The following is a 144,179-nucleotide window of genomic DNA, read 5'->3' on the forward strand; positions in this document are numbered from 1 at the left end:
CTATCAGCGATTAACCCATTTAGGACTGACACCAGATTCTACAAATGTCTTCTAAATTATGACAGTTTTATGAAAAACCTCTGTTTCTATGTCGGTGGTTCTCAAACCATTTCATCCCCAGAAACAAAGATTTTAGTTAAAAACATTCGCTCTGAAAGACTATGGGCTATATATTGCGCCACCCCTTAACCCTTATCCCTAAACTAATTATTTTTACTATTTTAAAAAAAACCCTTTAAAATAGTTCAGCCGATCTACAAGCTCACAATGTCTCGATGTAGATCAGCTAGTTGAACTATTTTACAGGGTTTTTCAAAATAGTAAAAAATGGCAAAAAAGTTAGGGATAAGGGTGGCGCAAGATGGATATACAAAGAGTTGTGCCACATTTTCAAAAATAGGTTTTTTAGGTGCAATTCATGAGCTCAGAAAACTATAAAACATTGAGAGAAAAAAAGTTTAATGTCACGATCCCTTTAACTTTTATTTAACAGAAGTGGTCCCTAGACGCTAGCGAAAGCTTTTATTTAACAGAAGTTGTCCCTAGACGCTAGCGAAAGCTTTTATTTAAAAGAAGTTGTCCCTAGACGCTAGCGAAAGCTTTCATTTAACAGAAGTTGTCCCTAGACGCTAGCGAAAGCTTTTATTTAACAGAAGTTGTCCCTAGACGCTAGCGAAAGCTTTTATTTAACAGAAGTTGTCCCTAGACGCTAGCGAAAGCTTTTATTTAACAGAAGTTGTCCCTAGACGCTAGCGAAAGCTTTTATTTAACAGAAGTTGTCCCTAGACGCTAGCGAAAGCTTTTATTTAACAGAAGATGTCCCTAGACGCTAGGCTAGTGAAAGCTTCTGTATTGTGTTCTGTTTGTGTTCCTAATAATGTTGGTTTTTCCTGTGCTTCCTCAGGATCAGAAGAGGAGTCTGGTGTTTGAGATGTTTTTTTGTTTTTTTTCTATCCCCCAATGTCACGCTGCTACACAGGAGCCAGAATGGACAAGCCTATCACTGGCCATCTCTGTCATGTCTTCCAAATAATTCCACATTAATAACCTTATTTCAGGTTTTCCCCCAAATCCCTCCCAGGAATCAAAGCTCAGATGTTGATTTTTTTTAATTATATATATATATTAGCTAGATATATTAATCAGAGATAACATTCATACCAAAAATAATAAGTCTGATACAGTTTATTATTGAAACTCTGGGATAATACTACTACAGTATGTGCTGTATATAATTTATAATGTTATTGTTTTAGGGCTATATTGAATTTAGATATTTGGATACTGGGAGGTGCTCGGAAAACAGTTCATACATCACAAAGGGGAAAATGTGTTTTGTGAGTGTGTGTGTGCGTGTGTGTGTCTGTGCACGCATGCACGCACACACACACGCAATCTCGCATGCTTGTGTGCGCATGTGTTTCACCTTGTTTTAAGTCAATTATAGGAAGGCTATTCAATACCATGATATTGTATGTACCCATGCTCCTTGGCGACAACTAAAGAATGGTCCTTGCTGAAGCCTGATTTATACTTTGTTGTATGATGGCTCTGCTTGCTAAAAATAGACGATCTACAAGCTCACAACTTGTCACAGATGCAGCGCATTAGATCTGCTATTTTCGGTACGTGACTTCCATCGTATGACGGAGCATAAATGAGGCATTAGGGTCTTGAGTCCTGCGCGAGCGAGTTTCCATTTCTACGTCGCTCGCTCATTGACGAAGCAACTTTATTTATCTCGCAGGTACTAATTTTGCTTCCTTCCTAGTTATTTTTTTGTCTTCCTCTGCTGAGTTTTGATCTCAGCTGAGAGAAGGTTTTCTCTCACTCCTACCTCAACTCAAATTCCTAAACCATACCCTACAACACGTGGGGTCTTTAAAGGTACTGCTGTAGTCAATTGAACCTATAACCACGTAGCTCCCCTAGCCTCGGTAAAGAAGCATTCTTCTTGACTATGACTTGTCCAAATTGAAAGAATGGTTGTATATACCCTCAGCCCCTCAAGCAATGAGCATTCTCAGAGGTTGCTGAGCCTAGCATGGGCCTTGTATTCATTATTACATTAATGGCAGCTTATTTCATCTGAATTGTGTTTGAGTTTTTAGTCCGTAAATGTATCTTTTATGAACCAGTTTGACTGAATTATGTCATCATCATCATTATCATCACGTTGCCTTGCTCCTGTCACTTCTCTTGCCAATTGGGTACTTCTTATTATGTTTGACCTATACAGTAAGTGCTTTTCTTGAAGGGGCTCATTGGAGGAGGAGGAGGAGGAGGAGGAAGCCTTCCTTGTTATCCTCGTTCTTGCCTCCTTGCCCTCCAGTGCCCTTTCAACCTTACACTCACATGTCTTGTCCTTCAGAAAGGATATACTTTCCCCTACTTTCTTCCAGCCGCTAAAGCTCTGCAAGGTTGTTCTTGAACATTGCAGCCATAGACAAATACATAACGGTAGCAACGATACATGTGTAACATAACTGGAGTAAAGCCATGCTTGATAGACGTCACAGTACCTAAGCATCAACTAAACGCCTGTCTAATGAATGGTTGGTGTGGTCAGTTAAGCACTTTTCTGTGATTTCTGACTTCAGTGGGCAGACCCTGAGAAAGATCTCAGGAACAATCAAACACTGGAAAAGATTTTAAGAAATCATATACGTAATGACCCCTATTGGAGGAACTTTACCATGAATAAATGTAAAGGTATCTTTCCCCAATATTGCGGTTAATGCATTAAATTTAAGGAAAAGCCCACCTTACAGAATATGCCTTTTAATGATAATTAACAATTTCATAAATGGTTAGAAATGTGGGCAACTGCTCTTGTAAACAAAGAAACTTGAGAATCAAGGTTTAATTTGAATTGCCCAGTGGGAATGTTTCTAGGGTTCCCAATTAGCTACTCGGGAATATGGTCCTTAAATGTAGTCATAGCCAAGGAAATGGTTCCACTTAGCTCATGCGGTGACCAGAAAGGTGCCCTGCTGTTTTATAAATGAAGCTATTCCAAAATATTGACTTTACAAGATTCTTATTCGATTACAAAATTAAGTTGCAGCAGTTCTCGGCCATACGGAGAAATAAGCATATATGATTTCTGTGTCATGGTGGAATTTCCCTTAAAGGTTCAGCTAAAATGTGAAAGGAGACTTTTTTTTTATTACTTTCTCTGCAGTCAGACTGCAGGACATACAGCAGACATGGAGCTCTTGTGTATTGTATCAGAGCTGGTAGCACTTAACTTTCAAAAAGCTTACAGGATTCTTTTTTTTAGCTATTCAAGTAATCCTCTGTGTTACTTATATTCATAAGTTTGATTTTTATTTTGCCATCGTGCCATCGATAACACATGCGCCTTATTCATGCCGAACTCGCATCCTGATGAACTGAAGTACTTTTTCATGATCCAAAAATCAATGACTTAGCAATAATACTAAGCTCTTACTTATCTAACCAAAGAAACGCTTGAATACAGTGAAACTTACAGAAGTACTTGTCTCGTGCCTTAACGGTCCTCCTTCAACCCTTTCCCTGAATCTTAACCCATTTAGACCTGAGGCTGATTCTACAAAAATGTCTTCTAAAATCATGACTACATTTCTATATCAGTGGTGCTCAAACATTTTCGTGTCAAGGACCTCAAAAATGATATGTAATTGACAGCCGACCCATGCCGCAAAATATGCCCCCCCCCCCCCCCCCCCAGCAGCAAAACGTGCTGTGAAAGAATATATTATATTCAAAGATTTGCACAAATATAGCAGATCTACGAGCTTGTAGATCTGCTATTTTTGGTTAAAAGCTATAAGGTGACACAGACGCGTCCTCGGGTCTAAATGGGATCAATAAATGTTCAAGTGTAACTAATGACAGTGAGAATTGAGGACAATCATTACAGTAATTTGCCACTACAGCCCCTCGTGCTAATACCTCATGTTGAATGTGTACTCCAAATGCTCTCCGGCTAAAATCATCAGGTTTTTACTTTGTATATGTTATTATTCACTAAGCCAAGAATGTTCTGCTGGACAAAGCTGATAAATGACTGAATTACCAGCAGCACTTTGGCTTCAAAATATTAATATTAAATATTAATTTAAAAAAAACTAAACGAAAAAATAATTGATTTCAAGCCCACAACCATAATGCACATGAAAATAGCATTTGAATCATGTCCCGTGTAAGGTCTCTCTCTTTGTATTTTTTAAGTTTTGAAAGAATAATGAGCTGAAACTGCCTTTTTTTTGTTTGTTTGTTTTTCTAATAGAGTACAATCCCCTCCAGAAATGTCAGGGATCTGTCAGTATATTTTGGATACTTTGTGTACAAAAAAGAGAAAGACAAAAGCAGAAATGAAATAGTGTTGTATTTTATATATAATAGAACATTTCAATATGGTGACATGTCACTAATATATTTATTTACTAATATATTTATCCATTTTTTTTGGTCCAGGTCTGAAACGGTGGTTTCTGTATAGAATGTAACTATATGAAACGATAGTGCCATCACAGATGTTATCAACCTGGCTTCATTCCAATTATATGCAAATAAATTATTTTGAAATAAATCCTGGGTGCTGATCTTTTTTTATTTCACTGTAATATAATCTAGTTTCTCCTGCCCACTGATGTAGGTTTGAGACTGGAGTCTCACTTCTTCTGCCTCGCTTGGAAGTTGTTATATGGTAAGCCCCATTTTATTCTTCAGCTATAAAAAAATTAAATCGCACCATAATGTGAAGTGAGCGGCGCCTTTGGAGTCGAGCACAGTTGATTTATTAAGCATGAGGGTTGTAATGGCCCCTCCTTCCTGGCCTGTGTTTGTGTGTGTGTGTGTGTGACCTGACTCCCAATCAGCATCAGTTGCAGGTAGTGATGCATCGATGTATCGGGCCACATATCGGTATCGGACGATATTGCTGTCAATATCGTTATCGGCAAATTACACTGACATTAACCAATGGCAGTAGCCGATATTTATCTGTTGGTAATAAGCATACATTTTGGCATGCGTTTGCTATGTTGGTGTGTTGGTTATCTGCAGTCTACCAAGCTGTAGATTCTGAACACGTATTTCTTGTATTGAAAATGTATTAGTTTCCCTGGCACAAAAGGGGGAAATAAAAACGAAATAAACAAAGGTATCAGCTATCGGCTAAATTGTTATTTTAATCATCAGTATCAGCCAAAAGTTTCCATATGGGTGCATCCCTAGTTGCAGGGGTCAATAGGTCATACTCGGACATACAGACCGACACACTCCGTCACTTAAAGGAGCGCTTTGCACCGCTCAAAAGTAGCCAACCTACAAGCTCACACAATGCATCTCGTTGTGAGCTTGTAGATCTATTTGCAAAAAATGAAGTTACACTACTCATTCTGGATGAACAGCTAATGAAATACTGTACAGTATAGTCAGTGTCCTACCTTGTATTTCCAGTGGTGGAAAGTAACTAAGTACATTTAGTTAAATACAATTTTGTGGTATTTGTACTTTATTGAGTATTAAATACTTTTAGTTCTACTCCACTACATCTCAGAGGCAAGGGGGGGGAGCTGGGGCATTTGCCAAGGTGTTACTTGTTATTCAGATACTCTGCTGTCTGGAAGAACCCACCTAACTCCAAAATGTTATCCATTTTTCAAGTAATGAAGAAAACCTTATGTTTTGAAAACAAAGCAATACTGCCGCATCAAAGTTGTTGTAACTTTATATGTTGTCAATTACTTGCAGGGGGGGGGGGTGGAGGTGGTGGAGTTAGTTGCTTTAGCAGACAGTTTGAGGGTCCAATGGAGTTAAGAGGTTTTGTCCCAAGCGCTTTTTACTACTTTTCATTGGTTCAATATTTTCGAAACAACACACAGACGTAAAGGGTGTTCAATAGCACTGATTTATGGAAAAAAGAAAAAATCTAAAACCTCTAAAATGGAGTTAGGAGGTTTCCTCCCGACAGCAATGACATTTTAATTCTATTCAGATTCCCTGAATAGAATAGAGTTCCTCTGCTGGACACTTCTTTTCAGTAGCAAAGCAGTAGAATTAGCATTAGGCTAATCAGTGAATAAAACCTGCAGGGAAAAACATGCATTTTCCAGAAAACCTTCAGGAAAAGGATCGGTAAAATATCAGGAAAGCGTAAAAACATCTGTATATTGTATCTATCAAAGAATGCCATAGTGTGTGCTTTACATAATTGTGTAAGTGTGATTTTGTAAGGTTGGAGGATCAGTAGAAGGCTTTGGGCTGTCCCTCTGGAGTCAGCACAGTGAGGTTGCCCCTGGCATCCTGGTCCTTTTCGATGGCCTCAAACAGGGACTTGAAGTTTCCTGCCCCGAAGCCCTGGAGAGACAGAACAGACAGACACAGACGGATGGCTAATTACTGAGAAGATCTACCGTCTTCTGTGTCGTTTGTTACAGTTCTGGCATCTTCTCACATGCACTCACCATTCAGAATGGTGGACTTCTTTGATGTCGGTTTGCAAGCAGTTTAATACATTATTCTCAAAGGGTTTTGGGTTCATCCAGTCCCACTTTGACAGAGAATTGCCCTCAACGTGAAGCTCCCAAATTAATCATGTAAATATTTTCATAGTTAATCAGCCGATCGAGTGTTGGCGGTTGCTCCCAGATGTCCTTTGGTGTGGTTCACAGTCAGCGTCTCACTTACAGACACTGTATCCACATCACTAGACTCGGTAAAATGCCAGAGAATGACATGGGGAGCCTGTTCTGACAGGTAGAGTAGGGGGGCTAAGGTGTTATAAATTAAGTGCCAAAGGGTGCAACTCAATCCAAAAGATCCCCTTTGCTGTGTAAAGCAGTGGGGCCTTTTAATCTGCATCTGTGATAGATTTACTGGGCTTTTCCAAACGGGCTACTGTTGTGTTCACACTGGGTGGGAGCAGTAAGCAGGTGTTAAGGCTGTTCCATGTTAAGGTATTTAATGGAGGTGGGGGGAAATAAATGGCGTCTACTGCCCTGTAAATCTTGTCGCCTCTTATTGAGGTGTTGAACTGAAGACAAGAGACATGAAGGCCTGAAGTGTATGTTTCCGATGCCTTACCTCCCGGTATCTTCGGCCAGGTATTCATAATGTTTTTTCCTTGTATACTTACAAAGTGGTTGTTCCGCTGAATGACTTCCAAGAAGAGAGTGGGTCTGTCTTGCATAGGCTTGGTGAAGATTTGGAGAAGGTAGCCATTGTCATCGAAGTCCACTAAAATTTTCAATTCCTTTTAGACGGAAGAAAACAAGATGGCAGCATTATTGATGATATTTGTGGAACCCCAAAAGCAAAAAGGGAAAAAAACAATTTGAGTTTGAATCGACAGTGAGGAAATAAGTGTTCCTATACCTGTAAACGGTCAAGGTCTTCTTTCACCTTGATCTTGGCGGTCTTGAGTTTCTCCCGCAGGCTGTCGTAGTACGTGTCAGGGGCTGCGAGAAAATCCATCCCCCGGGCACGCAGGTTCACTATCTGTTTTAAAGCGAAACAGAAGAAAGCAAAGATCTAAAACCTGCCTTTACTTGCCGAGGTTCGGGAGGACATCTGAAGACGAGGCCGACAGGAATTCCAATGCTTTTTAAAGTGCAGTCTGTCGATTACATCGTATTCCCTAGGCAATTTTTAAATGCTAATCAAAACGAATGTTAAAATCATAAAATGCTAATGTGAAATTAATGTTAACTTACAGCCTGGATGATGTTGGAAGTGTTGAGGGCGATGTGCTGAACGCCCGGCCCTCCATTGTAGTCCACATATTCCTGTGTAAAGTCAGGCGAAGAACAACTGAATTGTTGACATAATTGCAAGCAAAATAAACGGGGATCATCAATATATGCAAAGACTTGCGCTTATCTGTGGCAAATTCTTTATTTTCTGTTTTACACACACACACACACACACACACACACACACCATTATAATCTTATTTTGATCATCATACCCATTACTGAATGTCAAGTGTTTTCTTTAGAATATGTATAACTCTTATATTTACTACGACACTATGGCATATTAGGAGTCCAACTAGTACTATAGTGGTTCTGAAATGTTGTATTTATTAACTCTGAGAGTGTTCAAATGAATGATTTTGAACACCCCAAAGTTACATGGTCATTCAGGGCTAGCTCTTGACAAAATCCCAAGCAAGCATAGTGATGACCCCTGAAAATAAAAGATGAGTGAGTGTGGCACAGTGTGGTTGTTGGAGGTCAGACCTGGATTTGTGATTTCTTATTCCCAGGCGCAGGCTCGTTGATGGGCATTTTGATGGTCTCCTCGTAGTTGGTCACCACAATGGACCTCAGAGCGCTGTACTGTGTGTGCATCTGCTTGTCATCTATCGACCAGAACCGGTGGAACATTAAGCACTTCTGATACCTGGATTGGTGGACAGAAACGGACACGTTCAAGTATTGATCATATAGACTAAACAAATAAAAGTTGGAAGTATATCGTTCGGGAGGAAACCACCTAACCTAATTTTTGAGGTTTTTGATTATTATTATTATTTATTTATTTTGCATAAATCAGTGCTATTGAACACCCTTTACCTCTGTGTGTTTAGAAAATATTGAACCAATGGAAAGTATTACACAAGCGCTTCAGACAAAACCTCTTAAAAAATCAGTTTATTCCCACACAGTTAATACTACAAGTAATGAAATATGCGCTATGTGTGGGCCTAGTATAAAGATCCACCTTATTTGGCTTCATCTTGCAGTGGTGTTTATTTGTCCTTTTGCCCCAATGTGTCTGTTATACGTGTGTATAGCCTACAGAGCCCCCTGACAGCCTCTTACCAGTCCGATGTTGGCTCCATTTCATCATCTGGCTGATTTCCCACAATGTGATCAATAAAGCTCAGATGTACTTTCGGACTACACAGAAAAGGAGAAAAAACATTTGATCAAGTTTTCCATGAACTACTGTAGTTAAGCGTACATTCGTGCTAGGGGAAGCTATAGCAGTTTGGCCTTTATTCTGTATCCAGTATATCAGGGGTGGGAAACTTTGACGATGGAGAGCGCCGCTATATTTCCGCACTCACTCCAGAGGGCCACATTGCATATTACTGTCGTAGCAAAAATTGAATTGGAATCCTGAAAAGTTAAAATTGTATTTCATTTCAAATGCCTTTAATTATTGTTATGTTAACTTTATGAACTAAATGCAAATACATTGGACATAAAAAAGACATTAACATTTTAAAGCCCAAACCACACAAAATGGTCGGGTCGGGACAAAACGGTTTTAAAGGTCAACCACACGAATGCGACTCATGAAGCTGTCAGCCTGCCCCCCCATGGGCCCATAGCCTATGTGTCCATAGGCCGCATGTAGCCCCCGGGCCGCCAGTTGCCCATGTACAGTATGCAGTAGTATATGATAGGTAGAAAATAGGGGTGCACGATTATGAAATTATGACCGATATCCGATCTCTGATTATTTGCAGGGTCATATCTGCCGATACTGATTATGACCGATTCCGATATTATACAGAGGACCACAATGGAAACAAGCCTAGGCCCTATAGGGGCTTGGCCCAAAGCCTGTTAAAAAAGTATTCAATGTATAAATAAATAGCATATACTGTACTCTTTTCCATGTGTCTGTTTTCACTACTGAATGAGATGAATACACAAATTAAATGTAGATTTTTTTTCTTTCTTTTTTTCTTGGTGATTATATAATCTGTATTATTTTTAAACTGTTCCGATACCGATATGGCCGATTCCGATTATGCTGACGATTAATCGTGCATCCCTAGTAAAAGAAAATACACAAATGCACTCACAGTGTGGGTAGCAGGGCATCCTTGCACATGGGCTTGTTGTAGCCTGGTAAAAAAAGGCCTTTGTAGGGTCCAAGGTACTCGATTAATGTATGTGTGGTGTCTCCATACTGTGAGGACAAATGATTGGAGCAATTGTCATTCATTTTAATTTATGCATTTGTACACTCGGAACACTCTGCATTTCACAGTATGGTCAGTATGTGTGCCTTTCACTCTTCACTCACTGTTTGAAGCACAGCGTACTTGATTTTCCCATGGCTGTCTTGATCCACCCATGGCTCTTTGATGACTACAGCCCCTCGCTCCTTAGCAGTCTGTTGACATTAATGTAGTTAGAAGACAACACAATATAACAAGTCAAGATAATGCCTCTGGCTCTTGACAGCCATCCAGTGGCTGAAAATAAAATGTGACATTTCCAATTCTCACAGGCAGATTTCTTCTGGATGTGTGATGCCTATAGCTACAGGTCTCTGTCAAAGATCAAAGATTATATCTATGTTGTGAACCTACGGGTATAGGGCTGCATGTCTAGCATAGAAAGAGGGCAACGTTCATATGAACCATTTAACGTCCTTAAACGTGTAAGTGATTTAATGAAGTGGTAAATAGCACTATATTCTGATAGTAATCAATGCTATTGTCAATGCTAGTGTTTCTTCAGTTACAGGGGTCTCCCCGTCTCTCCAGCTAATAAACAACTGTACAGTTTCAGGTTGGGATACCAATTCAGGATAAACAAACGAGATTGGAAGAAAAAGAGCAGAAACAAACTATAGTATCGAAGCTGATAAATGGGTACTCTCTCCTGACTGGATGAAATTGGCAACTCACCAGGAAATTTATTTTATGTTTCTGTTTAACAATAAACTTTTTGTTTTAACAAAAAGTTATCATAGTTAACACTACCTTGATGCATGATCTCTCATGAGACCTGCATGCATGTTTATCCATATTCCATATTCCATATTGTCTTGGACTGTCAGGCATGTGTGCTCATGTATACAAATGCACACCAAGTACACACACTTAAATGCACTTAAACACACCCATGGAGACACACGCAAGCCAAGCCAATTTAGTTACAAAAACCACTGGAGTAAGTAGTTGTTGGATCAACAGCTTGAGAATATGTACAGTTTTCGTCATAGGCCTACTCGTACGTTAAGGCAGAAGAAGTTTCTTCCGGTGTTACGGCCTTACCTTGACCAAGAAGTCACAGTCTTCCACTTGGAAGGCGATGTCTTTGACCCCATCCCCATGCTTGATCAAATGTTCTCCAAATTCTGAGGGAAAACAAAGCTACGTTGAAACATGTTGCTTATAAGAACAGGGGTGTTATCTTGTCTTTAGTAGAATGTTGCATAGTCAAAATAACTTCAAAAGAAAGACTACTTGCCTTCATTTCCTGGATTCAGGGGAGATTCAAATTCAAATAGGATCTGTGAAGTGACATTTATGGGAATGTTAAATTAGGGATATAGGTCTTATCTGATTATTTGATTTAACGTCACCCTGTGATGTAAAAATGTATACCTTATCTTGTCTGATGACATGGCACACCGATTCTCGGCTGCCCGTCTCTAAACCCTTGTAGGCGAAGTGCTCAAATCCCATTTTGTCACAGTAGAATCCAGCTGCCTATGACATAATTTTAATGTTTTAATTCTGAAGTGAATTTCCAGTATGTTTGGACCAGAGGGAATAGTAGTTAGATGACACATCTCAAGCTAACTGTGAAGCCTACTTACACACTTACAATCTATTGTATATACCATTGGTTCTCAAAGTGGGGTCCAGGAGTCCTTGAGGGAGTTCCAGTGGGTCCCCAGCTAAATTATATAGTTAGGAACCAAATGGACCCTTATGGGTCTGTAAGAGAGTACAAATGTAACCAAATGGACCCGTTGGTTTTACAATATAAATAAAAAATGCCATTAAATGGGGGTCCGTAGCCTAATGCATATCACACTGGCGGTCCTTTAAATTAAAATGGTTGAGAATACCTGCTAGAGCCATACATCTTCTCTTATGGGGGTCCCTGGCATATCTCTTCAAATGGGGTTGTCAATTTGGGGGTCCTTGACATGAAAAGGTTTGAGAACCACTAGTATATTTTCACCAAATGTTTATCCATTTTGACAATATTCTTTATTATAACATGCTCTGAATAGAGCCTAGGGAACCCTAGTCTAGGGTTCATGTGGTCAGAAAAGGTGAGAGGCTGGAGATTGCAGAGTGTGTTGACCTGCCTGTGTGCCTCGTCAACATCTGAATGAACTAGGTGAACCTTTAAAATAGGAATCTTATTTACTCTGTAAAGAACTGCCCATTGAGTGTTAAAAAATGTCAAAGAAAATCAGATGAATTGTCAGCATTTGCATTCGCAAAGTTCTCACATTCTGTATGGTTTGCTAAAATACCTTGATGGCTATAATAGAGTCTTCCTCCCAAGGTTATTATTTAGTTAGTTAGTTATAGTTAACTAAAACTAACGGAAATAGTCAAACTAAAATTAGAAAAACATAACTAAATGAAACCGTATTGTGTTTACAAAACTAAAACCCGCTCTAAGAATTACTATACAACTAATTGAATTAGAATAACTATAATGAAAAATCACATCAAATAAATCAATTAAAAAAAAACTATTTATAACCTCCTAATATTATTTGATATAATGAAGAATCATATGTTTGTTGAATTTGATGTAATTGCAATATGACCAGTGTTAAACAGCTTGTAAGAATCTTCGTTTTAGCTTCTGTGTTTGGATACTGACCTGTTTGGCATTGCCAACCCAGAAGGTCACATGATGAAACCTGAGAAACTTTCCCCTTGGGGGCTAGAGAGAAATTTAAAATAGAAATGTAGAAATGTTAATTTTATATGAACTTAGTAGTACTTTAATTTCCTCATTTAGAATTGTGTCTATATCTATCATGACGTAACATTCTTCACCACATAATGATACTGTGAGACATTATACCACACGCTGCTGCCAAAAACATTATCTTACCTTCTCTCCTTTATCTGTGTAGGTAGTCTGAGAAAAATAAGAAAAAATAATTATACATTTTCACGCTACCTCAAACTACAGTTCTAAAAAATCTTAAATAATTGAGTGTCGCCTTCTGTGCCTGCAATAAATAATAATGATTTCCTCACTCACACCATCATGACAACATGTTATTTATGTCCTACAACTGAGCTCCTTATAGCATTATTGGCTGGAATATAATGGCTTCTTACCATGCTATATTTTGTGGATCGCCAGCCGTTCACTAGAAGACCAAAATCACTGTCTATACCCAAATGATCTACAGATAAGTACTGTCATGAGAACCAATTATGATTGGTTTTCAGGGTCAACACCCCCCGTCCGCCTACTACCTTTCCTGCATCACGATTCAAAGCGCACTGACAATTGCAAGTGTTTGCCAGGATTTGTCATCTCTGTCAAGTATTGATCCATCCTCCTGTGTTTCAGTTGACAGTCCTTTGAAGCTCGTAGCAGTCATCTACAACCAAAATGAATGGCATACAGTAAACATTAACCTTTTAGCTGTCCAAAATGGGGAAATGGTTCAGCTTACTGATTAAGCAGGTTAGTGGTGCTATACTGTATGCGTCTCCTGCACACAGTAGGGCACACAATATGGGCTACACACTAAATAGGTTAAGGCCTATATTCATGGTCCAGTTTTCGGTGAAGAGGTGGTTAGAGAGATGTGTTGTGTGAGCGGTGACCACAACACACGTACGGCGTGACGTCATGTTGTAGTTTTCGGTGGTCACCTCTTCACCGAAAACTGGACTATGAATAGGCCTTTAGTACAGTGGTTCCCAAAGTGGGGTCAGGGGATCCCCATGGGGGTCCTTGAGGGAGTTCCAGGGGGTCCCCAACTAAATGATAGTTAGGAACCAAATGGACCCTTATGGGTCTGTCATTTTTTGTTAGACTCGGCGAGATGTCCGATGACTTCGAGTTTGGCGATGGTAAGGCCCTCGACGTTGAGTTGGAGGCTTAGAGCACCTCTTTCGACAGAGGGGGTATCTGCCAGTCCTGAAGAGGATGTTCTCTGCCTTGGTCGTGACCTTGTCTTGAACCTTGGTCTGTCGGCTCAATGATTCTTTGGCGACATTAGTTTCGTGAGTTGGTCTTGTACCATTTCTCACTACTCACAGGAGAGGCCACGTGAAGGCTGTCGTCTTCTCCCCCACGGCTATGCGGATGACTTCATTGGCATACGTACTTTGCTCAGCCAATCAAATCATGGCTATGGGGTGCTCGGCCAATCAAATCATCAAAAAGAACATATAGGAAAGTGCAACTCAAGTCTGTTTCACTCAGTATAGAGGGTCTAAGACAAATGGTTAAACTGAAGTGATATTGATACATTCCAAGTATTCTGCGGCACCCCTGGACTTGCGTCACAGCACCCATAGCAGGGTGCCAGCTAGGGCACCCACTTTGAGAAAGCCTGAATGCCCAAAGTATCATCTCTTTGAATGAACACCACGGATCCTTGGTCCTCATGCGCGACTTGCCAGCTTATCTGCCTATAGTTTTGCTTATGGAAAACATTATGCCCAAGCAAATGTTACTTTGAAGGCCTACTTTGCGTTCTCCCCTGTAAGTCAGTGGTTTCCCTAAGGATCCGGGGACCCTTAGGGGTCCTTGAGGGAGTTCCAGGGGATCCCCAGCTAAATTATATAGTTAGGAACCAAATGGACCCTTATGGGTCTGTAACTCAGACCGTTAACGGGGTATTCCAATTCTCTTAAGTTATAATTAACTTTGATTTTACAATATAAATTGGGGTCTCAGAGATAGAAATGCCATTAAATGGGGGTCCGTAGCCTAATGCATGTCAAACTGGGGGTCCTTGAAATTAAACGGGTTGAGAATCACTGCTAGAGCCGTAAAAACTTCTCTTATGAGGGTCCCTGCCATATCTTTTCAAATGGGGGTCCGCGGGCTAATTGGTGTCAATTTGGGTGTCCTTGACATGAAAACTACTGCTGTAAGTGATTTATGTAGATGAGCCATTGTATTTAATCCTGCATTATTCTACCATATAAATGTATTATTTTTTGTCCTCACTTTTAAGATTCCGTTCAGAGCTCAACTTGCCACCTCTAGGTGGAGGCAGAGTATTGCCTATTTGCTTGTTTATATTTTTCCCCATTTTTTATGATGACTTCCTGTTTTTGGCTATATACTAGTCTAGTATTACTCTAGTAGTAGTATATTTGCACGTCTCTAAATGTTCTGATGAATTGAAAATGGTGGACCCTATTGTAAACAAGTGTAATGCTTTATGGTGTCGTCCACATTTAATTGAGTTGTTATTGAGTTGTGCTTGTAATTGTTATATATATTTATTTATATTTATACATCACTTTATACATACTTCAATTAATGCTTTCATTTGAAACTTTTTTTTTAGTATAGTCGCAAATCAAGTGTGTAGGGCAGGCAGATATCAAGAATGTGAACCATTGCTCATAGGCAGCAGACAGGTGAACAAACATGTGCGTGCATACCGATAGTAGTTATTATTATTATTATTATTATTATTATTATTATTATTATATTCATGTTACCCGGTGTGGCGGGCTTGTGGACTGAAGTGCGCGCGCGCGGTCGGTGTGGTGGTGCCGCGCTGTGATTTTCTATTGGTGTCCGATCAAGACCTTGTGGCTGTTTCGTGGCCTCTGATTGGCCACGGTGTGGGTGTGTGCGCAAGTAAGCCTGGGACCGAGGCTATGTGCGCATGCACTGGTTAACCTGTCGTGAATTACCATTGGCTGCCAGAAATACCGCGGCGCCATTGGCCCCGGGGTGCCGAATTGGCTTCCTGGCGATTGGCCGACGCATATGTCATCGCACGGGAATGCGGAAGTAGTCCGTGCAGTGTACTGAGTCACCGTTGTATATGTCAGCTGATTGTTTCTGAGTGAGTAACTCCATTTAAATTCTTCCAAATGAACTTGTGAACGTTGCGTTTATGTGTGACACGTCCGCGTGCCTCCTGTCATTTGCTGAGCGCGTCAACTAAATATTACTTAGTTTTTCTCTTTGCGTGCAAGACAGTAAAGCACATTTTAGAAGCCAACTTCCAGTGGTGTATTGTAGCTGTGGCTAGCATGCTAACTCACACACCTCTCTCTCTCACACACACACACACACACACTCACTCACTCACTCACTCACTCACTCACTCACATAGCATGGGACAAACGACTATAAACTTGACTTTCACCTGGTGTGCCAATAAAGTTAATTGCACAGTTACTTACTGTGTAGTAAATCAATGAGAACCACTCCCTGTTACCTTTGGAACCCGATGGACAGACAGCTGAGAGCTTTCTGAGGTCGTTATCCTGGAAGTGGTTAGGTATAAGCTGGTGATGAACAGGGGAGGGGAGTCATGAATAATGGTAGCTAATAGGTTTCAAAGAAGAAGCCTGTAGTGTATTTTTGAGGTGTCCAGCTTTGAGGGTTTGTGCACACCATAGTGCACACAAACATTGTGGTAACACAAACATTGGATGCCATTGACAATGAATGGCCAGCTTTTGAGTGTTTGTGTAAACACAAACATTGAAGACGAAGGTGAGGACGCAAATTGTGATTGGCCGTAATGAGATGATAAGAGCACCCCTCACTTCACATGGGTGTGATTGTTTTTAGTGGTGCTAGCCACTCCTATAGACGTCAACGACTATTAAATGAGGACAGGAAGGCAAGCGAAGACTGTACAGTGGACAAAAAAAAACATGCGCAATGGGCTATATGCAGCCAACATACTTCCGCGTTCAGCTTCCTTGGTCTCAATTGCACATGTTTCTTCCCTTCCAGGGAGCAACATGGAGTCCACTGTACGGTCTTCGCCTCCTAACCTTATTTAATGTGTGGCATAGCTTAGGCAGGCAATCATACTACACTCCCATTGGCTTAGACCGCGTGTGTGGCAGCCAATCAGGACTAGGCATGTATGACTAGGTGGTGACTATGGGCGTGTTCGGAAATAGCGCACTGTACAATGCAAATAGGCGAGTGCACTCCGTGCACTGAACGCGCCCTATGACTAGGTTGTCTACATTTAAAAAAATCAGACCTGTCTGAAATGGGTGTCGTACTATTGGTTGTCGGACTATTGCAGGGTTTCCTGCACAATGTTGTTGGCATGGCGCTGCGCCATGCTTGAAATAAATCGCGCCATGCCAAGCTGCCAAAAAAAAAAAGCTTTTTCCTGCAGGAAACACTGTATTGGAATAGTGGGACTGTTTGTTGTCTGACTATTGGCTGTTGGACTATTGGGGGACTGTTGGTTGTCGGACTATTGGCTGTCGGATTATTGGCTGTCAGACTATTGGAATGGGTACAGGCTTTAGTTCCGACACTATTATTAGTCCGACAACCTACCTCAAACCCTAACCATAACCGCAAGCATGGGAGCAGCACATGTTCGAGCGATAGTCCAACCGTTATTCCCGCATGTCAAACTAATGCTCCGTCGGAATTACCATTGGTATAGTGGGACTGTTGGCTGTCGGACTATTGGCTGTCGGTGCTACACCGTAGTCTGTACTGCACTGTGCTCTGTGCTGGTGTTACACTAAAAGCTCAGCTTCCCATCATGCACCTGTGCACAGTGTGAAGCTCAACAGCGCCACTTTGTTTTGGTACTCTAAACAGACAAAGGACACTTGCTGTTCCTTGGAGTGGCTGCACCACCCGTGTGAGTGGTGCAACTCCTTGTGGAGGGGTGGGCGGAAGCTCCAGACCCACAGGAACGCACCCAGGGTTCCGGCGACCCGCCCCGTGTCCGAAACGGTTGAGAAATGACAGTTACCGTGTGGGGGTCCCTCTACTGTACTGTACTTTCAATGTACTGACCCACAGGAACGCAGCCAGGCTGCCGGCCCGATTCCGGCGAGCCGTCCCGCGTCCGAAATGGTTGAGAAATGACAGAGTTACCGTGTTGGGGTCCCTCTACTGTACTGTCACTGTACTGGCACACCCGAAATCACCATATATACAGTTAATATGTGCGTGTGTGTTTCTGTCTGTGTTAGGTTGCAAACAGGTGGTGAAAAATAACCATGCTGTTTTCGTGCTCAGACGCACCCAGCCACTTTTTTTATAGAAGTTTTCCCCTTACTTACTCAGAGATAGTTTTAAAAATGTCATTAGTTGTAGACAGTTTTTCCAGTTTGGCGTTTGATTTAATTTTAGTTTTAGTTTGATTTACTAGTGCATTTTCTTTAGTTTTCAGAAATAAAACATTTCCCGTTGCGTTCATTTCACAGACCGGATCCCAAAAGCATCTGTAAACTTTTCCAAATTCATTCTTGATATGACTAACATTCAGGGTGGTCACTGGTTTTACATCTTTGTACAGCTACTAGTACTAAGTAGTCTCGAGAGAAATGTAGCATTCTTAAATACATTTGCTGCCCAGTGCCCACAGTTTTAAGTTTTAACAACCAAGCAGGATTTATTCATTTTAATTTGAGTTAACACACATTTACATTGTCAGTGTGCATTTCTTGCTATAGCTCACCTCTTAAAACACTAAACTGTTGAATTTAGGCGTAACTTGTCTACGATAACAAGTACAAGTTAGTGATACACGATTCTTGTTCCTATTCATTCATAGTCCAGTCCGGTGAAGAGTGACCACCAAGAGGTGTTTAGTAAAAAAAGAGAGATGCGTTTTGTGAGCGGTGACCACCGCGGTGTGACGTCATGTTGTAGTTTTCAGTGGTCACCTCTTTACTCAAATCTTGCTAAGCTTTGAGTGATAATTTGCTCAATGCTTTTGTGCTTGATTAACATATATTCTACAGTAGTTGTACAGTATGTATATGTAACTGGTACTATTCAATTAAATCCACCGTTGCTGCTGATAAATTGAGATGTTTGGTTTTGATCTCCCAAATGGAAGGTGGTAGATTGGTATAGTAGTAGGTTGAATCTAGGTGTGCCCTGCCTGTAGTAGCAGGGTTCTTTTCATGTTGAGAAGCCTGGCTGGCACACAGACAGACAAGTGGGAGGGAGAACCCAGTGAGCAATGAAATAGAGGGAGAGAGAGGCACGTCATGCCCTGGATTACCACCAGTGAGTGCTTGGTGAGACGCTGAGCACTGCCACTTTGCAAAGTAACTTTTAAAAAGTGAGGGAAGAGTATAATCAGAACTCCTTGCAAAGAAAGGGAGTCTTTGCAGCTCAACTGTTTTTTATTCAGGTAAGACATGTAACGCTCGGAAGATATTTTTAGAGTATTTATTTTTTCCTCTCTTGTGGAGCTGTGTGCAAAAGGGGGTGTGTCGGGAGGACATACTGTAAGTATGGGGAAGTGAGAAGCCTGCTTGGAGAGAAATATGTTTGGCTGCTTCCTAGTTGTAGCTTTTCAGTCTACTAGGGAAAATACACTGTCTGTATTGTGTCTAGCTGTCTGTGTGTGTGTGCTTGACTCATATTTTGAGCTTACACTTGCAGCATTTGGTATTTGAATCTTCTGGTTTGGCTTGTGTCCACATGAGGAGAGAATGTACTGCCATAACTGAAGTGTTGCAAGAATTATTGAGAAGTCGTGAATGACATTTTATTTAAGGTTTCTTAACTGTCTGTGTAATCACTTATTACGAGCTATTCCTAATTTAAATAAATATATAAAGTAATTAATTTAACAGTTAATGTTATTCTACAATATATTATGTAACTTCAAGCTACAATAATCATCCTATTATTCCTGTAGTATCCAACCATTATAAACATTTCATAAACTGTAAACTCTGTTTCACAAACACACACACACACACACACACACACACACACACACACACACACACACTCTATAAAACATTTATGACTTCCTAGGCCTTACACCCCCCACACAACTTGCACACGCAGTACGGTACAGTACAGTATACACACACACCCAGTGTGGTAGTGTTGGCTACTATCAGACGATTCACCCCACGCTCTTGGGTCAACTGGAACACCTGTTCTATAGGCTGCTGCTGGTGGGTGTGTGTAAGCAGAGAGAGTCTCTCCTTTTTAACTCCCTGCTGCTTATCACTCTCACAAGGCCACCGCTAGAGTTGTTCCGATACAGATACTGATGTCGGGTACTCGGGCAGTATCGTGCAGCACTTGAGTTAATGTACTTAGTTACTTTTCAGTGCACAATGCACAATGTTATTGGCATGGCGCTGCACCATACTTGAAATAAATCGCGCCATGCCAATCTGCTAAACTATGGGGCTAGTGAATCATGGTGTGTGTGAGATATGAAATGCCCAGTGCCTCCCCCAGTGCCACCCTAGTGTCTCCCCAGTGTCTGCCCAGTGGCTCCCCAGTGTCCACTGAGTGCCTCCCCAGTGTTCCCCTGAGTGCCTCCCCAGTGTCTCCCCAATGTCTCTCCAGTGGCTGCAGTTTCTCCCCAGTATCTGCCCAGTGTCTCCCCATTGTCTCCCCAGTGCCTCCCCAGTGTCCCCCTGAGTGCCTCCCCAGTGTCTCCCAGGTGCCTCCCCAGTGTCTCCCAGGTGTCTCCCCAGTGCCTCCCCAGTGTCCCTCTGAGTGTCTCCCCAGTGTCTCCCCAGTGTCTCCCCAGTGTCCCCCCAGTTCCTCCCCAGTTCCTCCCCAGTGCCACCCCAGTGCCTCCCCAGTGTCTGCCCAGTGGCTCCCCAGTGTCCACTGAGTGCCTCCCCAGTGTCCCCCTGAGTGCCTCCCCAGTGTCCCCCTGAGTTCCTCCCCAGTGTCTCCCCAATGTCTCTCCAGTGGCTGCAGTTTCTCCCCAGTGCCTCCCCAGTGTCTGCCCAGTGTCTCCCCAGTGTCTCCCCAGTGTCTCTCCATTGTCTCCCCAGTGCCTCCCTAGTGTCCCCCTGAGTGCCTCCCCGGTGTCTCCCCAGTGTCTCCCCAGATGTCGGGTACTCGGGCAGTATCAAGTGCAGCACTTGAGTTAATGTACTTAGTTAGTTTTCAGTGCACAATTATTGGCATGGCGCTGCACCATACTTGAAATAAATCGCGCCATGCCAATCTGCTAAACTATAAACAAGATTTCGGAGGGGTTGATTCGGCACCGAGTGCATTCCCTCTTCAGTAAATGTTATTGCTATTGCTATTCATGAATAACAATGCAACCTTTTTTACAACCATCGGTTGCACTCATTCTGGCTTTTCAAAGTGACCGACGCCACACGGCAGTTAACGATTGGATTTAGAGGGAGGGCGAGCTCCAAAAGTATACCACTTTTATACTATTTTTAAAAGTGGTATATACCACTTTTTGTAGAGTGGTATACCAAAGACCACCTTTGTTGCTCGCCCCTTATGGAGGATTTAATATTTGTTCTACTAGCGCAAACTTTTACCTATAATTTAATAATGCACAATTTTATTTTCGGGGCAAGTGAGCATGACCTTTGGGCAAGTAGAAAGTGCCTGACGCCATGAGCAAGTGCCTCTGAGACCTTGTGGCACACACAGTCACAAGTTCACAACCTCACGTGGGGCGTGTTTCTGTTTACAGTGACTTGACCTGGTGATTGGTGGGCCTCAGTAGTCGGATTACCCTGTCACTCTGCAGCATCAAGCCATATGCAAGTTCACATTAGTTGCTGGGGCTTTAATCTCTGTTTTGAGACTTAATTTCTGCAATACTGATGTAGCAGAATTACTAACCATTATTTACTTTTCACATTATTTACAGTATAAGCCTCGGTTTGCATGTAGACTCCAAGAGCATACAAATGGAACCAAAAAATCACTATCGGTTGCATATCGGTGATTGTTACCCTCTATCGTATCGGTCACAAAATTCCGTGTTCTCAAAGTGGGATTTCAGGGGGTCCCCAGCAAAATGACAGTTAGGAACCCTAACGAGTCCATTTGGTTCCATTTGTTTCCATAGTTAAATTAACAGTGATTTTACAATATAAATCTGGGTCCCAGATATATAGAAAATATTAAAAGGGGGTCCGTAGCCTAATGCATGTTAAACTGGAGGTTAAAATGATTGATAATCACTGCTAGAGCTGTATAAAACTATAAATCTTCTCTTATGGGGGTCCCTGGCATATATCTTCAAATTGGGGTTATTTTCAGCTATCTCAGTCTGGATCTATTGCTTCCGGAAACAACTTTTTCTGTATAGTAGATTTGTCTCTTATTTTGTATATTATTGTTATTATGCTTTGACTGTGTTGTCTTCTATGTGGGGATTTGTATGTGGGGAGGGCTGTGGACGGGTGGTCTGTATTTTGTGAAAAATTTAAAATAAAAACAAAATATAAAAAAAAATGAATTGGGGTCAGCGGGCTAATACATGTAAATTTGGAGCTCCTTGACGTGAAAAAGTTTGAGAGCCACTGTTCTAGTGTTTAAAAAAAAAATCTATTTGCAGGAGCGGTCGCTGACACAGCGGAGCCCGGTGGGACGGGAGGAGAGAGGGATTCGGAGAGGAGGAGAGCCCAGGTCGACCGTCTTCCTAGCGCAGGCTGACACCATGGTGAGCCTCTTGTCTTGGTCTTCTTAATAACCCTATTAAAAACATTTCCCGCCGGGATTAATCAATGAATTCACCTCGTATTGCCAGGATTTTACCTCGTTCAACTCTTATTTTGAAGATCCAAAACGCCGCGAATGGATGTTATGTGTTGACATGATGGTGTGTGTGTTGTCTCGACCGGATGTTGATCTCTCGCTGGGTGCAGAGAAAAAAACCTGACCGCGACCATGAGACTTATTGTGTTGACCAGAAACGCCATCTGGGATGCCGAATTGGAGATGAAAGCGATTGAAAGAAGCAGATCGAACGGGCGTAGGTGCCCCATACCCCCCCCCCCCCACCCCCGGTTCGCTGAAATAATACATATTCAAAGATTTTCACATTTTCAAGATTTCTCAAAAATAGATCTACAAGCTCATAGCGCTGCACTCTGTGCCACGCTATGAGCTTGTAGATCTGCTATTTGTCAACAGCCAAAGTTTAAAATAATGGTTAAACTAAGTGGTTAAAAGCTATATAAGGTGACACAGATGCGTCCTCGGGTTTAAATGGGATAATACTGTATGTTTGACTGCATGATTCCTTTAAGAGTTGTTGTGCCCAAAACTGTCCAAGCGCCTCTCCCGGTGCCTTCATACACTTTTCTTCAGCAAGAAACCTGCAAGTCGTATCGTTTTCCACCCCCTCACAAAGGAAGTGGAACCCATACTCATGCATGTCTAAACAAAGTGCCTGGGTGTTGCCCAATGTTTCATATTACTCCTCTTTCCTTTTTTCTTTTTGAGGGGCCCTAGCCCCTCCTATGCCCAGCTTTGTCTGTTTGTGTGAATCTTGGCGATGATCTGATTTGATTGGCTGATCACACCCATAGCAATGATTTGATTAGCTGAGCAAAGTACATATTTTGAGGATAAAAAGTGAGGGCAGAAAAGTGAAGACGCCAAAAGTGATTGGCCGGAATGACATTTGTGATGATTTGATTTGCTGAGCACGGAATGTGATATGATGATAAGAGCGCCCCTCACTTCACACAAGTGATTTTTTTTTAATTAATAAAATGTTGCCGTAATGTATAGGTTTTAAATCTTGCACATAGTGTGGTTCACCACCACAGATCTTTGTTTTTGCTGAGGGAATGCGTTTTCCTTTGAAATATATTTGTGTGAACAGTGAAGGTGAAAGCGCGTCAACTTCTTTACACACCATCCCAGTTGTTCATCCCCTGAAGCAGCTTCAGGGGACAGAGCTGTGGTTTTATTTTCCTGTTTGTTTCAATGAGGGGACATGCCGTATGGGTGAAAGCGCTGTGGGGCAGGCTGACTGACGCATGTTTCAGGTCTTTGATGTATGTACTAGGCACCAGGTTGATCTATAAATGCCACGTGTCTCTTGTACAACACTTCCAGTATAGTGAGCCCTCTGTGCAGCCAGAGACCAGCACAGAAACGACTATGGAATCTTGCACTTCCCGTCAGTGTGTTGGTTGGTTGGTCACCCCAGGCAAGCCCCCATACAGTATATGGTGCCCAGGTCTCGTGACATCATCAGGGATGCAGATGTGGAGACCCTGATGTCATAGTAAATGCGACCTGCTGTCGCAGTTAAGCCCATATATGGAGATCCCTGATGTCATCAATATTGGTCAGCAACTCTACAAGAGAATGTCCCCACTACCACCCTTAGATCTCCATTTACTGTATGGAGCTGACCTGTTCCTAACATTCCATATATTGATCTGACCTCATCAAACCCTGTACACTCAATACATGCTCCTTATATGGCCAGTACAGAATTCATGGTGGCGTTGCATAAGCGACACCGAACCAGACAGTGGCCTTGTGGTTAGTGTCCGCCCTGAAACTGGGATGTCGGGGTTCGATTCCTGGCCGGGTCATACCAAAGAAGACTGTAAAAATGGGACCCAATGGCCCCCTGCTTGGCACTCAGCATCAATGGGTTGGATTGGGGGGTCAAATCAACTACCGGTAATCAAATGATTCCCTAGCGCTGCATGGCTGCAGCTCACTGCTCCAAGAGATGGGTCAAATGCGGAGAACATAACTGCGGTGACAACATAACTATGTAACAAATCTTATGACTTTGACTTTGAACTCATGATCAAGGCATCAGTCCGTTTCGGGAGGGGTTGACGTGAGGCTGGTTGAGAAATGGAATGGCACTTATCTCCAGAGGTGGAAAGTACAATTTTGAGGTATTTGTACTTCACTAGTAGGAGTATTTTCAATTTCCAAAACCTTTTGCTTCTACTGCACTACATCCTGCATCCAAATATACATTTATTTTAGCTTTTAGTTACTAGTTACTTTGTAGATTTTGAATATTATTACAAAACATACAGTAACCACTTAAGCCCTATATACATTTTCGGCCATTTGAAAATAGCTGATCTACAAGTTCACAATGCGTTGCGATGCGACGCATTGTGAGCTTCTAGATCAGCTATTTTCAAAAGATGTTTATACATTTGAAAACATGAAATGGGACGTTCTGCATAACGAGTACGTTCTACTTTTGGTACTTTTAAGTACATTTTTATATCAATACTTTTGTACTTCTACTCAAGTAAATTTTGAATTCAGGACTTTTACTCAAAACAAAGTATTTCTATATTGCGATATCGATACTTTTACTTAAGTAAAACAACACTGCTTATCTCTTCGGAATGTCCTTACATCAGGGGACTGCACTCATTGTACATTCTGTAGAAATACCACCCTCTAGTGGACAAATGTGTATATGGAATTTAATTCAGAGCCTCTGCTCAGAAAAAGTCACAATTAAAGCCATTTAGACCTGAGATCTGGGTCGCCTAATATTTTGTGATGGTCGGCGGCCAAATACATCATTCTGGGGGTCCTTGACATGAAAAAGATTGAGAACCACTAATATAGAAACATAGGTTTTTCTGAAAACTGTCATGATTTAGAAGACATTTTGTAGAATCTGGTCTCAGGTCTCAATAGGTTAAAGCAATGAGAAATTAACCCGCAACAGGAAATATTAATGCCACCTTCTGGAAAAGGGAACTACAGTTATATGCAGTGCACACACACTATTACTAAAATCAGGAATATGCCTGATGAAAGTCTGAATGACCCAAACGTTGCTCAATAAAATGCTGTTAAGTTAGACAGTGTGTGGGATGTTTGAGTGGTGCAAACACTCCTATAGACAGCTATGTGTGTCCCTGCCCTGGGTCTGTCTGTCCGAGCACTAAAATAGCGTTGGTTGGTTTTCACAACCAAGCGAACTGAATACCTACCCAATATGCATTTTTGCCACACTTCGGCTGAATAAATTCGGTGGTCGAATGTTCGGTGCATCCCTAGTGTGTACAGTACGTATAAGCTTTTGGTAGGGTGCCAGATGCCATAGGTGATTCTGAAAGTGAGAGGAATATATTGTGTACCATAACTGTATACTAGTATCATGTTTCATGATAACTACTTTTATGTGATGTATGCCTTGCTTTTTGTTATTGCTTAAATGTAAATCGCTCTGGATTAAGATGCCTAAATTGTAAATTGTATGAAGAGGGCACAACAAGATGCACTGATAAAATGGTGTTCAGAGGCCCTGGTTGCAGCAATTATGGGACAGGAATGGGAAGTGTAACGGGGGGATTTGTGTCCCAGAGTTTTGGTTGACTGGCTTCACAGAAGCACTGTGTACAGCACCATGGTGCTGTACCCAGGCTTCAGTCTTTTGTGCGTCAGGAGGCAGGCCGGCTCGTCCAAGCTTTAATTGATGGCGGCCTGATAACCAAACAATGTGCCTACCTCACTCTGAACAAGATCTGACCTACTATCTCCACTTGCATCCGATGAGGGGGTCCCTATTTAAGTTGTATCTGTTGTAATAGCAAAGACGATAAGCCCCCGGATCTGCATTTTAGTCAACAAACTGCGTTCAATACGGATTTGTGAGGGGGGGGGGGGTTCAGTGAGCTGATATACTGTAGAAATATAGGTTTTTCAGAAAACTGTCAAGATTTAGAAGACATTTGTAGAATCTGGTCTCAGTCCTCAATGGGTTAAACTTGAGCGCCACAATACCTTAAACGAGCAGTTTGTGAGTTTTACTGTGATTCTTCTTGTTGAATGAGTCATTTGTAAGATTTGATTCGTATCGTATCCATTAGGTCTCCGTACTGTCACTGCCCAACGGCAAATAAGCAGATTGCGGTCTAATTAGATCACACAGTTAACGTTTGGCCTTCACCAAAATCTCACTGTCAGTTGCTAATGTTGGCTCTCAGTACAGTATGTCCAGGTGTTTTGTTGTTTTCCTCAGATGGGATTATAGCCATGGTTGTTCCAGGTAATATGATCCCATTAAGCCAGCCTTGTGAAGCAGCATTTAATTGCTTCCCAGCCTCCATGTGCCATGTTTGCCTTTTGTGGCCCTAACAAAGTGGGAGAGTATTCGGTTCACACTGCTGCATTGTCGACAGGTTAACGCGAGCATGGAAAAAGAGGACAATGGGGTTGTTTTCTTGCCTTCCTTGGGCACGCTGCTCGGCTACCTTTTCGGGCACTCCTGAGGTCCAACGTAACGATGGGAGCCTTGGGAGGCTGCTTTCAGTGTTACTGCCCCTACATGATGATGTCACCTTTGTGTGTGCATGAGGTGCGCGTGTGTTTTCTCTAGGCTCGAGACAAAGAATACCTTCAGCTGGTAGATAACCAGACACTCTGCTCCGTGGCTCCAGTTACACCTTGAATGGTTAATTCCAGGTTTCAGTTAATGATTTCACTTCAGTTCTTCATGAAAGGACATTTAGCTTCCAGTGCTGTTTGACCTGGCTTCGATTTACTGAAGACGGTCTGGACGGACCCCCGGTCAAATGCTCTTGTTTTCATTAACCTGCAGAATTGCTAGTAGCGGTTAGCAGAGGACAGGACAGAGAGTTGAGGTAGACATGTTGCATCATGGTAGTGTGCTGTAGTCGGTCCAATTCCACTTGACTGAGTTTACATTTCCTTACTGTCAATGGCATCGTTTATTTGAATAGAGCAGTGTAAGGCACGCCCTCCTTGTGAACCACCAGAGCTTTACGGGGGTGGCTGTGGGGGGACATCAGGAGAATGGGACAGTCAATCGGGCCGAACGGCATGAAGTTACTAGTTATGCCCGCAGATTGACACAACTGTTGCAATCTTTTTCTTTTTTTAATAATGTGTATTTTATATCCAGCATACAAGTAATGAAACGAGAACACTTTTGGTTTCTATTTTATACAGTTGTTCAACTGCTTGCTCTAAAATAAGTTATTTATCATAGTAACTGAGATTCAGTTTTATAATTTCACATCACAGGTGTACAGGATAGATATACTGTAGGACAATATTATAAAACAGACTTTCTACTCTTGATATGAGTGAGTGAATTATATTTATAATACACATTTATTTTCCACTCGTCACGCCATCATTTCCCAAATTCATGCCGTCTCTGAAAGATGATGTTAGGCTTCAGAGGCATGGAGGAGGATGAAGCTGCTACTCCTGATATAAGTCTGTCCGACAGTGAGGCCAAGTATGGAACTATGCAACCATTACAAAACTGTCTGAACGCTGCTTCTGGCCTGAATGCCATCAGTAATAAGACCACATTTCTTGGACCAACATGTGTTGTGTCTGTGCAAATTAGAAACAATTGATGACTTATTCCATCCAATGTGGCTTGCCAACTAGGATGACATGCTGTGCCCACGCTGCTCTGTGTGGGCACTCGCCTGGCATTGACGTTGCCTCTGCTCTAAGCCAGGGGTGGGCAACTTTGACAATAGAGAGGGCCACTATATTTCCACACTCACTCCAGAGGGCCACATATTTCTGTCGTAGCAAGATCTACAAGCTCTAAACTTTGAAGATCTGCTATTTTTAATTGGAATCCTGAAAAGTATAATGTTTTATTTAATTTCACATGCATTTAGTTATGCTTATGTTAACTTTATGAACTTAAAAACAAATGGACATTGGACCACTGTTCTAAGCGATTGTCTGATTGCCAATTGTGTTGGTTGAATCGCTTGGCCACCTCGTAAGCACTGTGGGGTATTGGAACTACAGTAGGGGTGCACGGTTATGAAATTATGACAGATACCCGATCTCTGATTATTTGCAGGGTGATACAGGCCGATAACCGATTCTGACTGATTCTGATATTATACAGAACACCATCATGGAAACAAGCCTATGCCCTAGGCAGGGGCTTGACCCAAAGCCTGTTAATAAAGTATTCAATCAAACAAATAAATACACTATTTTTTTTTGTCTCTGTTTTCACTACTGAATGTGAGATGAGTACACAGATTAAATTTAGAATTTACCATTGTACCATTGATGGTACAATGGGCCAGGTAGGGCGTAAAATGTGTGCTAATTAGTAAGGCCAAGCGGGGCCTTGGGCCAGCCCAGTTAGGGCCCAGGTAGGGCCGGGCCTTAATTTCCGGGCCTGTTGAGAACTCTAGTTTTCGCCGGCTCTGCCGGGCACGTCTGCGCTAATGACTTTGGGGCAGGGCCATCTTAGAGTTAAAATGGACGGGTATCGGTCAAAAGGGAGACATCGAAGAGGAATGACGAGTGGGGAAGGATCAACATATGGAATGTCCGCTCCATATATGGAGATCTAAGGGTTTGATGAGGTCAGATCAACATGGTGTCCGTGAGGTCAGATGTAGAGTTGCTGGCCGGCTCCATATATGCAGATCTAGGTGATGATCCAGTCTTCTCCATGTATGGTTCTCTAGGGTTTGATGAAGTCAGTGTTGTGATCTTCATCTATGGAGACGGTCATATATAGTGTGTCACAACACATGACGGACGGACTGACTGACACGAGGCGTGACTGACTGACATGGAATGCAGGTTTTCATAGTAAACTGTGACCTATACAGCAGATTGGTGCCTTGGTTTCCTCTGCCATCAGTGTGTGAATGGGCGGCGGTGGCTCAGGGGTAGAGTGCCTGGATGGTAACCGTAAGGTTGCCACTGCCAGTTCGAACCCGGGCTCCCCCAGAGTTACTGTCGAAGTGTCCTTGAGCAAGACACTGAACCCCTAATTGCTCCCGATGTGCTAGTTGGTGCCTTGCATGGTTTCCGCTGCCATCGGTGTATGAATGGGTGAATCTGTAAAGCGCCTTGGATAAAGGCGCTATATAAATGCACCATTTACCATTTAATGGGTGAATGTGATGCACATTGCAACTGGCGCTTTGGGATAAAGGCAGTACGTAAATGCACCAATTACCATTTCTGACTTTGAATTTGAATCTGTATTTGATTATGAGTTTTAGCAGGCTGCCATAGCCAATATACACTAGTGAATTTTGAATCACAAGTAATGCAGATGCTGTGTTATGACATTTTGTACATAGTACATGCATACTAAAACATTTAGGATTTTGAGTTTTGAGCTGCATACACATTTTAATGCAAAAATATGTTCAAAACTTGTATTTCTCCCCATTAATTACATTGTGTGTGCATTTGGATTCAGTTTTATTTAAGCCTGTAGTCTCTCAGTAAGATACATACTGTAACTGTGTGTCAACATGCCAGCCAGGCTTTCTGCCTGGGTGAGTTGCTGCCCTCCTTTCCTAAAATAACATGAGACACGGGACCATATCTGGACTGGAGCTGACTGACTGTTGTTGCAGCGCTGGGCTGTGAGCAGTGTTGATTTCGTCGACTAAAACCAAGGCGAAAAATGGCAAATGGCCACTAGACGGCAGTCAAAGAGTTTTAAAAATCCATAGACTTGGCTGCCATATGACTTAATTCCAAAAGCCACACATGGAGGGGCTAGCGCCCCTCAAAAGGAATTGTTGTAAGCTGCTCCATGAGAGTACGTTTCTGTCGGTCCTATCCTATAGTATATATATATATATATATATATATATATATTATATACACTATTATATACACTATCTCCGCTGTCGGGAAGAAACCTCCCAACTCCAAAATGTTCATTGTTCAGGAAATGAAAGGAAATTAAGAGAACCTTATTTTTTGGCAATACTGCCTCATTAAAGTTGATGTTGTGACTTTATATATTGTGTTAAGAGGTTTTGTCCAAAGCGTTTTTTATACTTTACATTGGTTCAATACTTTTTAAACAGAATAGCACTGATGTAATAGGTGGTTTCCTCCCGACAGCAACGATATATGTATATTTAGTGTAGGCTACTGTATATACAATGTACAAAAGGCCAAATGTCATTAAGGAGCCAGAATGTCTGCACAAGAAGCTTAGTGGGGTTGCTGTTGTTTAACAAGGGAGTGCCCCCAGCCACGCTCGCTGTGAGAGCACACTTATGGAAGTTCAACAAGTACAGTCATTATTTGGAATTCAACCAAAACCCCCAAATCATTGAAATTCTGCAGTGATCATTCTGCAGTGATTAAAGGGCAACTTCACCACTTTTCAACTTAACTTCATATAATTGGTCATCACTAATGTTCATGATAAAATACGACATTTTCTTTCCTACTCAGTCTCATAGGAGAGCTGTCGGCAGTTCAGAAGCCCGTCCACCAGTGACATCATCATTAGGCAGATTTTTTTTTTCATGAGAACAATGGCTTCCATTTTCGCATTGCAATTTTTCAGGAATAGAATCTATTAGCTTGAATTCGCCATCGATGATGTCACTGTTGGACGGTTTTCTGAACTGCCCACAGCCCTCCCATGAGACACAGACACGAGTAGAAAATGAACATTAGTGAGGACCAGTTATATGAAGGTAGGTTGAAAAGTGCTGAAGTCGTCCTTTAATAATGGCTCAATATCTCAAGAAACAAGTTCAATGTTCCAGTTTGCCCCTATTGCACCACTCCCACACATTCATGCACTAAACAGCCCAAGCACATAAAAAAAAGGGTTATGCTCAAAAGCTAGCACGACAGCGTTTAAATCATCACTGTCCGCAGTGTATACTTTCAGATGGCTTGCGGGACGTAAACATGTCAGAGGCACATGCAACGGAAAGCTGTGGAAGTGCCTAATTAGCAGAATTGCATTTTGCTGCAGTGGACGGCTCTGAACCATTTACAGGATGAGGTGGAGTGCAGTGGGTGGCTGGGTGCACACATGAATGAGTGCCACACGTCAGGGATTCTCAACCTGTGGGCCGTGGTGGAAAGCAGAGCCGGACGTTTACGGAATGCATTGGAGTCTATGGGCTCACATGGACCACGTGACCAGGCTGTTTTCTGCCCCCTCAATGTCGTAACTCTGTGTTATTCTATGGCTCTGGCGGAAGTTGTGAAGTACATTTGCTTAACCCATTAAGACCTGAGACCAGATTCTACAAATGTCTTCTAAATCATGACAGTTTTCTGAAAAAGCTGTTTCTATGTCAGTGGTTCTCAAACTATTTCATGTCAAGGACCCCAATCTGGAAATATCTTGTTCCAGGGACCACCAGAAGCAAAGATTTGACTTAAAAATGTCTCTGAAAGAATATATATTCAAAGATTTGCGCCACATTTCCATGAATTTTCAAAAATAGATCTACTAGCAGATCTACAAAATCCAAAAAGTAGTGCAAATCCAAAAGTAGTGTGAATATTTCCACAAATCCACAGCCTAATTACTAAAGGATAAACTATCAGTCTTCTCCGAAATCTGTCAATCTTTGTCAACTCGGCACGTGTTGACAACGCATTGTAAAAGTAGTGTGAATATTTCCACAGCTTAATTACTAAAGGATTGTGACTGTGGGGTGACAGACATACAGTCTGACATACAATAGGCTACACGTGTGCACAGTTAATAAACAATGACCTAATATGTCCAGAGTTCTTAAATTAACATAGTTGGATTTTAACAGAAAGACAATGCCATAAATCAGTCAAAGTGAGTGACAGACTCAACAGTAGCACACAGCATGCAAGGCAGCAATGCATGCATGCAAACATGTTTCTCCAGCTGAGATTTAGTGTCTCCATCTCTCTGGAAGAGGTTGCACATGACCTATACGGCCACACTGAGGCACTCCAACACAAACACATGAAGCTTCAGCTGACACAAAACAATGCTGTTTGTCCAAAACACACAATAACTCCTCTCCCACCCACGTCATGTGTTCATTTATCTTTAGCCATATAGACTCCATTTGACCCAAATCAACACCAATGCTAGCCTGTTTGTCCAAAACACACTATCTGCTCTCCACGTTTCTACTTCGCCACAACCTAATGTTAGTAACAAATCTATTGTTTTAGATTGTGAGAAAGGGATGTCAGAAAGCCAAGCGTTGTCAGTTTACTCACAGCACAGCACAGCACCGTCACTCCTGTCAGCTAGGGTTGAGGTGCAGGGTCGAGCTGCTTAACGACAACACTGTCTGTCAGGCGTACTGTAGTAAATATGACTAATATGTGCATGGAATGGATAGTGTGTGAGTCTGGGTTCAGCGCACACTCGCAATTGCGGCTGGAGGGCGACGCAACACACACACACACACACACACACACACACACACACACACACACAGCGATGTGTGGATAAATCACTGAGAGTTGTGAAATGCGCACGCAAGAAGCACGCACAGGCAAATGTGTTCAGAAGTACAACGATTAAGCACGCACAGGCAAATGTTGTCAGAAGCATCTGTTTCGGTTTCGTTTGCGCGACGGTTTCGTTCGGATGGCTGGGCTTGTGCTGCTAGTGCTGCTATGGAGCAGTGTAGAGTAGGCGTGGCGCAGGCTGCCTTAGAAGGGCGCGTTCACGACATTGAGGGGTAAGAAACCATCCCGGTCACGTGGTTCATGTAACGCGTGTCACTGTGAAGGACTGGCCAGTCTGGCCCCAACATGACGATTTTGACGTAGGCTGTTGAGCTTGCGCAACAACAGCGTGTTTCACAAAAGTAATATTTGTAAAGTAAATAAGACATTTAGGTATTGGGCCCACAGAATCCAACTTGTGTGACTATTTTATGCCGCAAAGCATTAACGCTTATGCATTTTCCATTACCACCCAGTCAACGAACCCTTGGCATGCAAAGAAATGATTCAACTCATGCCCTCCTGTCTTAGCCATGGAGTGGCATCCTATTATCCCTAGCACATGGTGCAGAAGTAGCTCCCCAGTCACGACTCTACCCGTAGGGCGGAGGGGGGACGACGACCGTGCGAGGAGGAGGGGCTTGTCTGCCCCTTCAAGCATACTTCGTGCTGTATTACACGCACACATACACACCCTACCTTCTCCCTTGGGGGAACCGAGGAGCTTGCGGCTGCAGTTATATACCGCAGCTACACAGACAGACACTGGCAAGGAGAGACAGAGGCAGACACTGTAGAACTAGAATGCTGTGTCACTGAGGTTCTCTGCATAAACTCACTTCCCATGCAAGCCATCTCTCTCTCTCTCTCCCTACTGCACTCGTACACAGTCAACACATGATGGAATCGCAATCGTCCACCATGACCCAAAATGAGTTGCTCTTTTATTGCCCGGCGGCTGTCTCACTAGTCTGTCTGTACAGCACACCCCTCCTCCTTTCCGGTACATGTACTGTCAGCTGTAAGCTGTGTATGCCAGCTCCTTTATGTTCGCGTTTTGATTCGTTTTTCACAGAAGCCATTATGTTTAATACGAGCAGCACAAAACCTTATGATCGGAGTGTGTTGGATGTAAAACGTGGCGCATGGCAGACGGCGCATCCTCAGGGTGCTGGAGGAGGGGAGAGAGAGAGAGAGAGAGAGAGAAAGAGAGAGATGGAGCGACGTGAGCATGTGCAACAGTGAGATGCAGGGCATGCAGAGAGGTGGAGCTTAGCATCAGTCGCTTCCCTGCCTCCTGTCCTCCTCCCCTCTGTTTTCTCTCCCTCTCCTCTCTTAACACGCGGTCTCCTCATCCCCTACGCTTTAGTCTAGAAGGCGCACCTGCTTTCGCTGCTGCTCTGGCTCTCTGTATTTTCTTGTTCCGTTATTTTCCTCAACAGTGGGTGTAATTTTTTTCATGGGCCATTATCACCCTGGTGGCCACACAATAGGGGCTTCCTTCGGCCGTGCTTTCTGATCTTGTTGGGAGGTGGGGGGCAACTGGGACCACCTCCCGGGGAGAACACGCTGAAGGGGAAGGGGGGGTGAGGTGGGAGAGAGGGGGGTCTAGCAGGCAGGGCCGTCGTGGAGTGGGGGAGAGGCTCTCGCCGCCGGGGGGAGAAGAATGGTTATGCCTGCCGTTGGTGGTGCTCCGGTCGCGCTGCTGCTGCTGCTACGTAGGCTGCGTGTGGGTCAGGCACGGCCCTGCGCCACCTCCACCTATCCCTCATCATCATCATCATGAGCCTCGCAGGAAGGGTCGCCTGCTCTATGCTAAACTGCTTCGTAAGTCCCTTTCTCTCCTGCTACCTTTTCTTGGGTGTTTGTTTGTGAGCAACGTGTTGGTTGTGGCGGTGTGTGTGTCTTGTCTGTTCATTGTGCCGGTGTGTGTGTGCCTGTGTGGGGCTTGGGAATGATGGGCGTGTTTGGAAGAAACCACTCATGCTTGCGCCACTGTACAGCTTCTTGCGTGCGTGTTTGCGTGTCAGTGGGGGGATGGGGTATAGGGGAGTGGTACTCGCCGGGCACACACGTGAGCGAGCGCTGCAGCTATTAAGTAACTGATGTAGGCTCGCATATAGACACTGTACGGCGCATGTCAGTCGTTTGTGTTAATTCTGCTATTTCTGATCCATGTGGTGATGTAAAAACTATGGTTAACACCACCACCCCCAACCAACCACCTCGCCGCTATTTCACACCTCTGTTCTGATCGAGGACCGCGAGCCACGTGAGAGGCCATGATGAGAATCAGGGGCGTGTAGTTGGGAGTGCAGTGGAAGACCTCGTGTTCCAAAGACTAGAGTCACACTAACCAGATGTACAGGGCAGTGTTGATTTTGACAGCAACTTTTTTTAAATTTTAGTTTCATCCACAGGGGCCATGACTTAACAGCTAGTTTAGGGCATCTGAAGTGCCCTCAAAGTGGCACAGTCTTGATTTTGACAACACATTTCGATTTTAGTTTTAGTCATAGTCTTCTTGAATAGTTTTCATTTAGTTTTAGTCATATTCTAGTCACCTGGAATGTTTTGGTGTATGTTAGTCTAGTTTGAGTCGCCTACATATCATAAGATTTTAGTCAACTAAATCTACAGTTGATTTAGCCGACTGAAATATATTTAAAGCCATGGATGATGGCAGGCTAGAGAGAATATGTGTGGCACACAGAGGGCAGAAGGTAGAGGAGATCGCTTAAACACAGCATGTGTCGTCTACCTTTCAACCCAGTTGTGGAAAAAGTACTAAATGTCTTAAGGAAAAGTATCAATACTGCAATATAGAAATACTCTAGTAGAAGTAAAAGTTTGGAATTCTTCATTTACGTGAGTAAATTACTTGTACATAAGTATTGGCTTCAAAATGTACTTTAAAAAGTGCCAAAAGTACAGTATTGTGCAGAATGTTCCATTTATTTAAAGTTTTCACATGTGTAATAATCTTTTGAAAAATAGCCAATCTACAAGCCCGTAGATCGTCTATTTTCAAATGGCCGAAATGTGTATAGGGCTAAAGTGGTTACTGTATGTTTTGTAATAATTAATCAAAATCTACAGTAAGTAACTAAAGTTTTAAAATACCAGTAAAATGTAGTGGAGTAAAAGTACAATATTTGGATCTGAGCTGTAGTGGAGGAGAAGTAAAAGTAATGGAAATTGGAAATGTACTTGCTTAATTTCCACCACTGCTTTCAACCTCTGAACTTCCAATAAGACTAATCTCATCTATTCATGCCTGCATGCCACCACTACAAAAAGTAGGCTGCAAACGCATGAAGCTACATGCACAGCATCAATATTCAAGCTCAAATCATGATGCCGACTGCTATCTTTACAGCCAGTTAACATTTGCACCTGGTATAATGATTTGGTACACACAGGTTTTGCTTTTACCTGACAGACTTGCCACTTGCTTTGTCAAACCCAATACTTTTAATCATACGTTAATAAATGCAGCACTTCCTAAATGGTTCTACATTGTCGTAGTTAAGTTCAGTTTTATTTTCAGAATGTTGGACATACAGTACATGCATACAGTATAAATCATTTTTGAGTGTCTGTACGTTGTCGTAGTAAAGAGAAACAAACTGCAATAAGAATAAAACTGTCTTGCCTGTCATCATTTTGAGGTGATGGCAGGCAAGACTAAGTATAGTACAGACGTGGGTTCAATGTTCTCAACTCTTTCCCTGAATAAACTGCTTAGAAAATATAGGTTATAAGCACTACACAATTTACAATCTCACTTCAATGTGTTTTACTGCCTGTGTTTCTGCTGAATCAGCAAATCCTATCTGGTGTGGTGTCTGTACACTGTAGGCAGGGCTTGACGCTTAGCATTTGTCCAAGTAGCATGTGTGCTCCTAAGTTGAAAGTTGTTGAAATCTAGTAGCACACACATCATTTTAGGGGCACGATGAAGTTATGAAATGTGTTTTTGTTTTTCTTTAGCAGCTGTGATTTTTCTTCAATTTCCTAACCATCTGTACCAAGACATCAGAGACACATACAGACTTATAGTTGTCATCACAAATGTGATGAGTTCATCACATGGGCAAGTGGCTATGGCCGTTTTGAGCCCAAGGAGTGTTTTTTTGTGCAAAGCTAATGCTGATTCAGAATCATGAAAACCCCTAGTTTTTTCACGTCACATGCTACGTCTCACGAATTTTGGGGGGCATTTTGGGGGGCTCAATTAGTTGTTTTTTAACCTTCATAGATAAATCCACTGAGAAACAGACCTTTGTTTGCTCTCCGTGGTCATGGAAGTATATTACCCAACTATAGAGCCAAGAACCATCAGCAAATGTTTTTTTTTTTTTTCATTTTTTCCCCATCGTCAGTTTTGATCGATTGATTGAATACTTTATTAGACAGAAATGTAAACAGCACGGGGTACAGTCTGAAATTGAGCTAAAAGGATGACACAAAAAAGTCCTGGGAACTTTTTTCCATTGTAGTCATTGTATTCAATTCAACATAAAAACAACAAATTCAATATCAACAAATATAAAACACTACTATATGTACAAAGTAGGGAAAAAAGTCAGCATGCGAATGCCACGTCATCTTTGTTGTTCCAGCTGTAATCGCCACAAAGAGAACCTTAACAAGTCTTCTTAATTGAATTGAGGACCGTTTCCATGACTCGGACGCCATTATACCCCATGGGCTAAACGAATCAGGAATGCAACTTGAGCCAAGAGCTTTCTGAGAGGACGAAAGTCTCAGTCTGTCTGTGTCCCTTTTTGAGACCACATTGGTACCCTGCACTTGTTCCAGGCTAAATCCAAGGCTGGCATACTAGGAGCAGTGGCCCTCGCATGTAGCCCATGGCAACGACTTGTGTTACCGAGACCAGGCCACCGCCACAGACTACTCTTAGCCCATGGAGACCTGAGACCAGATTCTACAAAATGTCTTCTAAATCAGTGGTTTTCAAACTTTTTCATGTCAAGGCCCATTATCTGCCCAGTAGATCTGCTATTTTTCAATAGCTAAAGTTTGAAATAATGGTTAAAGTGGTTAAAAGCTATAAGGTGACACAGATCAGGTCTTCAGGGCATCAGGAGGAGGACAATAATAATGTATCGCTGGATTGTCTCCATTTCACCTTATTTCACCCAAATAGCCCATTTGCAAGCTCAAGATGCATCGCGTTGCGACACGTTGTGCCCGTAGCACTTGTCCTATAGCCTCAACGACCTTACAGCCGTATGCAAAGGCTCTGGTTACAAAATTGTGGGCTAAAAATTATAGGGTCTCCTATGGGTGTAATTATGAACACGTGTGGACACATAAGTGTTAAGTAAATGTTGGTATCCTGGTAGATAAGAACAGCACAGTGTTCCCAGAGGCATTAATGATAATGATAATGAATTTATTTATATAGCACATTTATAGACGAAGTCACAAAGTGCTTTACATCAATTACACGTGTCATATCCTAAAGGGCTTTCTGATGTTGCCTCCAGAATTGGCCAAAAGACGGTGGCTTAGCAGGCAACGTTTTGCTCTTAACTTAAGAATAGGACGGTCCTTGATGGCTTCCTGCTGTTTAATGCTGCCTATTTTAACAGGCAGCATTTGTTCCCATTAAGATAGACGGAGCCTCCAACTCTGAAAAGGATGCTGTTGTATCCATGGCAACCTAACTCTTATTGAGGACTGTGTCATTGTCTCTTCCCTTCTTATCTGAACCGCTCCATCTCTCACTGTACCCGCACCATCTCTCAAACACTCCAATCTTGTCCCTTTAGTCCTGTATAGTGGTCAATATGATGGAGGGGGGGGGGAGTGGTCGTGGTGGTCTCATATTCATGTTTTCACAAAACTGATTTGTTTTCGGCAGATTATAAAACGACTAAATAGCATCGTCACTGCCAACAGTACAGCAGTGGTTCTCAAAGTGGGGTTCCGGGGACCCCCAGGAGTCCTTGAGGGAGTTCCAGGGGGTCCCCAGCTAAATGATAGATTGGAACCAAATGGACCCTTATTTGTCTAACTCTTGAGTGTGTTGGGTCCATTTGGTTCCATTTGTACATATTGTGAAAATTGTTAAATTAACATTGATTTTACAATATAAATTGGGGTCCCAGAAATGCCATTAAATGTAGCCTAATGCATGTCAAACTGCGGGTCGTTTAAATGAAAATGGTTGTAAAAAATCTTCTCTTATGGGGTCCCTGGCATATTGTGCTTTCAAATGGGGGTCCATGGGCTAATTAGTGTCAATTTGGGGGTCCTTGACATGAAAAAGTTTGAGAACCACTGCTGTACTGTACACTCAAATATTTAACAAGTTAACAAGCACTTGCAGGAAGGAGTCTGTCTGGTACATCATTTTTGGTTGCTTGCTGGCCAAAGGTGGGGGGAGAGTGTGGAGGCTTTGAGCAGTGACGAGGCAAAAACACTCAGGACAGAGGACATGCTGTTCTCCATCTTTCTAGCTCAGAAAAAACACAGCATTTTCTTTCTTCTTTTCCTTTTTTTTTTTAGTCTGTCAAAGCTGTGGTAATTTGATTGGATCTGATTGGAGACAGCATGTCATGGACTACCCCTCTCACAACACACACACACACACACACACACACGAAAATATTGTTAGTACTGTTTGTGTTTGTGTAACCTGGCAGTAGAGATTTTGTGTCATCCCCTAACCCCTCCTCCTTTATCATACAACAACAGCTGTGGGTGCGGCTTCAGTTCAGGTGGATCACCACCCATCACCAGCCACACTTAACGGACTGTTGGGAATGTCCACATAAAAACAACATTTTGACAAATACTGTACGCTTTTTTTGAAAGAATTCTTCCTTATATTATAATAATAACCTGATGATGATGATCAGGTTTTAAGGTGGAAAATAATTACGGCACTGATCTTTCTAATTTGATCCAACAACATGCACCAAAGTTTCCTAGTGCCTAACCCTGCCATCTCTTCAGTGTGGTGATGGGTTTATAGTAGGGATGGCCAATTACATGGTCATCATATCGGTATCGGACAACGGATATCAAAATAACATCGGTTTGAGCCGATATTTTATTTTATAGAAAAATAAAAAAGCCTGAAAAAGTATTTTGTGATTATGAAAGCTGCAGAATCTATCGGTGTTTTCTGGGGAAACAACATTGACTACATTGACAACTACATTCATTCAAGCTGTTTATGCTGGGATGTGGGCCAACATTTCAATAACGGTGCATCCCTATTTTTGGAATATAGAGGCATTGCAAAAAAACAAATATAGAGGCATTGCAGGCATTGCAAAAAACATTTTTGAGTGGTGCAACCACTCCTACATCCAGCTTGCAATGTCCGTGTACCTGTGTACCTGTAACCATGAGCATGAGTGGTGTGTGCATGTGTGAAATTGGAACGAGAGAAGTATGTGACATGGCTGCCACCTGCTGGACGCAAACGATACAGAGAAGAAATTGGAACGATACAGAGAAGAAATTGGAACGATACAGAGAAGAAATTGGAACGATACAGCAAAGAAATTGGAACGATACAAATTGGAATGATACAGAGAACCAATAGACGGGAGTTGCACCACTCGGTTCACACTGGTGTGATTTTCTTTTTATACTGAATGAGATTATATCGACATCTGTTTATATCGGTTTAAGGCCATAAGAGCAATCGGATATTGTTATCGGCCAGAAATGTCATATCGCCCATCCCTAGTTTATACTAGAACAGTATATTGAGCCTGGTTCTGGCCCGTATTCCCTTCACGGTACACTGTGCTAGAGTGAATGCCAGTTCTGTTCCCTTTCCGGTAACTGGCATCACATCTCTGGGAGGGGCTGCTTACTACCATTAACTGGGTACATAATTCATGGCTTCTGTCCGGCACATCCCAACAAATCTTATTCCCCAAGCATAGTAAATGAACCTATTCTTCAATGAAATGCCGTCCTTCCAGACAGTTGCCCAGCAACACGGTGAACTATATCCACCTGCTGTATAATAACCTGACTCGTCCAGGTGGTCTCTTGACTGATGCCCGTGGTCCTATATTAACTATTATAATTAGGCTCACGAGAAAGTGGAAAGATTGCTGACGCAAGGCTGTCTAATCATTCAATCCCACATCGGCTGACTTAGGTCAGAGCTCATATTGACACTTTAAGAAGTTTGTATGAGATTGCACGGCAATAGAGGGACTTGAGACAGATTAACAACCGGAGATGGAGGTTTACAAGCGATGCCGGAGTACTGACTTGGAAGCAAAAAGTGTTGTTCGTTTACAAGGAGACATGTAATGTATCACAACAAGGACGCCTTGTGGAGTGTTTGGCAGCTGCATTGGCCCTGCTATGGATCAGTTGGAATATTGTCTGTTAACTTGTCACATTCACCTCGTCATTCCCCGTCATCTCTTGAGGGTTCCTGCAGTGCTTCAATCAAAACACAATGTCAGCTTGAACATTAGCAGGAGGACATGGAGCCTTTCATCAATCGTGATGAACAGCAGTGTTTCCCCTTAGCCAGAAGCTGATAGTGTGGCACTGCAGCGCAACGTGCATGCGTTGGTCGGACCCATATCGGACCCGCGCACATGTTTTTGTCTTTTTGAGTGGTGCTAGCCACTCCTATACGAAGCAAGATGTGCCCCTCTGTATGTCTGTGTCTAAGCACGGAAATACAGTTTTTTCACCACCAAGTTTCACCGTGGGCGGGGCCCTCCACACTAATGCATATAGGGGAACACTGTGATGATGGCTCTCCGAGACTCCTATAAACTAAATGAAGTGTTACATCTTCACTCATCATGCTCCCTTCCCCTTTAGTGGGATTCAGATTTAGCCCATTCAAACGCAGCTTTGTTTGATACGGCTTGTTCTAAACATCCAGAGAGGACAAAAACATCAGAAGATGCTCTACTCAACCATGTACCAAGTAAAGACAGTGTCTTCCTTTCCATTCCACACCACAAAGTTTTTTTTTGTTAATTGTGTTGACTATTTGTATTGCTTCTCCCTGGGTTCAACTGATGCTTTGCCACTATGTTGTAATTAATAGTATAGTGCAATTATTCTAGTTAATGGCTTTGACTCAATCTTGATCATAGTTGACTATACTTTAAAAGGGTTTGAAATTAGAATAGGGAATGGTAATGGTTTTAAACTATTTACTTATCCTCAAATTCATGGCTCTTGGTTCTTTTCTCTATTTTTATTTTGTGTCGTCCTCCTCCTCCTCTCACCATGACAAAGAGATGATAGTCAGTCACAGATACAGCCTGTAAGTTCTCCTGTCATCTGACTCATCTCCCAGTTGATAGTTGAGTTGGGTGGGAACATGGTGAGGAGGGGCTGTTATTCTTGGCTCACTGTCTCCGTTTCCTCCCATTCTGCCCAGTGGGCCGTGTGCTTGATATGGTTAAATCACTGGCTTAGACCATGAGGACAACAGATGTAATGTCTGCTCACATGGCAGGGGGTCTGTATGATTAGCCATCAGGGGGCCAGGCCGCCATTGCTTTCATTGTGTGCAGAGCACTTTGCGTTTGACCTCCTAGCCTATAAGGAACTGTTATTTGATTGTGTTTTTTCTATTATATAGTATTAGTCAGTACTAGCATCCAGAACCAAGACAAAGTCCATTGTTAAAGTTTTTCTTTTTTAAATTACTACAGCACCTTTTCAGTGCTAACAATCCCAGATTGTCTTTGCCAGGGTGCCCGTCTAGTCTGTCTGTGGAGCATAAAGCTCCCTAAGACTCAAGTGTTTGATTGGAGGCCCTGCAAGATGGAGATGACCATCTGCTGCCCAGACACCCACAGTGGAGAGAGTGAGAAGAGGAATAACGGGCTATATGCAATTATGCACACAGAATAACAATTCCTTCCCTACTTCCTTACCGATGATACTAATTAAGGCTCTGTTCCATTTTGTGTACAGTGGTTTTCAAACTTTCTTTATTTCAAGGACCCCCATTACTCTGATAGTGTACAAATGGAACCAAGCACTCTCAGAGTTACACACCCGTATGGGGCCATTTGGAACACACTCAAGAACAATTTGGTGTAGCAGAGTGTTTCCAGTGAGCCAACAATAGACTGACTGTTTGACCAGAATGGAACAGAGCCTTCATTAGTATCATGGGTAATGTAATGAGAAACCTATCTCTTGTTCCTCCTCCTTGATTTAGGTGCCTAGCTTACAATCTATACCTCATAAAGATGACTAGTCAACGATTCAAATGATACCATGATAAAATACAATACCAATTGGTATAATGGACCAAAGTTACGTTTCCGAACCTTTGTTGCTGAGTTTATATAAACAGAAGTACAGGCCTTCCTGTATTTCTAAAGCCACAATTTCTGACTTGGCCACCATGTTGTCTGAGACTGCAGCTGTTGGCATCAGGTGCAGAGTCAATGTTTGACCTACGTCATAACTGATGGCCTGGACCCAAGCAACCGAGTCTACAAAATGCAATTGCTGCATCTCTCTCCAGCATTAGTTTTACAAGTAAACATTTGTTACATTGAGCTTTCAATAAAAATGCCTTTTCTGCTTCCATTATTGGCAAATAAGCCAACAGTCTCTCACTTTGTCTGTGAACAGAGTTGAATTTGAGATATTTCATTGTCAACAATTAAGCTGCTAAATGATGCAAGGGAACATGCCCTAGTATGTGATCGTTTCTTGGATCAGAAGCCAAGTAGTGTAATGAAGAATGCTAAATTCAGCAATATTTTAGAGCGTAGAGAGTAATTTGTCAGATGTTTTAGCAATGACCACAAAGGTACTCATGTCCTGTGGTTTCAAATTGCATTGAATAAACTGGCTGTACTTGGAGATATTTGTCCTCCATGTGCCCATATACTGATGTATTTCCTCTTGTTCCTTGTCATCGTGGCTTTGGCATTTTCTAAGAGGAGAGGAAGTTCGCACACCGGTCTTGAGCTCCAAACTATTATTTCATGAAGAGAGAATACAACCTTTCGAGTTTCGACCCCTTGTGTCTGTCCGTCAGGAGTCAATCATCAGATTTTAATCTACAGTTGATTTAGTCGACTAAAATGTATTTTGACTGGCCTTGATGTCGTCGTAATGACTGATTTTAAACTTGCTGAAAATAGCCGATCACAACGTGTCGCGCTGCGACGAGCTTGTAGATCTGCTATTTTCAGCATGCAACCAAGTGTAAAATGACTTATACTGGATCTCTTGTCCAGAAGTCACTTGCTAACATATTAGTCTAGTTTTTATTTGTTGATGAAATTGTCAATATATTTAATATTTATTAGTCTTAGTTTTAGTGATCGTAGTTTTCATTTAGTTTCCATTTAGTTTTCGTCAGTGAAAAAAGGTAGTCGACCGACGAACATTTTTTGTCTTAGTTTTAGTCCACAAAATCAACACTAAGTCCCTCTGTTGTTGTGTGTTGCAGGGTGAAGAGGGGCCTCCCAGTCTGGAGTACATCAAGGCCAAAGACCTGTTCCCCCAGAAGGAGCTGGTGAAGGAAGACGACAGCCTTCAGGTAATATTAGACTTCTGATCAACTCTTTAACTCATTTACTGAATTGTTTCAGACTGGTTTTTGTTTTTATGGTAACTGTTTATAGGCCAACTGTTGTAGCCGAGGAGAGACTAATATTATGACAGTTTTTAGACAGCGCTTGTTTTACACCACCAGCTATTACTACCATATATATACAAAATATAGATGCCTCATTGGTCGCTGCAGTTCGTTGGAGCGACCTGTCTCCAGCGGGAGGAGGAAGTCAAGCGGAAGTGCTGAAGGCATGCTGCGTCGCTGCCACTCAAGTGACTACTGGCCAATCACAGCACGTCGTTTCCGGGACTTCCGTTTACATTGCCAAAGCAAGTGCCGCTGGGAAAGAGGGAGTCACGCCTCTGATTGGCCTACCGAACGTCCCCTTCCGTTACGTACCTGGAAGATTGGCAAGCTTCCGCTATGCTTCGCAAGGAATCTCGGGGAAAGCTTGTTGCCTTCCATCGAGATACAGATCCCCCAGAACCGGAAGATGTCTACCTATATGTGTCTAACTAGTAGAAAGTAGAGGGGCTCCCGCACGGTAGAGGGACAGGCAAGCGGGCTGCCCTGCTCTGATTGGTTGTAGGTCTAATCTAACCAATAGAGCAGGGGTGCCCGCACTTTTTTGACTTGAGAGTGGTGCTGACGTTATACATACCGGTACTAAGAAAAACACACTCGGAATGGGATATAGAGGGGGAAAATGGAATTGGTGCTGTTTTGTATAACTTATGTAATGTAACGTTTGTGCGCAACACTCTTGAAAACAAAGTATTGTGCATTGTGGATTTGAGCCGACAAGTCCTATTTGATGTCAATCAATGAAGTCACCTTAATTCAAGTGGCAGATGGTAGATATATATATATATATAGATAGTTTTTACTACCTGCACAGCCTTTTGGTCACCCCTTATCTACAGTATCTGTCCCATAGAGTATTACAAGGATAGAGACTGAACTGTAGCGATAGCCCGGCCCTCCCCGCTATTCATGTCAGTGGAAGTTACTCAGTGGTGTTTTTGAAGCACCCGGAAGAACCGTCCACTTCGATTTGGCCACCAAAATGCGGAAAGTGCAAACGAGCGTTGTTAAACTCCAGCGGCACAGAGTTTCCTAGTCATAACTCCACGGGTCCGCCTGCAGTCCCTCCTCTGACCTGTAGTGGCGAGTGCTTCAACGTTGGAGAGCCTCACTGGGGGCTTGATCTGTGCCCTCCTTCAACCCCCCCCTCTCTCTCTCTCTCTCTCGGTTATTATATCTCCCTTCTCTTGTTCTCATTCATTCACACATCGATTCACATTCTCCTGCTGCCTTTTGTCATGATGTTTTTTATGTAATGCGTTCAATGAGTTCATGTCTCATAGCCGGAAAACGAGTAACGCTGCATAATGGTTCTTACATGCACACGCACACACACACACACACACACACACACACACACACACACACACACACACACACACACACACACGGTGGCTGTACGTACGTGCTGATCTACATCCCCCCCCCCATATATGTACAGCACACATGGTTCTGTGTGCGTAGGCTGCTTGGCTCGGAAGCAAAGGCTCAACTTATCTTACATAGCATTTTATGTAGACATAGAACTATAAACCCTATAAACCCTTGTGCTGAATATAAGACGATAATCGTGGACTAGACTAGTTTACATTCAATGTTCTTTTTCCACAAATGAGGTTCGTCTTATAATCAGAGTCATGTTATATTCGGCACATTACGGTAGTATATATGCATAGTTTCAATATATAGATATTCCACTGTTACTTAGGTTCTTAGCTTATGTATGATTCATGATGACTATATGTATATTATGTATTACCATGTTTTTGTTCGTGCTTACTGTAAATCTCTCTGGATTAAGAGCGTCTGCTAAATGCCTAAATTGTAAATTGAAGTCACAGCTCACTCACAAACCAAGTCGGAACGTATTACCTGACACTTTTCTCTTTGACCCCCCCTTCCCCTCACTCTCTCACCCACCCACGCACACACGCACGCACGCACACGCACACACACACACACACTTTTAAACAATGTATTATATTTGTGTTTCCGAAGGCTGTGTATAGGGGAAGCGTGATACTATACGTCTTCCATATATCATCCGTTGAGCTATAGCTGCTGCCCAGTGACTCATCATCCACTTACGTTGGGAACACACAGCTTGGTTATTGCCGCTCCAAGGCTGCGTGCCGTCGCTAACCGTGACCCTGCTAAACAACACGTTATTATTCCACACAGTGCAGGGCAGGCAGGAGGCAGCACACACACACTCTCTCTCTCTCTCTCTCTCTCTCGTGCACAGTGAACTGAACACACAGCTGGTACACGCTGTTCTTTCCCTCGGTCACATTCTGACGTTTTATGTTGGCAATCGAGGTGAAATTGAAAGGGAAATTGCCTCCCCACCCCCATTATTTACTCTCTGACAGATTGAAGATAATGATGGACAATTGACCCCACACACACACACACACACACACACATACATGACTGAGACAATTATGTCAACCCAACAGCTGCATCTTTCAGCCGGATGCACACACAGATTAGACATGTGGAAACAACGGTCGGACATGCGCTGTTCCCCTGCTTGCGGTTAGGGTTGGGTTAGGATTTGAGGTAGGTTGTCGGGCTAATTTCAGTCGGACCAATAGTATGTCTAACCGGTAACCACTTCATCAGCAGCTACACCTCTTCATCAGTCATGAGATTAGGTTGGTGTAGTTTAATTTGGCCCATGACAGTTATTACATAATTGCGACTACTATGAAAACCTCCAGTCTGTCAGTCACGCCTCGTGACACGCTCCATATCTGAAGATCACGACGCTGACCTCATCAAATCCTCTGTAACCATACATGGAGAAGACTGGATCATCACCGAGATCTGCATATATGGAGCCTGCCCGCAACTCTACATTTAACCTCACGGACACCAGATTAATAGTTTAACTCCTGCTTCTTAACTGCGCCGTATTAGGATGTTCTCGCTTCTCGCCCTCAGGGCGTCTTACTGGTAACATAAGTCTCCATGTGACGTGTTTTGACCTTGTGAATTGGCTATTTCCATATATTAATTTAAATTAAGTATAGCCTAAAAGCCTAAAAAATGTGAATCGTGATCTCAACTCTCGTGGAGGAAAATTGAGATTCTCAATGGAGTGAGACTCGTGCAGCACTACCTCTGTGTTCCCGCTCGCCTGCTGGCGTCGTCGTGCACCGGCAGGACCTCCTTCCTCTCTCCATGACTCAGCAGCTTGCATGCTAATGCACAACGGGCTAGTAGTACTAGAGCAATATGTGGTCTCCAGGCAACAATGTAGTGCACGGAGCTTATCAGGAATCTAATGACTAGGCCCTGTGTCACATTGTTGTCCCCAATGTGGGTCATCGGGGACCGTGTCTGGACAGGCGGCCATTTAGAAGTTATGGTTGAAAGCAAGTGCAACTGAGGGTGTAAAGAGAGTAGCCCTACTCAAAGAATAAATTCATAGTCCGGTTTCCGGTGAAGAAAAGACCACTGAAAACTACAACATGATGTCACGCCACGGTGGTCGCCGCTCACACAACACATCTCTCCGTTTTTACTAACTGGCGGTCACCTTCACCGAAAACTAGGCTATGAATAGGCCTTTAAGTTTACAGCTGAGTATTATCACTCATCAACCGACAGAAAGCACAGGCTATTCTAGGCAAACGGAAAGTGATTTCTATCTCTTCCACATAATTTCATCCGATTGAATTCCATTGTTCAACATCCGTCTCATTGAGAAGTTTTACTCTACGGTTTAATGAAAAGAGCAGCACCCCCCCTCCCAGTGCTCCCACCCACCCCCAGCTTGCCAGTCGTAATGTAATTCCTCTCAGTGCAGACGTTTGGGAAGCGCTGAATTGCGTTGGCCGAACTGCAGAGGATGCAAACTTCATTGTTATGCGCGAGGTCGTGCTGGCCGGTTTGACCGATAAAAGATGCTTCCATTATTAGATCAATGGAAGCGTCATTAACAAGAAGTTGGCAGGCGCGGGCAGCTGACTGTGTGTGTCCCTTTCCACGTGGGTTGGCTTTTGAAGCACTTAATGCCCCTGCTTCGAACGAGATGAAAAATGTGTTCTATTATCCTCTGATGGGGGACCAATTATCTTAATGCAGGGGTCGCGTTCCAGCGGGAAGCCTGGCTGCGACTGTAATAAAGCAGGGAGTGCAACTAGGAATGTTAATGGACAGTTTGATAGCGCTCACCGTGACGTCAGCATGCGGGTGAAATCAGCCCTCAGCTGCTTTTGACAGAAATACAGGGGTTGGCCCATGCATCCAGCAAGCTCAACCCAGTAGTCACTTTGAGTGGCACCACACAAAGCCACGGTTGAATGTGTACTGTGTCGGATATGTATGGGGAAAAACCCCGCCCAGTAGGGGAGGGGTAAGAAAACACTGCCCAGTAAGGGAGGAGATGGGGAGGGGAAGCCTCGCCACGCAGGGGCGAGTCTTCCCTCCCCATATTTCTGACAGAAGGTGCTGAGGGCTGATTTAACCCAACACTGTGACGCCAGCAGTCATGTATTGTAGACACTCCCTCCTTCTGGCACCACCTTTGATTTCTGCTTGCTCAGTCAGGTTGAGATGACGAGCCCCTCTGCTCACACAATGATCCTCCTATAATGCCACTGTGTGCGCTAATTGGACCCCTATACATGCACACTATAAGGGTGGAACATTCAGCCAGTCAGTCGATGTTCTGTCTACTTAAACCATGACCTTCTCTACCATCAGACACCACACACCACACACACCACACACACCACACACACACACACACACACACACACACACACACACACACACACACACACACACACACACACACACACACACCACATGTCAGGCTTCATCCCTTCCCCAGCTACAGCGCACGTAGCTTGTTAATAATTGTAACCTCAAAGCTAATAGCCTTTCACTGAGGTGAGCAGGGTTGTTAGCTTGGTGATATTCATGAAACATTCATAGGATTCTTAAGAGGCTGATAAAGTTGGCACTGTTGTTTTGCTCAACAAATCTGATTGTCATGGAATGTCATAGACAGTTACTGGATGAAATCTCTTACACAAAACTTCCCAGTAATCCTGTTGAAAACTTTAAGGGTACAGTAAATGACACTCTACAAGGTTTTTTACGTTCTGGTGAGATTTGAATTTCTTAATAAACAGCATCCTATGACACCAGTGTTCTATATTTTACCTAAACTTCATAAAAACTTTGAGAAACCCCCAGGTCGCCCCATTATATCGGGCATCGACTCCGTTACAGCACCTCTCTCTTCTTTTGTAGACTTTTTTATTAAACCCTTTAATGAACTCCTCCCGTCCTATGTGAAAGACACAGGTCACATGATATCCATTGTTGAAAACCTTGAACCCTTAAGATCAGATACCTTTCTTGTCACGCTGGATGTAGAGTCGCTGTACACAAATGTACCTCATGAAGGCGGCATCCAGGCCCTGGAACATTTCCTATTAGAGAGCCCTACCTCAGCCATACCCTCTAACTCGTACATTGTCACTCTGGCTGAGATAGTACTTGCACACAATTACTTCATGTTTCAGGATGACTATTTTCTACAAAAGAGGGGTGTAGCGATGGGGTCACCTATGGCCCCTAATTACGCAGGCCTGTATGTTGGGTACCTAGAGAAATAAAAAATTCTCAATCCTGCTCAAAACCCATTTTTTACAAATATAACTCTTTGGAAAAGATATATAGATGACGTCTTCCTTTTTGTTTAATGGTACAAGAGAACAACTTAACCCATTCTGACCTGAGATCAGATTCATACGAGGTTTCCGCCGGACACACACTGGTCTGATTAACCCATTCTGACCTGAGATCAGATTCTAAAAATGTCAGTCGCTCTTCGATTTTTCAAAAATAGCAGACCTACAAGCTCGTATCGCGCCACTCGGTGGCGCGCTATGAGCTTGTAGATCTGCTATTTTTCAATAGCTAAAGCATAACATGATGCTGACACCAAAATGGGTGCCCGGTCAGAATGGGTTAATAACTTTTTTTTGTTTGTTAACTCATGTTCAGATCATCTGAAATTTACCATGTCTTTTGATTTTCATTCTTTGAACTTTCTGGATCTACTGATCTGCAGGGGAGAAGATGGTGTTTTATATACTGACCTCTACACCAAGCCAACTGACCGAAACAGCCTACTGAGAACTGAGAGAGTCAAACGTATTTGCAAGAAACCTACGGATTTGAACCGGCATTTGATCAATATGCAGGCTAAATTTAAAGAACGGGGCTATTCTAATACCCAGATTGACAACGCCCTGGACAAAATTAATCAAAAACCCAGGACTGATTTATTTCACAGACAGTCAGAAAACAAGACTCAGTCAACCATCTTCTCTACTACTTACTCTAAAATGTCTGAAAATTTCAGTCATATTATAAAAAAACACTGGCATATTTTACAATCGGATTCATTATTTAATAACACCTTTTCCAAACCTCCTCTGATTGTTTTCTCTCGGGGTCAGAGTCTTAGAAATCACTTGGTCAAGTCCGATTTAACCCCTGTCCCAACCCCCACTCAACGTGTATTGGCTCCTATTCCTAACGGCAACTATAAATGCGGCTCTTGCGCCCAATGCAACAGCACTCGCAAATGTCATAAATTTAAGCATCCTCATTCTGGTAAAAATATCCCCATCAGAGGTATTATTACCTGCACAACTAGGGCTGTCATTTACCTTCTGACATGCCCTTGTGTTTGTATGACTTCGCGTGAATTAAAAGCACGCATAGCTGAGCACCGTAGCACTATTCGTTGCAAGAATATTATATATCCTGTTGCCGCCCATTTTGTGGAAGCCAACCACCCTGTATCCTCTACATTATATAGGCATAGAAAAAGTGTCTGTATCTAGAAGAGGAGGACAGATTGAACGCGAAGCTTTCTGGATCCAGTCCTTAAAAACACTTTCTCCCCTTGGCCTTAATGTAGATTTTGACCTCAAATCCTTTTTGTAAAAATAAATTACAATCAAAATATTTTTCCCCTTTTCACCTGCAGGTGACCTATACCTACAGTATATAGGCCGACTCCATAGAGGGGCATTTAGGTCTATTGCCAGTATATGTATTTAATCTACTACAATTTTTTTCTATATTGATTGCATTGAATGTTTTTAATTATGTATTTTTACTTTTGTATAGATATCGCTGTTATATGGGTCTTTATTTCACATTTGCTTTTCTGCTGTAATTCTTATATACATTGTAGTGTCTCCATGACAAGGAATGTTTATTCCAGAGCCTCTTAGGAGGCCTTATAGTCATTTTTGAGATAAACTCTTGTATGTGAACTTGAGACACCACATGACCATGATCCCTACCTCTCATATCACAGGGACAGGTCTTATTTAACCCGTGTTCCCCTACCCCCTTCTGATTGGTTGCATGACTCTCTGGCACCATATTTAAGTGTGAACCATTATGTGCCCGGTATTCCCTGATGAAGGCTTAACCGCCGAAACGTTGGATATTCCTGTCTTACCTGCTGTCCTAATAAATATTGGTACTCTAGATATTGGTGTGTGCGGCCACCTTCTTGTTTATTCAAAATCTCCTCTACAGTTTTCTCCCGTGTGCCGGCACCGCCAAAAGGACTTTGGTGTGCGTAGAGCCTCTTTGTACACAGTATTCATCTTAATCCTGCCACACTAATAGCCAGCGCAACACCCCATCCTTTGTCTGCCTTCTCCTACCAAACCACACCGTTTGCACACATCTCACCAGTCACCAGAAGCAACAGAGAAGATATTGTTGGTGATATTCTGTGGTGGGTCAGCCAGGGTACCTCCACATAATGCAATGTCTCGGGTTCGATTCCCACACCCGATTCTTCCAAAATAGTAGGTCGTAGCGCGGAAACGACACTCGGTGCCGCGCTATGAGCTTGTAGATCTGCTATTTTTCAACAGTTTCAATAGTTTGTTGCAGGGACCGCCCAGGTTCACTATTGTTTGTTGGATGTTCACGATTTTTTATAGCCAAAGTATAAAAGAATAGGTACACAGATGTTTTCTCGTAAGTGCCATAAATTGATCGATTCGATAAAAAAAAAAAAGAATTATAATGTGGTTGTCTCGTGTCCTTACAGGTGCCATTCACAGCTCTTCAGGGGGAGGGAGTGGAATATCTTGGCCGTGCCGATGAAGCCGTCATCGCCATCTCCAACTACAGGGTCCACATCAAGTTCAAGGACTCTGTCATCAATGTAAGAGCAACGTGCAAACCCTTTGCTTTTAGCTCAAATGGTACCTGAGAGTGTTACGGTTAATGGCAGCAAAGCTAACCAAAGTGTGAGAAAGGTGGCTATACAGGTACAGTATACACTGCAGCATATACACTTTAATCGGAACACATGGCCTAATTTCCATTTCCTCCTATATCCAAATATTCCAACGGGTTATGCTGCTAACCAAGCTAAATAGTACTTACTTTGCACAAGGCGAACTCCTTTAAGACATTATCACAGCTTGGTGGGCCAGGGTATCCTATGCCCCTGCTAAGTTGGCATGAAGTTGTTAGACACCACACAGTGGCAAAGCTCATTAGGCAGGAGATTTTTTTATTTTACATGGCACCTAGCTCCCACAGGTCCGACCCGCACTGGCAACATAATCCAGCGGTCTGCTTTTTACTGACGTCAAGCCTCTCTCCTCAAACACAAACAGGCCGTTTGTTTGCATTTACTTGGCAGCATAGTTCCCCCCCAGGCCCTTCTCCCCCAAATCCCTGTCATCTTTTCCAACGCAGCTCAACCAAAAATAAATAAGTTAGCCATAAATCCACCATCCATAAATCCGCTGAACACTGTGTGCCACACTTAGTTACACCATGCTGCTCAATGTTGCAACATTTCACCTTGGCTGGTTTTTTATTAAAAAAAATTTTTACAGCAGTTTTAGTTCGGGTCATTGAGTTCAGGAGACAGTAGCGCTTGCATCCCAGAGTAGACTGGTATTCTGTCCCGCCTTGACCCCAGCTGTATTATGTATGAATGTAATTAGGACCCCCCGTCTATCCCCCCCATAGTTGGGCTTCTCTAAACTATTTTCTTATTCTTTGCCCCTTCCTTCATCCCACGTGTCTATGATTTCAGTTTTCCTTGATTACAAGTAGCTCACACTGTTGTTGCTGATCTGCTCTGCGTCAATGATCTTTCATCTGTCAACCTTCTTTAATTGTCTCCCCCATAACTTGCAACATTTTCCTTTTTTGTTTAATAGTTTTTTTGTTTTGTTTTTTCATTTCCTCCTGTCTTCCCTGTGTCTTCTCCTTTCTGCTTCCCCTCTCTCTCTCTCTCCTCTCTCCTCTCTCCTCTCTCCTCTCTTTCTCTGTGCGTGTGCTCCCTGGTGTCACTATGTTCTAGACCTACCCAGGTGTGGACAATGAGATCTCTGTGAGTACCATCATGTGTCAAATGCCACCCTCTGCCACAGTCTAGACGCATTCAGTCGCTCAGGCACTCTTCAGGCTGTTCCAGCTTTATCCACTTAAGCCGGAATTTATACTTACTATACTATACTTACCCGTTCTACCTAATATGAGCACCAAATTGTGAAGGTAGCGTGGCGATGTTGCACAGAGAACTGTGACCCATTGAAATGAGTTGCTGCTTCCCAGCATGCATTGCACTGTTGCACTGTGTGAGGCATGTGTGCGACGACGTCGACGTTGCACAGAGAACTGTGACCCATTAAAGAGCAACATGTAAGTGGTGTCGTGTTAGGCAGCTGACGTGAGGTAGCTGAATTGGTGAGGCATAATAGGCAACCAACTTTAGTGTGACGCGACACGCACCCGGATGTTCTCGACAGCAGACAAACAGCGGCGATCATTGCTTAGCTCTTTAATAGTAAGATGGTGATGTTGAACGGCAAAAATAGCCGATCTACAAGCTCACAATGGGTAGCATTGTGATGCATTGTGAGCTACAAGCTCACAATGCGTCACAATGCTACAGCTATTCTTCCAAAAATGAAAATGTTAGGGACGCCTGCCAGGTTGAAAGTGGTTAAGCCACATTACATTGTACCTCAAAATCAATGTTTCTGGTTTTGACAAATATTGGATGCAGAAGATTGAGAATGGAAATGTAATAATTATTATGCCCTCCTTTTATGAGTCCCTCAAAATGTTTACTGTTTTGAACTACATGGCATGAAAAGGTTGTTGTGGAAGTCAATGCACGAGTTGGACGAGTTGGCCAAAGATCAAAGCGCAGTCAGGAATTAGATTGAATTGTTTGGAGTGGACCTCTTTAACAATCCGGTCCACAATAGCACTCACAAGCCCTGCGCATAAATCCATGCAATGGATAATCATTTATAATTTGCTGTGATTTGATGTGTGGCTTCATGATCGCGCCTAACAAGAGTTCCAGGGGTTTGAGCTATGGGCTCCTACCCTCCCCAACGAGGGGAGGAGCCTGTGCTGTCTGTGTGCTCAGCGGCTTGCCTCTTCATCCTGCCTGTCTGTACCAGTGGTGGAAAAAGTACGCAAATGTTTTACTTGAGTAAAAGCATAAATACTGCAATGTAGATGTACTCCGTTACAACAAAATGTACTCAAGTAAAAGTACAAAAGTATATCGGCATTAAAATGTGCTTAAAGTACTGAAAGTAAAAGTAGTCATATTGCTGCAGACTGTGCGTTCAAAATGTGTGCAAAATCTTTTGAAAATAGCCGATCTACGAGCTATGTATATAGGGTTGAAGTGGTTTTCTATCAAAATTAAAATTTCCAAAGTAACTACAATAGTAACTAAAGTTTTCAAATAATTGTAGTGGAGTTAAAGTAAAAGTATTGAAAAGTACAAATACCTCAAAATTGTACTTGAGTACAGTACTTGAGTAAATGTACTTTAGTGACTTTACGCCACTGGTCTGTACTATTATCAGGGGTTGGTCACTATACTAAAAGATGTCTGCCTCCTTGACAAAAGACTGTCCCAGGCTGACCGGTGAGGTGGTCTGCTCGCTGTCTCCCTCTACAGGTGCCTCTGAGGCTCATCGAGTGCGTGGAGACCAGGGACATGTTCCAGCTTCACATCATCTGCAAGGACTCCAAAGTCGTCAGGTAAGGAGTCAAGGACAAAGGAGTGCAGCCCGCCTGCCGCACCACTTCATGCAAGGGTTTCCAAAACGTTTTAGCTAGGGTTGTCCCGATGACCCGATCACGTCATTTTCAAATGATCGGAATCTGATCTGGAGCAAAAAAGGTGATCAGGACATTCCTAGTTATTATATTATATCCTCCTGATATTGGACTGGATATTATTTTTGTACTGTTGTGATATGGCATAAACGTGTTCTATAAACATATAAACATCGGATCGGGAAAAATCGTTATCGGTAGATAATCAAATTATCGGAATCGGATCGGGAGCAAAGATTTCTAAATTTCATTATGCTTTAAGTAGCATGTGATGTGTCAAATTAGGGTTTTTTCATGATTCTGATTCTGAATCCACATTATTATGTGATGAGGTCATCACATTTGGGCAAGTGGCTATGGTCGAATCCCTGGGACCCAAACTAGTGAAAATAGCAGATCCACAAGCACGTACAAGCTTGTAGATCAATCGATTTTCACTAGTTCTTAAACATTTGTTTTCTAATTTATGGAATTTCTTAAATTTTTCTTTTATTTCCTCATAACAAAATGTATGGATACTGAAAAATAATCCATACATTTTGTTTTTAAATCATAAATAAATAAATGCTTTTTTGGAAGTGGAAAACAAAACAATTAGGGTCCTATAAAAATGTGTCCGACCCTCAAATTCGTCCCGAACCACTGTTTGGGGAACCAGTGATTTAAGGCATCATCCTAAATGTGACTGCAGTGCAAACTAGATGAAAGTACAGGACACACACACACACACACACACACACACGTCCAAGCTTCCAGCACAGTTCCCTGTTAATGCATGAATCAATAGTTCCAGGAATAGAGCTTGGTGGTCACAGAGTGTTACATAAACAGCAACAGTAATAATATTAGCAATGGCAAAGTTGCCCATCTGTCCTTGCTACTGTTGCAGTGTTGCTTTGCTTACCCCATACCACATTGGCAATGATGAGATCATTGTCAATATCCACAAACAATAACATGTGATGTAAAACTGTGGTTTTCAACCTATTTCATAGCCCATTGTTTATTCTGTATTTGAGCCACGGACCACCATTGATGATGACTAGAGAATATTTTGTTGTCGTAGGATAAGATTTTGTCCACAATTCCATGCTGTATTGATGTTGTAACTTGTACCATAGGAGAGATAAGGCAGATGTTGATAAGAATGATTTTGCATGCTCTTGTAATTGGGTAGACTTCTTGGAAATAAAGTAGCCTGATGCAGGTGTTTAACAATTTTACTCTTGAGACTGACAGTGCAACATTTCATTTCACACTCAAGAGTTAAAGATCTATATGGGTCCATTTGGTTACCAACTCTCATTTAGCTGGGGATCACCTGGACCCTGATCAAGGACCACTGGTTAAAAACCACTGATGTAAATCTATGACGCAAGGCAATGTTCATCTTTATGCATGTTACGTAACACAAGTTAGTAAAAAGCAACAGTGTGTCTTTGGTAGGTCAGACCAACCCATATCTATGTGCCAACGTTTCCCCAGCCTGAGCAAGACTCTTAATCACTGACAGCTCCCACCCCAGAGTGTTCATCTGAGCAGCCATCAGCTTGAGTGAAGGTCAACTGAATTTCCCATCTGTGGATGTAACCCATGTCTCCCCTCCCTCATCAAAAGGACACCGCAGTCCTCATTACTTTTCCTAACAGCAGCTGTATCAGGGTGGCCTTGGTTCCTCATCAATAAGCTCTCACATTATTATACTTTATTGAAGGCTGGGCGGCCCCTTGCTAATTAATAACAAGAAAATAGTACCATTACCATTGGACTCACATTGTCAATGGACCCCAGAATTCTCCCTCCTAACATAGACATATTTATGGTAGACGGTAGACGCCTCCTTCGGCTCTGGGGCGTCTGTATCTAGAGGGAAGTCAACATGGAGGCAAGCTTTCCCGAGATTCCTTGCGAAGCGTAACGGAAGGGGACGTTCGGTAGGCCAATCAGAGGCGCGACTCCCTCTTTCCCAGCGGCACTTGCTTTTTTCGATGTCCCGGAAAAGACACGCTGTGATTGGCCAGTAGTCACTTGAGTGGCAGCGACGCAGCGTGCCTTCAGCACTACCGCTTGACTTCCTCCTCCCGCTGGAGACGGGTCGCTCCAACCAGAGCCATAGAGTAAGACAGAGTTGTGACATTAAGGGGGTTAGAAAACAGCCCGGTCACGTGGTTCATGTAACTCGTTTGTCACTGTAAAGCCTATAGACTCCAATAGAAGTCTATGTAGAAAAGCCGCCATTGGACTGGCCCGTGAAGTGAACGTTTGAATGTGTGAATGTTTTGGGCCGATAAAATAATTTGTAAGAAGAAAATCTAAACAAAAAGTGTTTGTACCCTGCCTTTTTTCCCCTTCTTTCTAATGATTTGATCAGCCCAAAACATTGGGCTGATCATGTTTATTGTCATGATTTGTCATGAGGCGAGTTGGCTTTGTCCGTGGCGTAAATGTCTTTATATAAATACTTTTTTATTTTTCTCATGTTCCCTTTGTGGCTCCAGCACCTCACTTAACATAAGTCTTTTCAGCGGATGAGCGGTTCTTTTTACATTTATATATACATACTTTTTTAAGTCTATGGGGAAAGTGAACGGGGCATTATTTTCCGGGCCTCTTGTCGGGGACGGGACTGCGACGCTCTATCTTTTAAAAATATCTCATGTCCTAACGTGTGCGTGTCCGTTTCCCCCCCAAAGATGTCACTTTGCCACGTTCAAGCAGTGCCAGGAGTGGGCGAAGCGCCTGAACCGAGCCATAGCCTCCCCGTCGCGGCTGGAGGACCTGTTCGCCCTGGCCTACCATGCCTGGTGTCTGGGTGGGAACTCAGATGACGAAGACCAGCATGTCCACCTCTGTCGCCCAGGTGACCCCACACACACACACACACACACACACACACACACACACATTTTAGGTTTAGTCCATAGTCTCTTGAATGGTTTTCATTTTAGTTTTAGTCACATTTTTGTAGCTTTAAACTAATTGTATTGTTGAATCTAGTGTCTCACACCTTAAAAATACAACATAGGTTCTCTGTGGGGTTCAGGTCAGGCCAGTTGGCTGGTCAGTTAAGCACAGTAATACCATGGTCAGTATAACAATTACTAGTAGTTTTGGCACTGTGGGCAGGTGCCAAATCAGGCTGGAAAAGGGTTAAAGCCTGTCACCATACTGAAGCACAACGTGCTCTAAATACAGTGGACCAACACCATGCAGATAAGAGATAACATGGACCCAAATCATCACTGTGTTTATCAATCGTAGATGCAACACAACCATCATTGTGGATAGGATATTTTACAGCACTGTGTGCTTGCGTATGTTGACAAGCTTTATGGGTATACTGATTTCCTTTTCCAGGAGCACTTGGCACCTGCCCACAAAGCCAAAACTACTAGTAATTGGTGTACTGACTATGGTATTACCTTGCTTAACTGACCAGCCAAATGGCCTGACCTGACCAGAATCTGTTATATTGTCAAGAGGAAGGTGTGACACACTAGATTCAACAATACAAATTAGTTTAAAGCTGCTATCAAAGCAAATCTGGGATTCCATAACACCACAACAGTGCCACAGTCTTATCACCTCCTTGCCACATCCCAATCATCACTTCAGATGGTCGACATTTCTGTATTATAAATGTTTTTTAGTGGTCTATTATTTTGAGATAGGATTTTTTTAGTTTCATGGGCTGTATGCCATGATTACGGAAGGGAATTTACTTTTCCAAGATATATATCTTTTTAATCATAACTTAGTTTTCACTAGCACTCAGTTATCATTTAGTTTTCGTCAGTGAAAATAGGTAGTCGACGAACATTTAGTATTGGGAAGGACGAAATCTACACTGACACACACACACACACACACACACACACACACACACTCATAGAAGCAGAGTAGGGCATTGAAGAATGCAGACAGTCAGCATTCTCCGATGCTCCAAACTACGCTTCTGTGAGTATTACTGTGTTGACATCCAAGCTATGCCTCGTGTTTGGTTCCCTCCATCTCATGTGTGTGGGGGTGTGTACGTGTGCGCAGGTGATCACGTGCGTCAGAGAATGGAAATGGAGGTCAGGAGGATGGGCTTTGACACGCAGAACGCCTGGAGAGTGTCGGAGATGAACTGCAACTACAAGTACGTCACAGACTAGTCATGAGCCAACGTGGCCAGAGCGCGCACTCTCTCTCTCTCTCTCGTGTTAGGACCCACTGCCTGGAGAGTGACTCAGTATTTTCCAGTCGAGGCCGGCAACAATATCACAAAGACATACGACAGTCAAGGACGTGTGTGTGTGTGTGTGTGTGTGTGTGTGTGTGTGTGTGTGTGTGTGTGTGTGTGTGTGTGTGTGTGTGTGTGTGTGTGTGTGTGTGTGTGTGTGTGTGTGTGTGTGTGTGTGTGTGTGTGTGTGTGTGTGTGTGTGTGTGTGTGTGTGTGTGTGTGTGTGTGTGTGTGTGTGTGTGTGTGTGTGTGTGTGTGTGTGTGTGTGTGTGTGTGTGTGTGTGTGTGTGTGTGTGTCACAAAATAACGCAACATGTCGTGTTACAAGGGAGATATGAGACGAGTGCATGTGCAAACGTGATTCTGAATAAAGCTCCATTCTTTCAGGACTGGGTTATCTTTCCATGGTGAATGGTGAACTATAGATATCTGGTACATTCTCTTTGTTTACTTAACGTCCTATGCTGTTTGTGTGAATAAGCAAGACCGAGATTAGAGCAGCCAGAGAGAGTATTGTGTCAGAGGTGACAGACACACAGGACAACTGGCTAATTAAATGCGCCATGACCTGCTGAGGCCTATGACTCATAGGCACTGTGTAGCTCCTCTCTCTTTCACTCTCTCTCTTTCTCCGTCATTGTTTCCCTCCCGAGCAGTCATAAGACAAACGGCAGGTGAATAGAGCACCAAGTATGACATCAATATTGCTAGAGGGCGCTAAATCCATGGGTTAGTGATCTTAGATCGCCTCATATAAGAAACTGTGTTTGAAAATCCCGGCGGTTTCACTCATGCATATGAAGAATCCATATGACTGAATCCAGAAATGACTGAGAGAAAACGCTAATGTTACTGCTGCCCAATTTGTTACATTTTAGCTAGCAATCGACTGTATCAAACATGACTGACTGACTATCGTAAACGATACCTCCCAGACAATATCGCCAAGACAGTTTGTTTATTTCTGGACCATAATTCTTATATGAGACGATTTCTAAGAGAAAAACGTCCACGAACCCCTTGGAACCAGGGGATGAGCGAGTGACCTACAAGCTGATCTACAAGCTACAAGTGATCTACAAGCTCGTAATGTGGCACTCGGTGCCGCGTTATGAGCTTGTAGATCACTTGTAGCTTGTAGATCTGCTATTTTAGAATACCGTAATCGTGAAAATGTGCAGCAAATATTTGAATATATATTCTTTCAGAACTAACGTTTTTTAACTCATGCACACACTGGTATATCACCGTTTAGTTTCCTACTGAACTCTGTTGCTGTCCTCTCCTAGCTGGATATATCACTGTTTAGTTTCCTACTGAACTGGTCTCCGTTGCTCTCCTCTCCTAGCTGTCCTGTCCCGTTTAGTTTCCTACTCATTGCTCTCCTCTCCTAGCTGGATATATCCCTGTTTAGTTTCCTACTGAACTGGTCTCCGTTGCTGTCCTCTCCTAGCTGTCCTGTTTAGTTTCCTCCTCATTGCTCTCCTCTTCTAGCTGGATATATCACTGTTTAGTTTCCTACTCATTGCTGTCCTCTCCTAGCTGGATACATCACTGTTTAGTTTCCTACTCATTGCTGTCCTCTTCTAGCTGGATATATCACTGTTTAGTTTCCTCCTCATTGCTCTCCTCTCCTAGCTGGATATATCACTGTTTAGTTTCCTCCTCATTGCTCTCCTCTCCTAGCTGGATACATCACTGTTTAGTTTCCTCCTCATTGCTCTCCTCTCCTAGCTGGATATATCACTGTTTAGTTTCCTCCTCATTGCTCTCCTCTCCTAGCTGGATATATCCCTGTTTAGTTTCCTCCTCATTGCTCTCCTCTCCTAGCTGGATACATCACTGTTTAGTTTCCTCCTCATTGCTCTCCTCTCCTAGCTGGATATATCCCTGTTTAGTTTCCTCCTCATTGCTCTCCTCTCCTAGCTGGATATATCCCTGTTTAGTTTCCTCCTCATTGCTCTCCTCTCCTAGCTGGATACATCACTGTTTAGTTTCCTCCTCATTGCTCTCCTCTCCTAGCTGGATATATCCCTGTTTAGTTTCCTCCTCATTGCTCTCCTCTCCTAGCTGGATACATCACTGTTTAGTTTCCTCCTCATTGCTCTCCTCTCCTAGCTGGATATATCCCTGTTTAGTTTCCTCCTCATTGCTCTCCTCTCCTAGCTGGATACATCACTGTTTAGTTTCCTCCTCATTGCTCTCCTCTCCTAGCTGGATATATCCCTGTTTAGTTTCCTCCTCATTGCTCTCCTCTCCTAGCTGGATATATCACTGTTTAGTTTCCTCCTCATTGCTCTCCTCTCCCCAGGCTGTGCTCCAGCTACCCCCAGAAGCTCCTGGTCCCAGTGTGGATCACTGACAAAGAGCTGGAGAGCGTGGCATCGTTCAGGTCCTGGAAAAGGATCCCTGCGGTGGTCTACAGGTGCGTTTACACAGACAGTACTCAACTTCTTTTGTATTCCACTGTTGATTTTGGCAGAACATTTAGATTTTATAGTCATAGTATAGTCACATTGGAAGGTTTTGTGTTTGTCTAGTTTTAGCTCAACTAAATATCATACGATTTTAGTCGACTAAATCTACAGATATAGTGATATAGTGATATAGTCAACTAAAATGTATTTTCGCAGGCATTGATGCCGTCGTAATGACTTTTTACACTGCTATTGAAAATACCTATTTTCAGCATGCAACCACGGGTAAAATGACTTGTCTTACTTATACTGGATCTCTTGTCCCTCCCTAATTTTTTTTTTTTTTTTTACAATTGTCAATACTAGTCCTTACCCGTTCTGAATTATGAACAGCAAATGATGTTGGCCACTGTCTACTGCCCCATCTGGTGGAGTCATGTTAATATACTGTAAGGTGCATTTATAGATAGATATTTGGTCTTAGTTTTAGTTGTCATAGCTTACCGGTAGTTTTAATTTAGTTTCTATTTCGATTTCCGCTGTGAAAAAAAGTAGTCGATTTTTCATATTAGTCGATTCATAAAATAATTAATGATAACAAATAAAAAAATATAGCTGCAAGCAGCAATACGGTGGCAATGCAATATGCAAAAATTTGTAGAGGCACATGTGCAAGCAAGTTTCATGGCTGTAGGCCAAACGAGGCATGACTTATGCCTGTTCAAAGTTCAAACAATTGCAATGCCGCCCCCCTTTGGCCAATTGGAGTAAGATTGGCTTCAGTGCTATTGGAATGACCCTCTACCATACTGAACAGTTTGGTAAAAATGTGACTCTGCATTCATGTGGTAGGGCCATAATTTGCGATATTCATTGGCTCATCTGGGTTTTTTTCCACATACAAACTTTTCTTTTCTCCAAAAGGGTTTTGAGATATTGGTCTCAAAGGCAAAGTTTGTGGGTAGAATGTTTTGTGCAGATTACTTAACAATCCCAGGAGAAGTTTGCATTTAACTGTTTTTCAGATCATTCAAAACAGCGGAAAGTGGCAAAGTTGTTCCTCTTGTGGAGATGCATCTGTTTAATTCAAAGTCAAATAGTTCATGAGCTATGCCTGTTCAAAGTTTGCATTTTTTAGGGGCACTTACCCCTCCTATGCCCAGTTTGTGTATTTGTTTGTACCCCATAGTGATGACTTTGATTTGCTGAGCACGGAATTTGATGATGTATGATGATGAGAGCGCCCCTCACTTCACACAAGTGTGATTTTTCTATGTTATAGTGCCACCCTTTTGCCAATGGAGTTTCGTTTCTTTGTCGTTTGGCATAGCACTCGACCATATTATTTCCGAGTTTCGTAAAAAAGAAAAAGACGGTTAAGGTCGTAACTCGTAAGAGCAGGATTACACCCCCTTGTTTGTGTCATACTCTAATTAAGCTGCAGCACCAGTTGTTTAATTCACTGTAATAATGCTGTGTAAAGTGACCGGTCTACTTCCTTGTGTAAACTGACCATGTGGTGGTCCTTCCTTTGTGGCAGACACCAGAGGAACGGGGCTGTGATTGTCCGTTGCAGCCAGCCTGAGATCAGCTGGTGGGGCTGGCGGAACACGGAGGACGAGTACCTGGTGACCTCCATCGCCAAGGCCTGTCTCATGGACCCTGGTACCAAGGGCAGCGGAGCCCGGCCCCGCAGCCAAGGCCCCGACTCCTCCTCAGACAGTGACTTTGGTAAAAAGCAATTCATGAATACAAATCCAGTGAATGGAGCAAGCTAGACCAGCTCATAACAAACAATATTTATGAACCATTGAGACCTGTGTCACAGTTCAGGCATATAAAAGAAGATATATCACAGTTTGTTTTATAATCACTTGCTTTTCGATGTGCACAGACTTTGAGAGCTGTTTCAGCATACAATGTAAGTCAATGAAAAGCATATTTTGAATTATCAATTTCTAATCACTGGAGCAATTAGTTTTTATTTCTTGTCCACATTTGGAGTTGCAAGACAACCCAAACCTCTACAAATGTGGTGTTACCTTTTAACTCTGAATTGAAAGTTGATTCCTGATGTCTACTTTTGCTATCGTTTACATATGTTTATTGTTTAGCCTAACTCACACTGTCTCATTCATTCAACCCCAACTCAAATGTATCCCAATTAGACTGAAGGGAACCACACACGGAGAATGAAGCTAAACACGATTCAATGTGTTGGGAATCTGCCATTCTCTATTCATGCCCCTATTCAATGGGGTGCAGTGTTGATTGTCAGCAGCATAGACAGACGGCATTCACTAGGGTTAAATCACTTTAGCATGTGCCATTTTAGAACTTTGATGCAAGTTCTGCATGTATTGTTTGTTGATGACCGTAATTCAAGGACAATTATAAAGTCCTTAGCTCCTGACCACACAGCAGCCACAGTATACTTCCAAATCGCTGTCTCAACATTTTGGGGCGAGTGACGAAGCCTGGACAACACAGCAGTTTGGCTAAATGTTCAGGGCCATTGACCGGTCTCACACACAATCCCAATATGGCATCTTCTCAAAGGCTAGCATCACCAGTGTGAATGAGACTCTACTACAGTGCTTCTCAAACTTTGTGGGCTTCAGTAGTCAGTACCCCCTTTTCCTGATTGCTGCCTGAGTCGATTAAAGGGGATACTTTCCCCTTTAATCGACAACATTTTGATTAGAAAATACTGACAAATCGTTTTGGCATCTATTGTTGGGTATTAACTCGAACCGTTTTCTCGACTAGCATCAAATTGGACACCGCTCTAATGGAACCAGTTGAGTAGTCTACGTGCTACGCAGGTATACCCCAATAAGAAATCCCCATGGTTTCTCCATGGTTTCCGTATGCATACAGATTAATTAAAATAACAATCACACTTGTGTGAAGTGAGGGGCGCTCTTATCATCATACATCATTTTACATCAGCCATCACATTCAGTGCTACAAACACATTCCTTACACACATACAATACACACAAAGCAGTTTTACACCCCTGCACACCAATGCAATAAACTAGACTACACCACTGAGGCCCCTTTTCCACCAGTTGGTTCCCAATGTGAACCGGTTCAGTTCTTTTTGGTTTTTAGTCCATGAGCCAGAGCTCCAAAATTGGAACGTTAATTATGAATTGAGTAGGCAAAACCATACCTATATTAGATTGTTATCACCATGAAACTTCCCCAATTGAGTACTTACATGAAGGCAATGATTTATTATATTACAAATTTTACATTTTTAAATATGCAAATTAGGCATTATGTAGGAAAATATGCAAAATAATCAAAAATATGAAAAAGGTACTACTGTGGAAGGGTTATCATGTATTAATTTACTTGTATTGATCCTATAAACAATTTAATATAGGGTATAGTTTGCCCACCCATTTTGGAGCTCTGGCTCATGGACTAAAAACCAAAAAGAACTGAACCGGTTCCCATTGGGAACCAACTGGTGGAAAAGGGGTCTGAATGTAACACAGAGAATCAAAGTCACTTCATTTCATCAAGTCCAATTTTGCACAGAACACTCCATTCCCTGCTTTGTTTCTTTGTTGAGTCAGTTGGCAGAGAGGCACAAACGATTGGGCGAGACACAAGGGAGAAAGTCATGGTGGGATTCGGTCCCAGACCTGAAAAGGTCTGGGACCAGTGGTGAGGCTATTCAACCACCCCAATGTCAGTGACAATACAATATCAACCTGCTGAGCTGAGAAATAACATGGATTTAGTAGAGCAGTCAGAGACATCACGAGACATGGCCAAAGCGGGGGCATATCGGTGTGAGGCACAATGATGTCTCTTCATCATCTTATCTTCATTCATCCTCCTCCTGAACCCACCTCTCCCACTTGTCAATGTCATCATTGCCAAACCCCATTGTCACGGGCCAGGCCAGCCCGTGCCCCATAGACACAATGATTGAAGGAGTTTTTTTGTATCGACACTGAAGTTGAATTGTTTGTCACCTGTAACCTCCGGCAACAGGCCAGCATTATCACACCCGTCTCCCTCCCTCTCTCTCTCTCTCTGGACCCAGACTCCTCTCTGATAGGAAGCCCTGGCTCTGATGACAGCACCGTGCCCCAGAAACTGTTGATCCTGGACGCCCGCTCTTACACGGCTGCAGTGGCCAACCGGGCCAAGGGTGGAGGCTGCGAGTGTGAGGGTAGGTGTCTCCACACATACCTAACTAGAAATGCACTCTGTCGAGGTGCCAACTTGTGCCTTGCATACAAGTAGGCCATATACATGGCCGACTTGTGTGCAAGCAGAGTACTGCTACTAATAGAAGTACTAACTAAACTAAGTACTGCTACTAACTAATATCTATTACAACTGCTGTTCTAAATCCTTTAGACCCGTTATTGACCTTATACCAACCTTGAAACGTACCTTAGTTACGTCACCATCAACAGCCAATAAGGGACCACCATTTTTACCCCTACATACATACATACATACATACATACATACCGGTACGTACCCAGCCAATCACCAAACGTACCTTAGTTACGTCATCAAGAATGGTGGTCCCTTATTGGCCGGTGGACAACACTGACATACAGTGGACAACACCGACATACATACCCAGCCGATCGCAGTGCTTGCGCAAGTAATAATAATCTTTCCTATCTAGTCTCCTGTCGATCTCCCTTTTCTGTTGGGTGGCATGGTGATTGATGCAGCATGCATGTCGCATTGATACAACGTTGTGAATGAATGTTACAATGTGGAACTCTTTCTAAAACTCAAGGCGGTTTTACAGGTATGTTGTAAAAATGTAATCATGTGGATCTCGGAATCCATAATGTTAATGGTTGTGGATCTGGGATCCAGGTGTCCAGCCTATGACATAGTATGTTTTCTACCATGTATGACTCCAAATTTGGGCAAGGTTTTACCCTGGTCCCAAGTCCCATTTTCTTTCAATTATAAAATTGAATTTGCACGCACGCACGCACGCACACACACTATAGAAAGATAGTCTGGCATGATTTTTTTCTTATACACCGTTTTGTGTTTGTATCAGTTGTTGTCTCCACCAGGCCGAAGGCATGGGGGGAGAGTATGTTTTGCACTCCGTCCGTCCGTCCGTGTGTCCGTGTGTGTGTCCGTGAGCAGCTAATCTCCGGCACCGTTAACCTGGTCGATGCCAAATTTTGCACACACACTCCCTGGATGGCAACGATGAACCTCTGCCCCAAAATTTCCAGAACGGCCTGTTATAGCGCCACCAGGAGGCCGCTTTGTGCCGTTAACCCGGTCGATGCCAAATTTTGCACACACACTCCCTGGATGCCAACGATGAACCTCTGCCCCAAAATTTCCAGAACGGCCTGTTATAGCGCCACCAGGAGGCCGCTTTGTGCAAAACAAGTTTTTGCACAGTACACCTACAGATTTTGTCCAAACATCACGCAAATTGGTACACAGTCTCTCTAGAGCCATTCAACGAAACGGGTCTTTCAGATTTCTCAGACTCCATCCTGATTGGTTAAGATTGGCTTCCAAAGTTCACAGGAGTGCTCAGTTTCAAACAAAATGCTGCAAATCATGAACACATCGCGTGAAATTGTGCACGCACATTCCCACTAGGCCGAGGAAGAAATGCCACATGAACAATTTCAACTCGGCCTCAAGGTGGCGCTATAACTGGCCGAAAAGTGTTTTTACCTCTAATTTACTTTTGTTGCCCTTTTATCCAACCACCAGATGAAGGCAAGCTGCAATGTCCTACATTCCTATCCTGGTGGAGACCTGTGCCCAGAAGGGCACTTTTTCTAGTTATTAGACTGTTTTTGAGGGGTGCAAGCCCCTCCTATATTCAGCTATTAGTGTAGATTTTCGTCTTACACAAACATTAAATTCCCATTAGCCTGAGCTAACGTGTTAGGTTTCTGGTCTAGAGGGGCGGGTCGCGGCTGAGATTTGCGCACGCCCTGATTGGATCTCATCGATCTGTCCGTCACCCCCGGCCCCTCCTCTCCCCCCTAGTGCAGCGCTACGTCACATCATTTGGAGCGACGCCCACCCGGAAGGGTTGACTCCCACTTTTAGACCAGAGCGGCCAATGCGTTCCCCCAGGCTTTCAATTTTTGCACCAACAAAAATGAAAGCCTGGTACCGAGGCTAAATTCCCATTGACAATGAGTGGAGAATCTACGCCATATGTGGATGAGCAAATCGGCTAATTTCATCCTACACAAATTCCCATTGACAATGTCCCATTGACAATGAATGGAGAATGTGTCTGAGCAATTTACTCATATTTTACGTCTATTTTACGTCATGATGATGTACGATGATGAGAGCGGCCCTCACTTCACACGGGTGTGATTGTTTTTCAATTATGGATCATTTTTATGGCCGATTGTTTGAAACTCACCTCATGGAAACAAGACGAACACTTGTGATTATGGTCTTTGCATACTGAAATCCGCACGTCTTTATTCATTATTATTTAAGTTATTTTAAGTTAAGTTATTATTTTTCTATGTTGTTCTGTGTTTTAGAGTACTACCCTAATTGTGAGGTGATGTTCATGGGAATGGCCAATATCCATGCCATCAGGAACAGTTTCCAGGCCCTGAGGACCGTCTGTAGCCAAATCCCAGACCCGGGGAAGTAAGTCTACACTTCTGACCTTTCTCACTCAGACAGACTCTCTCTCGCTCTCGCTCTCTCGCTCTCTCTCTCTCCGACACAGGGTTATAGTCTATAGATAACGACCAGATTCAGGCCAAGGCCTCTGACCTGCTAGCCACAGGATCATAGCAGGTGAATGGTTTCATAATCACTGCACATTCTAGACCTTTCTGTCCAAAGTGGGCAGTGTAGAGTCAACCAATTCATTACTCAAGTAGAGTAACACTAGGCAGGGGTGTCTGCCCAGACTTTTAAATGCTACTTTCAACATGACCAGCTCAACTTATTTTTCCTATGAAAATAGATTACGGTAAATATGTACCTGAGGGGCTTTGGAATAGCGGAGCTGGCGTTAAGCATACTATAATTGAAACTATGGCGCTGTCCATGGTTTTGAACAAATCGCCAATGTTCAGAGGTCATTCGTGATTATTTGGTGATCATGATATGTCGGCTATTTTCAGCAAGTGTAAAATCAGTCATTACGACGGCATCAAGGCCTGCCAAAATACATTTTAGTCGACTAAATCTACAGTTGATTTAGTCGACAAAAATCGTATGATATTTAGTCAACTAAAACTTAACACTAAAACATTCCAGGTGACTAAAACTAAACTGCAAGCAGAGCGTGCAAGTACTGTAGACCGCTACGAACTGTCAAATCTCAGCTTCTCTGTGAAAGAACGTTTGAAATATTGAATTATTAGGTTTAGCTATTTGCTACGTACAGTACCTAGTTTTCGGAGGTAAAAAAGTAGTATTGTGAAGTATGGTAAAAGTTTCTATCTATAAAACAAATACAGTTCTATCTATTTAGAAGTCTCCTGGAACCCTTTTTAGTTTCTAAATGAAAAAAAAAATCATCTATCTGATGAAAAAAATAGTTGTAATGAGTGACGGCTTTCGATGGTGACGTACTGTATATGTCGATCAGTGTCGGGTGGATTAAAGGAAATGCCTCTATGTACTGTATATATGTATAATGTAAGTTGATTAGCGGTATACTGTGGTTACTTTGCGTATGCCCCATTTGGTACGTATGTATCGTAGCAGCATATGACGTCAGGGTATAACTGGTACAACTACTGTAGCTCTCAATGATGACGCAATAAAGATGTGGATTAAAGGACCCAATGCCAGGGTGTAATTAGTTTTTGATAATGACGATATGTTTTAGTGTCTGGAGGATTAAAGGTAATGCCCCTACTGTATGTATACATGTATGTAATCTGACACCACTGCCATATCAAGCACAAGTAGTCATAAACGTCATACTCACGGTGCATACACATCAAACGGCGACATACGCATCGAAGCACTGGACGAAAACTATTACTTGCACGCTCTATTACCTAGTAACTATTGAAGAGACTATGACTAAAAACTAAAATCTAAATTTGCTGTCAAAATCAACACCGTCTCTCCTGTTTCTGTATGTGTAGCTGGCTTTCGGCACTGGAGAGCACCCGCTGGCTGCAGCACCTGTCCGTCATGCTGAAAGCGGCCACTCTGGTGTGCTCTGCGGTGGAGAGGGACGGGCGGCCCGTCTTGGTGCACTGTTCGGATGGCTGGGACCGCACGCCCCAGATCGTGGCTCTGGCCAAGCTCCTGCTGGACCCTTTCTACAGGACATTAGAGGTCTGGAAATAATATAATAACTTTATTTATATAGCAGTGGTTCCCAAACTCTTTCATGTCAAGGACCCCCAAATTGACACTAAATTGCCTGCGGAACCCCCATTTGAAGAGATATGCCAGGGACCCCCATAAGAGAAGATTCCTATGGCTCTAGCAGTGATTCTCAACTATTTTCATCTCAAGGACCCCAGGTTTTACCTGAATTATGCTACAGTGCCCCAATTAATGGCATTTCTATCTCTGGGACCCATTATATTGTAAAATCAAAGTTAATTTAACTGAGAGTGTACAAATGTAATCAAATGGAGCCATTGGGGTCCATTTCGTTCCATTTGCACACTCTCTGAGTTACAGACCCATAAGGGTCCATTTGGTTCCTAATGATCATTTAGCCGGGGACCCCCTAGAACTCTCAAGGACCCCTAGGGGTCCCTGGACCCCACTTTGGGAACCACTGTTATATAGCACCTTTTCAAAAACAAGTTTACAAACTGCTCCACAGTAACAATAAAAACTAAAATAATGTATAAACAGTGCAACAGTTTATAAAAAAGGCTGTGCGATAGAGGTGAGGTTTAAAAGAGTACCCTGAGTTTACCCGCCTGAGGTCCCCAGAGTTCCACAGTTCCACAGCCGAGGGGCCTGTATACGTCTAAAGTCCGGTCGACCTTTGTGACATGGCTAGATTTTGCAACTGTCAATAAAGCCTTTCTTGATTATCTCAGGCAACGTCCTGGCTCCTAAAAGAATAAATGTTCTAGACTAGAGAACACTGGGGCCGGGACACCATTTTTATGGGTCCCTTTTTTTTTTTTTATATATTTTGTTTTTAATTATTATTTCGAGACATAAAAAAACCCGATCAAAAACAAATCATGAATTATTATTATTATTATATATTTTTTTAATTTCATGACGAAATGCAAAAAAAATCTAAGGAATCCCATAAATTAGAGCATGGGTTTTCAACAGGTGGTCCGTGGACCACTGGTGGTCCGTGAAGGTATTGCATGTGGTCCCTGACCATGCATTTTTGTAATGTAGGAAAGTGAAGATTTGTATTTTAATTCATTGTATTGACCACAAGTTGAGAAACAATGCAGTAAATGACGTGGTGACATATGATGACGCTCGATCGATGTTGTCAGTTACTGGGAAGTCGGACGTCAAGAACTTCCACAGAAAAGGGAGTTAGAATCTCATGAGAAAACTGTACCTGATGGCCTGGTTGAGTCACCATTATAAGGAAATGTGCCCATAATTAATTGCATGTGTCTGCTCGCTCATACATACAGTAAGTTACAATAGCAACATGATTTTAATATGGAAGGTTAATTTCCCCCCCTCCAAATCAGTTGAAAACCCCTGAATTAGAGCATAACGTTTCAGCACTTCTCAACCTACCTTCATATAATTTGTCCTCACTAATGTTCATGCCACAAGTCTCATGGGAGGGCTAAAACAAGAATGACAGCCAGGTGAAACAAGCGTTCTCCGTTGTGCATCTGTCCCCCCTTCTTTTCATATGATTTTCTTTTTTTTTATGCCACAAACATGTATGTTTCTCTGTCACAACCACCTGGCTGTTGTTTTTGTTCGTTTGCGACGTTTTTTTGTTGGTGCAATCACTGTTTTGTTATGCGTTTCCTGTAGCTCCAGACAGAGTTAGCTCAACATAAGCTTAGGTGGCATTTCAGAGTTGTGCATAGGTAGCTCCAACCAGAGCCATAGAGTAAGTAAGACAGAGTTACGACATTGAGGGGGCAGGTTCATGTAACTAGTTTGTCACGGTAAAGCCTATAGACCCCAATGCATTCCGTAAACTTCCGGTTCAGGCCTTTGTCACTATTCGCCAATATAAGTCGATGTAGAAGAGCACCATTGGACTGGCCCCATGAAGTGAACAGAGTTGTCTTATTCTATGGCTCTGGGTCGCTCTAATCAACAGCAGCGATCATAAGCCAGGTTTCACCTGGCAAAAAATGATGTTAAAATAAATCTGTCACTGGTGGACTGTTTCTGAACTGCTCACAGCCCTCCTATGAGACTTGTAGGTCTGCTATTTTCCACTAGTTTGGGTCACATGCAAACATTCATTTTTGGGGATCACTGTTCTAGATAAGCAGATGTACCTTCTTCATCCCACATGTTGCTCATTGTCTCAGATGCCGTTGACTCCATTGGCTGATCATGTTAGGTTTAGCTTGTGTGGGTTGTTTGTTATACCCCCTGAATTGTAACGCATTTTTTCCCCCTAACATGAACTGTCCCACCATGCGCGCACAGGGTTTCCAGTTGCTAGTGGAGACGGAGTGGCTGGACTTTGGACATAAGTTCGGGGATCGCTGTGGCCACCAGGAAAACGCAGACGACGTGAGCGAGCAGTGTCCCGTCTTCCTGCAGTGGCTGGACTGTGTCCACCAGCTGCTCAAGCAGTTCCCCTGTCTCTTTGAGTTCAACGAGGCCTTCCTGGTAGGTGGCAACCCCCCCCACAACCTCTGGCCCCTTTTAGATGAGAACGGTGTTCATAGAAATCAGCAAAATTAAAGTATTGTTAGCTGGGGTCTCTTTATTAGACGTTTTCGGGAAGTGAAAACGCAACAAAGAGAAAACACCTTCCAGAGTGGGAAATCTTTGAAAACACCGTTTTCCTCCCGTCTCCCATGTAAACGGGCAAAACAATGACATGCATGGCTCACGTGGGTTCACAGCGCATATGTTTATTACATTGATGCAGAGCCGTAGGTGATATTTAGAGTTCCTACAATGAGCGAGTGCTCGCTCGCCCCGCTCATCAATACAAATACAAACGTAGACTAGCGATGGAGAATGTTAAACCATGATGTGAACAAAAAGACTTGATAGGATGTCGAACCACCTTGGTTCGTACATGGGTGACTGGTCTATCTGGCAGTCCGTCACCGCCACCTAGAGACTTGGCATGCACATTACAACGTTTTCATTAAACGGTCACCCTTTATGTAAAGGCTCGATAAAAAATGAGAACAAAACGGGACTCTCTGGAGACTGTCCTCGTATAAAAGTGGTCTTTGTTTGCGCTGTCTCATAGCTTCCATTGTTGATTTTGTCTAATACTATGACGACTACCTTTTTTCACTGACGAAAACTAAGTGGAAACTAAATGAAAACTAAAGCTACGATGACTAAAACTAAGACTAAATATATTAACAATTTCATCAAATAGAAACTAGACTAAAATGGTGGAAGGGACTAGTGAACAAGTCATTTTACACTTTGTTGCATGCTCAAAATAGCCGATCTAGAAGCTCACAACGTATCACGCTGCGACACGTTGTGAGCTTCTAGATCGGCTAGTGTAAAATCAGTCATTACGACGCCATCAAGGACAGCCTTGATGGCGTCATTTCGGCTCACGGGTGCTTTGAAGTGCTTTGAAATTACCATGGGTGCCTGAGAAATCCTGCTAATTCAGCACCTGGTTTACTTTATATATTGTTTGTTGACACTTGCTTTGGTAATGTAAACCTATGTTTCCCATGCCAATAATGTCACTCTGAATTGAATTGACAGAATTCCTTTGTGAATATATATCTTGCTTATTCGTGCAGGTCAAGTTGGTGCAGCACACATACTCGTGCCTTTACGGCACCTTCCTGTGCAACAACGCTCGGGAGCGGGAGGCGCGGAACATCTACAAACGCACCTGTTCCGTCTGGTCCTTGCTCCGCATGGGGAACAAGAACTTCCAGAACTTTCTCTACATCCCCAGTCACGACATGGTATTCCTTCTTTTTTTTCTTTTTTTTCGACTAAAAGCTATAAAAAATATAGTTTAAACAATAATTGTTCTCAGCCAAGTGAATGGCAGAGTTCACACCACAGCTATGCTCTTGTGGATTAACCTTTTACAGTCTGTCTGTTGTCATTGCTCTGCCGCCTTCAATTTCCGCCTTCAATTTAAAAATATATACGTTTTTCTTAATTTCAACATTTGTACGAACATTTTGGAGTTAGGTGGTTTCTTCCCACTTGTGAACCCCGGCATTTTGAGTACCCTAAAGTTTTACGTTAGAAATGTTGAGTAATGTTAACTTGCATATGTTGAGCAATTTTCATCACACATGTGTTGAGGTCAGCACATTTGGGCAAGTGGCTATGGCCACTTGCCATAGCCTTGTATAGGTTGTTAAAGCTGCTATAAGCAATAATTTGTCAAAATTGTAATGATTTTTTTGAGGGGCGCTAGCCCCTCCTATATACAGGTTTAATGTTTGTCTTTAGTTCAATGTTTGATTTTTCTATGAAGGGATAATTTACGTCATAATGTACCATTTACGTCATATTGTCTCTTTATTGTTAACAGCGTTTAATGTTTGTGTTTGCACCGTTTGTTTCATATCACCTAATTAACATGAGTTAGACTTTAATTTATTAGCTTCACACGGGTGTGATTTTTGGTATTCAGACAGCCAGCAATGAGTAGAACGCTCCCCCAAAAGAATAGTCTCTGTGACACATCTAGGGGCCACAATCTGCATTCAAAGATGTTCCTAGAAACTTTGTCATTGGTCGGAAAAACAACCCGGTCACAATGACTAACCAATCAGGAAACAGACAGGCAAATCGACCAATAACAAAGCTTCTTGGAAAATCTTTGAATGCAGATTGCGGCCGCTAGATGTGTCACAGAGACTGTGACATATTATTTATTATAGCAGCTTTAATGGTATGGTCACATATTATGCCAATTATGAAAGTTAGCATCCGGCAGTTTCTAAATGCTGGGGACCCATACTCAAAATTAGCGGGGTTCACATTGGGCTCTACGGGCTGGCAAGTAGACTATTATTATGCTGACACGAGCATGGACATTCCTTGCTGTCTGTCGTCGTGCCAGGTGCTGCAGCCGGTGTGCCACACGCGGGCGCTACAGCTATGGACGGCCGTCTACCTGCCCACCTCCTCCCCGTGCACGGCCATAGACGACGCCATGGAGCTCTACCTCTCGCCCGGCACTGCGGGAGACGAACTCACCTCCCGCTCCCTAGACAGGTACGGTTTATGAGCCGCCAGATTTACTTTCATGTCTAGAGACCACTGGCTATCCTCTACTACCTGTTTATTTTATTTTAGCTTTTTTTGTTGTTGTTGTTCTTGTCTTTTGTGATGGAACCGGGGAGGGTGGGGTATATGTGGGGTTGTTTGTCTACAAAAATTGAAAATCCTTAAATAAAGTTATAAAAAATATATATTTGTACCAATTTATGGAATTTCTTTAGATTTTTCTTTCATTTCTTCGTGACATTACTGAAAAACATCATTGGATTCTGTTAATTCATAAAAAGCTTAGCTTTTTTGGAAATGTTTTGAAATAATATTAATTAAAAGCCAAATGTAGGAAACGGAAACTAAGTGGACCCATAACAATGTGTCCACGACCCACAACGCGTCCCAACCCACTGTTTGGGAAACTCTTTGAAAAGAGGAGGAGCCAAATCATTTAGATATGATAACATTTTCAATGTTCAAAAGATTATATTTTTCCAAAATGTTTTTTTATCAAATTCTTGAAAAGTTGTTCTATGGGTAGGCGGGTAAATATATGAAAAAAAAGCACCTTACCCTAAAAATCAACTGATTTATGTAGTATTAGGTGTCCTTAATAAGTTTACCAAAGTTTGACCACCCCAAAGGTGTTATTTTCAAGATGGCGTCCAAGATGGCCTAAAAACCATTATTCATCCTAGACAAGTACTTTTTGTGTCTAACCCTATGTTTTTGGGGTCTAGGAGTCCATTGAACTTCTCCAGATTGCAGAGATACAATTAGATAATTGTGAAATCCAATATTGTGTTTGTGACTGTTAAAACCCTCTGAAATAGTCACCAGTTTCAAGTTAACTAAACATTTATATATATTTTTTTAATAAGGTTTCAAGATATCCTCAAAACACAACAAAACTAATAGTCACAATTTGCAGTAATTCAGAAGGTTGTGGCAGAGAATATTGTCAGTTGATAGATAATAGCCTACTGATTGCAATATTGAAATATTATTTATTTGGATAGCTCTGTGGATAAAATTTGGCTCAAACTAAATAATTCATCTTTGACTATACACCCCACCCAAAACGAATTTATTGCATTATTTACTCTTAGTGCAGAGTAGTCAGAACCTAAATCTCTACTGGGTGCAGAGGGGAGTATGATAGGTGGGGTTGGGTGAGGAGGTAAAGGGGGTCCGGACTAGGGTTGGGATTTGTTAGGTCCGGTTCCGGTTCCTAACGGTTCCTAATATAATTTTTTCCCCTTTTTTTCAGACATATATTATGCTTATATTCTAACTAACCTAACGAGTGGCGCGCTATGAACTTGTAGGTCTGCTATTTTTGAAAAATCTGTAAAATGTGCCTCAAATCTTTCAGAAAATTGTCATGATTTAGAAACTTTTTTTTTAAATTTCGACGTCAGGCCTGAATGGGTTAATAAACACATTAAATTATTGTATTTGCACTTTACAATTATGAGTTGGCACTATTATTTAAACTTCACCACCACCAGCTACCCACCACGACAATATCATTGTTGCAATTTGTACTGTATATACGTATACAGTACACATTGCAATAATGATATTGTTGTGGTGACAAATGTTGTGTCTTCAATGTTCAGATTAATTTAATAGAATTTTTTTTTTGAACTGTAGGCTATGTTCCTGTGCTTTTGTTTATAACTGTTTATAATGTAATCAATGTATGGAGGTATATATGCACCTAAAGGCTGGGCTCTCAACAGTTGCACGATTAATTTAGAGACAAATAAAAAGCAATTGAGTTGCAGACAAATTGATTTTTATTTAATTCATGGCTCTATAGTTAACGTGATTCAGACAGAAAGACGTCGAGTCATAATATAAAGCTCTGTAGAAGTTAGTAGTTTTTATTTTCTAACGTTATTCGTGTAGGCGTATTGATTTTGAGATGTTTCCTCAATGTGGACGTGCAAGTTGCAACAACCTTTGCAGGAAACTATGGCATTGCATTTATTGCACTTTGCGTGCTCAGCCTCAGAGTCATTTCCCTCTCTGTTAACCACACTCGCTCCGCGGCGGTGACCGCTCGCTGAATGCACAGAACAGGGGTACTCATCGCAAAGTGCAATAAATGTGATGCCATAGTTTCCTGCAAAGGTTGTTGCAACTTGCACCAGTAACGTTGCATGTCATTGAGGAAACACAAGTCACAAGATTAATCTACTCACTCATGTAGGTAGGTGTCTGTGCATGCATGCATGCTCAGAGGAGCACCTGGAGGAGTTACTTGGTGCTCCTAAAATGCGGCGACCCATCTCGCCGGATGGATAAAAGAGGGATGCATGAATAACTTATAGCAAAACGATATTTATTGGATAAGTGGGGACTGGGGAGTCAATGGAGAGTATTGCAACTCTAGATTCATCCCATTATTTAAAAAAATCCAGAGTTGCAAATTGCAGCTATAGGTCCATGTGTATTCCAGCCCTATATGCATATTCTAATACAAACTTCTTAATACTTCCTTTGATTGATTGATTGAAATATTTATTAACAGTTTGCAGAATTACAGTACATTTCAAGCACAAACTCATATTATCCTAAGGATAATATGAGCATCAAAGCAATATTTAGATACTTTTTTTTTTTTTTTTTTTTGCCGATCTACTAGCTCACAACGTGTTGCGGAGGCGACACGTTGTGACACGTTGCTGATCAACTATTTGTTTAACATACGACACGTCGTACAGCGAAGCATACGTCAGGCTTCCATTTTAGCCGAGGCGATGTACACAGTCAACACAGTCAGACACGCATGGCTCCTCTGTGCAAAATAAATAATGTACAATACCCGACTTTACGATAAAAGCTGGGTGACTGAAATTCTTTGTCCCTGTATAAAAGGTGCAGTTTTTATCGGCCAGATTGGGATGCTCACGACATATTTCCGTTTGGCGTCTCTTTGGAGGTGGTGGTGCTGGAACAACAAAATAGTTACTTAATGGCGCTTGCTTCTTGGACATTTTGACGAGAGTTTGGCTGTAATACTGTAAGAATAATGTGTCAGATAACTTTTTCTCCGAGTCCGTAGTAAACTCCTGTCCTCCTCCCAGTAGCAAGCAAGAAAGCTTAGAGAAGGAAAAGACACCACCGTCATGGTGTCACGTGACTGGACGCCAGGGCTGCGCCATGACACCCCACCACGCCCCCATGTGCAAGAACTCGCAGCGGAAGTTCGATGAATACATTGGAGTGGATGGGAGCCCGCTGGACATCTTGTAAAGAAACATTATTTATGAACGATAGCGACCTTTGTCATATAATCGGTCCAGGAATATAATAGAAGACATATCACAGATTGTTTTCCGACTGGGTGTTTTTCGACTTGCTAACTGTTTCATTTTATTCAGAAATTTAAAGAGCACAGGGTACGTTTCTGGGCTGCATAGGCTTAGCCTGACTCCGCCAGCTGGTGGCAGTATTGGGTTCACATCACAATCCTGCCTTCAAAAGCCTATATTGTTTTTAATTCATCAACATTACAAACTAAATAACGCTTTAAAAATGTTGAGAATAAAGGATTTTGCAATATTACAAGTCAGTGGTGTTTGATGAAATACTTTTTTTCACTAAAGTAAAAGTTGCCTAGCAGTATCACAATGTAATATGCTCTACAAGTGGTTAAGTTTCAGAATAAATACGCAAATTAACAGTAGCCTTGGGACCAACCCACCTAGTATAATACAACAGTAGTTTTAAGTAGTACAATACAACTTAATAGTAGTCCAGTAATAACTAATAATTGTAGTGAAAGTATAATATTTGCATGTGAAATGTAGAGGTAATTAAACGATTTAAGAGTCATGTGTCCCTCAAAATATAGTAGGCATAGGCATACCTTAAAGAAGTTAATGCTTGCTCTATCAACTCCAGACATTGCCTTATTCTGTTTCAAGTTAAATATGAATGAATGACTGGATAAATGAAATTGTACTGGTACCACGGAACGTGACGCGCACGCACGCACGCACGCATCGCGGCATGCACACAGAACAGCTGTAGGCTATAGCCTAAGCCTAAAACACAAAAGTAGACTTAAAATGGTCAGACAAACATCCTTACTGGACACTAGCGAAACTAAAAGGTTTGCTTTGGACGAATATATCTGTAACTGTTATTTGATGGAGGAGAACACCACACAGCAGCAGTAGCCTACTGGAGCCATAGCAGTCACACTCCTGTAACTTAAGTCAAGTGTGCATGGCATGCTTACCGGCTACGTGCGCTCACAGTCAGCTCAGGTATATAAACAGTTAAAGCTGTTGTTATGCAAAGTAGTGGCTATTTGAATTCGGCACGGTACTTTACACGGTGTGAAAATAGGGGGAGGTGGGCGGGTTGGTCCTAAGGCTACTGTTAATATGAAAAAAAGTATTTCATCAAACACCACTGACTTGTAATATTGCAAAATCCTTTATTCTCAACATTTTTAAAGCGTTATTTAGTTTGTAATGTTGATGAATTAAAAACAATATAGGCTTTTGAAGGCAGGATTGTGATGTGAACCCAATACTGCCACCAGCTGGCGGAGTCAGGCTAAGCCTATGCAGCCCAGAAACGTACCCTGTGCTCTTTAAATTTCTGAATAAAATGAAACAGTTAGCAAGTCGAAAAACACCCAGTCGGAAAACAATCTGTGATATGTCTTCTATTATATTCCTGGACCGATTATATGACAAAGGTCGCTATCGTTCATAAATAATGTTTCTTTACAAGATGTCCAGCGGGCTCCCATCCACTCCAATGTATTCATCGAACTTCCGCTGCGAGTTCTTGCACATGGGGGCGTGGTGGGGTGTCATGGCGCAGCCCTGGCGTCCAGTCACGTGACACCATGACGGTGGTGTCTTTTCCTTCTCTAAGCTTTCTTGGTAGCAAGCAGGAAGCAGCACGCATGGATTTGGAATCCTCCCTCGTTTGAGTAAGGACGCGCTGTGATTGGCCACAATGGCCAGTGTACGATCGCAAGATGTGCTGTGATTGGCCAGTAGCCACTTTGAGTGGCAGTCGGTGGGAAATGCTCTCGCCACAGAATTTAGTGGGTATTCTGGCCATAATAATCATTCTGGGCGGCCCCAGCTGTTGGTACGCAGAAGCGCTTCACGGCGCTTGATTGACGGCGCATTTTTTATTTTGACGATGCATGTGCACTGGCACACCACTGTGTGCATCCCTGCAAATGACCAATGAGGATTACTGTCTATTGGTCTTGCTAAGATCCATGCCGCCCTCTAGTGAAGTTAATCCAAGCTTGCACCATAAAACGGATAATGAATGCCTTTGTGTTTCTCTCTCTAACATCCAGACTTCCTAAGACTCGCTCCATGGACAACCTGCTGTCGGCTTGCGAGAACGGGGTGCACCTCACGCGCACGTCCAGCGACCCCAACCTCAACAAGCACTGCCAAGAAGGTCAACATCCTCCCGCCCTGGAGCCCACCGCGGCCATCACAGGAGGACGGTCTTCCCCCGGCGAACCCGAGAGGGACCCTCCAATCCCCGGTACTACCGGATCGGACGACGAAGACTCCGAGGTGGAACCCGTGACTCGTAGCGCCGCCGGTACTCGGCCGGAGTCGGAGTTGAGAGTGGAGAGATGCCTCACCACGCAACCCTTGCCATCCCCGCCTCTTCCCCCCGTCCCACCGTGCATGGACCTCGCCATCCCTCTGCCCTTCCCCATGCCTATCCTCCGCCAGGCCATGCCTCAGATCACCAGCCCTGCACTCCCACCACCACCTCCCGTTCAACCGGAGACCGAGAGCCCCGCCACCAGCACCGTGGAGGCTGCTGCTGCCTCGCCCACACATCGGTCCGAAGCATGCTTAACTCTCCCCTGCAACAGCACTCCGCCGGCCACGGCCGGTCAAAGTAGAGTCCCGAATGGCCACGTCGTCAGCGACGGTCCGGCAAGCGATCTCCCTGCGTCCGCGGAGCTGCTGGCTCTCAAGCGACTGAGCCCGCCGCTCCCCATGGAGGTATCGACGGAGACGCTCACAGAGGACGAGGGTGAGCTCCACCGGGCGCCACCTATCAGTGGTAGGACAGAGTCCCGGGACAAAGAGACGGTGGAAGAGCCCGAACCCCGCAACACTCCACCTCCCCGGAAGGAGAGAGAAGTCACAAAACCACATGCTGCTGATGTGAAGGGCAGAGAGTGGGAGGAGGAGGAGCCCGCGAGGCTCGCAGTGACGGCGCCCTCTGTCGACAGCACTCGGGCGGCTGCAGTAGCAGCAGCGCGCCATCTGATCTCCCAGAGCCAGCTTGCTACTGACTTGTCCCTGCTGAGCTCCAACTGGGAGAGCGTCCAGGGCCTGGTCCAGTCGGCCTGCGACAGCGCCGCCAGCCACTCGGGCCTCTGCCGCGCCCTGCAGCCCGCCGCCACCACCTGCCAGAGCCGCCGCTCGCTGGCCAGCAAGCTGCTCCACGCCCAGGCCTCCCTGGCCATCCCAAATGGCGGTCAACAACAACAGTGCTGCCGTAAGGAGGACGTGCGCAGGCCCAGCAGCCCCCCTGTGCACTCCGGCTGGCTGTCTGCGGTCAAGAGCGCGGGCTACAATGCCCTGTGCGGGCCTGCTGCCGCCACCTCCAGCGGCTACTCGCTGTTGGCCGCCCAGCAGCAGCAGCCACCGATGCTGCTGCCGGCGCCAGCGTCCTACTACTACTACTACTCGTACTCTCCCTCCTCCCTCTCTCCTCCGCCACCCGCCTACCTGGACGACGACGGGCTGCCGGTGCCCATGGACGCCGTGCAGCAGCGGCTGCGGCAGATCGAGGCGGGCTACAAGCAGGAGGTGGAGGTGCTGCGGCAGCAGGTGCGGCAGCTGCAGATGAGGCTGGAGAAGCAGAGGCAGTACGGAAGCCCGCCCTCTGAGCCGGACGTCGACTATGAGGATGACATTGTGAGTGCAGCACAATCACATCACAGTTTTACGAGTAAAATAAGTGGGGGGTAAGGAGATTAAGGCAGGAAAGAAGAAAGTTTGACCGCTTTTACCACAAAAGTACAAGTAAAGGGTTTTTAGATACTTAAAAGAAGCTTTACACTTAGAAAGCCCAAGACGGAGATCTCCGCCTAATTAATGAATTACGTCGGCTGACGGATATTAATCAAAAGACGGAACAATACTCGTTTGATAACAGAGCGCACCAGTCTACAGCCTGGGAGTGTCAAAAATCTAAAAACGCGAATAACTCAATCTAAATCAATGATTCCAATTCTAACCAAAGATTGTGTTTTTGACGGCCCAACGTGGTCCCGTCGCTTGTCGCGTTAGAAGTAATCATACCCCCGGTGGCTGGCGAAGTGGCGATCCTCCCGTGGGTCTTTTGGCTACATGCTATGCTAACTGCACAATGAAGATGAAGTCGTGTGTCACCTTGAAATGGTCTCTGAAGCTACAAATCGCTGGGCATACTGATTTAATTGTTCCAAATGACGCTGGGCCTTCAAAGTGTTAGATGGAGTGCCGTGATTTTTTTCCACCCTAAAACATGATCATCAGGAATTATCATATAAGGAGGAAGACTTTTTTCAAAAATGTGTACAGTATTTGTTAAAATTTTGTTTTTATGTGGGCATTCCCACTAGTTCATTAAGTATGCCTGGTTTGCCTGATGGGTATCCATCTGAACTGAAGCCGCACCCACAGCTGTTGTATGATAAAGGGGGAGAAGTTAGGGGAGGGGATGATATTGTGACGTCACTATATCACTTTCTTTCATTGGCACGTTTGACTGTCAAGGTTTCAGCCTCCAGGAAGAAACCCTAAATACAAAGGGAAGACATCATTGCACATAACAACCACACCAAGGGGTCTAATGAAGTACTGTCACCTCATAGACACATGGAAAAACTGGAGAAAAAGAAAATACTCCATCTTTAAAAGCTCTGTCTCTGTCCTGTCTTTTTTTTAACCTGGATTGTTTCAGTGTCTAATGGCAGCTAAATGCTAGATAGCATCATGTCTCCCATACTGGCTGCCGGGAGTTATATTATTATTTAGATAATTCTTGACAATCTTGTCTCTCTCTCTCGTCCCATCTTCCTGCTCGACCTTCCTCTTGTCCCAGACGTGTCTGAGAGAGTCTGACAACAGCAATGAGGAGGACTCCCTGTCCACCCACAGCGAGGACCGTTTCTCTGAGGGCAGCTGGGACAGGGTGGAGCGGAAGGACATGGAGGTGAGAATCCTGGATTCAAGTTCTCAGTCGCCACGACTGATTTCAGTCATTTGGATTCCATAGAAGCCAGCGTTGTCTTCTGTGAAAGCATGCTGCGCACCGAAAATAGCCAATCTACCAGTGAGCTTGTGGATCGGCTATTTTCAGTTATTCGTTATTTGAAGGTGAAAGATTATTTGAAGTAATCAAACTAGCAATAGAATACAAGTTTAGCAGCGTATTCCAGAAACATGAATGGTCTCAGAAATGTCATGATTTCGTCAGCCGGTCGCCCTAAAACATAACATTTTCAGTCTTGAGATTTTATTTTGCTTTATTCCATGAGTACCGCACACTGTTTATTGTGTGTGTGTGTGTGTGTGTGTGTGTGTGTGTGTGTGTGTGTGTTGTGAGCAGGTTACGAGGTGGGTGCCCGACCACATGGCCTCACATTGTTTCAACTGTGATTGCGAGTTCTGGATGGCCAAGAGACGTCATCACTGCAGGTGAGTCCTCTACGAGCTTCTACACTGAAGCTGCACGTCATCAAGCTTGAACACATCAAGGAATAGGACGGGAAGCTAGTTTAGTGAACGCCCACCAAAACAACATACGTACGACAAGTTAGCGAAAATTGTGATGAAAGTAACATGGAGGAGAAAAGGGAAGAAACTAAGACCACAGCAAAGAAAAGGAAATGCAGTAACAACAAGGACTGCGAAAGTATTTATCTGTGGGTGAAGCCAATGCAAGACTCACAAAAAACGTGTTGCTCAAAAGGAGGCTTCAATGTGTATGAATTGTATGGATACATTTGTAATAGAACCAAAACAAAATTCCAACACAGATAAGGTAACAGCAGCTGAAATAACTGGTGTTTACCACACAGTGCAACACTCCCAGTCATACAGATCATAAGACTGTGGCAATAAGCTCATCAGTCATGTTTCCAGACTCTGATATTGCAAAGAAAATGGCATGTGGTTGTACCAAGGCAGCATCCATAGATACAGATGTGTTTGCACCTGCCTCTGCCTGTGTGTAGAGTTGTTTTTGAGAGAGTTAAAAAACACCAGTGGGTCAAGAACTCCCAAGTGACAAAACTGCCCACAATCTATTCTTTTCAGTTTTTTAATTTCTTCAAAGCCTCTTGGTTGGTTGGGTTGGTGTATTGTCCAGTTGTATTGGTTGGGTTGATGTATTGTCCATTTGTATTGGTTGGTTGGGTTGATGTATTGTCCATTTGTATTGGTTGGTTGGTTGGTTGGTTGTATTGTCCAGTAAATAGTTCATTTATTTAAATACAGTTCTGTTAAGTTTTTTGCATAGTAGTTCTATTATAGTTATCATCACACTCCTATTATGTGCTACGGAATCAACCAGATGGCATGTGAAGGGACAGGATAGAAATGTTATTATTTGTATTTTTGGGTACAAAGTATTCACGCGCGATGCAACTCCACATGTGTCCCACACTCTTTGTACCACATCTGGTGAGTTGGGATCTGGTCACCCTAGTCAAAAGGGACAACATTTCTCGAGACTACCTGCAACCTCTGCAGATGTGGTAAATAAATTATATTGCACGGTATTACGTTAAAGGACAACTTTAGTTTTTTTCAACCAAGGTTCATGTTTTAGGTTATTAGAGAAAGTAAAAGATGAGTGTTAATTTTTTCTTCATTTGCTGCTTTCTTTCGTTTTAGGGATTTTAGCTCTTTTTCATCATCATCATTTATTTAACTCACGACCATGATCACATGGTTTGGAGCACAGATTCATAAAAGTATACAATCGAAAGTATACAATACATTACAGATTACACGATATACATAGACATATCGTAAGGCTTTCCCTATTTATACAGTGGGAGAACATTTTTCAGAAAAGCACCCAATTTATAAATTACTTTTTGTTTTTCAGATTTTAGTAATGCAATTAGTTTAAACATAGAAGGGTATGTAAAGAAATAAAGTGGCAGGTATTTTTGCCTGAAATTCATAATGTCAGTATTCTTACATTCCAACAAAACATGATACTCGTCTCCAATTCTGGCTTCCTTACATAGGTTACAAATCCTCTGATTTCTTTCCAATCCTTTATATCTACCGATGACCTGGGGTTTTGACAGGGGGGCGGGGGCATTCGAGCATGGGGCTAAATATGTATTTTTTTACAGAATATTATGGCGATTTCTTTTTTTATTATTTAGTATAGTCCTACTAGACCCCAGGAAATTACATCTGGCCACAGAAGATCACAGGATCTACTGAATGTGAAGGTAGCCTACTGGGGGGAAGCCACACTGTGTGTCATAGGCTCAATATGCAGTTTGACACATTCAGTAGATCTCGTGATCTTTTGTGTCCAGATGTAATTTCTTGGGGTTTATTAGGACTATAGTAAATAATAAATAAATAAATCGCCATAATATTTTGTAAAGAAATACATATTTAGCCCCATGCTCGAATGCCCCCGCCCCCCTGTCAAAAACTGCTAAAATCCCCAAAACGAAAGAAAGCAGCAAATGAAAGAAAATTAACACTCATCTTTTACTTTCTCTAATAACAACCTAAAACATGAACCTTGGTTGAAAAAAACTAAAGTTGTCCTTTAACATACTCTAAGACTGGTTGAAATTACCGTGGTAAATGGTGCATTTATATAGCGCCTTTATCCAAGGCCCTTTACATAGATTGTGCATCAATTCACCCATTCACACACATTCATACACCGATGGCAGCGGAAACCATGCAAGGCACCAACCAGCACATTAGGAGCAATTTCAGGGTTCAGTGTCTTGCTCAAGGACACTTCGACACTAACTCTGGGGAGCCCAGGTTCGAACTGGCAACATTGCGGTTACCATCCGGCCACTCTACCCCTGTCCCACCGCCACCCTACCTTGACTCATTCAAATAAATCCAGTGTTGTAGTTTTAATCCCACACCCAATCATTGGTTATAAAATGGGTACGTACTCTGCAAAACTAAAAACAGAAGAGGCTATTGGAGAACCTGGTGCAGTAATTAACTAATTCTGTGCCGATGACAAAAGAATACGGCGTAAGCTCTGACGTCCACATTGCCAATGCTGTTCTAGTACAGTACATAAGCCTCTGCATGCGCTTTGCCTCTCCTGGATTGAGCTCATCCTGGTCGGCCATTATGGGATTTTCAATGAGGAATAATAACAAAGGAACGGCACAGTCTTGAGTAGCGTTTCAATAAAGTAAATGGTTGCCCACCTCTGGCACATTTTAAGTACTAACTTAAAAGAAAGCATTTTCACACCAAAACTTAAACACTATGACGAAAAGATTTCGTCAACTACGTTTTTTCACTGACAAACTAAGGATGGAATAGAAAAAGATCATTTTATGTTTGGTTGCACTCGGGTGTTGCGCATTGAAAATAGCAGATCTACAAGCTACAAGCTTGTCGATCTAAAGTGTAAAATTAACTGTAGATTTTAAACCAGACTAACACAAAAGCATTTCTGCTGACTAAACGTTGACTAAAACTAAATGAAATTGTATTCAAAAGAATAAAATGTTAAAGTTTTATGACTAAAACTAAATCAAAATTTGCTGCCAAACTCAACACTGCACCACTTGCACTTCTATTTGCTAAACAGGAACTGTGGCAACGTGTTCTGCAAGGACTGCTGCCACCTGAAGCTGCCCATCCCGGACCAGCAGCTGTACGACGCCGTGCTGGTATGCAACACCTGCCACGACCTGCTGCTGGAGTGCCGCACGCGCGACCTCCGCAGCCAGCAGCTCAAGAAGCCAATCGCCACGGCCTCCAGCTGAGAGCGCGGCTGCCCCTGTTGTTGTAGCACGTGTCGCACGGTGAGCACCTCTAGCTCAGTCCACACAGGTCCTCCCGACGGAAAGCCCTGACGTCCTGACGATGATGCTTCGGATAGAAGAGCTGAGAGCTGAGCGCCCCGACACCAAAATCCCCTCTCGACCCCTTCCCCCGCACCGCCCCTCTCCTCCCCCGACTCCTGAACGCTGCTGTGTTGTTGGCTGTGGGCGGATAATATGAAGGAAGCAACAGTTCACTGTTTGAGAGGCCCCGAATTTCTGGACCCAACGATGGCACTGAGACGGACACACACAGACTGGTTGGCCAGAGGACCGAGGAGCAACGGGGGAATGTCGGTATAGACTGAGAGACTTGAGGTGAAGGTGTGTGGAAGTAAGGGGGAGGTCTTTTCTCACTCGATGAACCCGCCACCTTTATGGTCAAAGACGTTTTCAGCCTGGGCTGCTGCAGCGTCCTGCTGCCCCACCCACCCAACCACCCCCTCCATCCCTGGGACTTTTGTCCTCTATGTTGGTGCCCTGACCTAGACACCACCCACCAACCCCACAGAGAGTTGGACTACATCTCAAACCTGCCCACCCCCAGAAGATTCATTTAACTTTCCTACAAAACACACACACACACACATCCCTTAAAATAGACACCGTCTCTCTATCACACACACATTCACACACCAGAGGACAATCTGCCACCCTTCCCCACATGTTGGGGAATCTGAAGCCTTTTTAAACTGGTCGATTGGAGGCTTTCAACTTTAAAAAGAAACAAGTTGCTGCTACCGTATTTAAAAGTCTAATTTTGTATTCTTATTTTGTGCACTACAGAGCTATTGTGCGTTTGAAAGAATCTGAGACCAAACTTGAGCAAATAAGGGATAAATCTGCTGTTTACTTTGCCGTTGCATCTCTTTCTCGGAGCCTGAATGTAATGTCGTGATGGGTAACTGGAACGAGTGGTCGTTTTGTTCATGTGCATTCGGTGGGTCGTCTTACTTGTCAATTACTGTGTTTTCAAAGTTATGCATATGCACACAGTCAACGTGGTTCTGTCTTTAACAATGCTTTTGTCTCCCCACCCCCCCCCCCCCACCCTTGTGTAACATTGTTGCAGCATAAGACATTTCTCGAGGCATCTGTACGAGACAGGCTGGTAAAAGTTGAAGGCTTTTGTGTCGGGTATGCCGTCAATATGCTATGGAATGAGACGAGATGGCGGAAAGCAAAGCGGCATTATAGAACCAGGAATGTTGTTGCCAGGTTACCAGGTGTGTGCATCATCCTCTGACTTGAAATAAGGATTGATTTAATTGGATTGACTGTTCTGCAATGGGAAATAATATCATTGCTTTTCAGAGAGAACGTTTGAGAAATTTGGGACTTTATGTCCCACATTTTCTTTATGTATAGTGAAGTGACTGGCAGCAATGGTACCTAACGGGAACCAATCCGGGGAAAGGACTGAACAAAATTATTTAATTTTCCTCCTTTATAGAGGAGTTATAGGCCATGGTCCCTAATTGTTCTATTGCGAAAGATCTGTGTTTGTGTCTAATGGTTGTTCCTTGAGACAATAGTGCCATATTTATTTCTTTTTGTTTATATTTTTGTTTTATTTTTAAGCCTTTTTGTTTTCATATAAATGGCAGCAGGTTTCTAATTGCCCATCTCTTTGTATGTTTAATGGTACCGATATACTAGCTGCTTAATGACTAATCATCAACAACAGGAACTGTTCTGTTCCATAAAGAGGCTTAACGCTTCCAGTGGATGATCAGATATCGTCACTGAATCAGTTGACCTGTATGGTTATCCCATACCTAATATTCGGGGTCTTTCACGCTGTGTTCATGAAGTCCGAATATTTTAAGAGGAACCCAGGAAATGTAATATACATACTTATCTGACCTGTACTAGTGGCTAAAACCTGTCACGTAGTGAATAACTTGTAAAGAAATGCACTGTAAAAGTTAAATCCCATGGGTTGAAATAAATATATCATCATGGATTTGCTCCCGCACTTGTTTATGTACCTTGAAATATTGGCATTGCTTTCTTTCCAGATGTCCACTAGGTGGTGTTATTTTACCAATCTAAACATGGATGGACAGGATCGCTGCTCAACAATGCACACTTTGGATCATATCAGTGGTTCTCAAACGTTTTCATTTCTAGGACCCCCAGTTTGATATTCATTCGGCCACGGACCCCCCATTTGGTACATTATCTCTGGTCCCCAATCTATGCTGTAAATCGATGCACATTTGCACACACAGTTACAGATCCGTAAAGTGTCCATTATTTAGTTCTGTCATTTAGCTGGGGGCCCCCGTGGAACCCCCTCAAGGACCTCGCGCCACTGACGAAGGCTGGATAGCCGAAACGTTTGTATCATGATGTTAAGAAAATAGAAAGGAGAAGACTCCCTCTTGTGCGACCCAATAAGTGTTATAAATGATGTTGACCTAAGAGGATAGCGCACCAGATAAGTCAGCGCGTGTTGGTTACAAGAAAAGGGAATTCATCACCAAACACCCTTTTTTTTGTCTCAAGAATGCACATTCCTGACGGGCCTGATAAAGGTTCCTCCCTCACACTGATAAACTGCTTTCCCTGCTATGGTGCGTGCAAGGTGTCACGCCAGTGTGCATAGAGTACCAAAAAAAGGGTTGCATAATGGGACATTGTGCCACAAATCATTTTGGGCTTTTGTCCAATGCAACTTCCTTCATGTTTGGTATAAGGGTTCATGTTGGGCTCTTTCAAGTGTCCTTCTCTCAAATTATCAATAATTCAAGAAAATCTTTGGGATTCAACAACCACCGGTGAGTATAAAAATAAACCCTGAAAGGTTTTTAAAATGTTTTTTTTTTGCTAAACTTTCACAAAGCATTTGGTATTGCTACAGTGAGATGCAAGGTTTAAAAAATAATAACGTGTGTGTGTGTGTGTGGGGGGGGGGGTGGTGTTGAAGGAGGGTGAATCTCAACAAACCCTTCCCTCACATATGGACACCAGCCGCTGCCAGATACCTCTCATTCTCCACACATAATCCTGTATGGCCTCACTGGCCTGCCCTTAGTGCCCTATCCTATAGTACAGTGTGTGTGGGGTGGGGGGGGCTCAATGGCCTGCCCTATAGTACAGTGTGTGTGGGGTGGGGGGGGCTCACTGGCCTGCCCTATAGTACAGTGTGTGCCATTATGATCCGATACTGTGGCTAGTGGCTATACCAGGTCAGAGACACACACACACTTTCATTTAAGTCTGAAATGTAAAAAAGCATAATTTGCCTAAATAGCTTACATTCACCCTTCACACAGCCCAATATAGAGGATTCATTTCATGTATTCATGTAGCCTATAGATTTAGCCACATGTGTCATTGTCACTGTAAAAAAATGGGAAAAGTAGCTCACAAAGCCTAAAAGGACAAGGTGAAATGACAGTATTATAGGAGCAATAAGCCTCGAATGAAGACGCGTGTATTACAGGTAGATGAATGCCCACAGGGGAGGGGCCAGCATGTTTCCTGTCGACCGTGGTCCTGATAGATAAATATGAGAAGACCCCCTGGAAGAATGCGATCGCAAAAAACAAGTCATTGTGTGTGTTGCCCTCCTATGGTCGAGTCGGAGACGCTCCAGAATGCAGCATCTTACTCCGTTATCCTTTCTCCTGCTGGCATCCCTTTTCACGGTCTGCACAGGAGCAGGTGGTGAGTCTATGCTTCCATCACAGAGTAATGATATTGTTATATCGGTCAATTGTTGAATGTGTTAGAACCTATAATCGAATAATCTACGGAATAGCCTTTATTGGTTAAACAATCAACAATGTATTAACTTTGTCAGTGTTATATGGATTTGTTTTGTCTACTTTGTGGAACCATGTGGATAGTTCGTGCACTGAGGAATTATTAATATTAGGCATTTGAAATCTAAAGCAGCCTATAATCAATATAACCCCCAGCTGTAGAACAGTGTCAATCATTGCTATACTATTTATTATTTAAACGAAAAAGTTAACGTTTTCCACATTATTGATGTCCAAACGATCTAAAACATCCAAAAAATTAATCATAATTATCACAAAAACCTATATTAATTTAATCTGCTCGGGGTTTATATGCGGGCAAATAATTTCCTTCGTGAAAGATCGATGCGCCAGAAATAGCACCAATAAAACACACGCGTAATAGCCCTGCATGCAACACTGCCAACACACACACCTGCCCTGTCCATCACGCACATTTGACACCGTCCACGTGTTCGTCACTCACTCATCAGATGATCACCGCCAATCGGTTCACCTTTTACTGACCACTGAATTCACACTTCAAGGACATCAGAATAGAATAGCCAACATAGCCAACAAAACAAGCAGAACCTACGAGATGCGCGTCAAAAATGAAAGATCAGCTCAATCCGTCCAGTAGGCTATAGCCTATATGCGCTTCGCTATAAATAAGTAAAAAGGTGAGTCCGAAAGGTTTTTTTTTAGAGCGTCATATATAGCTGCTCCGTTATGACACGGCTCCATTCATTCATTCTTTCCCGTGCACCTGTTATGCATCCATCAGCCAATGAGGGAGCCGTGCGTATTCTGCCGCAGCAGAGAGACGCACCAAGCATGGAAAAAGAGACCATGCAGCGCCGGACAAGATTTAGACTCTCCTAGATGGATTTGATCAATGTCAGAATTAATAAAATACATACTATACGAGAGTCTAAATCTTATAGGCAAACATTATATATAGGCTACTTGATCGTTCAGTGTAGAAATGTAACCAAATGGACCCGTAATTAAGAGTCCATTTGGTTACGTAACGTCTACTGAAAGTGTACAATAGCCTACATTTGTTAGAGAGAATAAGTTTAAAGTGAACACGGATGTTTTTTTTCCGTGTTCACTTTAACAGTTTAAAAGACACGATGCGACGCTTCAGTGCGAAAGCCCTAAGTTTGGTGAAATGGTATAAATCATGTAACACCAGGAATGCAGCATGATAGGCTATGCAACCAATGCATATTATTGGGTAAGATACTTTTAAATGTATCATGAGTTGAGGAATATTACAGGGCTTTTTTGTAATTGGCTAATAGCTCTTATACCACTTGCACTTTTGCAATAGGGATTCCTGGAAAATAAATGCAAACATTTCAATGTTTGCTGATTTGCTGATTTATCCAATAGCATTGTTAGATTTGTAACCCACTGATTAGTACGTGAATGTGCACGCTTTTCACAAGTTCATACCGTTGTCGTTATCGCCGATATCGACTTTATCGAGTAAAAATGTACCCCCCCCCCCCCAAACACACGCACACGCGCACACACACACACACACACACACACACACACACACACACACACACACACACACACACACACACACACACACACACACACACACTCGTGATTTATAGCCTGTCTTTCTGTCTTGCCGTCGTATGTTCGGGTGGGTGTAGGCCTATAGACTATACATTTATGGATTGGGGCAGCATGGTCTGTATTGACAAAGGGAATCCAGACTGTCCTGCCGAGCTGTCATGGGTGGGGAATGGGAATGAAAATTACCATATTTTGCCTATAATCAAGCTGTCCAGCTATAGGCTGCACATAATTTTCCGAATTGTTTATTTTAGGATACATAATTGGATTACATAATTCCGATTGCATGTAGTCATGAGTTACTCCCAGAACATCACGACGCTATATAGTAAATTTAGTGTGGACCATGATTTGATTGGTTACAAGAACAATTAACCCGTTATCCTAGTCTAGATTATGCCAAATGCTGTTCTTGTGCTGTAAAAGCCAAATGATTTGACATGTTCATGCAGTCAGTCAGTGTACAGTTTCACGTGTGAAACACACACACACACACACACACACACACACACACACACACACACACACACACACACACACACACACACACACACACACACGCACGCACGCACGCACGCACGCACGCACGCACGCACACACACACACGCACGCACGCACGCGCGTGCACACAATCTTAAAGATCTTTACTCCTTTGTTTATCACAGCTCTGGTATCCCCATTCTCTCACGTCACGTGCAGACAAACATATTTATTTTGCCTCCATTGCCTTTTGTTTCTTTTTGACAGTTTCCTATTTCGCGACTGCTACTCCGACTGAATTCCCCTGAGAGTGGCGTTGAGTAGGCACACCAATTGAAACCCCATTGTTCCCGACGCTAATCGACCCCGCTTTGGACTAAAGATCAAAGCGTATTGGCGAGGATAGGAATTGCTGTGCGCACCGAAATCCGATTGGATAAAGCATTATATTGACTGGATAGTGAGGATGAATTGACTGGTTGAACTTTAATTACAAAGACAGTATGGGGCTATAAAAGCAATCACCAGTAGCAGCAGTAAAAAAATAATCTGATTGATTTGTATCTCAAATTGTACAGATTAACGTATCAGTGTCATCTCTCACAGTAGCTACTATAGCTATTGCAATGTTGGCTCAAAAACAGTGAGATTTTGATCAATTTGATGTGTTACTATACTACAAGATGGCAGAGAGTTTTGTAATAATTTCCACTTCTCACTGTTTATGCTGTAACAGTCCCTGTATACATCATACTGGAAGAAATTCAAAGTGTGTCTGTTTATTAATTGAGAACAATATGGTGGACGATTGGCACCATTCACCAATCTGATCCCACCCAAATGAATGCCCCATTCTGTGTTTATTTTCAATACCCATTATCATGCCAGTAGGAGGAAATTGCTTGCCAATGAGGCGAAGAGCCCCAGACATTTACATCCAATTCACTCCATTTCCTTCACTTTCAAGTCCTCCTCCTCATACAATTCTGATAACAGTCAGAGCAGCTAGGAGTAGGAGACCCTCCCCATATTCTTTCAATGGCATGAGTGTTTTTCATAAATATTTGATTTGTGAGATTGCAGTGGATATTTGTCTCAAGGTATGGGTGGTGGAACATGCAACCCCATTGTGAAATATTAATAAACCCTCAAAGAAACATGTGAGAATGTGGGCCTGTGTTTATTCTAGCACGGAAAAATAAAGCCCAAACAAGCTCAAACCCGTGTTTCTTTGTGACCTTGGACAATAGGAAGACCGTTATTGTGTATTCAGACGTGCTTGTATGACCGGGAATAACAGTTGGACATAAACAAATACTCAAACAATTCACTGTTTTCAAATAGAAAAAAACAAACTATATTGATGACAAAGAAGAATTAATAAATATAGCTTGAACTCTATCTGGCAGTTTGTCAGAAAATATGCCAAGAAAGAAACATCCTTCCAATACTTAACAACAATCTGGTGTGTAACTGCAAGTTCTATTAATGCAGTATGGCATAACTGATAAATGTCAACACTTGAACCCCAGCATCCCCATTCTGGGGGGGAATATCCCCCCCCCCCACCCCCCATGTTGTGCTGAGCTCAGCAGGTTAATCTTGAGAAAATGCGTGGGAGACACGCATGCATGTGTGTGTGTGCATGTGTGTGTGTGTGTGTGTGTGTGTGTGTGTGTGTGTGTGTGTGTGTGTGTGTGTGTGTGTGTGTGTGTGTGTGTGTGTGTGTGTGTGTGTGTGCGTGTTTGCGCGCTTGTTTGCACACATGCATGTGTATAGCTCTGCATTTTAAATGTATTCTTGATATCACAGACCATGCATTGCACTTACTAGCATTTACTAATAGATACCTTATGGAAAACTACTTCATTATTATATTCAAACATTGCTCTTTCTCCTTTAGATTGGTGCTACCAGTCCCAGTTCACCTGTGAACATCAGTGCAATGGTAAGGTTTATCTATAGAGATAAGAACCAGTGAGGAAATGGTCAAATGTCAGCTAAGATAACAACAGAAAGGTCCCGTCTATATAGTGATGGTGTTTACTTGGCTGTCCGTTCTTTAGGACCAGTGAAGTGGGACCATGCCAACAGCCAGTGCAGCGGAAGGTCCCAGTCCCCAATCAATATTGTTACCAAGAAGACTGCTTTAGACGAACGTCTGACTCCTTTCCAGTTCGGCGACTACCAGCACAACTTCAAAAGCATCATCAAGAACAATGGCCACTCTGGTAAATAAATATTTATGATATAAACACCTAAATGAATCCACAGGGATTTTAAGCTGCTGTGCTGGGTCGACGATCACTTCATGTCTGATCCTCTTCCCCACTTCCCCAGTTCAAGTGAGTGTTCCTCACCTGGCCACCATCACGGCAGGAAACCTGGTGACGCAGTACAAGGCTGTGCAGTTCCACTTGCACTGGGGGGAGAATGGAGGGCCTGGCTCCGAACACACCATTGATGGGGAGCAGTTTCCCATGGAGGTAAATTTACAGTTACAATTTAGGCATTTGGCAGACGCTTTCAATTCTACTCCACAGTTCACTATACATCTCAGAGGAAAATGTTGTACTTTTACTACACTACAATTATTTGAAAACTTTAGTTACTAATTTGATTATTATTGCGACCGAAGGTCGCAGTTAACTATGGAATCGAGCATTTACCATCAGTTAGTGTGTCGTGTCTCCCTTTTGACTCATACCTATCCATTCAAATGTCAAACTCTAGACGGGCCTGCCCCAAAGTTACAGCCAGCGAAAACTACAGTTCTCAACAGGCCCACCTGTCCATTCAAACTCTAGACGGGCCTGCCCCAAAGTTAGCAGTGCAGCCGCGGGCGGCAGCCGGCGTTCTCAACAGGAAAATTAAGGCCCGGCCCTACCAGGGCCCTCATCAAACCTTGTAGCCTACACTCAAGAGAATGTCCCTGCTACCACCCTTATACACTGTATGGAGCTGACCTGTTCTGACATTCCATATGTTGATCTGACCTCATCAAACCCTGTACACTCAAGACCATGCTCCTCATGGCCAATACAGTATTCATTCCATGTTGATCTAACCCCCCATGCCAAAGCACCAGCGCTCACCCAGCAGTCTGCCGCCAACGAGGCAGATGCGTGCACGCGTTCTCGCCCTTCGCTTCTCGCCCTCAGGCGTCTTACTGGTTACAAAACATTGGACCATTTGAAAATAGCCGATCTACAAGCTGACAATGCATAGATCGTCTATTTTCAAATTTCTACATAATGAGTACTTTAAGTACATTTTGAAGCCAATACTTTTGAATTCCGGACATTCACTTGTAACAGAGCATTTCTACATTGCAGTATTGATACTTTTACTTAAGTAAAACATGTGAGTACTTTCTCCACCACTGAATATTACAATGTCCAATGTTCAAGAAGATTTATTCCTAAATGTACCTGGTCACATGCAGTATTACAATATCCAATGTCAAAGAAGATGTACTGCAAAAGAAACACTCTCTCTTCATACAGCCCCAGTGTTTAAAGAAACACTCTCTCTGCATACAGCCCCAGTGTTTAAAGAAACACTCTCTCTGCATACAGCCCCAGTGTTTAAAGAAACACTCTCTCTGCATACAGCCCCAGTGTTTAAAGAAACACTCTCTCTGCATACAGCCCCAGTGTTTTAAACACTCTCTCTGCAGTGTTTAAAGAAACACTCTCTCTGCAGTGTTTAAAGAAACACTCTCTCTGCATACAGCCCCAGTGTTTAAAGAAAAACTCTCTACAGCCCCAGTGTTTAAAGAAACACTCTCTCTGCATACAGCCCCAGTGTTTTAAACACTCTCTGCATACAGCCCCAGTGTTTAAACACTCTCTCTGCATACAGCCCCAGTGTTTAAACACTCTCTCTGCATACAGCCCCAGTGTTTAAACACTCTCTCTGCATACAGCCCCAGTGTTTAAACACTCTCTCTCGGTATACAGCCCCAGTGTTTTTTCATTTGGAGAAGTGGATGACAAATTGAAAACCGCTGTGAACGATGACTCCAGATCTATAGATATCTTTTGATCCGACTGACCTCACACTCCCTGAGTGGTCCTCCGTGGTGATACAAGTGCGGTCGGATGGTTCTCGAGATACACGAAGGGCAGATACATGCACACACAGATTGTACGCTCCTATACTATTAATTACGATACACACACTCCAAACTCGCTGTGTGTTTGACCTGAGAGAGCGAGAGAGAGCACCGTGTGTTGTCATCAAGACCGGACCCCAGCATCTGGTAATCTAACCGTGCCATCGGTTTATTGGCCAGCCATCTTCTGTTCACACAAGCTGCCTTTGGCCGAAACGAGGTCCAAGGCGATATTATAGGAAGACAACTTATCTCTCTGATGTGTCACATGGTTGCTTATCTGCATGGTACTCAGTGTAGGTGTCTCAGGTGTCCTGCCATGCAAGAGCCGAGCCCAGAATCTCTCGGGTCTCATTGATGTTAATAAACAATTACAGGAAATTCTGCCTCACGTCAGCAGCGCGGGCACCGTACCACCCTGGCACCGTATCACACAGCAGCCCCTGTGCCATAGTGTAATAATGCCTTCCACTTATACCCTGCTTTCAACTTTTATGACCACCATTTAGTTATGACGTGTTTTTGATTGTGATATATAGTTCCGCTCTGCAGCTCCGACACAATGCCCACACAATCGTACCAGGAATGACCCAATGTCTCTGTCTGTGTATCTGTCCCGCGCACATCTCGAGAACCGCTTGACCGCTTGACTTCGAACTTGGCGTGCCTATCGCGAGGACCCGAGCCTCGGGTCCCGAGGTGTCCGGCGTGAAGCCGGTCATAGTGTGTCTGCCTATACGATGTCCATATGTGGACGTCCAAATACTGTATGGAGATCACTGATGTCATTGATATATAATATGCCCATATTCAGTGGTGGAAAGTAACTAAGTACATTTACTTAAGTACTGTACAATTTAGAGTTATTTATACTTTACTTGAGTATTTCCAATTTCCAATACTTTTACTTCTACGCCACTATACATCTCGGATCCAAATACCAGTAGTAACTTTTGAGTACTATAACAAAACATTAACCACTTCAGCCCTATACACATTTTGGCCATTTGAAAATAGACGATCTACAAGCTGGGACATTCTGCATATTGAGCACTTCTACTTTTGGTACTTTAAGTACATTTTGATGCCAATGCTTTTGTACTTTTACTCAAGTACATTTTGAATTCCGGACTCTTACTTAAACGGAGTATATTTACATTGCAGTATTGATGCTTTTACTTCAGCAAAACATTTGAGTACCTTTTCCACCACTGTCCATAATGGGCATATCGGTTGGACCGGCAGGTTCTGGACAACGTTTACACCGGGCTAATTGATGCTTGCACCTGTTCAAGATCACTGAGGATTGTATTGTGTGTTGTTGTGGATTCCTATATGGTGCCTGATGAGACCTTGGTAATAATGGCATAGCATCAGTAATGATGTGTTGCTTGTCTTTGCAGTTGCATATTGTCCACATGAAAAAGGACTTCACAGACCTAGGTAAAGCACTAGGAGACCCAGAAGGAGTTGCAGTCCTTGGGTTCTTCTACGAGGTAACTATACTATAGATTATAAAATAATTAATTACAATTCAAAAATATATATTGTTTATTCCTGGCAGAAAATGCTATACTCAATCAATCACTAAAACGTGTCACTTTTCTGCTTTGCAGGAGTCCAGCAGTGCCAACAAAAAATATGAGCCTCTCATCAATGCCCTGAAAGTCATCAAAACACCCGGTCAGTAGTCATTGCAACAGTAGCCTGAGCTAACGTGTTAGGTTTCTGGTCTAGAGGGGCGGGTCGCGGCTCAGATTTGCGCACGCCTGATTGGATCTCATCGATCTGTCCGTCACCCCCGGCCCCTCCTCTCCCCCCTAGTGCAGCGCTACGTCACATCATTTGGAGCGACGCCCACCCGGAAGGGTTAACTCCCACTTTTAGACCAGAGCGGCCAATGCGTTCCTCCAGGCTTTCAATTTTTGCACCAACAAAAATGAAAGCCTGGTACCGAGGCTATTGCAACAGTAGTCTTTCGGTACAGTGAATGACAAGATTTGTCTTGATAACAACAAGTACTCTTTCTTTTAGGCAGCAACACGTCTTTGTCACAAATCTCCCTGGAGCAGCTGATCCCATCTGAGCAAAGCCTGACCAACTACTACCGCTACAAGGGTTCTCTGACCACCCCCGGTTGCCACGAGGCTGTTGTCTGGACCATGTTTGAGAAGCCCATCCCTTTGAGCAAGACACAGGTTAGATTGCAGTGCTATCTATCTATCTATCTATCTATCTATCTATCTATCTATCTATCTATCTATCTATCTATCTATCTATCTATCTATCTATCTATCTATCTATCTATCTATCTATCTATCTATCTATCTATCTATCTATCTATCTATCTATCTACCTACCTACCTACCTACCTACCTACCTACCTACCTACCTACCTACCTACCTACCTACCTTACCTACCTACCTACCTTCCTTCCTTCCTTCCTTCACTTGCCCTATACTGTCATAGTTTATTACATTACTGCCTAAAGGCCTAGCCCTATACTGTCATAGTCAAATGATTGAACATCAAGTGTGTGCTGTTTCTTCTTTTTCCCAGCTGAAGGCGTTCTCTGAACTCCAGTTCCAAGGCGGTAAGCCCATGATGGGGACATTCCGACCGGTGCAGCCCTTGAATGGTCGTACGGTGTATCGGTCCGGTGGGGCTGTACTCGTGGCTAGTGCAGCCCTACTCATGGCCTCTGTGACAATGGCCTTGGGTCTGCCTCAGTACAACTAGAGGAAAGCATCCCACCACGCTGCATCTATGAACACAATACGTTCTCGGCAACATATCTGTCTGTAACATATTTGTAGCATGGTAGCCGAGATTATTATCTAGATAAGAATAAACATGATCAAATAAGAAATATGTTAAATTGGAGACAGTCTCGGTCGTGGCCATGGGAACTTATATTTTCACAGTTCAACAGTGTTAATGGCCCAGCGCTCCTCCCTTATGTCACAAATGACAAAGGCATTCATTGAATGCCTTATGAAAGATGCCATAAGGGTGTATTCAACAGCCATGCATGTGTAATGAGGCTGCTTTTGTTAAGTCTTATCCAAGCATTATAAATGTGCCATAAGTCAGGCTGTTACCAGCAGGTGCTCATACACATCAAACAACTGTCTAACAGTAACAACACAAGTCCAAACACAGCTTGGCACCTTCTGCCAATGTCCCGACCTTTGACAACATCAGCCTAAACACCAGCATTCCCATTATAGTACATCACACAGCGCGATAAACTTTACACCTCTTCCTCCTTGTCCAATGTCGGTTAAATTTAGCTTCTGCTAATATGAATATAAGTGGTGGTATTCGGGTTACGTCTGTGCTCACAGTGCAGATGACAGGACCATGACCCCGTGTGACGTACGTGTTGCTCTGATGGAACATGTGAATGGCATGTGGTCTATTAATAGAAGAACCGTGCTGTCATAAATAAGCTGCGTTCAAAGCCAACCATCAAGGGGTGTCCAGTTTGCCTCTATGTTGCAAACACAGGGAACACTTAGTTCTGTGCAACTGTCTGCTGAGTGTTATTGGCCTTGCCTTTCCCTAAAACCTATTCCAGTAGCATATCCGGCCTCAGGCTGATCCATGATGAACATGACATTTGTCCACATTACACCACAGACATAATTGTTCTTACTTTATACTCGAGGCGATTATGAAGTAACTGCAAAATGGCCAGTGTGTGACATAATAAAAGCAAATGCTGTTCTGAGAGAGGTTTTAAACCCCATGCCACACACGAGTTACGCGAGCACGACTATGATGAAGACGCAGGGATGGACTGTGTGGGCTTCTTAAACAGAAGCTCCTTTGCATCCTGCGTCTGATTAGCAGGTCATGACAGGAATGATTCGAGGCTGGAGCATGAGATTTGAGTCAGTAGATGGAATGTGAACACATGGATACAACAAATATCTCTTTCTTCTGTAGGCCTACATTTTACAGTAGCATAGAAAGGCATGTTAGTGCTTTCCTTTTTGTAAAGGCCAGTGGACTGGCCTTGAAACAAAATAAGTGTCATGCACATTGTAACTGCTCTAAAGAAAGTGCTTACAAAGAGTGCTTGAAACACACACACACACACACACACACACACACACACACACACACACACACACACACACACACACACACACACACACACACACACACACACACACACACACACACACACACACACACACACACACACACACACACACACACACACACACACACACACACACACACACAGAGAGAGAGAGCTAGAGTGTGACTCGCTTCTATCATTCTGACCTGTGAAGTTCTCTGAGCTTACCAACAAAAAAAAAAGAAACAAAATCATGTGACTTGTGTTCATGGCTTTTATTACCAGGGTCTCTGATGCACTGAATGTTATCTACTGTGAATTGCACCTGATTGAGTTGTCCTCCATTTATTCAGAGGACTTGTTACTGTATGTATTCAAACCAGAGATCGGTGCAATTCTCTTGAGAGAATGATTTATCGTGATTTACTGGAAAGGAATATGTATATTTTCCATTGTTTCGTAAAGCATCAAGATATATTTCTATGCTGTGTCATTTGTACACAATGTATTTATGTATTGTATTATGTATATTGAAGAAACACAGTGTTATTTATGTTATATTTCAGAGTTTTCAATGAATAACACAGTATACATACTCTCAACGGATGTCCGGAGTTGTTTGTGACCAAATCAAATTAAGTTTACTCATAATGTTCAAAAAGTATGAAACTTTTAACATGTATTTGGATGTTATGCTTGAAATAATATGGAGGATGTGTTCCAACTGAACAATAAACTACTGACGTGTGTTTTTAATGGAAGTCCCTTCCTCTGCATCTCTACATTATGTTGTCGGGAAGAAACCACTTAACTCCAAAATGTTAATGTTTCAGAAAATATAAAATGTTTCAGGAAATGAAGAAAACCTTATATTTTGAAAACAAAGCAATACTGCCTCATTAGAGTTGGTGTTGTCACTTTATTGTGAATTACTTGCATGAGAGGGGGAGAGGTGATGGAGTTAGCTGTTTAAAAGAGTGTTCAATAGCACTGATTTATGCCCCTTAGAAATCTTAAACCTCAAAAATGGAGTTAGGTGGTTTCCTCCTGACAGCAACGATATCCATTATACGGTCTGTTAAATGTACCAATCGACACACTCACATTTTCAATGTGAATTAACAATAAATAAATAAATAAACTCTCGCTTCATCAGCGACCGTGCTCAATTCTCCTGCACTCTGGAAAGGTGATATTAGAAATAGACTCTCTATTTAGTTGTCTGGTAGCTCAGACGGACAGACAAGCTTCTCAGTTTCCTGCGCGACTCTCCATCAGTCTGTCAGGAGAGTCTGAGAGCGGCTTGAGATCACAATCCTCTAATCCTTTTCTTATTGCCTTGTTCTTGATGTTGGTAGCTGTCCTTGAACTGAATTCACATTTCACACGCACACAGCCACACACACACACACACACACACACACACACACACACACACACACACACACACACGCACACGCACACGCACACGCACACACACACATAAAGGAGAGCATACAAGGACAAAAATATTAAAGGTACAGTTAAGGTTACATTCACAAAATCATGGCATATGTCTTCATTAAGACGCATATCACTCAGTATGCTGCGTATGGGTAAGAGTAACAGAGTCCACCATATGTGGCGGATACCTAATATGACGACACAGGCCTGTGGGTCGGGACCCCCAGGGTATCCCCACATGATTTCTGTTCTTTTTTCAAAAAGAAGAAAACTAAAATAATATAAGAAAGAGGCAGAAATTGTGAAAATCTACAAGCTCTGCTTGGAGATCTGCTATTTTCATCTGTGGAACTGAGTCAGACTAAATGTAACGCCCTCAGCTCCTACAATTCCATGTGCTTGTCAAATAGCATTATTTTTTTGGGGGGGGGGGGGTCACGGCCTATAAAGGTTGAGTGTGTGCGTGCATTGAGTGTGTGCGTGCATGACATATGATATATGATACTTTATTGTCAGAATTCACACTGAAATTTGTCTTGCGACCCATGCAGCAGCCATGTATGCAGAACACATTTGATATAACACAAAGAACAAAACAATAGTACATTGTTTAGTGTGTGTACAAAAGGCCCAGATTGAAATGGACAATTAAGTCACATCCAGTACAGGTGTGATTATTAGCACAGGGTCACCGTGCCCTTGATGAGAGCTTTCATTCACTTCAGAACAAGCACAGGAGTGGAGAACATGCCAGCAACAGAGCTGAACATTTCTATCTTATTTAGTCTGTTTTACTGTGTTACCAGTCGACTACCTGTCAAATGTTTATGTTGTGTGCGTCAGACCCAAAGTAAGTTACCAACATTACTGTTATTTGGTTCTGATTCATGTAAATGACAAGACTAATGATTAGTATATGATTGGTTTGATTTCCCCATGTCAATGTGGCAAACCATGTGTTAATATACAGAATATGGGTGACAATATAGTTCCCTTATGTTGTATTTGATGATGGTGATACTTTCCTTTCATGAAGCTGATATACTTGGTGATTCTTTGTGAATACTTAACTGCTGTGTACATGGTGTATATTGTAGTGAGTGTTATGTGCTTTGTGGAGTAAGTACTGTTTGTAGTTTGTAGTTTGCTGTATTGTAAGCAATGCATACTATATATTGTGATCTCCTTTGTCTTCTTACTTCTTCCCTACTTTAGAACCAAACATATGAACAGACAAAGATTATTGTGTCTTGCCAATCTACCATACTGTACTCTTTAATTGTGCTGTGCTACATTCAACAAAGACTGTGCCTACGAGCAACACTCCATCCTTGTCTCCTTTTGAATTCTTACCAATTCCCTGTGGCGAATACTACTGCCCTACCCTACCACCTAATACAGTCCTTACCCTCTCGAAGTGTGCGTGTGTGTGTGTGTGGATGCCTACGGGAGATAGCCTGCACTGTCACAGCCGCACGCTCAAAGTTTAAGAGTAATTTTGCTGTACTCTACAGCATACATGGGCAACTGGCAGCCCGGGGGCCACATGCGGCCCCCACCTTCACTTAATATCGGAATACTGATATATTATTGATTTCAGCTGTCATAATTCAAAACATGCAAACATGACCCGCTTTAATTACTTCAGTCTATATATATACATATGTGTGTGGTAATACAATTTTATTGTCCTTTTTTATAAAGTTAACTAAATAACTAAATGCATTTGAAATTAAATAAAAATGATACTTTTCAGCATTCCAATTTAAAAATAGCAAAAAATTAATCAGGATTTAAATTCAAATAGATCTACAAGCTCAATACGCGTCGCAGTTAGTGCGGTGCGTTTTGAGCTTGTAGATCTGTTAACGACAGTATATGCAATGTGGCCCTCTGGAGTGAGTGTGGAACTATAGTGGCCCTGTCCATCGTCAAAGTTGCCCACCCAGCACCCACCATGCTCTAAAGATCACATGCTGATTGTAATACAGGAGTTACACAAACACAACATGGCAGACCTTCCATTCTGCCGGCTTTTCAGAGTGACTTTCACTGATTGCATGTCAAGTTCCTTTTCCTGGTGTATGATGTATCTTTCCCAGTGGGGTAAACATACAGTAGGTCTAGCCTTTTACCCTGCAGTCACTATGTCGATATACTGTACATTGCGCCTCCATATCTTGCCGTTTATTAGGCCTAGACTTCTCAATATTATCCACCTCTTTGACTATCAAAACATACTTATTTTTTGTCTCTCAGTAGGTTTACTCACAAATGTGAATCCAGGACAAAGTAATAGAATGCTGTGGATATAGGAGGCTAGTAGTAGTAGTAGTGGAATTTTGAATATCCATACAAGGATATACATACATACACACACACACACACACACACACACACACACACACACACACACACACACACACACACACACACACACACACACACACACACACACACACACACACACACACACACACACACACACACACACACACACTATGTATACAATATAGATACAACACACACAGGACTCAAGGGAACAGGGGGAGGACATGATAGTAGGCAGCTAGGCCCTAAAGATGGTGCCAACAGTTACATAGATGAGCTATGTATGCATGCAACCGTGAAGTGTCTGAATCTTTAGCTGAAGGAATGTACAAGTACAGCATATCACATCCCCCTCTGTTTCACTCTAGTGTTTTGAATGGCTCCCAGTGGTATTAGATAGTATAGTACCATATATCATAATTTCCCCTCAGTATTTCCTCCTGGTTGAGAACAGTTCATTATAAACTAAAGTTTGGAAAAAGGGGAGGACATATATAGGCTACTGTACTGTAGATTTACAATGCTGCTGCTCTTGTTGTTTTCTACACAAGAATGAACTACTTTTTGGATCACATTGAAGAGCGCACTTGATTCTGTGTAGGACGGAACCCACCTTAACGTGCACACATGCATTACACAACCCATGTACCACTTGGAAATTATTTATTTTTTCTTTTCTCTTTTATTTCTATTTTTTCTCTGTTTCTTCATTGTTTTTATGTAAGTAACTGTCTTGTGTTGTCCTTGTGTCTGCTGTGTTGTCCTTGTGTCTATGTAAAGAAAACCCTCAAAATAAATAATGGAAAGAAAGAAAAATAATTAACTACTATATAGTTCATGTTTTGGAAGACAGACTATAGTCTGTTGTTTTTTCATGATTTTGGAGGATTCAAAAAAATGAAAATCATGAAAAAAACGACATGCTATATTTCATGGTTTCGGAAGACAGACTATAGTCTGTCGTTTTTTCATGATTTTGGAGGATTTCAAAAAGATTAAAATCAAGAAAAAACGACATGCTATAGTTCATGGTTTCGGAAGACAGCATAGAGAATGCATTGGGCGTTTAAATTAAATAACTCAGAAACTACAAAACATTTCAAAGTAAAAAGTTCCAGCATGTGTCTCCACAGTAAGCTGAATAATAAGCTCAGTGTGTAAGTAAGCTCAGTGTGTTAGGACATTGGCCACATGATCGGGAGATGGTGCGTTCAAACCCCACTCAAGTCTTTACTTTCAAGCCCAATTTCACGAGAAGAAAACAAACAAAACAATTTCTTTTTTTTAATTCAAAAAACGATGGGCTATAACCCATGTTTTTTTTAAATCCTCAAAAATGATGAAAAACGGCGTGCTATAGTATGCCGTACGGTATGGGCTATAGCCCATGGTCAAAAATGATGAAAAAATAGGTTATTTCTTTTTTCAAATTTTCAAAAAACGATGGGCTATAACCCATGTTTTTTTTTTTTTTTTTTTTTTTTAATCCTCAAAAATGATGAAAAACGGCGTGCTATAGTATGCCGTACGGTATGGGCTATAGCCCATGTTCAAAAATGATGAAAAACGAGGTTAATTTTTTTTTCAAAAATTCAAAAACGATGGGCTATAACCCATGTTTTTTTTTTTTTTTTTTTTTTTTCAAATCATCAAAAAGGATGAAAAACGGCGTGCTATAGCATGCCGTACGGTATGGGCTATAGCCCATGTTCAAAAATGATGAAAAAAGAGGTAATTTTTTTTTCCAATTTAAAAAAAAACGATGGGCTATAACCCATGTTTTTTTTTTCTTCATTTTTTTCAAATTATCAGAAAGGATGAAAAACGGCGTGCTATAGCATGCCGTACGGTATGGGCTATAGCCCATGGTCAAAAATGATGAAAAACGAGGATATTTTATTTTTCAAAAATTCAAAAACTATGGGCTATAACCCATGTTTTTTTTTGTTTTGTTTTTTTCAAATCCTCAAAAATGATGAAAAACGGCGTGCTATAGCATGCCGTACGGTATGGGCTATAGCCCATGTTCAAAAATGATGAAAAAAGAGTTTTTTTTTTTTTCAAATTAAAAAAAAACGATGGGCTATAACCCATGTTTTGTTTTTTTTTTCATTTTTTTCAAATCCTCAAAAATGATGAAAAACGGCGTGCTATAGTATGCCGTACGGTATGGGCTATAGCCCATGTTCAAAAATGATGAAAAACGAGGTTAATTTTTTTTTCAAAAATTCAAAAACGATGGGCTATAACCCATGTTTTTTTTTGTTTTGTTTTTTTCAAATCCTCAAAAATGATGAAAAACGGCGTGCTATAGCATGCCGTACGGTATGGGCTATAGCCTATGTTCAAAAATGATGAAAAAAGAGGGTTTTTTTTTTTTCAAAAAAAAAAAAACGATGGGCTATAACCCATGTTTTGTTTTTTTTTTCATTTTTTTCAAATCCTCAAAAATGATGAAAAACGGCGTGCTATAGTATGCCGTACGGTATGGGCTATAGCCCATGTTCAAAAATGATGAAAAACGAGGTTTTTTTTTTTTTTCAAAAATTCAAAAACGATGGGCTATAACCCATGTTTTTTTTTGTTTTGTTTTTTTCAAATCCTCAAAAATGATGAAAAACGGCGTGCTATAGCATGCCGTACGGTATGGGCTATAGCCTATGTTCAAAAATGATGAAAAAAGAGGGTTTTTTTTTTTTTTCAAAATTTCAAAAACGATGGGCTATAACCCATGTTTTTTTTTTTTTTTTTTTTCAAATCCTCAAAAATGATGAAAAACGGCGTGCTATAGTATGCCGTACGGTATGGGCTATAGCCCATGTTCAAAAATGATGAAAAACGAGGTTAATTTTTTTTTTCAAAAATTCAAAAACGATGGGCTATAACCCATGTTTATTTTATTTTATTCTTTTCAAATCCTCAAAAATGATGAAAAACTGCGTGCTATAGCATGCCGTACGGTATGGGCTATAGCCCATGTTCAAAAATGATGAAAAAATAGTTTTTTTTTTTTTCAAATTAAAAAAAAACGATGGGCTATAACCCATGTTTTTTTTTTTTTTTCATTTTTTTCAAATCCTCAAAAATGATGAAAAACGGCGTGCTATAGTATGCCGTACGGTATGGGCTATAGCCCATGTTCAAAAATGATGAAAAAAGAGGGGTTTTTTTTTCACATTTAAAAAAAACGATGGGCTATAACCCATGTTTTTTTTTTTTTTTCATTTTTTTCAAATCCTCAAAAATGATGAAAAACGGCGTGCTATAGTATGCCGTACGGTATGGGCTATAGCCCATGGTCAAAAATGATGAAAAACGAGGATAATCTTTTTTTTCAAAAATTGAAAAAAACGATGGGCTATAACCCATGTTTTTTTTTTTTTTTTTTTTTTTTTCAAATCCTTTAAAAATGATGAAAAACGGCGTGCTATAGTATGCCGTACGGTATGGGCTATAGCCCATGGTCAAAAATGATGAAAAAAGAGGTTATTTTCTTTTTTCAAATTTTCAAAAAACGATGGGCTATAACCCATGTTTTTTTTTTTTTTTTTTTTTTTTTTTTTTTTTAATCCTCAAAAATGATGAAAAACTGCGTGATATAGTATGCCATACGGTATGGGCTATAGCCCATGTTCAAAAATGATGAAAAAAGAGGTTAATTTTTTTTTCTCCAAAAGTTCAAAAAACGATGGGCTATAACCCATGTTTTTTTTTGTTTTTTTTTTATCCTCAAAAATGATGAAAAACGGCGTGCTATAGTATGCCGTACGGTATGGGCTTTAGCCCATGTTCAAAAATGATGAAAAACGAGGTTAATTTTTTTTTTCAAAATTTCAAAAAACGATGGGCTATAACCCATGTTTTTTTTTGTTTTTTTTTTCAAATCCTCAAAAATGATGAAAAACGGCGTGCTATAGCATGCCGTACGGTATGGGCTATAGCCCATGTTCAAAAATGATGAAAAAAGAGGTAGTTTTTTTTTCAAATTTAAAAAAAACGATGGGCTATAACCCATGTTTTTTTTTTTTTCTTTTTTTTTTTTAATCCTCAAAAATGATGAAAAACGGCGTGCTATAGTATGCCGTACGGTATGGGCTATAGCCCATGTTCAAAAATGATGAAAAACGAGTTTTTTTTTTTTTTTCAAAAATTCAAAAACGATGGGCTATAACCCATGTTTTTTTTTTTGTTTTTTTTTTAAATCCTCAAAAATGATGAAAAACGGCGTGCTATAGCATGCCGTACGGTATGGGCTATAGCCCATGTTCAAAAATGATGAAAAAAGAGGGGGTTTTTTTTTCAAATTTAAAAAAAACGATGGGCTATAACCCATGTTTTTTTTCTTTTTTTCATTTTTTTCAAATCCTCAAAAATGATGAAAAACGGCGTGCTATAGTATGCCGTACGGTATGGGCTATAGCCCATGTTCAAAAATGATGAAAAAAGAGGGTTTTTTTTTTTCACATTTAAAAAAAACGATGGGCTATAACCCATGTTTTTTTTTTTTTTTCATTTTTTTCAAATCCTCAAAAATGATGAAAAACGGCGTGCTATAGTATGCCGTACGGTATGGGCTATAGCCCATGGTCAAAAATGATGAAAAACGAGGATAATCTTTTTTTTCAAAAATTGAAAAAAACGATGGGCTATAACCCATGTTTTTTTTTTTTTTTTTTTTTTTTTCAAATCCTTTAAAAATGATGAAAAACGGCGTGCTATAGTATGCCGTACGGTATGGGCTATAGCCCATGGTCAAAAATGATGAAAAAAGAGGTTAATTTTTTTTTCTCCAAAAGTTCAAAAAACGATGGGCTATAACCCATGTTTTTTTTTGTTTTTTTTTTATCCTCAAAAATGATGAAAAACGGCGTGCTATAGTATGCCGTACGGTATGGGCTTTAGCCCATGTTCAAAAATGATGAAAAACGAGGTTAATTTTTTTTTTCAAAATTTCAAAAAACGATGGGCTATAACCCATGTTTTTTTTTGTTTTTTTTTCAAATCCTCAAAAATGATGAAAAACGGCGTGCTATAGCATGCCGTACGGTATGGGCTATAGCCCATGTTCAAAAATGATGAAAAAAGAGGTAGTTTTTTTTTCAAATTTAAAAAAAACGATGGGCTATAACCCATGTTTTTTTTTTTTTTTTTTTTTTTTTTAATCCTCAAAAATGATGAAAAACGGCGTGCTATAGTATGCCGTACGGTATGGGCTATAGCCCATGTTCAAAAATGATGAAAAACGAGGTTTTTTTTTTTTTTCAAAAATTCAAAAACGATGGGCTATAACCCATGTTTTTTTTTTTGTTTTTTTTTTAAATCCTCAAAAATGATGAAAAACGGCGTGCTATAGCATGCCGTACGGTATGGGCTATAGCCCATGTTCAAAAATGATGAAAAAAGAGGGGGGTTTTTTTTCAAATTTAAAAAAAACGATGGGCTATAACCCATGTTTTTTTTCTTTTTTTCATTTTTTTCAAATCCTCAAAAATGATGAAAAACGGCGTGCTATAGTATGCCGTACGGTATGGGCTATAGCCCATGGTCAAAAATGATGAAAAACGAGGATAATCTTTTTTTTCAAAAATTGAAAAAAACGATGGGCTATAACCCATGTTTTTTTTTTTTTTTTTTTTTTTTTTTAATCCTTTAAAAATGATGAAAAACGGCGTGCTATAGTATGCCGTACGGTATGGGCTATAGCCCATGGTCAAAAATGATGAAAAAATAGGTTATTTTCTTTTTTCAAATTTTCAAAAAACGATGGGCTATAACCCATGTTTTTTTTTTGTTTTTTTTTATCCTCAAAAATGATGAAAAACGGCGTGCTATAGTATGCCGTACGGTATGGGCTATAGCCCATGTTCAAAAATGATGAAAAACGAGGTTAATTTTTTTTTTCAAAATTTCAAAAAACGATGGGCTATAACCCATGCTTTTTTTTTTTTTTTTTTTTTTCAAATCCTCAAAAATGATGAAAAACGGCGTGCTATAGTATGCCGTACGGTATGGGCTATAGCCCATGGTCAAAATGATGAAAAACGAGGATAAAAAAAAAATAATAATAACAAAACGATGGGCTGTAACCCATGTTTTTTTTTTGTTTTTTTTTCAAATCCTCAAAAATGATGAAAAACTGCGTGATATAGTATGCCATACGGTATGGGCTATAGCCCATGTTCAAAAATGATGAAAAAAGAGGTTAATTTTTTTTTTTCCAAAAGTTCAAAAAACGATGGGCTATAACCCATGTTTTTTTTTTGTTTTTTTTTATCCTCAAAAATGATGAAAAACGGCGTGCTATAGTATGCCGTACGGTATGGGCTATAGCCCATGTTCAAAAATGATGAAAAACGAGGTTAATTTTCTTTTTCAAAATTTCAAAAAACGATGGGCTATAACCCATGCTTTTTTTTTTTTTTCATTTTTTTCAAATCCTCAAAAATGATGAAAAACGGCGTGCTATAGTATGCCGTACGGTATGGGCTATAGCCCATGGTCAAAAATGATGAAAAACGAGGATAATCTTTTTTTTCAAAAATTGAAAAAAACGATGGGCTATAACCCATGTTTTTTTTTTTTTTTTTTTTTTTTTTTTTTTTCTTTAAAAATGATGAAAAACGGCGTGCTATAGTATGCCGTACGGTATGGGCTATAGCCCATGGTCAAAAATGATGAAAAAATAGGTTATTTTCTTTTTTCAAATTTTCAAAAAACGATGGGCTATAACCCATGTTTTTTTTTTCTTTTTTCTTTTTTTTAATCCTCAAAAATGATGAAAAACTGCGTGATATAGTATGCCATACGGTATGGGCTATAGCCCATGTTCAAAAATGATGAAAAAAGAGGTTAATTTTTTTTTCTCCAAAAGTTCACAAAACGATGGGCTAACCCATGTTTTTATTTTATTTTTTAATCCTCAAAAATGATGAAAAACGGCGTGCTATAGTATGCCGTACGGTATGGGCTATAGCCCATGTTCAAAAATGATGAAAAACGAGGTTAATTTTTTTTTTCAAAATTTCAAAAAACGATGGGCTATAACCCATGCTTTTTTCATTTTTTTCAAATCCTCAAAAATGATGAAAAACGGCGTGCTATAGTATGCCGTACGGTATGGGCTATAGCCCATGGTCAAAATGATGAAAAACGAGGATAAAAAAATAATAATAATAACAAAACGATGGGCTGTAACCCATGTTTTTTTTTTTTTTTTTTTTCAAATCCTCAAAAATGATGAAAAACGGCGTGCTATAGTATGCCGTACGGTATGGGCTATAGCCCATGGTCAAAATGATGAAAAACGAGGATAAAAAAAAAAAAATAATAACAAAACGATGGGCTGTAACCCATGTTTTTTTTTTGTTTTTTTTCAAATCCTCAAAAATGATGAAAAACTGCGTGATATAGTATGCCATACGGTATGGGCTATAGCCCATGTTCAAAAATGATGAAAAAAGAGGTTAATTTTTTTTTCTCCAAAAGTTCAAAAAACGATGGGCTATAACCCATGTTTTTTTTTTGTTTTTTTTTATCCTCAAAAATGATGAAAAACGGCGTGCTATAGTATGCCGTACGGTATGGGCTATAGCCCATGTTCAAAAATGATGAAAAACGAGGTTAATTTTTTTTTTCAAAATTTCAAAAAACGATGGGCTATAACCCATGCTTTTTTTTTTTTTTCATTTTTTTCAAATCCTCAAAAATGATGAAAAACGGCGTGCTATAGTATGCCGTACGGTATGGGCTATAGCCCATGGTCAAAAATGATGAAAAACGAGGATAATCTTTTTTTTCAAAAATTGAAAAAAACGATGGGCTATAACCCATGTTTTTTTTTTTTTTTTTTTTTTTTTTAATTCTTTAAAAATGATGAAAAACTGCGTGCTATAGTATGCCGTACGGTATGGGCTATAGCCCATGGTCAAAAATGATGAAAAAATAGGTTATTTTCTTTTTTCAAATTTTCAAAAAACGATGGGCTATAACCCATGTTTTTTTTTTCTTTTTTCTTTTTTTTAATCCTCAAAAATGATGAAAAACTGCGTGATATAGTATGCCATACGGTATGGGCTATAGCCCATGTTCAAAAATGATGAAAAAAGAGGTTAATTTTTTTTTCTCCAAAAGTTCAAAAAACGATGGGCTAACCCATGTTTTTTTTTTTTTTTTTAATCCTCAAAAATGATGAAAAACGGCGTGCTATAGTATGCCGTACGGTATGGGCTATAGCCCATGTTCAAAAATGATGAAAAACGAGGTTAATTTTTTTTTCCAAAATTTCAAAAAACGATGGGCTATAACCCATGCTTTTTTCATTTTTTTCAAATCCTCAAAAATGATGAAAAACGGCGTGCTATAGTATGCCGTACGGTATGGGCTATAGCCCATGGTCAAAATGATGAAAAACGAGGATAAAAAAATAATAATAATAACAAAACGATGGGCTGTAACCCATGTTTTTTTTTTTTCTTTTTTTCAAATCCTCAAAAATGATGAAAAACTGCGTGCTATAGTATGCCATACGGTATGGGCTATTAACCTGACGCTGCCAGATGAGGGCGGTATTGGGTAACCATGTTCCCCAACACAGCAATCATCTGGGATCTCTCAGGCAGTTGAGCTGACAAAAATCCGTTCCGTACCGGACCAATCAGCGTGAGCTAAGGGCGGGATATGTGCGAAACCGGACGTGAAGCTATATAGACACGTCAATATGATTGGTTGTGTTTGCACGCCCACACGGTGATAGACAGACGGTCCCATCCAATCATCTACCAAGTATCTTGAAAAAAAGGAACAGCCCCGTCATCGAATTTGCTTCCGCGATCCCAGATCCCAATAAGCTGTGAAACAAATTTGTGTAGCAAGCTTCTTGGATCTGGCAGCGTCAGGTTAATGGGCTATAGCCCATGGTCAAAAATGATGAAAAAATAGGTTAATTTTTTTTTCTCCAAAAATTCAAAAAACGATGGGCTATAACCCATGTTTTTTTTTTTTTTTTTTTTTTTTTTCAAATCCTCAAAAATGATGAAAAACTGCGTGCTATAGTATGCCGTACGGTATGGGCTATAGCCCATGTTCAAAAATGATGAAAAACAAGGTTAATATATTTTTTCAAAAATTCAAAAAATGATGGGCTATAACCCATGTTTCTTTTGTTTTTTTTAATCCTCAAAAATGATGAAAAACGGCGTGCTATAGTATGCCGTACGGTATGGGCTATAGCCCATGTTCAAAAATGATGAAAAACGAGTTTATTTATTTTTTTCAAAATTTCAAAAAACGATGGGCTATAACCCATGTTTTTTTTTTATAATTTTTTTCAAATCCTCAAAAATGATGAAAAACGGCGTGCTATAGTATGCCGTACGGTATGGGCTATAGCCCCTGTTCAAACAAACTATTGAATTCATGTCAATTGATTTGTCAGAGAGAGAGAGAGAGAAATAAATAATGAAAAAAGTGCATATAGTGTGATTGATTCAACTGGTTAAAGGGTAAATGCATGCGACTATATGCAAGTTTCCCCTTCATTAAAGATGGAATTGATTTTCCTCTAAGGTAAGCGCTGGCCTGTTATCCAGAGAAGAGCCAGGGACGGATTAACCCCTAGGAGGGCCCCTGGGCCGGTAATATTCGTGTTTTTATCATCTTTTTAACATGAATTTAACTAAATAAACAGCCAATGAAGGGCCCCAGTGGCCCTTTTCAGGGTGTCAAACCTAGTACCTCGCGGCCACGGCCCCACTGGCCCTAATTTGTCCCTGAGAAGAGCCCATTGCATGGGTAGTACCGGTATGCAAGTTCAGACCAATTGGTGTGCATGCATGCAAGAAGGGTGGACAACATGCAATCTGTCTGCTTTGCTGATTATTTCACATTGAAAATGTTTGTGTGCAAATTGATCTTAATTTCTATTTTTGTTGCAGAAATGGTTGCAATGGGAGGCAGGACTCGGTCCGTCTCATTGCCAATAGCGATGAGAGATACCGCACTATTTGCCTAGATACTCGGCCATTCTCTTTGCCCATGTGCAAACGTAATTGTTTTGTTCTAATAAAGTTTCCCCCCCTGGCCCCCACACATGTAATACGTTCATTATTAATGAAGCTAAGGCAAGAGTGCTTAAAACAGTTGTTTACCAACAGCAGGTATATAACCAATCAGTATGGAGATTTATTTTTTACAGAGCAGGACACATTAACATTACTTGATAAAGACCTTTACCTAAACCGTTATGTAACACAGCCAACATGGCAACCCGCAAATGGCAACCCATGTCAACTGTCAATCAAGGCAGTATAAAGTTCCTACACTGCTCACTCCCACCTCATGCAAGATGGCCGAAATGTTTGGCATGGCAGCAGCAGCAGGTTCCTGTTCACTGTGACAGTCCTTGGTTACTCTTCGGTGAGTTATATAGGCTTGGTGTCTTAACTTGGATCAACAGGTTAACTGTTTGTTTATATTGAAAGTTTTTGACTCTCAGAGCTGTAAGTGTCCATTTGGTTAAACATGTTACAGTCAGAGTTACAGACCTGTCAGGGTAAAATTGGTATTGTCACAAACTCACAATACAATGTTGGACTTAAAGTTAATATTCAAAGCTGAGGGAAAAACATATTTCAAAAGTTGGGGTGGAAATGTATATATTAAAGTAAGCTTGGGGGAGGGATGTTAAGTTGTAAAATGTGGGTTGTGGGGGCTGACAAGGCTATACAGCCACATGTGTTTCTAATGTGATGTAGGCCTACATAACACTAATGACACTTATCTTTTCTCTTCATGTAATTCCAGAATATGAAGAGTCCCGAGACCAGTGGCGTAGGCAGCACCAAGCCCTGGGCCCTGAGACGAGCCATCTCCGTGGGCCCCACAGCCCCACCAATTTAGGCTTCTGAGGACCCCCACCCTGGAGCCCGTGTGAAGTGTCCCAGACCGATGCCCCCCTCCCTGCACAAGACATTGAGGTAGGAACTGTACGCTATAGCTGCTACTGGTGAAGAGCTGCTTGCTGCGCAGTGAGTACAAATCTTGTTTATTGTCCTTTGCTGTGGCTGGTGTGGTTCTGGTTCTGCAGGGTACTGATGGTGTTGCTCTCGTTTGCGTTCCGGCTTCCTGCGGTTGCGTTGCGTCGGGCTGCCTGCTGTTGCGCTCGTTTGCGTTGCGTCTTTTGCGTCGACTGCCACAATTTCGTCCGGTTCCGTCATTTCACCATTTCCCCTAACTTGTGGACACTGCCCGTCATCTGCAGAAGAACGTGATTGTTCAAGGTAAGGATCTGTTTGTATTCTTTGCTGCTGGTAGGGTAGGGCTGGTAGGGTAGGGCTCCTATCCTAGGGTAGGTTTTTGCGTTGCATCGCAAACTAAGCACTTTGGCACAGGCATGGAGCTCCTGGTTTACTGGGATGGGGTTCGATTCCCTGCTGCGCCCTGCTGATTACATTTAATCTGTTAAACGGGCATCCTTTAGCACAATAGAGCTTTAACCTATGACCGTATAAGACTCTCACAATGGTGGTCAGTGGCTCAAATGGGTCTGAGAGGCTAAATGGCCTCAAATGGTGGTCCGTGGCTCAGATGGGTCTGAGAGGCTAAATGTCATCAGATGGTGGTCCGTGGCTCAAATGGGTCTGAGAGGCTAAATGGCCTCAAATGGTGGTCCGTGGCTCAGATGGGTCTGAGAGGCTAAATGTCATCAGATGGTGGTCCGTGGCTCAAATGGGTCTGAGAGGCTAAATGTCATCAAATGGTGGTCCGTGGCTCAGATGGGTCTGAGAGGCTAAATGTCATCAGATGGTGGTCCGTGGCTCAAATGGGTCTGAGAGGCTAAATGTCATCAAATGGTGGTTCCGTGGCTCAGATGGGTCTGAGAGGCTAAATGTCATCAAATGGTGGTTCCGTGGCTCAAATGGGTCTGAGAGGCTAAATGTCATCAGATGGTGGTCCGTGGCTCAAATGGGTCTCAGAGGCTAAATGGCCTCAAATGGTCGTCCGTGGCTCAAATACTGAATAATCGACTAGAGGTGAAAAGAGTTGTGTGGTAGGTAAAAAGGACAAACATTCTGTGGAATTGGCGGGAAACGATCCCGGGCACTCATGTTAACAAAGCAGTCACTAACCACCCCACTACATTAATACATCATCAGCATTGTACAAACAAAGGATCAAAAGTAGCAATCTTCTACATTCTCTAATTGTGTCGTTTTTATTTTTAATTAAGCAGATGCTTAATTAAACTATTGAGAGTGTAAAGATCTACTATTGGGGTCCATTTGGTTACCTAACTTAAATTGCTCTGTATTGTGACAGTAATCATTGCTATAGTGTGTGTTCAGTAACTGTGTTAAATAGCTCTATAGTGTGACAGTAATCATTGCTATAGACTATAGTATAGTGTGTGTTCAGTAACGGTGTTAATTAGTTCTATAGTGTGACAGTAATCATTGCTATAGTGTGTGTTCAGTGGAATTGTAATGTAACGGACACAATTGGAACTGGAACATTAAGCTCATAAATAGCTTAATGTTCCTTTTCTATGTATTAAAGAGCTGGAGAGACAGGAATATTCCTGTTACTGAACACTTAACACTGTTACTGGACACACACACTATAGCAATTATTACTGTCACAATAACTTTGTAATGCTACTGATGTTTGTGTGCAACATTTGAGCTGACAGGCCTTTTTATGTCAATCAATCAAGTCACCTTAATTCAAGTGATAGATTATATACAGGGGCATGCTGTACGGCGTACGGCATACTATAGCACGCCGTTTTTCATCATTTTTGAGGATTTGAAAAAAATTAAAAAAAAATGAAAAAACATGGGTTATAGCCCATCGTTTTTTTAATTTTTGAAAAAAGAAATTAACCTCGTTTTTCATCATTTTTGAACATGGGCTATAGCCCATACCGTTCGGCATACTATAGCACGATGTTTTTCATCATTTTTGAGGATTTGAAAAAAATGAAAAAACAAACAAAACATGGGTTATAGCCCATCGTTTTTTGAAATTTTGAAAAAAAGAAATTACCTCGTTTTTCATCATTTTTGAACATGGGCTATAGCCCATACCGTACGGCATACTATAGCACGCCGTTTTTCAACATTTTTGAGGATTTTTGATTTTTTGACCATTTTTTGACCATCCCACTGAGCAATAGCCGGCTATTAGACGTGCGTCTAAAAATGGGATAAAAAACGTCTAAAAATAGACGTCCAAAAATGTCTAAAAATAGACGTCTAAAACACGTCTATTTTTAGAAGTTTTTTATCCCATTTTTAGACGCTCGTCTAATAGCCCATACCGTACGGCATACTATAGCACGCCGTTTTTCATCATTTTTGAGGATTTGAAAAAATAAATAAAAATAAAATAAAAACATGGGTTATAGCCCATCGTTTTTTGAAATTTTGAAAACAAAAATTAACCTCGTTTTTCATCATTTTTGAACATGGGCTATAGCCCATACCGTACGGCATACTATACACTGACACGAAACAAGACAGGAACGCCCAAAAACGTCACAGCCGGTTATTTAACAAGACAGGAACGCCCAAAAACATCACATCCGGTCTTTTACCCAGGGCAGAATTTTCTATGGCTGCCAATGCAACTTTTTCCAATCCTTAATCACATACGGACAAACATCTATGCCGATAATATCTAACTTGCGGAGGTAGCGTGCCTTGTCCGCGGGCAACAGATCTTTCAACGTATGGCATTGCAAATACGTTTGATAATCGCTACTCTGCGCAATATTGTTTTGAAAATGCCGCAAATTGCATTGCAGTGAACGAGAGCAAATCACAAATCACAAATCTTACCCCGGGGGGTGGGCGGAGCCGCGGAGTCGCAGGTGACGCCCCTCCCTGCGCTCTGATGACGCGTTGTTATGTCAATGTATAGCACGCCGTTTTTCATCATTTTTGAGGATTTGAAAAAATTTAAAAAAAAAACACAAAAACATGGGTTATAGCCCATCGTTTTTTGAAAATTTGAAAAAAATAATTAACCTCGTTTTTCATCATTTTTGAACAGGGGCTATAACCCATACCGTACGGCATACTATAGCACGCCGTTTTTCATCATTTTTGAGGATTTGAAAAAAATGAAAAAAAAAAAAAAACATGGGTTATAGCCCATCGTTTTTTGATTTTTTTATTATTTTTTTAATCCTCGTTTTTCATCATTTTTGACCATCCCACTGAGCAATAGCCGGCTATTAGACGTGCGTCTAAAAATGGGATAAAAAACGTCTAAAAATAGACGTCTAAAAAAGTCTAAAAATAGACGTCTAAAAAACGTCTAAAAATAGACGTCTAAAACACGTCTATTTTTAGACGTGTTTTAGACGTCTATTTTTAGACGTTTTTTATCCCATTTTTAGACGCTCGTCTAATAGCCCATACCGTACGGCATACTATAGCACGCCATTTTTCATCATTTTTGAGGATTTGAATTTTTTTTTTTTTAAACAAAAAAACATGGGTTATAGCCCATCGTTTTTTGAATTTTTGGAGAAAAAAAAATTAACCTCGTTTTTCATCATTTTTGAACATGGGCTAAAGCCCATACCGTACGGCATACTATAGCATGCCGTTTTTCTACATTTTTGAGGATTTGAAAAAAAAAAAAACATGGGTTATAGCCCATCGTTTTTTGAAATGTTGAAAAAAAAATGTACCTCGTTTTTCATCATTTTTGAACAGGGGCTAAAGCCCATACCGTACGGCATACTATAGCACGCCGTTTTTCATCATTTTTGAGGATTTGAAAAAAATGAAGAAATAAAACATGGGTTATAGCCCATCATTTTTTTAAATTTTGGAAAAAAAATTAACCTAGTTTTTCATCATTTTTGAACATGGGCTATAGCCCATACCGTACGGCATACTATAGCACGCCGTTTTTCATCATTTTTGAGGATTTGATAAAAAAAAACAAAAAAAACAAACATGGGTTATAGCCCATAGTTTTTTGAAATTTTGAAAAAAATAATTAACCTAGTTTTTCATCATTTTTGAACAGGGGCTATAGCCCATACCGTACGGCATACTATAGCACGCCGTTTTTCATCATTTTTGAGGATTAAAAAAAAACAAAAACAAAAAAAACATGGGTTATAGCCCATCGTTTTTTGAAATTTTGAAATAAAAATGTACCTCGTTTTTCATCATTTTTGAACAGGGGCTAAAGCCCATACCGTACGGCATACTATAGCACGCCGTTTTTCATCATTTTTGAGGATTTGAAAAAAATGTAAAAAAAAACAAAAAAACATGGGTTATAGCCCATCGTTTTTTGAAATTTTGAAAAAAAAATGTACCTCGTTTTTCATCATTTTTGAACAGGGGCTAAAGCCCATACCGTACGGCATACTATAGCACGCCGTTTTTCATCATTTTTGAGGATTTGAAAAAAAAAAGAAAAAAAAAAAAACATGGGTTATAGCCCATCGTTTTTTGAAAATTTGAAAAAAAAAATTACCTCGTTTTTCATCATTTTTGAACAGGGGCTAAAGCCCATACCGTACGGCATACTATAGCACGCCGTTTTTCATCATTTTTGAGGATTTGAAAAAAATGAAAAAAAAAAAAACATGGGTTATAGCCCATAGTTTTTTGAAATTTTGAAAAAAAAACATTAACCTCGTTTTTCATCATTTTTGAACATGGGCTAAAGCCCATACCGTACGGCATACTATAGCACGCCGTTTTTCATCATTTTTGAGGATTTAAAAAAAAAAAAAAAGAAAAAAAAAAACATGGGTTATAGCCCATCGTTTTTTTAAATTTTGAAAAAAATATGTACCTCGTTTTTCATCATTTTTGAACAGGGGCTAAAGCCCATACCGTACGGCATACTATATATAGCACGCCGTTTTTCATCATTTTTGAGGATTTGAAAAAAAAAACAAAAAAAAAACATGGGTTATAGCCCATCGTTTTTTGAAATTTTGAAAAAAAAATGTACCTCGTTTTTCATCATTTTTGAACAGGGGCTAAAGCCCATACCGTACGGCATACTATAGCACGCCGTTTTTCATCATTTTTGAGGATTAAAAAAAAAAATAAATAAAAAATAAACATGGGTTATAGCCCATCGTTTTTTGAAAATTTGAAAAAAAAAAATTACCTCGTTTTTCATCATTTTTGAACAGGGGCTAAAGCCCATACCGTACGGCATACTATAGCACGCCGTTTTTCATCATTTTTGAGGATTTGAAAAAAATGAAAAAAAAACAAACATGGGTTATAGCCCATAGTTTTTTGAAATTTTGAAAAAAAAACATTAACCTCGTTTTTCATCATTTTTGAACATGGGCTAAAGCCCATACCGTACGGCATACTATAGCACGCCGTTTTTCATCATTTTTGAGGATTTGAAAAAACAAAAAAAAAAAAAAAAAAAAACATGGGTTATAGCCCATCGTTTTTTGAAATTTTGAAAAAAAAATGTACCTCGTTTTTCATCATTTTTGAACAGGGGCTAAAGCCCATACCGTACGGCATACTATAGCACGCAGTTTTTCATCATTTTTGAGGATTTAAAAAAAAAACAAAAAAAAAACATGGGTTATAGCCCATCATTTTTTGAAATTAAAAAAAAAAAAATTACCTAGTTTTTCATCATTTTTGAACATGGGCTATAGCCCATACCGTACGGCATACTATAGCACGCCGTTTTTCATCATTTTTGAGGATTTGAAAAAAAAAAAAAAAAAAAAAAAACATGGGTTATAGCCCATCGTTTTTTTAAATTTTGAAAAAAAAATGTACCTCGTTTTTCATCATTTTTGAACAGGGGCTAAAGCCCATACCGTACGGCATACTATAGCACGCCGTTTTTCATCATTTTTGAGGATTTGAAAAAAACAAAAAACAAAAAAAAACATGGGTTATAGCCCATCGTTTTTAGAAATTTTGAAAAAAAAATGTACCTCGTTTTTCATCATTTTTGAACAGGGGCTAAAGCCCATACCGTACGGCATACTATAGCACGCCGTTTTTCATCATTTTTGAGGATTTGAAAAAAATGAAAAAAAAAAACATGGGTTATAGCCCATCATTTTTTGAAATTTTGGAAAAAAAAATTACCTAGTTTTTCATCATTTTTGAACATGGGCTATAGCCCATACCGTACGGCATACTATAGCACGCCGTTTTTCATCATTTTTGAGGATTTGATAAAAAAAATAAAAAAAAATAAACATGGGTTATAGCCCATAGTTTTTTGAAATTTTGAAAAAAATAATTAACCTAGTTTTTCATCATTTTTGAACAGGGGCTATAGCCCATACCGTACGGCATACTATAGCACGCCGTTTTTCATCATTTTTGAGGATAAAAAAAAAAAAAAAAAAAAAAACATGGGTTATAGCCCATCGTTTTTTGAAATTTTGAAAAAAAAATGTACCTCGTTTTTCATCATTTTTGAACAGGGGCTAAAGCCCATACCGTACGGCATACTATAGCACGCCGTTTTTCATCATTTTTGAGGATTTGAAAAAAAAAAAAAAAAAAAAAACATGGGTTATAGCCCATCGTTTTTTGAAATTTTGAAAAAAAAATGTACCTAGTTTTTCATCATTTTTGAACAGGGGCTAAAGCCCATACCGTACGGCATACTATAGCACGCCGTTTTTCATCATTTTTGAGGATTAAAAAAAAAAAAAAAAAAAAAAAACATGGGTTATAGCCCATCGTTTTTTGAAATTTTGAAAAAAAAATGTACCTCGTTTTTCATCATTTTTGAACAGGGGCTAAAGCCCATACCGTACGGCATACTATAGCACGCCGTTTTTCATCATTTTTGAGGATTTGAAAAAAATGTAAAAAAAAACAAAAAAACATGGGTTATAGCCCATCGTTTTTTGAAATTTTGAAAAAAAAATGTACCTCGTTTTTCATCATTTTTGAACAGGGGCTAAAGCCCATACCGTACGGCATACTATAGCACGCCGTTTTTCATCATTTTTGAGGATTTGAAAAAAAAAACAAAAAAAAAAAAACATGGGTTATAGCCCATCGTTTTTTAAAAATTTGAAAAAAAAAATTACCTCGTTTTTCATCATTTTTGAACAGGGGCTAAAGCCCATACCGTACGGCATACTATAGCACGCCGTTTTTCATCATTTTTGAGGATTTGAAAAAAATGAAAAAAAAAAAAACATGGGTTATAGCCCATAGTTTTTTGAAATTTTGAAAAAAAAACATTAACCTCGTTTTTCATCATTTTTGAACATGGGCTAAAGCCCATACCGTACGGCATACTATAGCACGCCGTTTTTCATCATTTTTGAGGATTTGAAAAAAAAAAAAAAAAAAAAAAAAACATGGGTTATAGCCCATCGTTTTTTTAAATTTTGAAAAAAATATGTACCTCGTTTTTCATCATTTTTGAACAGGGGCTAAAGCCCATACCGTACGGCATACTATATATAGCACGCCGTTTTTCATCATTTTTGAGGATTTGAAAAAAAAAACAAAAAAAAAACATGGGTTATAGCCCATCGTTTTTTGAAATTTTGAAAAAAAAATGTACCTCGTTTTTCATCATTTTTGAACAGGGGCTAAAGCCCATACCATACGGCATACTATAGCACGCCGTTTTTCATCATTTTTGAGGATTTAAAAAAAAAAAAAAAAAAAAAAAAACATGGGTTATAGCCCATCGTTTTTTGAAATTTTGAAAAAAAAATGTACCTCGTTTTTCATCATTTTTGAACAGGGGCTAAAGCCCATACCGTACGGCATACTATAGCACGCCGTTTTTCATCATTTTTGAGGATTTGAAAAAAATGAAGAAATAAAACATGGGTTATAGCCCATCATTTTTTTAAATTTTGGAAAAAAAATTAACCTAGTTTTTCATCATTTTTGAACATGGGCTATAGCCCATACCGTACGGCATACTATAGCACGCCGTTTTTCATCATTTTTGAGGATTTGATAAAAAAAAACAAAAAAAACAAACATGGGTTATAGCCCATAGTTTTTTGAAATTTTGAAAAAAATAATTAACCTAGTTTTTCATCATTTTTGAACAGGGGCTATAGCCCATACCGTACGGCATACTATAGCACGCCGTTTTTCATCATTTTTGAGGATAAAAAAAAAAAAAAAAAAAAAAAAACATGGGTTATAGCCCATCGTTTTTTGAAAATTTGAAAAAAAAAAGTACCTCGTTTTTCATCATTTTTGAACAGGGGCTAAAGCCCATACCGTACGGCATACTATAGCACGCCGTTTTTCATCATTTTTGAGGATTTGAAAAAAATGTAAAAAAAAACAAAAAAACATGGGTTATAGCCCATCGTTTTTTGAAATTTTGAAAAAAAAATGTACCTCGTTTTTCATCATTTTTGAACAGGGGCTAAAGCCCATACCGTACGGCATACTATAGCACGCCGTTTTTCATCATTTTTGAGGATTTGAAAAAAAAAACAAAAAAAAAAAAACATGGGTTATAGCCCATCGTTTTTTGAAAATTTGAAAAAAAAAATTACCTCGTTTTTCATCATTTTTGAACAGGGGCTAAAGCCCATACCCAGAGCCTTAGAAATAGACAGAGTTATGCAAACTCCGTTCATTTCATGGGGCCGGCATAATGGCGGCCTCTAGCGCTATTGGGGACCGGCTGGGGAATGCTGGGACGCTAATTAGGGACAGTTTCTGAACCGGATGTTGACAGAATGCATTGGATCTTAATGGAGTCCAGCGGACAAGGCATGAACAAACATCGATATTAATGACTATGCCCTTCTAAAAAATAATCGATGCTGACAGATGAAAGAAGACATGTCACAGGTTATTTTCGGATACTATGTTTTATGATTTGCAAACGATATAATTATATTGACGTCTCGAAAGAGCACAATAAGAATTTCTGAGCGGACAGTATCGCGAGAATTCATTGACAAGCTGTTAAGAACTGAGATTCTCGCGATAACAGCCTATATGCATGTCTTTTAATACAAATAGCCTGTTATTATAAACAGATTTCATTTGAATCACCTTATCAATGTGTTTTAGTGTAATTTCGCTAAGATATGTAACCTATTGATGTTTCATATAAGTGAATGCTTTGTATTTGTATGTATTTTTTATTGTGTGTGTGTGTGTGTGTGTGTGTGTGTGTGTGTGTGTGTGTGTGTGTGTGTTACACCTAACACCAGCATCCCTGTAGAGCATGAGGACCAGACAGGATTGGATTGCCGTGTCACAGTATTTATTCAGGCTTGTACAGAATAGATGATATTAGAACATATGGTGTAAAAATACAATGGGACAGAATTACGGTTAAAAAATAAATAAACTTAACTAAATAATACAGCTATATAATGTATCTTTAAAATAAATATAATAAATAATATTTTGTTAATTGTAACGTACAGCCATTTCAGGGATATATACATTTGTGTACATGTGTTGTTATGCTACATGCTTTTATTTGCCATGTAGTAGGGCCTTCTACAGGCTGACGAGGGAATGTAACTTTATTTTCTGTGTCTTTGATCATTAGAGGTCATCATGACCTCAGGTCAATCAAGAGTAACCTTATTTCTGCCTTTGATGTCATGGACTCAGGTCAGGTCAATCAAGAGTGCATTAGCTGCACCTTTAGTGTTAATCAAGGGATTGTAAACCACTCCTCTGTTTAGAGAGGGAAAAGGGATTGCTCTTCTCTTCTCTTCATTCTACACTCACACTGACTGTGTTTGGACCTCACAGAGGCTTTGTTTGTGAGTACTTTGGAATGTTGGTGTTTTGTGTATGTTTAACTTTCTAAAGACACATTTCATGCAAGTTTATTTCATCATGCTTAAGAGACAATTAATGCAAGTTTATTTCATTGTGCTTTTGTTAGAGTAAAACATTTGCAGTTTATTGTTGCCAGATAAATTAATCTGTGTATTTGCATTGCTGTATTAGTACATTTCATGCATTTCATGTTTGTCAGATACATTTTTGATATGCATCTTTTTTCTGTATTTACAGTTTCACACTTTTATTCTTTATTAAACGGACATTTATGAAGAAGACGAGTGTTTGTGCTATCTGGTGATGCGTACACATACACGTGCTCAGGTTCCAGAATATGTGTACAGGATGAATGTTAGGCCACAGTGATATTTTATAAGATGACCAAAGAAAAACAAATCAGGATTCCATTAAAGTTGAAATGATTGGAGACAGAATGTAAACAGCTTAAGAGAATACGTCAATCAATATTCAAAACAAACTTGAAATTAATCTATCCCTCAACTTTGCCAACTCACTGCTCTCCTACAGCTTGGTTTTGCTGACCTGAATTTGGCAGAATTTGCTGGCTCAGGGAATACAACACGCAGATGTCTGCTAGAGGGCTATGATACCAAAAACACTCACCAGGACAATTCCATTCTCAAGGTAGGTGCTGTTTGAGCTGTGGTGTAGTTCCAGTAAAGCGTGCCAGTGTACAGGTTTCCTATCCTAAAAAACTGTTGATTAACACTGTAAGCATTCCCCATCAAAACTAACCAGTTGTCAAAAAGGTGCAAGATGGCTGACAGTAACCATTGTAGAACACACCATTGTTTGCTGACCTTAGCAAACCAAGTATTTCAACATTTACTGGGAAATGTGTGTAACCCAGATTTTCTTAAGAATTCTTCTCAAGAATAGTAATTAATGAAACCTGACCCAGCTTTTCATCCCTGCTAGCGGTCGGTCTGTCAAATATCTCTCAAAAGCTTGAATATGCAAGTCTGTAGTACTGTAAGTATATTCTATTCCCCTGGAGCCATAGCCAAGGCCTCCCAGAGCCGTAGTCACAGCAGGAGGACGGTTTATACAATAGTCACAGCAAGACCGCAGGTTAAATGTTATGTTGTGTAAAATCAAACACACTTTATGTTGTATAGAATTCTCATGCAAAAAAATATATTAATATATATTTTTTGTATTTTCTGTCTTTTGTATTAGGTGATCATCAGTACACAGCTCATGTCAGGAGACCCATGGTTTAAAACGTAAGTGTTTTGCAATATTTCATTACTTTTAAAGGTGGCTAAATATGGTTTGCATAATAGGTTTCCATCATGCATGGCAGAAAAAACAGCCTGAAAATAGCCAATCTACAAGCTCTCAATGTGTCATGTTTTCTGTGTGTCCATGAGCTAATCTCGCAAGCTGCTGGACTGTTCAGCTAAGATTGGGAACATCTTTAAGGTCACAATACCTGGTTCAAAAGTAATTTACTTTCCTATGAGTTCGCCCTTGTGACTGTAAACAAGTGATATGCCATCCCTATAGTGACGGTTGGGTACACCCAGAGCCGTATAATAGCTCCCTTAATGAACTGTACAAACAAACAAACAGCTACAGGGAGCCGGAGCATCGCCAAGGAGATCACACACACAGACGCCTGAGACGGCCGGGACATGTGCTGAGGATGGAGCACCATCGCACCACAAAGGTGGCCTTAACCCATTTAGGCCCGACGTTGAAATTTAAAAAATGTCTTTTCTGAAAAAAACATGTTTCTATGTCAGTTGTTCTCAAACATATTCATGTCAAGGAACCCCAAATATATATGACATTGGCCGCTGACCCCCATCTGAAAATTTGTAGTTCCAGGGACCCTCTCAGTAGCAAAGATTTGAGTTAAAAACTCGCTCTGAAAGAACATATATTCAAAGATTTCAGGCACATGTTCACGATTTTTCAAAAATAGCAGACATACAAGCTCATAGCGCGCCGAGCTTGTAGATCTGCTATTTTTCAATAGCTAAATTATAACAATGTTTAAAACACCAAAAGGGGTTCCCGCCCCAAAATGGGTTAAAGGGGGCATGACAATATAATTATTGTACTGTACATCAAGTTCATGTCGTGATAGCCTGGCCCAGCCCGTGTGGTTTCTGGTGTAGAGGGGTGCGTGTGCCAGTGAGGCAGATTTATGCAAAGTGTTCCAAAGAGCAAACTCAAACACTCTAGCAAAGACTCACTTTTAAAAAGGCTTTAATTTAACGACAGGCCATTAAAAACAATAAAACGCCAAAGATAAAATTATTCTTGACTTTCAAAAGAAATGTAAGATCAAGGCTTATTAACAATTTATAGAAATCAATCAATCAATTAATCAATGTCTAGTGAGCACTACAGACAAGCTCTCAGACTGCCCAACACCACACACCCTGATGTGGTGAGCATTCACGCACGCACAGGCGAACAACATGGCCGTGTGCCAAATTATAAATTAGGCTGTAGTCGTTGAAAACGGTGTGGTCGTTCCAAGGTTATTAAATCTCCCAATTTCCTATTCCAGCCAATCGGAGAGGAGAGCCAAGCCAGAGTGCTGGAGCTGGTTGGGGAGAAACCAGGTGATGTGAACCTGTGCTTCGTCTGTCGGGTGGAAACCTCATATGTCCAAAACTTTACTTTACGTTACTCTTCAGGATTCAAATTAAAAAATAGCAAAAGTAGCAGATCACCCAAGCGTCTTGCATTTCAAGCTTGGAGATCTGACTTTGTGTGGTGCTGTAGTATAATCAAGTAGGACGTTAATTTATGACACAAAAGGTTAGAGTAGACCATGGAGACGGCAACGGCTTATTTATGTGAAATGCACATACTTGGACTTGTCATCTTGTAACATCTCATGCTTCATTCTCGTCAACGGAAACCCATTCAGGGCTTCATGTTGACCTCCATTTTCTCTCCATTTTTCTACAGTCTTTGAGTTCAAACCCAGAGGCCATGTAGAGCTAGGGGAGAAACTGGGGATTTTAAGGCAAAGGTGAGACTTTTCCATTTAAACATTCTCCACAATATCTGCTGTCCATTGTCTTGTAAAGTTTTAATGATTTTGTGTAGCTATTGTGTTATTTCGTAGTGTTATTAATTACACATATTATGTACCGGTAATCTTCACATAAATCAGATATTTTATTTGGAATGAGGTTTGTGTTTAACTTTGTAGATGACACAGTCAGATCACTCTCTCTGGTATTTGCCCTGTCTAATATTGTAGCTAATTTTCATTTCCTCTCTAGCGTGTAAAACAGTGTCCCCTAATACTTGTGTATTAAAACTATTAAACAAATCCCAGGATGTAGGAAAGAAATTACCAAATACATTTTTGACGGCAACTCCTGTCATGACCTTAATGGAACATTTTCTGTGCATTTTTCTACTGTCCAGAATAACTTTTATACTGATTGTGCTGCATGGTGTGTATAAACCATTAATTATGGATTGTTTTATCTTCCAGGAATCTGGCCCATATCTCTGGCCACCGGTCGTATTATCTGAGGGGAGTGGGAGCCAGATTGCAGACCGCTCTGCAGAACTTTGCCTTGGACATGTTACAACGGCGGGTAAGTCTTGTGTGTGGCAAAGACAACTATGAAGTCTAGATATGAACGTGTGTAGTCATTTTCCTCTACTTGACTGACTGCACAACATCAGGCCTCTTGTTTGTCTTGCCACATCTACAGGGCTTCATCCCCATGGTGGTGCCAGACATTTTGAAAGGAGCCGTTTTCGTGAGTACCAGAACCTTGCTCTCGGCCTGGGTTGCCGGCGTGGTGGACCGGGCACCCTAAGCTGCTATGCTGCGTGCCACTTCCTATCTCTCCGCATTTCATGTCACTCTACTGTCCTATCAATAAAAGCATGAAATCCCAAAAACTAATCTTTAAAAAAAACTCTCTCTCCCCATGCCTTCGGCCTAGTGGAGACAAAAATAACTTTTCTCTCCCATTTGACCTTGACCTCAAATTAGTTGGGTTGACATACCTGGATATCGTTGTAGGACGCACAACAAGCTAGAAACGCGTCACTTCTTCACGCTGCATTTTCAAGCTTTACTTGCAGCTCTGCTATTTCTTATGCTTTTGGATGACGCTGTAGTATGGTCAAGTATTAGGCCAAGTAGGGTATTAAATTACGAGGAAAAAAACCGCCCACAAGTTAGATTAGCATGTGGAGAGAAGAGGTTTCTGCCCGACAGCAATGATATACACAGCCCCTCCTCCTTTTCCTTTCCTCTTTCTCTCGGTCGTCCCCTTCCAGGAGGGCTGTGGTATGCAGCCCAATGCTCATCGCAAAGGTTGACCCCTCGTCTCGGGTAGCAACAGCAAACAGATGATGCACAGCAGCGTGCAGCAGGTGAAGATCACGTGATGCAGGAAGTAGTTTGGTGTATTTGAGTCGGAGCTCAGTCAGGTCTGTCACTCTTCTGAGACAGGAGGGTGAGGTCTGTAAGAAAGAAAGTAATGCTAATGACTATACTGTATATTTTAAAAGAAAATGAAGTCCGCACAGCAGCTCTGCTCCACAGTGTTTTGTTTATTTAAATAACAAAGTGACAAAAAGTCACTTTATCAGTTTAAATGAACAAAACACTGTGGAGCAGAGCTGCTGTGCCGACTTCCTTTTCTTTTTAACTGCATCTGCCTTTGTCTAGCACCAGCGAGGGACTGGGTGTGCGCAACCCTCTTGTTTTTTAAACGTTTTTTATACTGTATATATTACCATGGCAATGCATAATAATAATAATGACTACAACTGCACTCTGTCGAGTGCCAACTTGCGAGTTGCACTCAAGTAGTACTAGTGCACAAGCAGAGCGTGCAAGTAATCCCGACTGCTACGAACTTACTATCAGCCCCTCTGTAAAATATTGAAATTAAATACTAAAACAACAAATAAACCTTTAAAGAAATCCGACATTAATATAAAATACAATTATTTTGTTTAAAACAGTTTTAAGTTATAGAATATGACCACCATGACATCATACATACATACCACTTTTGGTCCAACCGACCACAATACTTGTGCGCTCTGCTTGTGCAAGTAATAATAATGCATTTTCATGTGGGGGTAAAAAATGTCATCCAATCGGGAGAGTAAAAACTAGTAGTAGTAGTAACTCATATTACTAATAGTAATTTACTACCAATACTACTACAAATAGTATTGACTAATAACTTCATGTAACTTTACGGCTATTTCTGAAAGATGTAACTAATAATGTATGTTCTTAACCTTTGCAGCCATGTCCTGGAAACATTGACTGTTGGTGACACGTTGGTGTTGACTGGCAAGCCTGGACCTAGTTCACAACAAAGCAAAAAAAAGATAAGTATTTTTGTTCCGATTCAAAGCAAAGAATCGCACCGTGTGAAGTGAGTGGTGCAACTCTGTGTGTGAATCACACCGTGTGAAGTGAGTGGTGCAACTCTGTGTGTCATTTCTCTACCGAAACGGTAGAGAAATGACAGTTACCATGTTATGTGGGGGTCCCTCTACTGTACTGTCACTGTACTGTACTGGCACACCCGAAAGCATCATATATACAGTTAATATGTGCATGTGTGTTTGTGTGTGCGTTAGGTTGCGCACAGGTGGTGAAAAACAACCATGTTTTCGTGCTCATACCCAGACACCCGGCCACCCAGTTACCAACACGCATAGTTTCAAGTGTAGCCCATCATGTGTCTCAGCAGATAAGGTCTGGCTGGTTAACTCCAGGGCACTAGAGTGCAGTTTAGATGAGTGGTGTGGTTGAGACATGCTGCTGGTGGGGTGTGTAAAATTAAATGCAAGGAACTGAAATGAGGCTGACTGGCATACCTGAGTGAACTACAGGGATGCCTACTGCTTCCATAGCCAGGAGCAAAGTGTTGGACAGCCATTTTGGTGGCATAGCAGCGAAAATAATTTAGTCCCTCGTTTGTGCCGAATCTGGGTTGAACATGGTTTTGTCCCTCTGGTGTTGTGGGTGTGAACTTTGTTGACATTAAGGAAGTATTTAGACAGCTACATGGGTATCTTGGTGGTGTAGCGTGCTTGTTGGTAACTGAACACATTAAGTTCCAAAGTAATTTGTAATAATTACATTCAATCATCAAATAACAAATTATTACCCATTAGACACATGACACACATGACATTTTTATTCGATTACTTCATGGTGGTATGAAAGACTATTAAATAATGTTTTATACTTGGTACAGAATTTACCATCTAAAAATACTATAATAATAATAATAGATTATGAAGAAAACTAGACTTGACATTCTGTATTAAAATTGGTGTTATGATTAAAATAAGGACGTTCGACATTATCGACTCGGCTACATTGACTGAATGAGTGAAAGGCAACAGCCCGGCTTTTAATGGTCTTAAATCCCTTTATTTTAGAGCGTTTTGTAGTTATAGTACAACATAAACATTACAGAGACTTTAGTTGTCACTGTACAATACTTTAAAACAGTTGTCATTTTGCATACATACCTAAAATTGCCGATATCCGCGGCGCTCTCGTTCAAAACAATGTACTTCAGCTCCAGGCTCTGTCCCTAATCGAGCTCCCAGTAAGAGCGCAGCTGTGCGCACGAGCGCTTCCGGGATCACGTGGCCGGGCTGTTCTGTGCCCCCTCACTAACAGAACTCTTCTATTATACGGCTCTGCCCATACCGTACGGCATACTATAGCACGCCGTTTTTCATCATTTTTGAGGATTTGAAAAAAAAGAAAAAAAAAAAAACATGGGTTATAGCCCATAGTTTTTTGAAATTTTGAAAAAAAAACATTAACCTCGTTTTTCATCATTTTTGAACATGGGCTAAAGCCCATACCGTACGGCATACTATAGCACGCCGTTTTTCATCATTTTTGAGGATTTGAAAAAAAAAAAAAAAAAAAAAAAAACATGGGTTATAGCCCATCGTTTTTTTAAATTTTGAAAAAAATATGTACCTCGTTTTTCATCATTTTTGAACAGGGGCTAAAGCCCATACCGTACGGCATACTATATATAGCACGCCGTTTTTCATCATTTTTGAGGATTTGAAAAAAAAACCAAAAAAAAAACATGGGTTATAGCCCATCGTTTTTTGAAATTTTGAAAAAAAAATGTACCTCGTTTTTCATCATTTTTGAACAGGGGCTAAAGCCCATACCATACGGCATACTATAGCACGCCGTTTTTCATCATTTTTGAGGATTTGAAAAAAAAAAAAAAAAAAAAAAAAACATGGGTTATAGCCCATCGTTTTTTGAAAATTTGAAAAAAAAAAATTACCTCGTTTTTCATCATTTTTGAACAGGGGCTAAAGCCCATACCGTACGGCATACTATAGCACGCCGTTTTTCATCATTTTTGAGGATTTGAAAAAAATGAAAAAAAAACAAACATGGGTTATAGCCCATAGTTTTTTGAAATTTTGAAAAAAAAACATTAACCTCGTTTTTCATCATTTTTGAACATGGGCTAAAGCCCATACCGTACGGCATACTATAGCACGCCGTTTTTCATCATTTTTGAGGATTTGAAAAAAAAAAAAAAAAAAAAAAAAAAAACATGGGTTATAGCCCATCGTTTTTTGAAATTTTGAAAAAAAAATGTACCTCGTTTTTCATCATTTTTGAACAGGGGCTAAAGCCCATACCGTACGGCATACTATAGCACGCAGTTTTTCATCATTTTTGAGGATTTAAAAAAAAAACAAAAAAAAAACATGGGTTATAGCCCATCATTTTTTGAAATTAAAAAAAAAAAAAATTACCTAGTTTTTCATCATTTTTGAACATGGGCTATAGCCCATACCGTACGGCATACTATAGCACGCCGTTTTTCATCATTTTTGAGGATTTGAAAAAAAAAAAAAAAAAAAAAAAAACATGGGTTATAGCCCATCGTTTTTTGAAAATTTGAAGAAAAAAAAATTACCTCGTTTTTCATCATTTTTGAACAGGGGCTAAAGCCCATACCGTACGGCATACTATAGCACGCCGTTTTTCATCATTTTTGAGGATTTGAAAAAAATGAAAAAAAAACAAACATGGGTTATAGCCCATAGTTTTTTGAAATTTTGAAAAAAAAACATTAACCTCGTTTTTCATCATTTTTGAACATGGGCTAAAGCCCATACCGTACGGCATACTATAGCACGCCGTTTTTCATCATTTTTGAGGATTTGGAAAAAAAAAAAAAAAAAAAAAAAACATGGGTTATAGCCCATCGTTTTTTTAAATTTTGAAAAAAAAATGTACCTCGTTTTTCATCATTTTTGAACAGGGGCTAAAGCCCATACCGTACGGCATACTATAGCACGCCGTTTTTCATCATTTTTGAGGATTTGAAAAAAAAAAAAAAAAAAAAAAAACATGGGTTATAGCCCATCGTTTTTTGAAAATTTGAAAAAAAAAAATTACCTCGTTTTTCATCATTTTTGAACAGGGGCTAAAGCCCATACCGTACGGCATACTATAGCACGCCGTTTTTCATCATTTTTGAGGATTTGAAAAAAATGAAAAAAAAACAAACATGGGTTATAGCCCATAGTTTTTTGAAATTTTGAAAAAAAAACATTAACCTCGTTTTTCATCATTTTTGAACATGGGCTAAAGCCCATACCGTACGGCATACTATAGCACGCCGTTTTTCATCATTTTTGAGGATTTGAAAAAAAAAAAAAAAAAAAAAAAAAAAACATGGGTTATAGCCCATCGTTTTTTGAAATTTTGAAAAAAAAATGTACCTCGTTTTTCATCATTTTTGAACAGGGGCTAAAGCCCATACCGTACGGCATACTATAGCACGCAGTTTTTCATCATTTTTGAGGATTTAAAAAAAAAACAAAAAAAAAACATGGGTTATAGCCCATCATTTTTTGAAATTAAAAAAAAAAAAAATTACCTAGTTTTTCATCATTTTTGAACATGGGCTATAGCCCATACCGTACGGCATACTATAGCACGCCGTTTTTCATCATTTTTGAGGATTTGAAAAAAAAAAAAAAAAAAAACATGGGTTATAGCCCATCGTTTTTTTAAATTTTGAAAAAAAAATGTACCTCGTTTTTCATCATTTTTGAACAGGGGCTAAAGCCCATACCGTACGGCATACTATAGCACGCCGTTTTTCATCATTTTTGAGGATTTGAAAAAAAAAAAAAAAAAAAAAAAACATGGGTTATAGCCCATCGTTTTTTGAAAATTTGAAAAAAAAAAATTACCTCGTTTTTCATCATTTTTGAACAGGGGCTAAAGCCCATACCGTACGGCATACTATAGCACGCCGTTTTTCATCATTTTTGAGGATTTGAAAAAAATGAAAAAAAAACAAACATGGGTTATAGCCCATAGTTTTTTGAAATTTTGAAAAAAAAACATTAACCTCGTTTTTCATCATTTTTGAACATGGGCTAAAGCCCATACCGTACGGCATACTATAGCACGCCGTTTTTCATCATTTTTGAGGATTTAAAAAAAAAAAAAAAAAAAAACATGGGTTGTAGCCCATCGTTTTTTGAAATTTTGAAAAAAAAATGTACCTCGTTTTTCATCATTTTTGAACAGGGGCTAAAGCCCATACCGTACGGCATACTATAGCACGCAGTTTTTCATCATTTTTGAGGATTTAAAAAAAAAACAAAAAAAAAACATGGGTTATAGCCCATCATTTTTTGAAATTTAAAAAAAAAAAAACATGGGTTATAGCCCATCGTTTTTAGAAATTTTGAAAAAAAAATGTACCTCGTTTTTCATCATTTTTGAACAGGGGCTAAAGCCCATACCGTACGGCATACTATAGCACGCCGTTTTTCATCATTTTTGAGGATTTGAAAAAAATGAAAAAAAAAAACATGGGTTATAGCCCATCATTTTTTGAAATTTTGGAAAAAAAAATTACCTCGTTTTTCATCATTTTTGAACATGGGCTATAGCCCATACCGTACGGCATACTATAGCACGCCGTTTTTCATCATTTTTGAGGATTTGATAAAAAAAAAAAAAAAAAAAAACATGGGTTATAGCCCATCGTTTTTTGAAATTTTGAAAAAAAAATGTACCTCGTTTTTCATCATTTTTGAACAGGGGCTAAAGCCCATACCGTACGGCATACTATAGCACGCCGTTTTTCATCATTTTTGAGGATTTGAAAAAAATGAAAAAAAAAAAAACATGGGTTATAGCCCATAGTTTTTTGAAATTTTGAAAAAAAAACATTAACCTCGTTTTTCATCATTTTTGAACATGGGCTAAAGCCCATACCGTACGGCATACTATAGCACGCCGTTTTTCATCATTTTTGAGGATTTGAAAAAAAAAAAAAAAAAAAAAACATGGGTTATAGCCCATCGTTTTTTGAAATTTTGAAAAAAAAATGTACCTAGTTTTTCATCATTTTTGAACAGGGGCTAAAGCCCATACCGTACGGCATACTATAGCACGCCGTTTTTCATCATTTTTGAGGATTTGAAAAAAAAAAAAAAAAAAACAAACATGGGTTATAGCCCATCGTTTTTTGAAATTTTGAAAAAAATAATTAACCTCGTTTTTCATCATTTTTGAACAGGGGCTATAGCCCATACCGTACGGCATACTATAGCACGCCGTTTTTCATCATTTTTGAGGATTTGAAAAAAAAAAAAAAAAAAAAAAAAACATGGGTTATAGCCCATCGTTTTTTGAAATTTTGAAAAAAATAATTAACCTCGTTTTTCATCATTTTTGAACAGGGGCTATAGCCCATACCGTACGGCATATCATAGCACGCCGTTTTTCATCATTTTTGAGGATTTGAAAAAAATGAAAAAAAAACAAAAAACATGGGTTATAGCCCATCGTTTTTTGAAATTTTGAAAAAAAAATGTACCTCGTTTTTCATCATTTTTTAACAGGGGCTATAGCCCATACCGTATGGCATACTATAGCACGCCGTTTTTCATCATTTTTGAGGATTTGAAAAAAATGAAAAAAAATGAAAAAAACATGGGGTATAGCCCATCGTTTTTTTTAAATTTGAAAAAACCCCCCCCTCTTTTTTCATCATTTTTGAACATGGGCTATAGCCCATACCGTACGGCATGCTATAGCACGCCGTTTTTCATCATTTTTGAGGATTTGAAAAAAAAAAAACAAAAAAAAACATGGGTTATAGCCCATCGTTTTTTGAAATTTTGAAAAAAAAAAGTACCTCGTTTTTCATCATTTTTGAACAGGGGCTAAAGCCCATACCGTACGGCATACTATAGCACGCCGTTTTTCGTCATTTTTGAGGATTTGAAAAAAAAAAAAAAAAAAACATGGGTTATAACCCATCGTTTTTTGAAATTTTGAAAAAAGAAATGTACCTCGTTTTTCATCATTTTTGAACAGGGGCTAAAGCCCATACCGTACGGCATACTATAGCACGCCGTTTTTCATCATTTTTGAGGATTTGAAAAAAATGAAAAAAAAAAACATGGGTTATAGCCCATCATTTTTTGAAATTTTGGAAAAAAAAATTACCTCGTTTTTCATCATTTTTGAACATGGGCTATAGCCCATACCGTACGGCATACTATAGCACGCCGTTTTTCATCATTTTTGAGGATTTGATAAAAAAAAAAAAAAAAAAAACATGGGTTATAGCCCATCGTTTTTTGAAATTTTGAAAAAAAAATGTACCTCGTTTTTCATCATTTTTGAACAGGGGCTAAAGCCCATACCGTACGGCATACTATAGCACGCCGTTTTTCATCATTTTTGAGGATTTGAAAAAAATGAAAAAAAAAAAAACATGGGTTATAGCCCATAGTTTTTTGAAATTTTGAAAAAAAAACATTAACCTCGTTTTTCATCATTTTTGAACATGGGCTAAAGCCCATACCGTACGGCATACTATAGCACGCCGTTTTTCATCATTTTTGAGGATTTGAAAAAAAAACAAACAAAAAAAACATGGGTTATAGCCCATCGTTTTTTGAAATTTTGAAAAAAAAATGTACCTAGTTTTTCATCATTTTTGAACAGGGGCTAAAGCCCATACCGTACGGCATACTATAGCACGCCGTTTTTCATCATTTTTGAGGATTTGAAAAAAAAAAAAACAAAAAACAAACATGGGTTATAGCCCATCGTTTTTTGAAATTTTGAAAAAAATAATTAACCTCGTTTTTCATCATTTTTGAACAGGGGCTATAGCCCATACCGTACGGCATACTATAGCACGCCGTTTTTCATCATTTTTGAGGATTTGAAAAAAAAAAAAAAAAAAAAAAAAACATGGGTTATAGCCCATCGTTTTTTGAAATTTTGAAAAAAATAATTAACCTCGTTTTTCATCATTTTTGAACAGGGGCTATAGCCCATACCGTACGGCATATCATAGCACGCCGTTTTTCATCATTTTTGAGGATTTGAAAAAAATGAAAAAAAAACAAAAAACATGGGTTATAGCCCATCGTTTTTTGAAATTTTGAAAAAAAAATGTACCTCGTTTTTCATCATTTTTTAACAGGGGCTATAGCCCATACCGTATGGCATACTATAGCACGCCGTTTTTCATCATTTTTGAGGATTTGAAAAAAATGAAAAAAAATGAAAAAAACATGGGGTATAGCCCATCGTTTTTTTTAAATTTGAAAAAACCCCCCCCTCTTTTTTCATCATTTTTGAACATGGGCTATAGCCCATACCGTACGGCATGCTATAGCACGCCGTTTTTCATCATTTTTGAGGATTTGAAAAAAAAAAAACAAAAAAAAACATGGGTTATAGCCCATCGTTTTTTGAAATTTTGAAAAAAAAAAGTACCTCGTTTTTCATCATTTTTGAACAGGGGCTAAAGCCCATACCGTACGGCATACTATAGCACGCCGTTTTTCGTCATTTTTGAGGATTTGAAAAAAAAAAAAAAAAAAACATGGGTTATAACCCATCGTTTTTTGAAATTTTGAAAAAAGAAATGTACCTCGTTTTTCATCATTTTTGAACAGGGGCTAAAGCCCATACCGTACGGCATACTATAGCACGCCGTTTTTCATCATTTTTGAGGATTTGAAAAAAATGAAAAAAAACAAAACATGGGTTATAGCCCATCATTTTTTGAAATTTTGAAAAAAAAAAATTACCTAGTTTTTCATCATTTTTGAACATGGGCTATAGCCCATACCGTACGGCATACTATAGCACGCCGTTTTTCATCATTTTTGAGGATTTGAAAAAAATGAAAAAAAAACAAAAACATGGGTTATAACCCATCGTTTTTTGAAAATTTGAAAAAAGCAATTACCTCGTTTTTCATCATTTTTGAACAGGGGCTATAGCCCATACCGTACGGCATACTATAGCACGCCGTTTTTCATCATTTTTGAGGATTTGAAAAAAATGAAAAAAAAACAAAAACATGGGTTATAGCCCATAGTTTTTTGAAATTTTGAAAAAAAACCATTAACCTCGTTTTTCATCATTTTTGAACATGGGCTAAAGCCCATACCGTACGGCATACTATAGCACGCCGTTTTTCATCATTTTTGAGGATTTGAAAAAAAAAAAAAAAAAAAAAAAAAAAACATGGGTTATAGCCCATCGTTTTTTGAAATTTTGAAAAAAATAATTAACCTCGTTTTTCATCATTTTTTAACAGGGGCTATAGCCCATACCGTACGGCATACTATAGCACGCCGTTTTTCATCATTTTTGAGGATTTGAAAAAAATGAAAAAAAAATGGGGTATAGCCCATCGTTTTTTTTAAATTTGAAAAAAAAAACCCCTCTTTTTTCATCATTTTTGAACATGGGCTATAGCCCATACCGTACGGCATGCTATAGCACGCCGTTTTTCATCATTTTTGAGGATTTGAAAAAAAAAAAAAAAAAAAAAAACATGGGTTATAGCCCATCGTTTTTTGAAAATTTGAAAAAAAAATGTACCTCGTTTTTCATCATTTTTGAACAGGGGCTATAGCCCATACCGTACGGCATATTATAGCACGCCGTTTTTCATCATTTTTGAGGATTTGAAAAAAATGAAAAAAAAACAAAAAACATGGGTTATAGCCCATCGTTTTTTGAAATTTTGAAAAAAAAAAAGTACCTCGTTTTTCATCATTTTTGAACAGGGGCTATAGCCCATACCGTACGGCATACTATAGCACGCCGTTTTTCGTCATTTTTGAGGATTTGAAAAAAAACAAAAAAAAACAAAAACATGGGTTATAACCCATCGTTTTTTGAAATTTTGAAAAAAAAATGTACCTCGTTTTTCATCATTTTTGAACAGGGGCTAAAGCCCATACCGTACGGCATACTATAGCACGCCGTTTTTCATCATTTTTGAGGATTTGAAAAAAATGAAAAAAAAAAAACATGGGTTATAGCCCATCATTTTTTGAAATTTTGAAAAAAAAAATTACCTAGTTTTTCATCATTTTTGAACATGGGCTATAGCCCATACCGTACGGCATACTATAGCACGCCGTTTTTCATCATTTTTGAGGATTTGAAAAAAAAGAAAAAAAAACAAAAACATGGGTTATAGCCCATAGTTTTTTGAAATTTTGGAAAAAAAACATTAACCTCGTTTTTCATCATTTTTGAACATGGGCTAAAGCCCATACCGTACGGCATACTATAGCACGCCGTTTTTCGTCATTTTTGAGGATTAAAAAAATAAATAAAAATAAAATAAAACATGGGTTATAACCCATCGTTTTTTGAAATTTTGAAAAAAAAAATTACCTCGTTTTTCATCATTTTTGAACAGGGGCTAAAGCCCATACCGTACGGCATACTATAGCACGCCGTTTTTCATCATTTTTGAGGATTTGAAAAAAATGAAAAAAAAAAAAACATGGGTTATAGCCCATCGTTTTTTGAAATTTTGAAAAAAAAAAAGTACCTCGTTTTTCATCATTTTTGAACAGGGGCTATAGCCCATACCGTACGGCATACTATAGCACGCCGTTTTTCGTCATTTTTGAGGATTTGAAAAAAAAAAAAAAAAAAAAAAACATGGGTTATAGCCCATAGTTTTTTGAAATTTTGGAAAAAAAACATTAACCTCGTTTTTCATCATTTTTGAACATGGGCTAAAGCCCATACCGTACGGCATACTATAGCACGCCGTTTTTCGTCATTTTTGAGGATTAAAAAAATAAATAAAAATAAAATAAAACATGGGTTATAACCCATCGTTTTTTGAAATTTTGAAAAAAAAAATTACCTCGTTTTTCATCATTTTTGAACAGGGGCTAAAGCCCATACCGTACGGCATACTATAGCACGCCGTTTTTCATCATTTTTGAGGATTTGAAAAAAATGAAAAAAAAAAAACATGGGTTATAGCCCATCATTTTTTGAAATTTTGAAAAAGAAAATTTACCTAGTTTTTCATCATTTTTGAACATGGGCTATAGCCCATACCGTACGGCATACTATAGCACGCCGTTTTTCATAATTTTTGAGGATTTGAAAAAAATTAAAAAAAAACAAAAAACATGGGTTATAGCCCATAGTTTTTTGAAATTTTGAAAAAAATAATTAACCTCGTTTTTCATCATTTTTTAACAGGGGCTAAAGCCCATACCGTACGGCATACTATAGCACGCCGTTTTTCATCATTTTTGAGGATTTGAAAAAAAAGAAAAAAAAACAAAAACATGGGTTATAGCCCATAGTTTTTTGAAATTTTGGAAAAAAAACATTAACCTCGTTTTTCATCATTTTTGAACATGGGCTAAAGCCCATACCGTACGGCATACTATAGCACGCCGTTTTTCGTCATTTTTGAGGATTAAAAAAATAAATAAAAATAAAATAAAACATGGGTTATAACCCATCGTTTTTTGAAATTTTGAAAAAAAAAATTACCTCGTTTTTCATCATTTTTGAACAGGGGCTAAAGCCCATACCGTACGGCATACTATAGCACGCCGTTTTTCATCATTTTTGAGGATTTGAAAAAAATGAAAAAAAAAAAAACATGGGTTATAGCCCATAATCTTTTGAAATTTTGAAAAAGAAAATTTACCTAGTTTTTCATCATTTTTGAACATGGGCTATAGCCCATACCGTACGGCATACTATAGCACGCCGTTTTTCATAATTTTTGAGGATTTGAAAAAAATTAAAAAAAAACAAAAAACATGGGTTATAGCCCATAGTTTTTTGAAATTTTGAAAAAAATAATTAACCTCGTTTTTCATCATTTTTGAACAGGGGCTATAGCCCATACCGTACGGCATACTATAGCACGCCGTTTTTCATCATTTTTGAGGATTTAAAAAAAACGGAAAAAAAAACAAAACATGGGTTATAGCCCATCGTTTTTTGAAATTTTGAAAAAAATAATTAACCTCGTTTTTCATCATTTTTGAACAGGGGCTATAGCCCATACCGTACGGCATACTATAGCACGCCGTTTTTCATCATTTTTGAGGATTTGAAAAAAATGAAAAAAAAAAAAAAAACATGGGTTATAGCCCATCGTTTTTTGAAATTTTGAAAAAAAAAATTACCTCGTTTTTCATCATTTTTGAACAGGGGCTAAAGCCCATACCGTACGGCATACTATAGCACGCCGTTTTTCAACATTTTTGAGGATTTGAAAAAAAATGAAAAAAAAACAAACATGGGTTATAGCCCATCGTTTTTTGAAATTTTGAAAAAAATAATTAACCTCGTTTTTCATCATTTTTGAACAGGGGCTATAGCCCATACCGTACGGCATACTATAGCACGCCGTTTTTCATCATTTTTGAGGATTTAAAAAAAACGAAAAAAAAAAAAAAACATGGGTTATAGCCCATCGTTTTTTGAAATTTTGAAAAAAATAATTAACCTCGTTTTTCATCATTTTTTAACAGGGGCTAAAGCCCATACCGTACGGCATACTATAGCACGCCGTTTTTCAACATTTTTGAGGATTTGAAAAAAAATGAAAAAAAACAAACATGGGTTATAGCCCATCGTTTTTTGAAAATTTGAAAAAAAAAAGTACCTCGTTTTTCATCATTTTTGAACAGGGGCTAAAGCCCATACCGTACGGCATACTATAGCACGCCGTTTTTCATCATTTTTGAGGATTTGAAAAAAATGAAAAAAAAAAAAAAAACATGGGTTATAGCCCATCGTTTTTTGAAATTTTGAAAAAAAAAAGTACCTCGTTTTTCATCATTTTTGAACATGGGCTATAGCCCATACCGTACGGCATACTATAGCACGCCGTTTTTCATCATTTTTGAGGATTTGAAAAAAATGGAAAAAAAAAAAAAACATGGGTTATAGCCCATCGTTTTTTGAAATTTTGAAAAAGAAAATTACCTCGTTTTTCATCATTTTTGAACAGGGGCTAAAGCCCATACCGTACGGCATACTATAGCACGCCGTTTTTCAACATTTTTGAGGATTTGAATAAAAATGAAAAAAAAACAAACATGGGTTATAGCCCATCGTTTTTTGAAATTTTGAAAAAAAAAATTAACCTCGTTTTTCATCATTTTTGAACAGGGGCTATAGCCCATACCGTACGGCATACTATAGCACGCCGTTTTTCATCATTTTTGAGGATTTAAAAAAAACGAAAAAAAAAAAAAACATGGGTTATAGCCCATCGTTTTTTGAAATTTTGAAAAAAATAATTAACCTCGTTTTTCATCATTTTTTAACAGGGGCTAAAGCCCATACCGTACGGCATACTATAGCACGCCGTTTTTCAACATTTTTGAGGATTTGAAAAAAAATGAAAAAAAAACAAACATGGGTTATAGCCCATCGTTTTTTGAAATTTTGAAAAAAAAATGTACCTCGTTTTTCATCATTTTTGA

The 144,179-nt window shown here is 40.7% G+C and overlaps 5 protein-coding genes and 1 long non-coding RNA gene across 9 annotated transcripts in view; 4 read left to right on the forward strand and 2 right to left on the reverse strand.

Annotated features, from left to right (window-relative positions):
• Positions 1-4,620, forward strand: part of rnf43 (ring finger protein 43) — a 119,491-nt gene extending 114,871 nt beyond the window's left edge. The window contains exon 9 of the mRNA XM_083781072.1: positions 905-4,620. Coding sequence (XP_083637198.1) covers positions 905-930 — 26 coding nt within the window. The 3' untranslated portion in view covers positions 931-4,620. The remainder of the gene's footprint in view (positions 1-904) is intronic.
• A 1,471-nt stretch (positions 4,621-6,091) lies between these two features.
• Positions 6,092-12,659, reverse strand: hpda (4-hydroxyphenylpyruvate dioxygenase a). The gene is made up of 12 exons (XM_083783774.1): positions 12,597-12,659; positions 11,351-11,455; positions 11,214-11,256; positions 11,018-11,100; positions 10,039-10,128; positions 9,815-9,921; positions 8,820-8,897; positions 8,235-8,397; positions 7,707-7,778; positions 7,369-7,491; positions 7,130-7,246; positions 6,092-6,351 (listed from the first exon to the last, which is right to left on the reverse strand). Exons 2-12 carry the CDS (start codon positions 11,429-11,431, stop codon positions 6,238-6,240), a joined length of 1,071 nt encoding a protein of 356 aa, XP_083639900.1. The 5' UTR covers positions 11,432-11,455; positions 12,597-12,659; the 3' UTR covers positions 6,092-6,237.
• A 3,080-nt stretch (positions 12,660-15,739) lies between these two features.
• mtmr4 (myotubularin related protein 4) lies at positions 15,740-89,727 on the forward strand. Of its 4 annotated transcripts, none has more exons than XM_083785475.1 (20): positions 15,740-15,777; positions 22,240-22,344; positions 44,341-44,430; positions 52,640-52,756; positions 53,915-53,944; positions 55,541-55,623; positions 58,395-58,561; positions 59,746-59,842; positions 62,238-62,351; positions 63,884-64,074; positions 66,410-66,538; positions 68,886-68,997; positions 70,461-70,656; positions 72,943-73,128; positions 74,247-74,417; positions 75,536-75,690; positions 81,035-82,631; positions 83,803-83,913; positions 84,310-84,398; positions 87,529-89,727. In XM_083785475.1, the coding sequence occupies exons 2-20, from the start codon at positions 22,342-22,344 to the stop codon at positions 87,704-87,706; spliced, it is 3,816 nt and encodes a 1,271-aa protein (XP_083641601.1). In that variant the 5' UTR covers positions 15,740-15,777; positions 22,240-22,341; the 3' UTR covers positions 87,707-89,727. The 4 variants fall into 4 exon arrangements, with proteins under 4 accessions (XP_083641601.1, XP_083641602.1, XP_083641599.1 ...); XM_083785476.1 differs by lacking the exon at positions 15,740-15,777 and adding an exon at positions 18,996-19,074; XM_083785473.1 differs by lacking the exons at positions 15,740-15,777; positions 22,240-22,344 and adding an exon at positions 34,521-34,709.
• Positions 89,728-90,138: 411 nt separating this feature from the next.
• On the forward strand, positions 90,139-102,467 carry ca4a (carbonic anhydrase IV a). Its single transcript, XM_083781082.1, has 9 exons — positions 90,139-90,546; positions 91,215-91,438; positions 95,498-95,542; positions 95,661-95,825; positions 95,935-96,080; positions 99,115-99,207; positions 99,328-99,394; positions 99,746-99,909; positions 100,272-102,467. The coding sequence occupies exons 2-9, from the start codon at positions 91,369-91,371 to the stop codon at positions 100,449-100,451; spliced, it is 930 nt and encodes a 309-aa protein (XP_083637208.1). The 5' UTR covers positions 90,139-90,546; positions 91,215-91,368; the 3' UTR covers positions 100,452-102,467.
• A 26,107-nt stretch (positions 102,468-128,574) lies between these two features.
• On the reverse strand, positions 128,575-131,693 carry LOC310856936. The gene is made up of 2 exons (XR_014569111.1): positions 131,625-131,693; positions 128,575-130,832 (listed from the first exon to the last, which is right to left on the reverse strand). It is a non-coding gene; the product is annotated as an uncharacterized lncRNA (long non-coding RNA).
• Positions 128,582-130,177, forward strand: LOC310856930 (serine--tRNA ligase, mitochondrial-like; the record flags this gene model as incomplete). Its single annotated transcript, XM_083762486.1, has 5 exons — positions 128,582-128,775; positions 128,899-128,953; positions 129,306-129,369; positions 129,844-129,949; positions 130,070-130,177. Exons 1-5 carry the CDS (start codon positions 128,716-128,718, stop codon positions 130,175-130,177), a joined length of 393 nt encoding a protein of 130 aa, XP_083618612.1. The 5' UTR covers positions 128,582-128,715.
• Positions 131,694-144,179: the final 12,486 nt, after the last annotated feature.

This window comes from Protomyctophum parallelum (genome assembly GCF_964188405.1).
Source record: "Protomyctophum parallelum genome assembly, chromosome: 1".
In the NCBI taxonomy this organism is placed as follows: Eukaryota; Metazoa; Chordata; class Actinopteri; order Myctophiformes; family Myctophidae; genus Protomyctophum; species Protomyctophum parallelum.

Excerpts from the sequence above, each read along its gene's own strand:
- hpda (XM_083783774.1), bottom strand. The coding sequence starts at position 11,431 with ATGGGATTTGAGCACTTCGCCTACAAGGGTTTAGAGACGGGCAGCCGA. Across the intron at positions 10,129-11,017 it reads ACTGTGACTTCTTGGTCAAG|ACTGCTAAGGAGCGAGGGGC; the intron begins GTAAGGCCGTAA and ends TAATGTCAACAG. Across the intron at positions 8,398-8,819 it reads ATGGAGCCAACATCGGACTG|GTATCAGAAGTGCTTAATGT; the intron begins GTAAGAGGCTGT and ends CCACCAATCCAG.
- mtmr4 (XM_083785473.1), top strand. The coding sequence starts at position 34,665 with ATGAGCCTCGCAGGAAGGGTCGCCTGCTCTATGCTAAACTGCTTC. Across the intron at positions 34,710-44,340 it reads GCTCTATGCTAAACTGCTTC|GGTGAAGAGGGGCCTCCCAG; the intron begins GTAAGTCCCTTT and ends TGTGTGTTGCAG. Across the intron at positions 83,914-84,309 it reads TGGAGCGGAAGGACATGGAG|GTTACGAGGTGGGTGCCCGA; the intron begins GTGAGAATCCTG and ends TGTTGTGAGCAG.
- ca4a (XM_083781082.1), top strand. The coding sequence starts at position 91,369 with ATGCAGCATCTTACTCCGTTATCCTTTCTCCTGCTGGCATCCCTTTTC. Across the intron at positions 95,543-95,660 it reads CTGTGAACATCAGTGCAATG|GACCAGTGAAGTGGGACCAT; the intron begins GTAAGGTTTATC and ends TCCGTTCTTTAG. Across the intron at positions 95,826-95,934 it reads CAAGAACAATGGCCACTCTG|TTCAAGTGAGTGTTCCTCAC; the intron begins GTAAATAAATAT and ends CCACTTCCCCAG.